The 144,179-nt window shown below is 37.0% G+C and overlaps 2 protein-coding genes and 2 pseudogenes across 3 annotated transcripts; 1 reads left to right on the forward strand and 3 right to left on the reverse strand.

Annotated features, from left to right (window-relative positions):
- The first annotated feature begins 296 nt into the window (after positions 1 to 296).
- ADAD1 (adenosine deaminase domain containing 1) lies at positions 297 to 70,508 on the forward strand. 2 transcript variants are annotated; one of them, XM_063108540.1, is made up of 11 exons: positions 297 to 468; positions 1,191 to 1,379; positions 5,029 to 5,196; positions 14,559 to 14,627; positions 18,183 to 18,308; positions 22,158 to 22,281; positions 23,984 to 24,154; positions 25,301 to 25,527; positions 55,385 to 55,622; positions 65,187 to 65,316; positions 70,395 to 70,508. In XM_063108540.1, exons 1-11 carry the CDS (start codon positions 297 to 299, stop codon positions 70,506 to 70,508), a joined length of 1,728 nt encoding a protein of 575 aa, XP_062964610.1. The 2 variants fall into 2 exon arrangements, with proteins under 2 accessions (XP_062964610.1, XP_062964611.1); XM_063108541.1 differs by having other exon boundaries at positions 24,017 to 24,154.
- Positions 6,517 to 7,015, reverse strand: LOC134386336 (DNA-directed RNA polymerase II subunit RPB4-like; annotated as a pseudogene).
- A 30,181-nt stretch (positions 70,509 to 100,689) lies between the features above and the next one.
- On the reverse strand, positions 100,690 to 105,957 carry IL2 (interleukin 2). Its single transcript, XM_063108763.1, has 4 exons — positions 105,811 to 105,957; positions 105,661 to 105,720; positions 103,141 to 103,287; positions 100,690 to 100,797 (listed from the first exon to the last, which is right to left on the reverse strand). The coding sequence occupies exons 1-4, from the start codon at positions 105,955 to 105,957 to the stop codon at positions 100,690 to 100,692; spliced, it is 462 nt and encodes a 153-aa protein (XP_062964833.1).
- A 17,960-nt stretch (positions 105,958 to 123,917) lies between these two features.
- Positions 123,918 to 124,132, reverse strand: LOC134386642 (U2 spliceosomal RNA; annotated as a pseudogene).
- Between the last annotated feature and the right edge of the window lie 20,047 nt (positions 124,133 to 144,179).

Here is a 144,179-nt window from a genome sequence, read left to right on the forward strand (position 1 = left end):
TCCCGATCTGGCTAGTCTCCCCTGAACCCCGAGTAGATTTACGGACCGCTGTCATGTCTTTCCTCCGTTGTAGCAGAGCTTAGGGGAGGGAGTCGAGAGAAGAGTTCCGTGCCTTTTAAAATTATAACGCAGACATGAGATGACTTAAAGAGGGATTTGGCTCTAGTCAAGTGAATGTGTGTGTAAAAGCCATTTGTGGAAATACGGTGGTTTGGGGTTTTTAATAGTATTCTTAGTATACTTCGTATTTTGATTTTTGTTTTCCTCGAATTTTATCATGGTTGGTAGGTAAGAAAATGTCTGGCAGGAGTGATTGGTTTCAGAGTTCCCGGGTCCCTAGTTTTGCTCAAATGGTGAAAAAGAACTTGCCAGTTCAACCATCAGCCCAGACGGTAACTACACCCACAAGATATTCCTCGGAAAGTCATAGTCTGTCGAGTATGGCATCCAAGGTTACGCAAGTGACGGGTATGACTTCTTTTTCATTTGTAATAATGCCTCAGTTCTTTAAGATTCTGGGATGGCCAGTACTGTTGAGGATTAAATGTTTTCTGGATACGTACATGCATTTACCATGGCCGTGCCCCACCTGGAGCTGCGATCTGACTCCCAACATTTTAGGAGGCCTGAGGAACTCCTTCCCTGTGCTGTTCACTTAACTATTCGTTACCATCTTGACTGTTCAACCACTTCAAATGTCTTGCCTTTTTGAGGTGAAGCTTCAGGGAAGAGACTGGATTTATACTGGTTTGTATCCCACATATGACTTAGCATAGAGTTAAGTGTAAAGCAGGGTGATACATACTTTAAAATTTGATTGAATTCAGTGTGAAAGCCAGTATAATATAGTTGATGGGAGCCAGAAACTACGTTCTAGTTACGGATCTGTGCCTTTTTTCTTTCTAGGCCTTAGTGACATCATCCGTAAAAATGGCTTAGAGAGCCTCTGATGACCTTGACATCACTAAAATTCCAAGATTTTTTGATATTACTTAATAATGATATAATGATATCACTTCTTTGCAATATAGCCTTAGTATTACACAATAACAGGTTGTGCTTGTAACCCAGGTCAAAATTGTTCATATATGAGTAAGTGTATCTGGGACAATCTTCCATTTTGGGGGAGGATTTAGTGCTTTTGTTTGTTTGTTTTTATCAAATTGACAAGTGTAAACATTTATTTTTAGGTAATTTTCCAGAACCATTGTTTTCCAAAGGTCTTTCACCTATTTCAAATCCCGTTCTTCCTCCAAAAAAAATACCTAAGGAATTTATAATGAAATACAAACGTGGAGAGATAAATCCTGTGTCAGCCTTGCACCAGTTTGCACAAATGCAACGGGTTCAGCTTGACCTTAAGGAGACTGTAATAACAGGCAAGTGCAGAGTTGTGCTTGGTAATTACAGTACTGGAAAATATTTTCCCATTAAAAGCTGAGCATATAAATGGTGCTAAATTTGGTTATTTCACATAATATTAGTGTTAGATAACTAGTATATTTTGACAAATATACTTATGAAATTATGTTCACACTTCTTTAGCCTTTTGAGCCTCTGCTAATCACTTGCATATAAAAAATTTATAATAAGTGAATTGTAACTTTTTTTCTTTGGCTAGCCAAACTGAAATCAGCTTCATGAATGATTTTGGTGGTATAAATACTTCTTGTAGAATAAACATGATTTTGTCAAGATGTTAAATATTTGGACTATGTTTATCTTATGAGAGATCTGATGGTGATGATGCATAAGAAAAATTATGGTCAAATTTGGCTTCTGAAATTCAAGGATTAGATGTGAAAAGAGCAGTTACATGATTGGTACTGTGTCTGCAGATTAGGCTGTCACAGTTTTCGGCATTCTCTCTTAAACGCCCCACCCCACCAGAAGAATCTGTTAACTTTGTTGTGCCTGTGGAAGGCTACAGGAATACAGATCAGAAAGTAGCTTCTGATTTCTTCATGTTATGGTCGGTGATTAGAATGAACTTTAGGAAAGTGGAGGAACAAGAGAATAACTGCTCTTGAGAGGCATTGACAGATGTATGAGAGTCAGAACACAATCTTAAGAAAGTCTTTATGTATGTTTATATGTACATATGGGTTTGTGTTTATGTTTGCACATGCATATGAATCTTAAATTTTCCTGATACTAATTTTTGCCAGTATGAATCTTAAAGCTAGCATTTTTGCAAAAGAATTTAAAGCTATTGATATTTTAGTAAAGATTGTCACAGTGACATCAGGTTTCAGTCTGGGTTGTTTCAGATGATACCAGTTAACAGGTGACAAAAGTAGGGTCTTAATGTAGAGTGTGATGTCTTCTTAAAATAAAAGGTGGGCTTAATCTTTGTTTAACTACTTAGCTTTTCTCTACTATTCTGAGACTACCCTTGGAAAATATAAGCTGTTGGTCAGTGTAAGGAAAAAAATGGATTGGGGCAGTCTTTACTGCTTTGAACAAAAACTACTGAAAAATATGACCCACTGTTAATGTTCATTTTATGTTCAAAGTCTAGTTGAATAATCTGATTGAGTAGAATCGGTAGTGAGATCAGAGTGTCAGTATTTTTTAGCAAGCTCAACATATGATTCAAATCCATTCTAAAGTTTGAAAACCTGGGTTTTAAACAGGCTGAAGCTTAAATGCTTATTCTGACACAGAAGACTTGTTAACACATTTGATGTGTAATATCGCATACATAAGAATCATGTGGGCCACTTGTTAAATATACAAAATGCTCTCTGGTTTAGTAAACTTGAATTGGACCAAGGTGATCATAAAAGAAGGGACTTGAAAAACAGATTTTGGATGGGGGGTGGAGGAGCAGTTTACCCAGATGTAGTCAGGAATTGCTCGTAAAACTTTGATGTATATCTTTAAAAAAGAGTTAATGTAATGTGATTGTGAATATGTGAGGAAATAAGATAGTGAGATTTATGTGCAGTGACATAGTACCTAGCCATCCATAACCAAAGAGTGAAGACTTAGATTCCTAAAGTCCAAATACCAGTGAGTAAAACTTGAAACAAAAATCTTTTACCTTTAAATGGAGATGATTCCATTTCCTTTTTCTTCAGGTAAGTATGAAAGCTGAGTAAAACTAATTGTGTGGAAATAATAATTTTAGGAATTTTGTATGTTTGGACATTCAGTTTAATTCTGTAGGATATCATTTTTTATTGTTATTTATGTTTTGGTTTTCCTTGTGACTTTATCCCCCACCCTCCACCTGCCCTAAGCTATAATGAGTTGAGTTGCTTACCATATGCCCTCGTGGGTACACAGGGTTTCTTTAAAGAGATCTTTTATATTCTGGAGTTTATAAGAATAATAGGGCAAGCCAAGGGTGGGAGAAATTCAACTTTGTATTAAAGTTTTTAAGAAAAGAGATGTTAACATAAGTCTCCATTATTTTACTTCTCATTGGTTGTTTGATAGATATTTGAGTGCTTACCATTGCCAGACATTGTACTAGACAGTGAGTGTCACCCCATGTATGATCTGTACTCTAAAGCTGGCCCTACTACTCATACTGAATCTGGAGCCAGCCTAGCTACTTAAATCCTCAGAACTAGTTCAGGGGCCCATCCACCTTCAGTTTTAACCACTTAGCCATACAAAAAGACTTATAGAGTTGGTATTTCTTTTTTTTGTTTATTATTTTTTTACATTCTGTGAAGATGTAGAGCAGTTGGGGGGGGAGGGGAAAAGAGAAGGGGGAAGGAAATAGAATGGGAGAAGGAGGAGGGGTGGAGTTGAGGTCTGTAGCACCCTCCTCATTCCTGCAGGGGAGACCAGGGGGCTTCCTGTGGTGGCTGGGTGATCATAGCTGGGCTGGTTGCAGGTGTCAGGGGGCATGGCTGAGGCCCCCCCAGTCCTCCCCCATCCCTGGCTTGGTAGCCCAGGGGATTTCCGGTCCTTCTAGGTTTTATAGGTGTTTTTCGGTGATGTGAGACCTTTACTAGTTAATATCAAGCTTTATCTCTGGTCTGTGGGTATTTTGTTTTTTCTTCCAGTTCTGTGTTGGATTATTTGCTATTCCTACCACTTAAACTCTGCACTGGAACTAATTTGTTGTCCTCTGCTTCTAAAATGAGGGAGCTTCTTATGGGGACCAGCACTTGAGCTCTGTGGTTGAGCTAAATTGTTGCTTTGCTGCTGATTCCCTGGGGAACATTTTTTGTGCAGCTCAGGTTTTACTGGTTGACTTTATAGGTACTTCTGGCTCTCATGAGATCTGGTACACCTGGGTTATGTAGAAACTCTGGTCTAGGCCTGAATCTTTTCATCAAACTGCCCCCTATAGTTCTATATTCCTACCTGTCTCCACTGAGTAGTCCTGCACAGATTGGAGGGAAGATCAGCTGTCCTTTCTATGCCCCAGTGTTCCCCCAGTGGGCCGGTCTTCCCCACCACCTGCATTCCAAATGCTTCCCATGGGGCAGGTTGTGCTGCGGTCCCTTGCAATGACTCACCAGCCTCAGAATGGCTCCTTTTTTTCAGTTGTAATGTCATTCCTATGTGTGTTCACCGGAACCCTATTAGTGGTCTTGCTGGCCTGGGGGCCACCAAGGGCCTCTTCTCCCCTGCTGCCTCCAAGCAACGTCATCCGAAGGGCACAGCTGTGGCTTTTTGCCAGTTCCTGCTCCATATGCTCAGCACCTCCAGCCTTGAAGCAGCTGGGACTTGAAACGGTTGGAGAGAAGTGGTTCTTTCTTTCTCTCAACGTGGCTTCTCCCACCTTCATGCACTCTGTAGGTCTCTCCTCCTCTTCCCCTGAGCTCTAGTGGCCCCAGCTTGGCTGTCCTTGCTTTTTAATAGTTGTAAATTGGTTGATCTGTGGGAGAGAGTGACACTGGTGACCGTCTATTCCGCCATCTTGACTGGAAGCCCTAGAGGTGGTATTTCTAGGGTAAAGAGTTTTCTAGAATTTTTGTCCTGGGATATTTTCCTGTATACTGACACTGTTTGTAATAATATACTGTGAATTATTGTACAATTTATTCTGAGTTCTTTTTCAAGGTAATGTTATGGGACCGTATTTTGCTTTTTGTGCTGTGGTGGATGGTATTCAATATAAGACTGGATTGGGACAAAATAAAAAGGAGTCTAGATCCAATGCAGCAAAATTAGCTCTTGATGAGCTTCTACAGATGGATGAGCCTGAACCAAGAATTTCAGAAGCATCAGGTAAGTACTCTTGAGTATAAAGTATTTGTAAAATATTTCATTCCCTAGAAGGAATCACCTGAAAGATTTAAGTTAGTAGTTACTTGGCAACTAAAAGAAGTTGCAGGATTTGAATAATTTCCTTCACTTGCTTTCTTCTGATGTATTTAGTAGTAATTAAAATGCTCTTGCATATTTCAGCACCAGAAAATATAATCCTGTTGCTAAACTGTCTAACTTGTTAGATTGTTAATGACTTCAAGTCCTGAAATGTAGTTTCCTCTGTAACTTATTAGATTCTTCTTGTGCATTTAATACTTAGATGTTTTTAATGCAATTTTTGTGAAGTTTGGCCTGTGTAAAATTAAGTAAATGGAAGAGTTACTTGAGAGAATAATGTCCTAAAGGAAGCATAGCAAGTATAGCTTGAGTGTAAACTCTAGAGTTAGATTGCTCAGGTTGGAATATTGACCCTGTGCAAACAGGTTATTTGCCCTTTCAACCTAAGTTTCATTTGAAAATTGGGGACAATGATAATATCTACCTCCTATGGCTGTCATTAGGATTAAATAAATAATGCATGCAAAGCCCTTATCCAGTGTCTGCTGAATAATATACAATCAAATGATAGTAGTTTTTATTAATAAGTATTAATCAGTTTGAAGAATATGTTAGTTTTTGCCAGTATTCATTTCATGTTAGATTGCATTTTAGTTTACCTGTAAATGAGGCAACTTCTAAAAAGAAAAACACTTTGATTTAAGCAGTCACTGTAAATTCATTTTTCTAAAATACAAATTATCACTTTATTCTACTGCTGGGTTTCTTTTGTTTGTTTTAGTCTATTAATTTCAGTTTTTCTTTCATTTCTTAATACTTTCCTTAAGGTCTTTATGTTTTTTTCTTTAAGTTGAGTTCTTTTTTATTTTTATTTTTTTATTTTAAGAATTTCAAACAGTGATACTAGTCTGGTTTAATTCTTCCTTTTGCATCTAGGTAAGACTGTTTTTTCCTTATATAAGTTTTCCATGTTCTAGTCTAGTTTCAAAAACCGTAAACACATTGCAACTAAGACACAAAATATTAAGAATGAAAAATAATATGGGGGCCGAAAACCACAATATGAGGTAGTCAACAACATGGCTTACACATCACCCCACCTCGCCCTTCCCAGAAGCATGTTCAGTAAACCACAGGCAGCCACTACAATGCCGTTCCAAGACTACATGGTCATTATGGTCTAACACTCATATTTGAAACAGCATCCTAAACCAACACCAAGCTGGGGTGTTCTCTCCAAAGGAAGATCAACTGTTTTCTGCAATAGAACGTTTGTGCAAGTCAGCCCCAGACCCTAGGAGGGTGGTGCTGTGCTGGGGATGTGGTTCCCCTAAGCAGCGTGATGTTTGGAGATGAATATTGAAAACTGCACTTTGTCTGGATATCGTCAAGAATCTGCTGCAACTCCTTGTCTTCAAACCTCCCCTCCAGGCTTGGGATCAGAGCCTTGGACTCCTCAGCAGTCTCTAGACAAATGTTGGCCAAATAGGCCAACTCAAACGTATGAAGCTTTTTCCGGAGCAGCAAGCTACGGACAATGGCAGTGGTTTCTCTGTTTTTGAAATGACTGAAATGGGCTCTGTAGTTTAAAGTTTTCATGAAGAATTCAGAGTCCCTGTTCACCCTCTGCATTCTTGTTCTGTTACTTTTGATACTCCAGAAGCATATGATCTTCTGAATTTAGAAATGTCTCAGTTGTTTCAAACTCTTTGGAAAAGATGAGCTGTGAGGTGGCCTCCTCTATATCGCCGACCTGGGGATTACTGTTACCTGCTGCCATCACTGTGCCAATTGCTGCCACAAACCATGAATTCTTATTTCATATATTTTTGTTTTCTTGCTGTTTAATTAAAACCATTACTTAATAATTAAAAATGATTTATTTGGCCATATCTGATAAGTTTTGATGTTTAATCTTATTATTTTTCAAATAGTTTATCATACTTTGAATTTAATAGGTATTTAGAGTATTTTATTAACTTTCATACAATTGCTCACTATTATTTTTTCAGATTTATTGATATTTTAGGGCCAGGTATGATTCTAATAAATATCTTCTAAGTTTTGGCACTGTGTATTAGTCCATTTCTGTTGCTTATAACACAATACCTGGAACTCGGTGATTTGTAAGAAAATTTATTGCTTACAGTGTTGGAGGCTGGGAAGTCTAAAGTCCAGGGAACACATCTGGTGAGAATCTTCTTTGGTGGTGGCTTTACAGCAATGCAGGAGTCTCACATGGCAGAAAATGGCAGAGCAGAGAGAGAGATAGCTCCTCATGTGCTCTGCTTTTAAAGTCCTCAGAACGATGCCCACAACCATTAAACCATCAATTTAATCACTTCTTTAAGACCCCACTTTTTTTTTTTTTGGGTCCCTTCCCAATCCCCTCTCTCAACATCTGTTTCTTTTTATGCTATTTGGATTTAATTCATTCTTCCAGGCCCAATTCATATTCCTTCTCATCTCTGAAACTTCCCCTATCAACCTCTCCCTCATTTGCATTTTTTAAAATGTTTTTGTTTTATTTTTTTAATTAATTTTAATATCAATTGATAAGAAACAAATTTAACACAAAAATTAACATCTTAATGAAAAAAGAACTCTTAAAAATGAATTAGAAAAATCCAAGCAGAAACTTGGTGAAAGACATGAGCAGATAAGTTATACACCCCATAGAAACACTCATGTCTAATAAGTACAGTTTAAGATGTTGTTGGGTGCAGGGAGGTGGGTGGTAGAGATCGGCTAAAGCCCTCAGTCCCCCATCTCAGGGACCCCAATGTGAATGGCTCTGACTCCTCCATGGTCGCTGGGCCTGGTTGCATGAGCTCCTGCCATTGTCTTCAGGGCCCCAAAGGCCCCACCTTTCAATAAGCATAATAGAATTTCCCACCTTCAATAGTTACAGTGGGGATTAGCTTATAATATATGGACCTTGGGGGACACAATTCAGTCAATCCACAGCACACTGTAAATGTCATTTTACACTTTTTGATTTGTTACAAAGTAATGATGCAGAGATTTCACTTTCTTCAATGTAAAGTCATTCCATTTGCCCTATTTTATATATACGTGTATGTGACAAGTATGGGTATACATGTACATATATAGATCCTGAAATCTTAATTTTTTTGTAATACTGATGGTGCTTTTAGTTACTTTTTGCATTTATCTAATGTCTATCCTTTTTTGATTTTTTAAATGTATTTTCTATTAGGCATAAAATTAGTTTTTTTGACATAAAGAATATTTTAATAGAAAAGTTTAATATTTTCATTTATTATAATAATTGGTAAATGTCATATTACATAGTTTTTATGTTTCCCTTTTCCTTTTTATGTGTCATGGATAACAATTTTTTTTTACTTTTTTTCTTTTAAATATTTGGAAGGTCATGACTTTAACCTAGAAACCTATCTTTCTAATATGAAGTCAATTTTGACACTTTTGACTTCCTGATTTTATTATTTAATAATTTTGCCATTTTTACCAACTCTCATGTTTGTCCATCATTCATTTATTCAGTATTGCACATTATATTATGCTCTGGATGAACAGGTACTGCCCAGCTGGAACTTAGTTACTAGTGATTTATTCAGATTTTTTAGTAGATATATCTTTGCTTTCCCAGAGTTTTTAACAAGTTAACGTGAAATGCAGAACCTGTGATGAATAATATCCTTAAGATTTTCCTTCAGTTTGTTAATAGAAATTTTTTGTTTGATTATTTTATCAGCTGTCAACTCACCCATGTATACTATGTCCCCAGTGACATTTTTCCAGTTTCCTTCCAACCATAACATGCAGTAGAATCAATAAATCTGTGTTTTGAGGTATGCTATGTTCCAGGGACTGTGGTAGGTACTGGCAATATAGAATTAAATACAACCCGTCCTCTGCCCTTTAGGAACTAAAATACTTCATTGAAATCAAGTTAAAACATATCCACAGAAAATCTAAATTTCTTGAGCATTTATTTTATTTACTTTTATTTTTCTGGGGATGGGGGTGTGTGGCTGGCCTGAACAGGGATCCAAGCCCTTGACCTTGGTGTTGTAACACCACACTCTAATCAGCTGAGCTAACCAGCCAGCGCAGCATTTAATTAAATTATCAGAAAAGGGTATTTGTAATTGGCTTCTCATTATAAATACTTTTTCCCTAAAGGTTTTCAAAATGTTTATCCAGGGCTAACAAATGTGTTTTGCCTGAGTCTATAATCTTTAGTTTCTAAACATTGGTCATTTCCATCCTCTGGGAAAAATTAAGGTAGTATGTACTGATCTCTAGTGCTCCTACTTTTGTATTCATTATTGTTTTCTCAAAAAGTGCTGATAGTGTTTTAATTACAATTAAAAATTCTTCAATAATATACAGTATTTTCTCTTGGTCCAGAGCCTAGAAAAAATATGTTATCTTTTCCCTTATAGTGAGCTACAGTTTCTTTATTTCTTCTAGACCTCCAAGTTTAAAGATTTATTTTTCTTGTGAAGAGATATAGAAAATAAGAGTTATTTGTATTTCCTCGTTGCTATCTGTTACCTTACATTACTTTCTCTAGTTTTCTCCTCCTTATTCTTGTTTACAACATAAGACTTCAAAAACTAGTCTTTAGTTTTTTTCAAAATTCTAAACTCATCACTGTTTTAAAATTATTTTTCATGAAATGTGGTACATATACACAATGGTATACTGTTCAGCCATAAAAAAGAATGAAATTCTGCCATTCACAGCAACATGGATGAGCTTGGAGAAAATTATGTTAAGTGAAGTAAGCCAGGCACAGAAAGAGAAATACTGCATGTTCTCACTCATATGTAGGGACTAAAAAAGAGAACAAAACAAAACTATAATAAGTTGATTGTTAAAAGGAGAGAGAACTGTGGTTACTAGAGGTGGTAAAGAGGAGGGGGGAGGTGGGATAGATAGAGGCTGGTTAATGGACACAAAATACAGCTAGATAAGAAAAATAAATGTTGTTGTACAGTGGACCCAGGAATCCATAAATATTTACTGCATATTACCAGATGACTAGAAGAGAGGAGATCAGATGTACACTTCACAAAGAAATGATTAAGTTTTGCAAAGATGAATATGCTGATTACCCTGAATAGATCATCACACATTGCATATACATGTATTGAAATATAACTCTGTACCCCATAAATATGTATAATCATGTTTCAGTAAAACGTTTTTTTAAAAAATAAAATTATTTTTCATGTTCATCTTTCATGTTTTGTACATGGTGTTTTTTTAAGTATAGTTCTATTTGCTTTATTAACTGTATAAAAACTTTTTTCCAAGGGCAGTGTGGTTAATGATATTATGTTAAGTCTGAGAATCTTTAACACGTTTGACACAATTATGAAACAATCTGGTTTTTAAGTTTATTTGAATACCTCTTTTTTAAATCATTTAAAAATTTTTTATTGTGGTAAAATACATATAAAATTTACCATCTGAACAATTTTAAGTGTACAGTTCAGTAGTGTTAAGTACATTCACTTTCTTGTGCAACCAATATCCAGAACTCTTTTCACCTTGCAAAACTGAAATTCTGTACCCATTAAATAACCCTATTCTCCTCTCACCTAAGTTTGTGGTAATCACCATTCTACTTTCAGTCTCTATAAATTATATCTCATGTATAGTAATGTCCTCAAGGTTTATCCATGTTGTAGCATGTGTCAGAATTTCCTTCCTTTTAATGGCTGAATAATATTTCATTGTATGTATATTCTACATTTTGTTCATTCTTCTGTCGATGGATACTTGGGGTGCTTCCATGCTTTGGCTGTTGTGAGTAATGCTGCTATAAACATAGGTGTACAAATATGTCTTTGACACCTTGCTTTCAATTCTGTGAGTTACATACCCAGAAGTGGAATTGCTGGATCATGTGGTAGATTTTTAATTTTTTGAGGAACCACCATACTGTTTTCCATGATGACCGCACTATTTTACATTCCCACCCACTGTGCACAAGAGTCTCAATTTCTCCACATTTTTGCCAACACTATTTTGATTTTTTTTAATAGTAGTCATCCTGATGGATGTGCGGTATCTCATTGTGGTTTTGATTTACGTTTCTCTAATGATTAGTGATGTTGAGCATTTTTTCATGTGTTTATTGGCCATTTGTGTATCTTGTTTAGAGAAATGTCTATTCAAGTCCTTTACTCATTTTTCAGTTGGGTTGTTTTTTGTATCTAGCATTAGGTAAAGATCCAACTTTATTCTTTTGCGTGTGGATGTTCAGTTTTCCCAGCATTATTTGTTGAAAAGATTGCCCTTTCCCTATTGATAGGTCTTGGTACCTTTGTCAAGAATCATTTGACTATATGCAAAACTTTCTTTCTGGACTTTCTATTCTATTCCATTCGTCTATATGTCTGTCTTTATGCCACTACTACACTGTTTCGATTACTGTAGCCTTGAAGTCAGTTTTGGAATCAGGGAGTGTGAGTCATCAAACTTTGTTCTTCTTTTTCAAGATTATTTTGTCCATTTGTACATGGTGTTTTAAAATGCAGACCATCTTGTACAATCTTGCTTGCTTTGTTTATTGAAATTATTTGTGCTTAATAAACGATTTAATATCTTTAGTTCTTATTCCACGTGAACCATACTCCCTTAAGTAAATGGAAACAAATCCTTCTTTCTCTGGGTTTTTGACATTCTGTTTATCTAAAGTCCAGGGTGTATATATTGAACTATAGTTAACATTTCCCTTACAGTATAAGCCATAATGTGACACCGTTACTCTTTCCTTGCTCATTTCTATATATTCAACAAGTTTCCCATCTTACTCAAAATTAAGTCCAGAGTACTATTTCTATTTGCTTTCTTTGTCTTTATAAGTTATTTTTAAGAAAGACTGACTAATTTAGTTGGGACTACTTCAGCTTTCAGAGCTTCTTCATTTAAGTTTTCCTGAACTTTTCTGCCCTCTGGTTTAATGTCATGTACTTGTCTTGTTTTTCCTGTATTCTCTAACTTTGGGGACCAAATTGGAAAGCACTTACAAAGAATGGGAATTGATAAACTTAAACTTTAAATGTAGCATTTCCCTAGAAAATATCCTGGTAAGATAGCATTAAAAATGATATTTTTCCTCATTAGTTTTTAAAAGAATATTAATTTAAAATGTCTTATACAGTTTTACTACAAATAGAAAATTAAGTATCTAAAATAGGACTTCATGGTTCCGGTCAAGATGGTGGAATAGACAGTCCGCAGCATCACTCTCTCCCACAAATCAACCAATTTACAACTATAAAAATGTAACATCAGCCAAGCTGGGGCCGCTGGAGCTCAGGGGAAGAGGAGAAGAGACCTACGGAGCTCATGAAGGCAGGAAAAGCCTCATGAGAGAAAGAAAAAACTGCTCTGAGTGTTTTGGGCCATGGCTGCTTTAATGCTGGAGCGCATGGAGCAGGAGCCAGCAGAAGCTGCAGCTGTGCCCTTTAGATGGAGTTACTTGGAGGCAGCAGTGGAGAAGAGGACTTTGGTGGCCCCCAAGACAGCAAGATCACTAATAGGGTTCCCGTGGACCCATGCAGGAGCGAGGAGCCAGAACAGCTGAAAAAGGGGAGCCATTCAGAGGCTGGTGAGTCAATACAAGGGAAAGGCGCAGGGCCCACCCCATGGGAAATGTTTGGAGCACAGGTGGGGGGTGAGCCAGGCCCAATGGGAGAACACTGGGACACAGCAAAGATAGCCGATCCACCCCCCAATAAGCATACAACTACTCAGAGGAGACTGGTCAGGAATACAGAATTGCATGGGGTGCAGTTTGATGAAAAAACTCAGGCCCACATTAGAGTTTCTACACAACTCAGGTGCACTGAGTCTCTGGAGAGCTGGAAGAACCTATAAGGCCAACCATTAAACCCTGAGATACACAAAAAGCCTTCCCTAGGGAAACAGCAGCAAAGCAGCAATTTAACTCAACAACACAGCTCAAGTACTGGTTCCTACAGGAAGTTCCCCCGAGTTGGAAGTAAGCAGAGGACAAAAAGCTAGTTCTGGCCCAGGCACACCACTGATGCCTTGTGGCCTGCCAGGGGACATGAGGTATGGAGCCAGGGGCAGGACCCCCACCCACGACCACTCACACTGCCAGTGCCTCAGGACCTGCCTAGGAACCCAAGGCTTGGAGCCAGGGACTGGACCCCCACTCCCACATCCAGGCACACCACCAATGCCTCGGGGCCTGCTCAGAGGCCTGGGGCTAGCAACTGGGGACCAGACCCCCCTCCCACAACCAGGCACACTGCACCAGCATCTTGGGGCCTGCCTGTGGACCTGAGGCATGGAGTAAGGGACCAGACCTCCCTCCCACAACCAGGCACACCGTATCAGTGCCTCAGGGCCCATCTGGGGACCAGAGGTGTGGAGAAGGGGATTGGACCCCACCCACAACCAGGCACACTGTACCAGCGCCTCAAGGCCCACCTGGGGACCCAAGGCATGGAGCTGGAGATTAGACACTCTCCACAACAAGGCACATTGCCAGCACCAAGGAGCATGCCAAAAACATCACCTCCATGTGGTTGGCCCACCACAGCCATCACAATAACTATGGTTGCCGTGAAAGTGGCTAGATGCCACAACTACCATACAGATGATCCACCAGCCACTGGAGTGCATTGACACAAAGTGAGTCACCAGCAGAGATAAAGAAGAGGATGTCTCTCTCCACAAAGCCCATTTCAGAGTGACAAAAGAAGCATCTGCTCTGTGGTAATATTGGGGGACCTGATCACACCTCTAATCACTGGACAGATCATCTAGACAACAAATCAACAGAATAACCATTATTCTTTCAGAAGGAGAGAAGAAATCTAGAGTAATTAGAGGGGGGAAGGGGGAGGGAGAGAGGGAGTGATTGCACAAGGGGCATAAAGAATAATTATGATTTGTAACAATATATATACTGGTAATATTGATTTGATCAACATATCTCAATGTTGAACCCCAAAAATATGTATAATCAATTTTGATTCAATAAAAATTAAAAGTAAAAATAAATAAAATAGGACTTCATTTTAGCCACTAATGTTGCCTTTGTTACAAAGCGTGCTCTGTAGTAGCATAAGGTCAGGAAACCTAGAAATTTGTTTGCATAAATTATTTCAAAATAGGAAAGACATTTACTGAGGCTGAGCTAATGTGTATTTGATGGTCTAGAGTTGGCAGAAATATGCATAAAAAATGATCATTCTTGGAGTACTTTTTTGTAACAGAATAGTAAGGTACTGGCTCTTTGGAACACTGAGGTCTCATCTTACTTTATGTTTTTGTTTTATATACAGGTCCTCCTCCTATCCCTGCCGAACCTGTTGTTTCACCTAAACCAGCTTATGTTTCAAAAGTACATTACGGTAGGAAAGTTCTTTGTGGTGTTCTTTTTTAGAAGAGTAACACAATTAAAAATTATAAAACATTATTAAACTATGCATAGGAATGAAAATATACATTACCATTTTATGATTCAAACCTCCCACACTTGTACAAAGAGGAGAATTTCCTTTTATACTGTGCTAAAAATGATAAGGGAAAGGAAAGATCGAAGAAAGAGTTTTTTCTATATAAGGAGATGGTTCATTAATTTCATACAACTGCTTTTTTGAGAGTTCTTTGCTTTGATGGGCTTGTCATTAATGAAAACTGATGGCTTTCTGGTGCTTGGTGGTCTTTTGGTGCATTCATTTTAAATCAGTCCATTCACTGTCTTTTAATGGCAGTTGTCATTCAAGCTCAGGAAAGCTACAACTTCATTTGAAGTTACTGGTTGTGTGACCTATGACCAGTTACTTTTCTGTGCACCTTAATTTCCTCATCTGTAAAATGGCCATTACAGTAATTACCTCATGGGATTATTGTTAAGATTAAATTAATTCATACATGTAAAATACTTAGATCAGTGCCTGGCACACAGTAGATGCTCACTAAATAGTAACTACTACTATTTTATTATAACATTTCACCACATTCAGCATTGTGTGGTAGTTATTATGTACTTTTCCTGTTAGATTATGTATCTCCTAAAAGGCAAGAATTGTTCTTAATTTCTATGTTGACTACGTAGTAGGGACACTTCAGACTTAAAAGTTTAAAGTATTTGTAAAATTAAAATTAAGAAGGAGCCTTTCTTCTTTTTCATTTCTGAGATGAAAGTTAGAATTTGAAAAATTTTATGCCTAGTCTTTTATTGTGTCTCTAAGAGAAAATGGCCTTGTACATTAGTGTGCATGAAGTAAAAGGACCAGACTAAGGGAAAATAGGAACATTTAAAAGACAAAATCCACCAATAGTTAAATATAGTTACCTGACCTAACAGTTGTAAGAATTGATGAACAGAAGGGCCATTAGTAATCACTTTTCTGGTAGTGATCTCTTAATATGGAAAGAGGCTCTTGTCTTTCCTTTCAACCTCTCTGGACATTTTTAATGAATAATGGGATAAAATCCCAGTTAAAGTATGGGCAAATAGCATAGATTGCTCTTTTCCTGGGAAAACAGATAATAAACTATGAGGAAGAAAGAATATGTAGTTTAAAAAACTACAAGAGTAAAGTCAGGTTTGGTAGGCTCAGGTCAGGAGTCAAGTGTCAGTCAGAAAAGAGAGAACCAAACAACATCCTTTGAATTTATGGGTAAAAACAGGACTTGGATATTATAACTTTCAAAGAAAAAAGATTAGAGACCCACAAAAATCTTCTGAACACCTCCTGATGAGCCAGTTATAGAGGTAGTCACTATTTCACAGCCTGTCTACTTTGCTATATGTTTCAAACTGGATCATATCTTTGTTATAAATAGTGATATTTTGGCTCTGAAGATAGGTTCAGATTACTCATGATACTAAGTATCACTTGATATTAGCAAGTTGAAATCAAAGAAATGGTGTTAATGGCATTATACTTGTCATGTTTTTATCTTATCCTTTATTTCCAATAATTTGTGAAACTTTTATTCCCTCAATAGCCAGCATACATGTATAAGGAGAACAGTATTTTAATTGCTTTTCATTCCTTTACAAACATACTGAGAAGAGATACATTTAGTAATTTAGAAATACATTTAGTAAATACAAGATTTGATTACATTCACAGCATTTATTTTTTCTGTCAGTACTGAATTAGGATTCAGATGTATGTCAGTATATTGTTGATTCCTAAATGTTCTTTTTGATATTTTTAACGCGCAACAAAACGTTTTACTTGTGACACACATAGTGCTGGTTGTGTCAGTACTAATTACAGTGTACTTTTCTATTTTATATATTAATACAAAATAATTGCTATTTAGAACATAATTAAATAAATTCATTCTGTGGAGCCATTAAAAAGAATGAAATAGCACTGATGTCTGCCTTTGATGTACAAGACCATATAAATGCAGAAAGTGGGGTTAACCATGCCCCTGTTTTTATTTTTTAAAGTGATGTATGTTTATATTTATAGATTTCCTCAAAATAGCTATATGAAACTGGTAATAGTGGTTGCATCCAAATGTATACCTTGTTATAGTAAAAAAAAAAAAAAAAAAAAGCTTAAAAAAATCATTAAATGAAACTGCTTCATCTGTATCATGAATTTTTGGTGATAAACAGACCCAGTATTCATTCTTTCTCTCAGAGTTTCATTTTGTGATTAACTTTTGGCTGTTCTCCCACTCTTTTTGGTAATATGAATGTACCTGTTTTTGCTAAGAAGAGAGTATTAATATTAACAAAGAAAAATACAAGCTTAACTAATATTAGCAAGAACATGTAAGTGGGGTAACTGAAATGAGTCATGTACAGTTACAGAATGTTAGCTGAGACTGCTGATGCTGTACTTTTAGCATTTGTGTGCCTTTTAGAATGTAGTGATTATCAAACAGGTAAAAAGAATTATCTGTAAAAATCATATTCAGGTATGCATTTGATATATATGCAATGCATGAGAACAAAATTGTTTCATTTTTTTCTCTGAAAAAATATATATACATATGTGTGTGTGTGTGTATTTTTTGGTGACTGGACAGTAAGGGGTTCTAAACTCTTGACCGTGGTGTTATAGCACCGTGCTCTATCCAACTGAGCCTAACTGGCCAGCCCTACTCAAAATATTAAAGGGACTGTGAATCACTTGATAACTGCTGAGAACCACCACAAAATATCACAAACCAAAATATCAGTTTGGTTTGCAGTCAAACTTTCAGGAACACTGTATTAAAGTGATTCTGCAACCTCTTATTCTCTAGAGCAGTGATTCTTCACTAGGGATACACAATCATATATACAAAGCAACAGATTGCCAGGGTCCTACCCCAGAATCTCAAGCTCTGTTATGTTTTTTTTAAAAAATCCATGATTAACTTTTGATGTATATTCTTGAACCAATCCTAGTTACGGTAAGCCTAGTTACTTAGAACTATCTTAATCTTCTTTCAAGTTTGAGACTTTTTAGTGGGAACATAGAACTATATCAAAAGTCTAATGCTTAGTATTTGCAGTGGTTCTCAGTGGGGCAAATAGTAAGGGAGTATATTTTAAATGCTGTAATGATTGGGGAGGACTGCTGGCATTCTTTGAGATGTTGGTTATATTGCAATATGTGGGACAGTTCCATACAACAAAGAATTGTGTTGTGTCCCATATGACTTTTGAATATCTTGTCAGACTAAATTCTACAAATATAAATCAATAGTCCTCTAGTATGAAATATCACAAATCTTTTCATAAGAAGACACCTAAAAAGCTCAATAACTTGTGTTCTTTTAGAATCAAATACTTTAAAATCTCAATACAACATAAATTATAAATTTGCTTACATATGTCTATAAATGATTAACTAATTTGATTGTAAGGTTGTAGTAAGAATAATACATTTCTAGGAGAAAACACAATGTTCTTCAAATTCATATTGCTGTTGATTGGTTTTTTCTAGAAGGGAGATATATTCAGTATGCAAAGATTTCACAAATTGTTAAAGAAACATTTAATCAACTGATTTGTAATCAATCACAGTATCTGAAATGTATCAGTTCATTGGCTGCTTTTATAATTGAAAGAGGTAAGTCCCATAATTTGGGATGTGTTAGTTTGTAGAAAAACTGTTATCTTAATGATCTGAACTGTACTATAGTAATATTTTAGTTAACTATTTTTGCACTGCTGACAATGGTGTTGCATTAATTTGAAGTGGCCTTTTCTAGTGGGTTTGGGTCATTAAACACAAAGGTTCTCAAAGGTAATGATAAAGTATACTTCAGGAACAAGTAGAGAACTGCAGAATGGTAAAAAAGGCCTTAACCTTAACCCTTAATTTTAAATCTTCACCCATCTGGAACTACTACCGTCTCTAAATCTGATCCTCATTATAACAGACATTGAGAAAAGGACTACAAAAATTTCCATCTTTTCTTCATTTTCAAGTAAAAAAAGATTAAAATGTGGGAAATCATGTTCTTGTGGATATTATAATGTTGCAATTTAGTCTATATTTTAAAATTTTCTTTACCCTTTGATGTTCTGGGTTGATAATTAAAACTGTGTTTTATACTCATCTTCTAATTAGATATTACAGATGATATAAAAACAATTTGAGGTTTGGTTCTTGTTCTTAAGGAGTTTTAGGTGGGAAGAGAAGGCATATATATTGAAAGTCTAAGATGATACAAATTAAAAATTGTTTTCTGTAATGCAAAAATGTGTGAGACTTCATAGATAGGAGAAAAATGATAGGGTTAACATCTTTTGGAACAGGCAAGACTTAAGCTGAAACTTTAAAGGTTGATAAGGTTTAGATAAATAGAAGAAAGGAAGACATTTGTAGAGAGATAAAGGCATGAGAGAAGAAAGCTGCAGAGGGAAAACTGTTTATAGGATGAGGAGATAAATTTATTGCTAGTGCAGAATAGTATATGTAGAGAAGAAATACAAAATATAAAGTGATAAGGTGGTGCCAGCTTATGGAGTGGTCTGAAAGATAGTCAAGTTAGATTTAATAAGATCTATGATAAGCTGTGGTTATGAACAAAGATTTTGAACAAAGGTAAACAATGTGCTGTAATTATTGGGAGCATTAGCATCAGACTGAGCTCTGCTTCTTAAATTACTTTGTGCAAGCAGCTCTATGCTCCAATTTTCTTCTCATTTCTTAAAAATAGAGATAATAGAAATAATAACTCCCACCTCATAGGGTTGTTAGGATTATATATAATAATTATAAGGTATTTAGCACAGTAACCAGCATTTAGTAAAAACTTAATAAATTGTATTTGTGATGATTAAGATAAATTAACGTTTAATGAGTAACCAACAAATAATTTTTTAAAAAGATTACACGGTTGAGCCTGAAATAAGGAGCTACAACTTTAAGTGGCTGTGATGGAGTACCTACACTAGAGCTAAGGTGGACATGAACAGGAAGAGAAAATACATGATAAAAAAAATTGATGTGATAAGATGAAGGTGACAATAAATGGTAGATGAAGTGAGATGAATAAAAAATAATAGTACCATATCAGGTTTACATGGAAGAGTAATGTTTCCATATATACAAGGAATCTGGAAGCTGGTGTGAAGCTGGGTGGAAAAGAGCATGGGTGAGAATAATAAATGTGGTTTAAGAAAATATGAAATATGAATGAGGGATGGGAAAGCCTGAGTGAAATCAAATGAGCATCCCTAGAGTAACTCGCACAATCAGTACATATTTAAAATATATTCTTAGAAACTTTGCCTCATCATTTTTAACTGGGTCTGTAAGAAGCTGTCAATTTCAAGTGTCCTTCTCTCCCCTGCCACTAAATCTATATGTGAGTACTCAAAAAGTTCGTGGAAAAATAGATTTAAAAGGTAATACAAATCTTTCCGTGAACTTTTTGAAGTACCCTTGTAACTTTCCTGTATCCATCTTCTTTACTTGACAGTAGAGTAAGGATTTCTCCTCTTACAGGCTAATTCTTTTATTTAAGTTCTGATTTCATTCCCTCTCACATCTTGATGAATTTCTTCTTTTGGTTACTCCTCTTTTTCCTGCATTATCTAACTCAAGTATCTCCCTGAGGCATTGCAGGTTGAGTTCAGAGCTGAGAAAAGAAGCTGAGTTTTTGGCTACACTATTGCCCTTTATAACTCAGAGCTTATATCACCATTCCAAAACTTACACTGATACTGTATAATTCCATTTAACGGGAGGTTTATAAACCTGGTTATTGAGTCAAATTCAGCATTCACAGGGTAACATCCCTATCCTAGGAATGCAGGTGGAATCTGTGCTCAGGTGTCTCTGAACCCATATCCTTGCCAAAACTTATGTTTTGACTTTTTGTTAATAGCCATTCTAACAGGTGCGAGGGTATCTTGTTGTGATTTTGATCTGATCCGCATTTTTCTGATGACTAGTGATATTGAGCACCTTTTTATATACCTGTTTGTCTGTCTTCCTTGGAAAAATGTTTATTCAGGTCCTTTGCCCATTTTTTAATCAAATTATTTGTTTTTCTATTGTAGAGGTGTAGGAGTTACTTATACATCTTGAATATTAAGCTCTTTTAAGATATATCATTTGCAAATATTTTCTTCCACTCATCGGTTGCCTTTTCATTTTGTTGATTGTTTACTTTTCTGTGCAGAAAGGAGTGATTTTAAAATGTAACCCAAGATGGTTTTTGCTCCCTTACCTTTAGTAGCTTCCCCATAGCTATTGGGTAAAATCCACAAACTCTTTAGCATGGTATATAATGCCTCTTTCTCTAACCTTATGCCACTCCCTTTACTACCCTACTTACTGGAACAGCAACACTGGTCTTCACTCTTTGCCCTGGGTGGTGTGCACATGATGTTTCTTTTGACTGAAATACCCTTTTCCTAACTTTTCGTACTGCTTGTTCCTCATGCTGAAGCTTAAATTTCAGCTTAGTAGGGAGGGATTCTGTAACTAGTCTACATGAGGTAACTTTTCCTCTCATTATTTTTCACATCAGCCCCATATTTGTTTCCTTGAAAGTACTTACCACAATTTGGGGTTCATTTAGTCTTTTTTCTGTCTCTTCTATTAGAAGCTCTCCTGCAAGGGCATGTCTTGCTCAACATTTTATTCCTAGCATCTACATTATTGCCTGGTATGTGATAGGACCTCAGCAATTTTTTTGAATTAGTTAAAGTCTTTTAGGTAGTTGCAGGTGTGAAACTGAACTTTTTTTGAAAGAATAAGAGTAGAGATTTTCTAAAATCATTAACACAGAAGTAAAAAATAGAATAAGGAAGATATTCAGAGGGGAATATTTATAGGGAATAAAAGCAGTGAGCTAGTTACTAGGCTATGTAAAGGCCTCATAGTTAGAATGTGAGAGGAAGAAAAGATTGCCGATTTGAATTGCATATTTTCAGAGCACAGAGTTTCAGGGAAAGTTCAGATAGTGCACAGCAAAATGTGAATGGAACAGAGCTGCTGGGAAAAGCATAAAGTTCTTGTTTCTTCAAAAATTCAGTTTCAATAGTTAGAGAAGGAAACTAAAGTTTGGTTTATAAAGAGTTTGAGTTAAGAAAAAATGAGAGGCATTATATTTAGACAGTTTAAGACAGTGGAATGGCAAATGAAGTCTCTTAGAAGGTCAGATAATTCTAGATGTAGACGAAACAGATGCATATTTGAAAGCCATGGATATTTGGTGATTCTGTTGATTGTGGTAAAATGTAGATAAAGTATCATACTATAAAACATCTGCCCTTTTAGTTGAGATTCTACTTTTTAAATTTTGTTTCTTAGAAGACTCATATTTGAAACTGTGGAATTATTTTTACATCTTTTTGGTCAATATATTTTACAAATTAAAAAAGATGAGATAGTGTTGGGGTTGAACATAGCGAAGAGGGAAGTTAAAATAGTCTGCTACTGTTTACTTTTTCCTTTCAGCTGGACAACACGAAGTGGTAGCTGTAGGCACAGGTGAATACAATTACAGCCAGTGCATTAAGCCAAATGGAAGAGTGTTGCATGACACTCATGCTGTTGTTACAGCAAGAAGATCTCTCCTTAGGTAAGGTAATAGATATATCACAATGCCATCAGATCTTAATGCTCTCAGCCCAAAGTAACCACATATAAATACCTTTATTTGCAAATGGAAATTATTGATCATTGAACCAAGGAGGTAACAGTCTCTTACTTATCTAAGTCATCTGAATATTTTATTGTCACCTTTGGAAACCTTATCATAGTAACTGCAATGTCTATCTAGTCTATCAAATTTAGTTGTTTCCATTAAGACCTTGTGAACTCAGTTTTAAGAGTCCTACAATATTTTTAAAGATAAAAATTCCATTTTTTTTCCTGACTAAAGTTATTGGAATGTATAGCTTTAGATCTTCACGAAGCAGACTTGGTCTTATTTCACACCTGAATCAGCCATATTTATCCAAGGGCAGCACCAGAAACCAACAGGTCTTCATGAAGTCCATGCGAAGTTTATCGTGGAGCAGTGTAGATAAGGCAGATCTCAAAGAGAAAGAGGAAAAGGGACTGAGGTGAACCTGCCTGATTTCTTTTTCCAAACTCATCATGGGTTATTATGCTCCTTATAAGAGTAGCAAATTGCAGGTAGAGCAAGGCCAGGAATGTTACTCTTTGGAAGTCCCTTCATATGAAAACGTGAGAAGTGGGAATGAGCATTACCTTTGGTTTACTCATTGGAGAACACATTAGAGCTTTTGGTTCTCTAAGCCATTGAGCTTTTTATCACATTTTTTATTATGGAAATTTTCAAACACATGCAAGTGAGAATAGGACAATACATTTCTTCATCCAACTTAACAGTTACCAGCATTCTACTGTTCTTGTTTAATTTGTGTATTCACACTTTTTTTTTGTTGGTGTTTTCTTTGCTGGAGTATTTTAAAACAAATTTAGAAAAATTTTACCTGAAGAATGTAAGTCAGTACCTTTAAAAATAAGGAAAGAATCCTATAATCTTAAAAGTTATTGGAGTAGTTCATGAGGATAGTGCAACTTGCTGTCCTCCCATCCCCGTTGGTGCTTATGAAACTATTTGGCCCCTTTAAAGCTATCTCTTTTATGTTTCTTTCTTTCCACACTTGGCATTGTTATATTGGTGCTTAATTTTTTTTATTACATTTTCCTGATGGTGGGACCAAATAGAGTACATCTTAAAATCATGTTCTTTTAAGTAAACAAAATAGTATTTGTCCCTGATTTGATTAGTTGTAGTCTTTTAGGCAATCTGCTTTCTTAATACAATTTATGGCATTCATTGTATTGTTCCTGTGCTTTTGTGGTTTTCTTTAAAACCACTAAGGGGCAGGAACCACAGTTTTTGTTGTTGTTGGGGTTTGTTTGTTTGTATAGGAAAGGGGAAATAGAAGTAAGGCAAAAAGTCTGCTGTTCACCTGAGAGCCTGGGAGCAGAACTGTCTGAGGAAGAAGGGAGGAATCAGTGGAGAAAAAGGTCTTTTGCAGGATATGATATTTGAAGGCTCAAATGTGAAATTGAAGGGGAGTCGTAGTCAAGGAATAGTGTTTTAAGGCAGGTTACAGGGCAGACTGGGCTGCAGTTGAGGACTTCTTGAGGGGCTTAATTTTTCATTAAGGCTAAGATTATTTTAGGAGTTCTTATATCAAAACTTGACATATAGGAACATTGCTCATGACACATGGATATGATACTCGTTAAGATACATCTTTTATAAATGTTACTATTTGACAAAGTTATAACATTTATTTTAGGTACTTTTATAGACAACTTCTACTCTTCTATAGCAAAAATCCTGCTGTGATGGAAAAATCAATATTTTGTACAGAACCAGCTTCTAATTTACTCACTCTGAAGCAGAATATCAACATTTACCTCTTTATGAATCAATTGCCTAAGGGATCAGCCCAGATTAAGTCACAGTTGTAAGTATTATGCAAGTTGTTTTTAAAAGCAAGTAGATGGCCATGCTACATATTCTGAATCCCTATAGCAAATAGAACAAGTAAATTCATGTCTACTCATATTCTGTCTCCAGCCTTGAGTTGTTAACTTGTGGCCTGCAGGAGGTCACAAATCCTTTCCCCCTCCCCTCAACCTGGTCTGTTATTACTGCTTCTTAAAAATTCCATGTCCTTCACCATTTTCTTTTCTATGCTGTTGAGAATCTTCTACTCCTTTCTACTTTTAAGACTTCACAAACTTTAGGAAAGTACAGATTTATACACTATTCACATATAAATACTGGAGTTAAGAAAAACTTAACTCCAATATATGGCCAAAACTTTGTTGCTTTGATGAATGGATAGCATCAGGTAGCATAAAATTTAAACAGTTCTGATAAGCACAAAGAAGAAGGTAAAATTTACCTCAAGTCTGACCATCTAGACATAACCATGAGTAATTTTTTGATAAAAATCCTTCTAATAACACCTTTGAAAGTAAGGGCAGCGTTCCATAGAGAGAAACATCAAGAAAAATAATTTTAGATTTTATTGTTTTAACATATTTCATGGGAGATGAATCTTGAATAAAAATTGTCAGTTTGGGGCCGATCCCTTGGCACACTCGGGAGAGTGCGATGCTGGGAGCGCAGCAGCACTCCCGCCGCGGGTTCGGATCCTATATAGGGATGACCGGTGCGCTCACTGGCTGAGCGCGGTGCAGCCGGTCACAAAAAAGACAAAAAAAAAAAAAAAAAAATTGTCAGTTTTGTTTTTCATTCCCTCATTTTGTAGTTTTTAAAAATTTTTCTACAGAGAAAGGAAATAACTCACAAACTATGATAGTGGCAAAAATTAGTTTTTCATTTGATTTTAAGGAACATAAAGAATGATGATAATATGAAGAGTACATGCTGGAAGCTATAAATATGGTTCATTTCTGTTTTGTATGAATCTTATGGAGTAAAGTCACTCCATTTCTATGTTTTTGTGTTTGCATCTGCATCTGCTACTGGAATTAAATGTATACTGGGAAATTAAACATGTGAGAACAATTCTTAGGTACGTGTAGATTTTACTTTGTCAACTTTGTGTTTTAAAAGAAGAAACTTATTTTTCTTTCTCTAGACGTCTTAATCCACGTTCTATATCTGCATTTGAAGCCAATGAAGAACTGAGTCTCCATGTGGCTGTTGAAGGCAAAATTTATCTGACGGTTTACTGTCCTGCAGATGTTAACAGAGTAAGCAGTATGTCCTCAAGTGACAAATTGACAAGATGGGAAGTGCTTGGTGTACAGGGAGCATTGCTCAGTCACTTTATACAGCCAGTTTATATCAACAGTATACTTGTTGGTGAGTGTGATTTCAGTACCTCCTGTCCTCTTTCATGTAGTAAATTCTCCGTATTTTACTTACCAGTATAAAATCAGCTTTTGTATACAAGAAATGTTAAGTTCAAAACACATTCACTGTTTTGTTGAGCTGTTTGTTTCATGGTAACTGGTAACACACTTATGATATGACTTTTGACATCCTATCAGAGGGCCAAGAATAAATATTTTAAATTAGCTGATTAGCTATATTTTGTCTTGATCTTATACTTTTGTTTGCCCATTATTTAATCCCCTCCCCCCTTCTTTTGGGAGAAGAACTTCCTTGAACTTCCCAAATCTAAAAGTTTGTGTTTACTCCTCCCTGAAATAAGAAAAATGTTAAATTCCCGTTTTGGCTTGTGCTTTTATATACATTTGGTTATGATATAGAATCTTTTTATTGGTCAGATGAATATGAAGTAACTAGAACACAAAATAAGTAATGTAAATTAGTAATTCTTTCTTTAATGAGAGATATTTTAGAATGCTGGATTTATATTTGAATGGCTTTCCAGACATTATGTCATTGACAAACAATTTGAGGGCTCATTTCTGTAATTTTCCCAAGGCTTTGATGTTTCAAAGCTTTAGTTATCCTGGTCAGTTACTGCCATCACTTGGTTCTTTAATTATTGATAAATTTTGGAAATGAATGAATTTGCAAGCTTTAGATCTCCACATGGGTAATATTTTTGTTTTAGGTGGTGCTATTTCTGGATTTTTCTTGTTTTTGTTATGTTTTATATATTTTATACCTATTTCTTTAGGAATTTCTCTTACAGGTGGTATTTTCTCACTTCCATAAGCATACAAGGTATTGTAAAAAGAGAAATGGTTAATATTTATTTTTCTAATATTAAGGTTTTTTTATTTGTATAGGAAATACATTACTAAATTTACATTTCAGAAGATTCAGATGTGTATTCAGTGAAAAGTCTCGCTCCCATTCTACTGCCTTGTGCAGCCATTTTACCTCTGTGGAAGCATACATTGTTAGTTTTTTCTTTCCAAAAATGGTTAGGTTATGCTTATTAGAAGTAAGTGTATACATTCTTTTTTTGTTTTTCTTTTTTGTATTTTATACCAATAGGAACATACAATTCATACTTTTCTGCATCTTGCTTTTTTCGTTAAACTGTGTATTTTGGAAAATTTGCCATATGAGTACATAAAGAATTTCCTCATTATTGCTCATGGCTGTGTGGTGTTTCTTTATTTAATTAGTTTTAGGTTGATGGAATTTTAAATTATTTCTAATCTTTTACAGCTACCAAATGCCACAGTGAATGACCCTTTTACATTTGTTATTTACACATGTAAAAGTATATCTATAAGATGAATTCCTAGAAGTAGAATTTCAGGTCAAATATGTGCCTTTGTAGTCTTAAAAAATAAAGATAACCAAGTTACCTTCAGTTCAACATTCCCACTAGCAATATATGAAAGTGCTTATTTACTCACACCCTCAAAAATCATTATTTCTCTCTTTTTTCCAAATACAAGTTCTTGTATATGAGGAACCACTGTTTGATGCAATTTCTTAAATTTACTTTGGTTACTAAGGTTCTTTACCATGTTTTCTTTTAGTCTATTCAGGTACTCTATCAAACACTTCAGTCTTTTCTGAATCTTCTTTAGGAAAGGCTTTTTTTTTTCTTGGTAAATGTGAAGTATCTGAGATACGTGTATGCTTCCTCTACAATCACAGCTTTGGGAAATAAGGCTTTCTTTGACTTTTGTGAAAAAGGACATTTTAAAATTTGCATAATGTAACTTCATACTAAATTTAGTTTCTTAAAAAGATGGACATACATTCCTTTAAATACTTAGTTAGGGGTTTGGGACAAGGACTTAAAACTTAGATCCCATCATTTTTGAGTGTCATCTTGCACCTAGCATTGCTAATGGGGAACACCATGTAGCAATAAAGACAATATATTACTTTGGAAAATTGCTTCCGTTCTTTTTTGGCATCTTTGTGGTACACATCTGAAACTAATTAATTATTTAAAGCATCTGTACACTAAAAGAGTGTGATTTAGATAGCTAAAAGAATCCTGAATTAATTGAATTTTATTAGTCATCGCATACAATTTCTTACTTAATATACAGATATTTTTGTACCATATGGGATAGAGAATCTTCTGAGCCTAGATTAAAAACATCCAGTAGTGTGGAGTATATGATTTCAAGACAATATACTCCATTAATTGAACAGTTCCAATACTTTAAAAAATACTTCCTCATATAAAATTGAAATTTGCTTCCCTTTAATTTTTTTTTTTTTTTGGCACCTGCCCAGCAGGGAATCTGACCCTTTGACCTTGGCGTTACAGCACTGTGCTCTAACCAACTGAGCTAACCAGCCAGCCTGCTTCCCTATAATTCTATATAAACTGGCAATACACATTAAATCTACTTCTTTTTTTTAAATTGAAACATATTAATCATACATATCTGTGGGGTACAGAGTTATATTATGTGTTATACATGTATGCAATGTGTGATGATCAAATCAGGGTAATTAGCATAGTCATCATTGCAGAACTTAATCATTACTTTGTGATGAGGACATTTGATCTCTCTCCTAGCCATTGATAACATGCAGTAAATTATTGTTAATTATAAATGCCTAGGTCAACTACACCAATAGAACTTATTTTTCTTACTAGCTTTTTTCTGTCCATTAACCAGCCTCTCACTATTCCCATTCCCCTTCACTACCTTTAGTAACCATGGTTCTGTTCTCTCCTGAAAGCTCAACTTACTATTATTGTTTGTGTTTTGTTTATTCATTCATTTATTTACTTATTTATTTTAGTTCACACTTACGAGTAAGAACATGTAGTATTTCTCTTTTCTCTGTCTCATTTAACATAAGCTCATCCATGCTGCTGCGAATGGCAGAATTTCATTCTTTTTTATGGCTCAGTAGTATTCCATTGTGTATATATACCACATTTTCCTTATCCAATCATCCGTTGATGGACATTTAGGTTGGTTCCATATCTTGACTATTTTTAATAGAGCTGCAGTAAACATGGGAGTGCAGGAATCCCTTCGACATGATGATTTATTTCCATTCCTTTGGTAGCAATTCCCAGTAGTGGAATTGCTGGATCGTATGGCAGTTCCATCTGTAGTTGTTTGAGAAACCTCCATACTGTTTTCCATAATAGCTGTACTAGTTTACAATCCCACCCCTTTATAAGGATTTCCCTTTCTTGGCATCTTTGCCAGCATTTGTTATTTTCTTTCTTTTTCATAGTAGCCAGTCTAACTGGGGTGAGATAATATTTCAGTGTGGTTTTGATTTGTATTTCTCTGATTAGTGATGCTGAGCATTTTTTCATGTACCTGTTGGTTATTCATATGTCTTTAGAGAAATGTCTATTTTACCCCTTTGCCCATTTTTTAATTGTTTTTTTTTTTTTTTTTTTTTTTAATATTGAGCTGTTGCAGTTTCTTGTATATTCTGGATATTAATCCCTTGTTGGATGCATGGATTGCAAATATTTTCTCTCATTCTTCAGGTTTTTTGTTGATTGTATGCTTTGATATACAGAAGGTTTTAGTTAAATAAAACCCCATTTCTTTTTTCTTTTGTTGCCTGTGCTTTTGAGGTCTTATTCATAAAGGCTTTGCTCAGTTGTCATGGATTAATTTCAGAGTTCTTCGTTCTCTTCCATTGGTCCATATGTCTGTTTTTATGCTGTAACCATGTTTTTATTACTATAGCTTTGTAGTATATTTTGAAGTCAGATCATATAATGCCTCCAGCTGTCAGGCCTTAAAAACTAACACCACCTTAAGTGACATTACAAGCAGCACCATTATGGGCCCACAAGGGCATATTAACGTGGCAGCCTAAGACGGCGCCAGGAGGAAGTAGGGTGGGAGTGTCTGCAGGAACCTTGGCTTAGCCCTTATTGGCCAAATATGTACTTCAGCGCTCGTGAACACTGCGTGATTGCAATAGCTAGGCATTGAGACAGGATGCATGCTCTCATAACCTTTAAGCTGATTGGAGGATGTAAAAAACCTCCCTTCCCCATTTGCCTTTAAAAGCAAGTGCTTGTGTGATAATAAACGGAACTGCTCGACAGAACCCCTGCCGCATCTGAGTGTCCTTTAACGGGCTGGTTGGGGCCAGCGGCTATGCTCACCTCTCTTCACGGCTCTCTTCACCCATCTCCTCTCAATGGGGACCGGAGGGAAAGAGGAATCCGGGCAATTCGCTCACCCACCAAGGGAAAGACTGATAACAAGGCATTTTTTCTAGAGCTGTTCGGATCGGCCAGTGGTGGACCCAATATCCAGCTTTATTCTTTTTGCTCAGAATTGCTTCAGCTATTTGGAGTCTTTTGTGGTTCCATATGAATGTAAGGATTGTTTTTTCTATTTCTGTGAAGAATGTTGTTGGTATTTTGATGAGGCATTGAATCTGTAGATTGCTTTGAGTAGCATGGCATTTTCACATTAATTCTTCCAAGTCATGAACATGGAATGTCTCCATTTTTCTGTGTCCTCTTTAATTTCTTTCATCCATGTTTTGTAGTTTTCCTTGTGGAGATCTTTCACCACCTTGGTTAAATTTATTCCTAGATTTTTGGGGGGTTTTTTGGTAGCTTGATTTCTTTTTCTGCTAGTTTGTTGTTGGTGTATAGAAACACTGCTGATTTTTGTATATTGATTTTGTATCCTACAACTTTACTGAATTCATTTATCAGTTCTAAGAATTTTTTGGTGGAGTCTTTAGGTTTTTCTATATACAAGATCATGCCATCTGCAAGCAGGGACAGTTTGACTTTGTCTTTTCCAATTTGGATGCCCTTTATTTCTTTCTCTTGCCTAATTGCTGTGGCTTGAACTTCCAGTACTATGTTAGATAGGAATGGTAAGAGTGGGCATCTTTGTCATGTTCCTGTTCTTAGAGGAAAAGCTCTCAAGTTTTCCCCATTCGGGATGATGTTAGCTATGGGTTTGCCAGATGTGGCTTTTGTTTTGATGAGAACTTTCCTTCTATACCTAAATTGTTGAGAGTCTTTAGCATAGGGGATGTCGAATTTTGTCAAATGCTTTTTCTGCATCTATTGAGATGATCATGTGGTTTTTGTCCTATTTTTTGTTGATGTGGCATATCACATATATTGATTAGCTGATGTTGAACTATCCTTGTGTCCCTGGGATGAATCCCACTTCATCATTGTGTGTAATCTTTTTGATGTGCTGTTGAATTCTGTTTGCTGCTATTTTGCTGAGAATTTTTGCATCTATGTTCATAAAGGATATTGGCCTGAAGTTTTCTTGTTTTATTGTGTTCTTGTCTGATTTTGGTATCAGGGAGATACTGGCCTTATAGAATTAGTTTGGAAGAATGGATTCTGCTTTGATTTTTTGGAATAGTTTAAAAAGAATTGGTGTTAATTCTTCTTTAAAAGTTTGGTAGAATTAAGCAGTGAATCCATAGGGTCCCGGGGTTTACTTTGTTGGGAGGCTGTTGATTACTGATTCAATCTCATTGCTTGTTATTGGTCTGTTCATGTTTTCTGTTTCTTCTTGGTTCAGTCTTGGTAGATGGTATGTATACAGAAATTTATCCATTTCCTCTATATTTTCCTATTTGTTGGTGTATTGTTGTTCATAACATTCTCAAATGACTTTGTATTTCTGTGGTATCAGTTGTAATGTCTCCTTTTTCATTTCTGATTTGTGTTCTTTAGGTCTTCTCTCTTTTCTTAGTCTAGCTAATGGTTTGTCAAGTTTGTTTGTGTTCTCAAAAAACCAACCTTTTGGTTCATCAGTCTTTTGTATCTTTTTTTTTTTTTTTTTTTTTGGTTTCTATTTCATATAGTTCTACTCTAATCTTTATTTATTTATTTTTCATCTACTAATTTTGGGGTTGGATTGTTCTTGTTTTTCTAGTTTTTTGAGGTATAGTGTTAGGTTATTTATTTGAAGGCTTTCTATTTTTTTGATGTAAGCAGTTATTGCAAGAAACTTAGTCTTCTTAGTGATGATTTTGCAGTGTCTTATAGGTTTTGATATGATGTGCTTTTATTTTCATTTGTTTCAGGAAATTCTGTGATTTTCTGCATAGTTTCTTCTTTGACCCATTGGTCATTCAGGAGCATGTTAATTTCTATGGCATTTTATAGTTTCCAAAGTTTCACTTATTATTGATTTCTAGTTTTTACTCTGCTGTGATCTGGAAAGATAATTGATATGATTTTTTCTTTTAAATGTTTTGAGACTTGGCCTATGGCCTAACATGTAGTCTATCCTGTATAATGTTCCATGTGCTGATAAGAAGAATGTATATTCTGTTGTTGTTGGATGGATTGTTGTGTAAATGTGTGTCAAGTCCAATTCGTCTACAGTGTATTTTAAATCCTGTGTTTCTCTGCTGATTTTTTGTCTAGATGATCTGTTCAGTGCTGAGAGTGGGGTGGCAAAATCCGAATTATTACTGTATTAGGGTCTGTCTCTCCCTTTAGATGCAATAATATCTGCTTTATATATCTGGGTGCTCCACTGTTGGGTGCATATATATTTATGATTGTTATATCCTCTTGCTGAACTAGTCCCTTTATCATTATATAATGACCTTCATTCTCTCTTTTTATAGTTTTTGGTTTAAAGTCTATTTTATCCAATATAAATATCAATACTCCTGCTCTTTTTCTTGGCATATCTTTTTCCATCACTTCACTATTTGTCAGTGTGTATCTTTACAGGTGAAGTAAGTTTCTTGTAGGCAGAATATAGTTGGGTCTAGTGTTTTAATCCATTTAGCCAGTCTATATCTTTTAGATGAGGAATTCATTCCATTTACATTCAGGATTGCTGTTGAATGATATTTCCTTACTCCTGTCATTTTATTCATTTTTTTATGCTTGTTTTATATATTTTTTATTCCTTTCTTTCCCTTTTATTGTTTGTCTTTGCTGTTGGGTTTTTGTAGTGATAAGATATGGTTTTTCTCTTTTCTCTTTCCTGTTTGAGTATCTGTTCTACTAGTGGGTTTTATTCTTTCTTGTGTATTCATGATGTTGATTGTCATCCTGTGGATTCCAAATGTAGGATTCCCTTGAGGATTTCTTATAAGGGCTGATCTTGTGGTGGTGAGTTCCTGCAGTTTTTGTTTGTCTGGAAAAGACACAATTTCTTCTTCATTTCTCAAGGATAGCTCTGCAACATGTAGTAGTATTCTTGGCTGACAGACTTTATCTTTTGGTACTTTGAGTATCTCATCCTGTTCTTTCCTGGCCCATAGAGTTATGCTGAAAAATCTGCTGTTAGTTTAATAGGGATTCCCTTATAAGCGGCTTGACACTTCACTCTGGCTATTTTTAGAGTTCTCTCCTTGTCTTTGACTTTTGACAACTTAACTAAAGTGTGTCTAAGAGAGGAACATTTTTGGCTTAATCTGTTTGGGGATCCTTGAGCCTGTTGGATCTAGATGTCCATACCTCTCTTAATACTTGGGAATTTTTCAGCTATTATTTCAATAAATAGATTTTCAGTGGCTTTTCCTTTCTTCTCCCGTTTCAGATCACCCATAATTCAGTTATTGGTATGCTTAAGGTTGTCCCATAGATTTTGTAGGCTTTCTTCATTTTTAAAAATCTTTTCTATATTTTTCTTGTTCACCTGGGTTATTTCAAAAAACCTGTCTTTAAGTTAATCTAGTCTTTCTTCTGCTTGCTGTAGCCTGTTGCATAAGCTCTTAGTTGTATGCTTTATTTAGTTTAATGAATTCTTCATTTCCAAGAGTTCTGCTTGGGTCTTTCATTTTCTTCTTTTTTTTAAAATTATTTTTTAAAAATCTTTTATTTTATTTTATTTTTTTTAACTTTTATTTTGTCGATATTCATTGTGGTTGATTGTTGTTGCCCATCACCAAAAACTCCCTCCCTCTTCCCTCTCCTCCCTCCCACCCAACAATGTCCTTTCTGTTTGCTTGTCGTATCAACTTCAAGTAATTGTGGTTGTTATATCTTCTCCCCCCCCATTTTTTTTTGTTTGTTTGTGTGTGTGTGTGTGTGTGTGTGTGTGTGTGTGAATTATATATTAATTTTTAGCTCCCTCCAATAAGTGAGAACATGTGGTATTTCTCTTTATGTGCCTGACTCGTTTCACTTAATATAATTCTCTCAAGGTCCATCCATGTTGTTGCAAATGGCAGTATTTCATTCATTTTTATAGCTGAGTAGTATTCCATTGTGTAGATGTACCACATTTTCTGTATCCACTCATCCGATGATGGACATTTGGGCTGGTTCCAACTCTTGGCTATTGTAAAGAGTGCTACAATGAACATTGGGGAACAGGTATACTACATTTGACTTGATGATTTCCATTCCTCTGGGTATATTCCCAGCAGTGGGATAGCTGGGTCATATGGCAGATCTATCTGCAATTGTTTGAGGACCCTCCACACCATTTCCCATAGAGGCTGCACCATTTTGCAGTCCCACCAACAATGTATGAGAGTTCCTTTTTCTCTGCAACCTCGCCAGCATTTATCATTCAGAGTCTTTTGGATTTTAGCAATCCTAACTGGGGTTAGATGGTATCCCAGTGTGGGTTTGATTTGCATTTCTCGGATTCTGAGTGATGTTGAGCATTTTTTCATATGTCTGTTGGCCATTTGTATATCTTCCTTAGAGAAATGCCTACTTAGCTCTTTTTCCTATTTTTTAATTGGGTTGGTTGTTTTTTTCTTGTAAAGTTGTTTGAGTTCCTTATATATTCTGGATATTAATCCTTTGTCAGATGTATATTTTGCAAATACTTTCTCCCACTCTGTTGGTTGTCTTTTAACTCTGTTAATTGTTTCTTTTGCTGTGCAGAAGCTTTTTAGTTTGATATAATCCCATTTGTTTATTTTTCCTTTGGTTGCCCGTGCTTTTGGGGTCGTATTCATGAAGTCTGTGTAAAGTCCTATTTCCTGAAGTTTTTCTCCTATGTTTTCTTTAAGAAGTTTTATTGTTTCAGGGTGTATATTTAAATCCTTAACCCATTTTGAGTTGATTTTAGTATATGGTGAGAGGTATGGGTCTAGTTTCATTCTCCTGCATATGGATATCCAGTTTTCCCAGCACCATTTGCTGAAGAGGCAGTCCCATCCCCAGTGAATAGGCTTGGTGCCTTTGTCAAAGATCAGATGGCAGTAAGTATGCGTGTTGAAATCTGGATTCTCTATTCTATTCGATTGATCAGTGTGTCCGTTTTTATGCCAGTACCATACTCTTTTGGTTATTATAGCTTTGTAGTATAGCTTAAAGTTGGGTAGTGTTATGCCTCCCGCTTTATTTTTTTGCTGAGCATTGCTTTGGCTATTCGTGGTCTTTTATTGTTCCATATAAATGTCTGGATAGTTCTTTCCATTTCTGAGAAAAATGTCATTGGAATTTTGATGGGGATTGCATTGAATTTGTATATCACTTTGGGTAGTATGGACATTTTCACTATGTTGATTCTTCCAATCCAAGAGCATGGGATATCTTTCCATCTTCTTGTATCCTCTCTAATTTCTCTCAGCAGTGGTTTGTAGTTCTCATTTTAAAGATTTTTCACCTCCTTGGTTAACTCAATTCTTAAGTATTTTATTTTTTTGGTGGCTATTGTAAATGGGCAGGCTTTCTTGATTTCTCCTTCTGCATGTTCACTATTGGAGAAAAGAAATGCTACTGATTTTTGTGTGTTGATTTTGTATCCTGCTACTGTGCTGAAATCATTTATCAATTCCAAGAGTTTTTTTGTAGAGGTTTTAGGCTGTTCGATATATAGGATCATGTCATCTGCAAACAGGGACAGTTTGAATCCATCTTTTCCAATCTGGATGCCCTTTATTGCCTTCTCTTCTCTGATTGCTCTGGCTAGTACTTCCAACACTATGTTGAATAGGAGTGGTGAGAGTGGGCATCCTTGTCTAGTGCCTGTTCTTAAAGGAAAATCTTTCAGCTTTTCCCCATTCAGGATGATATTGGCAGTGGGTTTGTCATATATGGCTTTAATTATGTTGAGATACTTTCCCTCTATAGCTAACTTATAGAGGATCTTTGTCATGAATGAGTGCTGAACTTTATCAAATGCTTTTTCAGCATCTATAGAGATGATCATATGGTCCTTGTGTTTGACTTTATTAATATAGTTTATCACATTTATTGATTTGCGTATCTTGAACCAACCTTGCATCATGGGATGAATCCCACTTGATCGTGGTGAATAATTTTACGCATGTGTTGCTGTATTCTGTTTGCTAGTATTTTAGTGAGTTTTCTTTTTGGTTATATCTTTACCTGGTTTTGGTATCAGGATGATGTTTGCTTCATAGAATGAGTTTGGGAGATTTGCGTCCGTTTCAATCTTTTGGAATAGTTTGTAAAGAATCGGTGTCAATTCCTCTTTGAATGTTTGGTAAAATTCTGCTGTGAATCCATCTGGTCCTGGGCTTTTCTTTGTTGGGAGCCTTCTGATAACAGCTTCAATCTCCTTTATTGTTATTGGTCTGTTCAAATTTTCTACGTCTTCACGGTTCAGTTTTGGGAGCTTGTGTGTGTCCAGAAATTTATCCATTTCCTCCAGATTTTCAAATTTGTTGGCGTATAGTTGTTTATAGTAGTCTCGAATGATTCCTTGTATTTCAGATGAATCAGTTGTAATATCGCCTTTTTCATTTCTAATTTTTGTTATTTGAGTCTTCTCTCTTCTTTTTTTTGTTAGCCATGCTAATGGTTTGTCAATTTTATTTATCTTTTCAAAAAACCAACTTTTTGATTCATTGATCTTTGTATTGTTTTTTTGGTTTCAATTTCATTCAGTTCTGCTCTGATCTTAATGATTTCTTTCCGTCTGCTAACTTTAGGTTTGGATTGTTCTTGTTTTGTTAGTTCTTTAAGGTGAAGTGTTAGGTTGTTCACTTGCCATCTTTCCATTCTTCTGAGGTGAGCATTTAATGCAATAAATTCCCCCTGTAGTACTACTTTTGCAGTATCCCACAGGTTTTGGTATGATGTGTCATTGTTTTCATTAGTTTCAATAAATATTTTGATTTTCTGCTTGATTTCTTCTTGGACCATATGTCATTAAGTAGAATGCTGTTTAATTTCTATGTGTTTGTATAGTTTCCAGAGTTTCGTTTGGTATTAATTTCTAATTTTAATCCATTCTGGTCTGAGAAAATACATGGGATAATTCCAATTTTTTTAAATTTATTGAGACTTGACTTGTGACCTAATATGTGATCTATCCTGCAGAATGATCCATGTGCTGATGAGAAGAATGAATATTCTGAGGTTGTTGGATGGAATGTTCTGTAGATATCTGCCAATTCCAATTGGTCTAGAGTCTTGTTTAGATCTTGTGTTTCTCTACTGATTCTTTGCCTAGATGATCTGTCTAATATTGACAGTGGGGTGTTCAGGTCCCCTGCTATTATGGTATTAGTGTCTCTTTCCTTCTTTAGGTCTAATACAGTTTGTTTTATAAATCTGGCTGCTCCAACATTGGGTGCGTACATATTTATGATTGTTATGTCTTCTTGATGGATCAGTCCTTTTATCATTACGTAGTGTCCCTCATTGTCTCTTTTTATGTTTTTTAGTTTAAAGTCTATTTTGTCAGATATAAGAATAGCTACTCCAGCTCGTTTTTCTTTTCTGTTTGCATGGTAAATCTTTTTCCATCCTTTCACTCTTAGTCTGTGTGAGTCTTTATACGTGAAGTGGTCTCTTGAAGGCAGCATATAGTTGGGTCCTCCTTTTTGATCCAGTCAGCCAGACGGTGTGTTTTTTTTTTTTTTTTTTTAAATTTTATTTTGTCGATATACATTGTAGCTGATTATTGCTCCCCATCACCAAAACCTCCCTCCCTTCTCCCTCCCCCCCCCAACAATGTCCTTTCTGTTTGCTTGTTGTATCAACTTAAAATAATTGTGGTTGTTATATCTTCTTCCCCCCCCCCCCGGTTTGTGTGTGTGTGTGTGTGTGTGTGTGTATGTGTGTGTGTGAATTTATATATTAATTTTTAGCTCCCTCCAATAAGTGAGAACATGTGGCATTTCTCTTTCTGTGCCTGACTTGTTTCACTTAATATAATTCTCTCAAGGTCCATCCATGTTGTTGCAAATGGCAGTATTTCATTCGTTTTTATAGCTGAGTAGTATTCCATCGTGTAGATGTATCACATTTTCCGTATGCACTCATCTGATGATGGGCATTTGGGCTGGTTCCAACTCTTGGCTATTGTAAAGAGTGCTGCGATGAACATTGGGGAACAGGTATACCTTCGACTTGATGATTTCCATTCCTCTGGGTATATTCCCAACAGTGGGATGGCTGGGTCGTATGGTAGATCTATTTGCAATTCTTTAAGGAACCTCCATACCATTTTCCATAGAGGCTGCACCATTTTGCAGTCCCACCAACAATGTATGAGAGTTCCTTTTTCTCCGCAGCCTCGCCAGCATTTATCGTTCAGAGTCTTTTGGATTTTAGCCATCCTAACTGGGGTTAGATGGTATCTCAGTGTGGTTTTGATTTGCATTTCCCGGATGCTCAGTGATGTTGAGCATTTTTTCATATGTCTGTTGGCCATTTGGATATCTTCCTTAGAGAAATGCCTACTTAGCTCTTTTGCCCATTTTTTAATTGGGTTGCTTGTTTTCTTCTTGTAAAGTTGTTTGAGTTCCTTATATATTCTGGATATTAATCCTTTGTCAGATGTATATTTTGCAAATATTTTCTCCCACTCTGTTGGTTGTCTTTTAACTCTTTTAATTGTTTCTTTTGCGGTGCAGAAGCTTTTTAGTTTGATATAATCCCATTTGTTTATTTTTCCTTTGGTTGCCCGTGCTTTTGGGGTCGTATTCATGAAGTCTGTGCCCAGTCCTATTTCCTGAAGTGTTTCTCCTATGTTTTCTTTAAGAAGTCTTATTGTCTCAGGGTGTATATTTAAATCCTTAATCCATTTTGAGTTGATTTTAGTATACGGTGAGAGGTATGGATCTAGTTTCATTCTCCTGCATATCGATATCCAGTTATCCCAGCACCACTTGCTGAAGAGGCAGTCCCTTCCCCAGTGAATAGGCTTGGTGCCTTTGTCAAAGATCAGATGGCAGTAAGTCTGTGGGTTGATTTCTGGATTCTCTTTTCTATTCCATTGGTCAGTGTGTCTGTTTTTATGCCAGTACCATACTGTTTTGGTTATTATAGCTTTGTAGTATAGCTTAAAGTCAGGTAGTGTTATGCCTCCAGCTTTATTTTTTTTGCTGAGCATTGCTTTGGCTATTCGTGGTCTTTTATTGTTCCATATAAATGACTGGATAGTTTTTTCCATTTCTGAGAAAAATGTCTTTGGAATTTTGATGGGGATTGCATTGAATTTGTATATCACTTTGGGTAGTATGGACATTTTCACTATGTTGATTCTTCCAATCCAAGAGCATGGAATATCGTTCCATCTTCTTTTATCCTCTCTAATTTCTCTCAGCAGTGGTTTGTAGTTCTCATTTTAAAGATTTTTCACCTCCTTGGTTAACTCAATTCCTAGGTATTTTATTTTTTTGGTGGCTATTGTAAATGGGCAGGCTTTCTTGATTACTCCTTCTGCATGTTCACTATTGGAGAAAAGAAATGCTACTGATTTTTGTGTGTTGATTTTGTATCCTGCTACTGTGCTGAAATCATTTATCAATTCCAAGAGTTTTTTTGTAGAGGTTTTAGGCTGTTCGATATATAGGATCATGTCATCTGCAAACAGGGACAGTTTGAATCCATCTTTTCCAATCTGGATGCCCTTTATTTCCTTCTCTTCTCTGATTGCTCTGGCTAGTACTTCCAACACTATGTTGAATAGGAGTGGTGAGAGTGGGCATCCTTGTCTAGTGCCTGTTCGTAAAGGAAAAGCTTTCAGCTTTTCCCCATTCAGGATGATATTGGCAGTGGGTTTGTCATATATGGCTTTAATTATGTTGAGATACTTTCCCTCTATACCTAACTTATAGAGGGTCTTTGTCATGAATGAGTGCTGAACTTTATCAAATGCTTTTTCAGCATCTATAGAGATGATCATATGGTCCTTGTGTTTGAGTTTATTAATATGGTGTATCACATTTATTGATTTGCGTATGTTGAACCAACCTTGCATCCCTGGGATGAATCCCACTTGATCGTGATGAATAATTTTTCGTATGTGTTGCTGTATTCTGTTTGCTAGTATTTTAGTGAGGATTTTTGCATCTATATTCATCAAGGATATTGGCCTGTAGTTTTGTTTTTTGGTTATATCTTTACCTGGTTTTGGTATCAGGATGATGTTTGCTTCATAGAATGAGTTTGGGAGATTTGCGTCCGTTTCAATCTTTTGGAATAGTTTGTAAAGAATCGGTGTCAATTCCTCTTTGAATGTTTGGTAAAATTCTGCTGTGAATCCATCTGGTCCTGGGCTTTTCTTTGTTGGGAGCCTTCTGATAACAGCTTCAATCTCCTTTATTGTTATTGGTCTGTTCAAATTTTCTACGTCTTCATGGTTCAGTTTTGGGAGCTTGTGTGTGTCCAGAAATTTATCCATTTCCTCCAGATTTTCAAATTTGTTGGCGTATAGTTGTTTATAGTAGTCTCGAATGATTCCTTGTATTTCAGATGAATCAGTTGTAATATCGCCTTTTTCATTTCTAATTTTTGTTATTTGAGTCTTCTCTCTTCTTTTTTTTGTTAGCCATGCTAATGGTTTGTCAATTTTATTTATCTTTTCAAAAAACCAACTTTTTGATTCGTTGATCTTTTGAATTGCTTTTTGGTTTTCAATTTCATTCAGTTCTGCTCTGATCTTAATGATTTCTTTCCGTCTGCTAAATTTGGGATTGGATTGTTCTTGTTTTTCTAGTTCTTTAAGGTGAAGTGTTAGGTTGTTCACTTGCCATCTTTCCATTCTTCTAAAGTGAGCATTTAATGCAATAAAATTTCCCCTCAATACTGCTTTTGCAGTATCCCACAGGTTTTGGTATGATGTATCATTGTTTTCATTAGTTTCCATAAACTTTTTGATTTCCTGCTTGATTTCTTCTTGGACCCATATGTCATTAAGTAGAATGCTGTTTAATTTCCATGTGTTTGTATAGTTTCCAGAGTTTTGTTTGTTATTAATTTCTAGTTTTAATCCATTGTGGTCTGAGAGGATACATGGGATAATTCCAATTTTTTTGAATTTATTGAGACTTGATTTGTGACCTAATATGTGATCTATCCTGGAGGATGATCCGTGTGCTGATGAGAAGAATGAATATTCTGAGGTTGTTGGTTGGAATGTTCTGTAGATATCTGCCAATTCCAATTGTTCTAGCGTCTTGTTTAGATCTTGTGTTTCTCTACTGATTCTTTGCCTAGATGATCTGTCTAATATTGACAGTGGAGTGTTCAGGTCCCCTGCTATTATGGTAGTAGTGTCTATTTCCTTCTTTAGGTCTAATAGAGTTTGTTTTATAAATCTGGCTGCTCCAACATTGGGTGCATACATATTTATGATTGTTATGTCTTCTTGATGGATCAGTCCTTTTATCATTAAGTAGTGTCCCTCATTGTCTCTTTTTATGGTTTTTAGTTTAAAGTCTATTTTGTCAGATATAAGAATAGCCACTCCAGCTCGTTTTTCTTTTCTGTTTGCATGGTAAATCTTTTTCCATCCTTTCACTCTTAGTCTGTGTGAATCTTTATGGGTGAGGTGGGTCTCTTGTAGGCAGCATATAGTTGGGTCCTGCTTTTTGATCCCGTCAGCCAGTCTGTGTCTTTTAATTGGGGAATTTAAGCCTTTAACATTAAGAGTTGTTATTGAAAGGTGTTGATTTATTCCTAGCATTTTATTGGTTGTTTGGTTGTCTTAGGTGTCTTTTGTTCCTTGCTTTCTGATTTACTGTTTGGTTTCTTTGTTTGTTGGTTCCTTAGGTTGTAGATAGTGTTTTTGTTAGCTTGTTTTCTCTTCATGAATGCCATTTTTATTGTACTAGCGGGTTTAGATTTTTCTTAGGTTTTTTTATGGCAGTGGTAGTTATTTTTCAGGAACCAAACCCAGTACTCCCTTGAGGATTCCTTGTAAGGGTGGTCTTGTGGTAGTGAACTCCCGCAGTTTTTGTTTGTCTGAGAAATATACTATTTGCCCATCATTTCGGAAGGATAGCCTTGCAGGGTAGAGTATTCTTGGCTGGCACTCTTTGTCTTTTAGTATTTTGAAAATATCATCCCATTCCTTTCTAGCTTTTAGGGTTTGTGATGAAAAGTCTGATGTTAACCTGATTGGGGCTCCCTTATAGGTGATTTGACGCTTCTCTCTTGCAGCTTTTAAGATTCTCTCTTTGTCTCTGAGTTTTGCCAATTTGACTATGACATGTCTTGGAGAAGGCCTTTTTGGGTTGAATACGTTTGGAGATCGTTGAGCTTCCTGGATCTGAAGATCTGTGATTTTTCCTATACCTGCGAAGTTTTCTGCCACTATTTTGTTGAATATGTTTTCAATGGAATCTCCATTTTCCTCCCCTTCTGGAATACCCATGACTCGGATATTTGAGCGCTTGAGGTTGTCTCATATCTCTCTCAGATTTTCTTCCATGTCCTTGATTCTTTTTTCTTTCTTTTTGTCTGCTTGTGTTATTTCAAACAGCCCATCTTCAAGTTCAGAGGTTCTCTCTTCAACTTCGACAAGCCTGCTGGTTAAACTCTCCGTTGTGTTTTTTATTTCGCTGAATAACTTCTTCAGTTCAGCAAGTTCTGCTACATTTTTTTTCAGGACATTGATTTCCTTGTATATTTCCTCTTTCAGATCCTGTATACTTTTCCTCATTTCATCATGATGTCTATCTGAGTTTTCTTGTATCTCATTCAGTTTCCTTAGAATTATCACTCGAAATTCCTTGTCAGTTATTTCAAGGGCTTCTTGTTCTATAGGATCTAGAGTTTGAGATTTATTAACTTTTGGTGGTGTACTTTCTTGATTTTTTGTATTTCTGGTGTTTTTTTTTTGGTGTTTAATCATTGTGGCAGGGGGTTTTACAGTCCACCGGTTTGAGACTAATGACTAACTAGGATGTTGCTGTGGTTGCCAATTTGGTATGGCTCCCGCCGTGACTGCTCAGTTGGCCTCTAGTGTCTTGTGTGTGTGGTTGCCTCGGGTCTTCGGCTTCTCCGGGGATCCACCTTTCTGGTCAGCTTGTACTCTGCTGGGCTGGTGGATCACGTACCACAGGGTGTGTGATCTCTGTTGAGCTTTCACTTTCTGTACAGGACTTCTCCCCGTTCCGTGTGCTCTGGCCCAGGCTGTTAGATCGTGCAGTGGCGACCCCACCGGGTGTGTGGTTTCTGTCGAGTCTCCGCCTCCCTGGCCGCACGTCTCCCCCCTCTGTGCACACTGTGCTGGGCTGGGGTGTGTCTTCTGCACCCCTCGTCTATCAGCTGGGCCTTCAAGACCCTGCTCAGCACCGCCTCGCCCAGGAAGTCTACCAGGTTTCTGCTAGGCACAGACGACCGGTCTCTCTGGGTGCCTTTGTAGCACTGTGTCGATCTTTCTCGGGTCTTGTTCACCTTTGTATCCCCCCGGTATAAACCGAGTCTAGTGCCCGCCTGCAGCCTGCTCTCCGGCAGGTTCAAGCGGACCTGGGAACTCTCCTACCACACTATTCCCAACCAGAAATTCGTTAGGCTTTTTTCCAAACTGGTGGTCGCAGAGATGGTATCTGCATCCCAGTAACAGGAAGTTTACCGGGGCCGGAGTCCAGGGTGTGGTGGAGTGACAGTCGGCCCGCCCATACTTCCTAGCCCTCCCAACACTGGTCGGGACGCCCCACACCCCCAGCCCCGCCAGAGAACCGCGGAGGGAGTGGGAGAGGAGGCGGGCCCGCAGGGTCTGGAAAGCCCCGCGCCAGGCCAAGCAAATGGGCTCAGTGATGGCCGAGCAGGGCGGAGCTGCCCGCACCTGGGAAAATGGAGGCAGCACCGGGGCAGTGAGTGGCCTGGTGGTGCAGGCGGGAGCCGCGTGGGCATCCACCCCCCGAACAGAGCTGTGCCAGGGATCACTCACAGTGCTGTGCCAGGTCGGGCGCTCGCTCTGTCTCTGGTTTGTTGCCTTCCGTGTTCTCGGCGCTGCCGCCTCGGGCTGTTCAGTCGCGGCGCCGCTCGGGCGCTCCCAGGAATCTTCTTTAATGCCGGCCTGAAACCTCGAATCCTGAATAGGGCAGCTGGCCGCCTTCAGTGCGGCCCCAGCCTCCGGGATCCTGGCTGCATCCACAGCAGCCCTGGCGCCGTGTTCCCTGTATCAAGACTCGCTTTTGCAGCTAAGAATCAGTTCTTTTCCTGCTCCACACTTCAAAGCTGTTGCCTGTAAATGAGGCAGCCTCTCCTGCCGGGGGCAAAGTGGCGTTGAGCCCCCACGACCGGCCAGCAGCAGCAGTCCTCCCTTAAGAGATGGCCAGAGGAAGGTCCACAAGTTTCCCGGCTGCCTCAGTCTGTGTCTTTTGATTGGGGAATTTAAGCCTTTTACATTAAGAGTTGTTATTGAAAGGTGTTGATTTATTCCTAGCATTTTATTGGTTGTTTGGGTGTGTTTGGTGTCTTTTGTTCCTTGCTTTCTGATTTACTGTTTGGTTTCTGTGTTTGTTGCTTCCTTAGGTTGTAGATAGCGTTTTTGTTTGTTTGTTTTCTCTTCATTAATGCCATTTTTATTATACTAGTGGGTTTTGATTTTTCTTGGGTTTTTATGGCAGTGGTAGTTATTTTTCAGGAACCAAACCCAGTACTCCCTCGAGGATTTCTTGTAAGGGTGTTCGTGTGGTAGTGAACTCCCGCGGTTTTTGTTTGTCTAAGAAATATACTATTTGCCCTTTATTTCGGAAGGGTAGCCTTGCAGGGTAGTGTATTCTTGTTTGGCAATCTTTGTCTTTTAGTATTTTGAAAATATTATCCCATTCCTTTCAGCTTTTAGGGTTTGTGATGAAAAGTCTGATGTTAGCCTGATTGGGGCTCCCTTATAGGTGATTTGATGCTTCTCTCTTGCAGCTTTTAAGATTCTCTCTTTGTCTCTGAGTTTTGTCAATTTTACTATAACATGTCTTGGAGAGGGCCTTTTTGGGTTGAATACGTTTGGAGATAATTGAGCTACCTGGATCTGAAGATCTGTGATTTTTCCTATACCTGCGAAGTTTTCTGCCACTATTTTGTTGAATGTGTTTTCAATGCAATCTCTGTTAAGCTCCCCTTCTGGGATACCCATGACTTGGATATTTGAGCGCTTAAGGTTGTCTGATATCTCTCTCAGATTTTCTTCAATGTCTTTGATTTTTTTTCCTTTTTTTTTTTTTTTTTTTTTGGTCTGCTTGTGTTATTTCAAACAGCCCATCTTCAAGTTCAGAGGTTCTCTCTTCAACTTCGACAAGCCTGCTGGTTAAACTCTCCATTGTGTTTTTTATTTCGCTGAATAACTTCTTCAGTTCAGCAAGTTCTGCTACATTTTCTTTCAGGACATTGATTTCCTTGTACATTTCCTCTTTCAGGTCCTGTATTCTTTTTCTCATTTCATCATGATGTCTAGCTGAGTTTTCTTGTATCTCATTCAGTTTCCTTAGAATTATCACTCGAAATTCCTTGTCAGTCATTTCAAGGGCTTCTTGTTCTATAGGATCTAGAGTTTGAGATTTATTAATGTTTGGTGGTGTACTTTCTTGTATTTTTGTATTTCTGGTATCTTTTTTTTTATGTTTATTCATTGTGGCAGGGGATTTCACAGTCCACCAGTTTGAGACTTTTGACTAGCTAAGATGTTGCTGTGGTTGCCAATTTGGTATGGCTACCTCCGTGACTGCTCAGTTGACCTCTAGTGCCTTGTGTGTGTGGTTCCCTCGGGTCTTGGGCCTCTCCCGAGAGCCAGCTCTCTGGTCAGCTTGGACTCTGCTGGGCTGCTGGATCACAGGGCGGTACCACAGGGTGTGTGGTCTCTGCTGAGCTTCCACTTCCCATGCAGGACTTCTCCCTGTTCTGTGCGCTCTTGCCCCGGGTATTGGATCACGCAGTGGCGACCCCACAGGGTGTGTGGTCTCTGTCCAGTCTCCACCTCCCTAGCCAGATGTCTCCCTGCTCTGTGCGCACTGGGCTGGGCTGGGACGTGTCTTCTGCAGCCCTCATCTATGAGCTGGGCCTTCAAGACCCTGCTTGGCACCACCTCACCCAGGAAGTCTACCAGGTTTCTGCTAGGCACAGACGACCAGTCGCTCTGGGTACCTTTGTAGCACTGTGTAGATTTTTCTTGCGACTTATCACCTTCCTCCTGGTATCGCGGTTATTTGTGTACTTGTCTTATCTCCCACACCACAGCGTGAGCTCCTCAGAGGAGGAGCCTGCAGCACACAGTTCACCTTTGAATCCCCCCGGCGTGGACCGAATCCAGTGCCCGCCCGCAGTCAGCTCTCCAGCAGGTTCAAGCAAACTTGGGAACTCTCCAACCACACTATTCCTAACCAGAAATCGGTTAGGCGTTTTTCCGAACTGGTGGCCACAGAGATGGTATCTGCCTCCCAGTAACAGGAAGTTTACCGGGGGCCGGAGCCCAGGGTGTGGTGGAGTGACAGTCGGCCCAGCGCAGCCCAGTTTTTTATAACTCTCTCTTTCCCAATTGTGATCACCACCCCTGATGTAAAATATTGAAGTTGAAGTCCTTACAAAGAAATGTCTTCGACAAAGTTGTAGATTGATTCTGTTAATATTCCTTTTAATTTAATTCTCTAATCATTCTATCCATCAAGTAATACCTGTGGACTTTTTAAACTTACACAGGAATACCAACAGATTGTTTTATAGTCATAGTCCTTTATTTAGGTATTTCTATCCATATCATTACCTGCCGTGAGAACTTTGTGAAGGCCCCTCCTCCAGGAACAGGAAGCAGAGTACAACAGCTGTAGCACTGAAGCTCAATCGTATCCAGATTAGAATCTTTCCTTCAAAATCACACACATGCCACAGCTCTGTTGATGACCATCAGTCACAGACCACACTTGATCATCACACATTATAAACATGGATTCAAATCCGGCGGTGGCCCGGCCGAAACCAAGCCGAGGTGGGGGTTGGCAAGGACAGCGTGTGTCACAGGCCCATGCAGGGCAGTGCTTGGGTCTTTCTTACCATCTCTTTCTCTTTGTTGAATCCCTCCTTCAGGTCCTGGATTCTTTTTTTTTCATTCATTGTTTTTTTAATCTGAGTTTTCTTACATCTCACTGAGTTTCCTTATGATTATTGTTTGCAATTCCTTTTCAGGCATTTCATAGATTTCCTTTTCTTTGGGGTCTCCTACTAGAGAATTATTGTATTCCTTTCAAAGTGTCTCCCCCCCACCCTTCATATTTCTTGTATCCCTATATGGATGTCTGGGTATCTGGTGGAACAGTTACTTCTTCTGATACTCTGGAGTAGCTTTAGAGGGGAGAGACTCCCTCCTATAGATGTGCTCTATAGTGACATACATATATATTTGTATATATAGTTGGGTAGGGAGATTTAGGTTTGGTTCTGGGTAGATGCAGTAATGCAGTCTCTGTGATTACTTCAACTATATTCAATGTTGCAATTGTCTGTGAGTGCCTATTGGCTTAGGTGCTGGAGTGCTCAGGAGTTCCTTGTTGAAATGAGTGACAGTGGAATGTGTTGTTGAGGTTGGGGTGAGGTCTCAAGCTCTTGGGATAAACATGGGGCTACCCTGCCAATCCTTGGCTGAAGTTAGTGAACCTGGGCAAGGTCACTGGTGCCCTGGTCAGGATCCCATGTCCTTTATATATGCACTGGCGGGGGGGGGGATCTCTGCACCTTCTCAGCTTAAATGGGTGACCCTGAGTGGGATTTCTAGGGGGTCAAAATTATGTCTTTTGACTTCTGAGTGAGGCAGTGAGGTACTAAGCAGCTCCTCTGGTAGAATGGGGCTTTGTTCTGGGCCTAAATGAAGCAGTAGGGGTGCTCTGCAGCTGAAGTGGGTGACACTGAACAAGATTGCTGAGGCTGTGGATGGGGCCCTGTGCCTTCACAAGAGATGCTGGGGTGCTCTGTAGTTTCACCATTGCAGTGGCCCACTCTGTGTGTATTCTCTGGGTTTGGGGTTATGCCTGTGCACTCTCAAGAGGGACACTGGGTGGCTCTTTTGTAGCACCATTGTCTGAGTTTGCCACTCTAGGCAAGGTGTTAGCAGTTTGGGCTGGGACCCTTCACCCCAAAGAGGAATGCTGGTTTACTCTCTAGCTACTCTGCTAGAGTGGATAATTATGGGTAAGGTCTCTGGGATCATGGGTAGGACCCTATACCCCCAAGAAAGATTGTGAGTCTTTCTACAACTCCTCAGCCAGAGTAAGCAACTCTGAGTAAGGTTTCTGTAGTTGTGGGCAGGACCTTCCACTCACAAGAGAGGTGCTAGTGTTCTCTTCAGCTGCTCAGCTGACATGGGCCACTCTGTGCAAGGCTCCTGTGGTCAAGGGCAGGCTTCTGTGACTCCAGTAAAGTACTGGGTCACTCTGAGGTTCCTCAGCTTTTGTGAGCTCTCCCACATGAGATCACTAGGGCTGTGGGCAGGACGGAGCTCCCCAGAGAGATGCTGTGTCCAGAAGCCCTGGGAAGGCTCACTGGTGATGCAAGCAAGATTCTGTGACCCTGAGAGAAGTGTGTGGGCCTCCATAAGCTTCCTGCTGGGATGCACAGATCTTTACTGGTCCACTGGCAATTCAGTGCAGCTGTGGGAGTTGCAAGGGTGCTTAACCAAGAAGTGCAGGGCCACAGGAGTGCAGAAGGCTCCAAGTTGGCTTTCTGGCTCTGGAAAGTACATGATCAACCCTCTCTGTCACGAAGGTGGCCCCTTGCTGCACTGGATTCTCTGTTCCCAGGGTGCCAAATGCCACGTGGAGACAATAACAGCATGATGATGGTGCCTCTGGGCTGTGGAAACCCTCGGACTCTTGCACACCAGAGCAAAGTGTACTCAGGTGTTGGTTCTGACCCCCAGTTTGCAACCAGTTGAGCAGCTTGGGACCAGGGGTTTAGGAGTGGCTCAATGTGAACTACCTCACTGAATCATTGCAGTTGTGTGGGCTCCTAGCAACATGCCAAACCAGGTATGCGTCTCGCAAGGGCAGCACAACTCCCCTGTGGGTTGTACCACACGGCTGTGGTTCCATGCTCCCTCACCTTCCTCCTGTAGGCAGAAATTCCTCCTGGGTCCTTACCATTCCCATTTGGGGAATGGGATCAAAGAGGCCAGGAATTTTCTTCCATTCTCTATATGGCTATCCTGAGTTTCTCTGCTCACCAATGTCTCTGCTACTTGTTTGATGTGTTTCAGCTCTCTCCTTTAGTTATTTTTGTCCAAGTGTACTTATGTATTCCTTGTTTTTTCTGCTTTTGCAAGAGAGACAAGCAGTGGATCTTTCTTAAATCAGTTCTTTGATAATAATGACCTTGTACCTTTTTTTCTTAAGTCATAAGAATTTTTGTAATTCTTCCTTTTGATTCTTTGAAACCTATTAATTTAATAGATAATTTATTAATGGGAAGAGTACTGTATCTTAAAACTTTGTTTTACTTTTCAGAAATCTTGCAGAAACAAATATTATCCTGTGGATGTTCTACAGATGTTTATTTTGTCATTTTTTGGTGGTAGTCTTTTTCTTTTTCTTTTCAAATTTAAAACATGGGAGATAGGCTTGTATTAAAAGGGAGTTTACTATTATTTGAATGGAAAATTATCCAATGTAATCTGCTGAAAAATCACATTGCTTGGATATTGAGAAAAACAGCTGGATTTACATTCTTTTTCAAGTTTTTTAGATTATGTTTTGCAAGTTTGGTAGCTCCTATCATCAGTCTAAATACTTAAAGAACAGTTCTCCAGAGATATTTTTATCAAGTGGTCCTGTTCATATATTGATTTGAATTGTAGAATTACAGTATAGAGAATATCAAATGCTGATTCTTTCCTAGTAAGGAAATCCATTTAAAACATACTTCATGGACTTTTAAGAAGCAATTGAGAATCTCTCCCTCCCCTACTTAGAAAAACTGTCAAACTCTACTTGGATTTCACTTTCCTGAGCCATGATTCAAAAGTAGCCCCATACAGAAAGCCAGGATGTTCATGTGACCCGCCTCTCTTACAGACTTAGAGTGACATCACTAAGGTAGTGGAGTAGATAATCCCCAACATTACCCCTTCCCCACAAGAAATGAATTAACAACAATTAAAGAACAAAATTTCTATACTGAAATCACTAGAACTTGGGGGAAGAGAAGGAGAGACCCACTAAGCCTGCAAAGATGTGGAATGCCATGTCAGGTGAGAGGAAGAATCACTTCAATCAGTCCCAGCTGCTCCTCAAATCTAGCATGGCATAACAGACAGAGAAGTTCCCAGGAGTCTGTAAAATCAGTGCAGTGCTATTTACAAGAAGCTACTTGGAACTTGCAAGTGTGCAAGAGTTATCCTGTGCCCACTTAGGTGGGAGGGGCCACAACCAGCAGGAGGAAAGAACCAGTTAAGAGGGTTCCATCCTCCCTGCCCCGCAGCCTGCACAGCACTGTTAGCAGAGTAGGCCACTGGACCTGCTGTCTCTGAAGTGACAGGAGAGAATTGCAGGTGGGTGTTCAATTTGACCAGTTGTCTGTGAGTCTTTGTGGAAGACACACCCAAGGCCCACTGCATGAGAAATATTTGGAGTGCTGGGGGCACTGGAGTGCCAGGAGTGCATTGACACATAATATTGGCAGGTAATCTCTGTCTCAGTCAGTATAGACATCACACATTGGAGATTCGCCAGTACCACAGCTCTAGTAGACACAACTGGTGGGTAAGGTTCAATCCTGGACTGGATTTTACTCACTGGCAGAGATTTTCTTATGGAGTCTTGTAACCCAAGGTAACTAAAAGGACAGTGATTAAATTCTGGTTTGTGTGGTAAGTCTTTTCCAGAGTGAAAAAATGGCAAAGCAGTGCTTTGTTCAAGTACAGTGTTCAAATTCCAGTTCCTGCAATAATTCTTCCCATGCCCATGTGTGAACATTAGAAAAGCAAGTTAGTTTTAGTGCAGTGTTTAAGTGGTGGTGGTTGCTATTAATCCTCCACAAAATGGGAAATACTGCAGACCAGAGATAAAGTTCTGGTATTGAACAGTAAAAGTCTAACACTACCAAAGAACATTGCAAATTTGGAAGAGGTGGCCATATTCTAGAATGCACAAGCATCAACCTTAGACATAAAGATCAAGATAGAACAGAGAAATATGACATACAAAAAAAAAAAAAAAAAACCCGAAAGAGCACCAGACTGGGCCCAGAAGAAAGGCAGATTCATGAAATCGGAAATGGAAAAGGAGATGTTACAGAAATACAAAGGATTGTAAGAGACTACTACAAGCAACTGTATGTGAACAAACTGGAAAACCTAGAAGAAATGGGTAAATTCCTAGACACATACAACTTAATGAGGTGGAATCACAAAGAACTAGAAAACCTAAACAGACCAATAACAAGTAATGATATTGAAGCAGTAATAAAAATCTCCCAACAAAGAAAACCCCAGAGCAAGATGGCTTTACCATCGAATTCTATGACATTTAAAGAAGACCTAGTACCAATTCTTCTCAAACTCTCCCAAAAAATTGAAGAGGAGGAAATACTTCCAAAGTCATTCTGCAAGGCCAACATTAACCCTATACCCAAACTGGAAAAAGATACAACAGAAAAAGAAAACTATGACCAATATCTCTAATGAGCTTAGATGCAGAGATCTTCAACATAGTACTAGAAAACAGAATCCAACAGCACCTTAAAAAGATCTTTCACCATGATATAGTGGGATTCATTGCAGGGATGCAAGAATAGTTCAACATGTGCAAATCAATACGTATGATACATCACACCAACAGAATGAAAGAAAAAAACCATATGATTATCTCAGTAGATACAGAAGAAGCATTTGGTAAAATCCAACATTGCTTCATGATTAAAAACTCCCAGTAAACTAGGTATAAAGGAATGTACCTCAACATAATAAAGGACATATAGGACAAAGCCACAGCTAGTATACTGAATGGACAAAAATTGGAGGCTTTTCCTCTAAGGTCTGGAATGAGACAAGGATTCCCACTTTCCCCACTCTTATTCAACATAGTACTGGAATTTGTAGCTACTGCAGTAAGACAGGAGCAAGTAATAAAAGGCATCTAAATTGAAAAGGAGGAAGTCAAACTATCCCTATTTCTAGGTGCCCTGATCTTAGAAAACCCTGCAGACTCCAACAAGAAATTACTAGAACTAGTACATGAATTCAATATAATGTCAGGATACAAAATCAATAGGCTTTCTACAGGCCAATAACAAAATAGGTGAGGAACAAATCAAGCAAGTAATCCCACTTGCAATAGCTACCAAAAAATGAAGTACCTAGGAGTAAATTTAATCAAGGAGGTGAAAGACCTCTACAATGAAAACTCTAAAACATTGGTGAAAAAAATTGAAGGGCACACAAATACATTGAAAGATCCCATGTTCTTGGGGTGGAAGAGTTAACATCATCAAAATGTCCATATTACCCAAAGCAGTCTACACAGTCAACACAATCCCTATCAAAATACCCATGACATTCTTCACAGAAATAGAAAAACAATCTTAAAATTTGTATGGAACCACAAAAGACCCCATATGACTAAAGCAATCTTGAACAAAAGAAACAAAGTTGGAGGCATCATACTTCCTGACTTCAAAACATAGTATAAAGCTACAGTAACCAAAACAGCATGCTACTGGTATAAAAATAGACAAATAGACAAATGGAACAGAATAGAGAGCCCAGAAACAAGCCTATGCACTTGCAGCCATCTGATTTTAGACAACAGTGCCAAGAATATACAGTGGGAGAAAGGACAGCCTCTTCAATAAATGGACCTGGAAAAACTTGATATCCACATGCAGAAGATTGAAACTAGATGCCATCTCTCACCAAAAATACACAAAATCAACTCAAAAAGGATTAAAGACCTGAATTTAACACCTGAAACTATCAAACTGCTAGGTGGAAACATAGGGAAAACATTACACCAAATGGGAGTGAGCAGCACTTTTTTGAACCAAACTACTACAGCACAGTCAACTAAAGCAAAAACAGACAAAAAGTACTACATCAAACTAAAAAGCTTCTGCACAGCAAGGCACACTATCAACAAGATGAATAGGAAACCTACAGATTGGAAGAAAATGTTTGCAAACTACACATCAGACAATGGGCCAATATCAGATATATAAGGAACTCAAAGAATTCAACAGCCGAAAAACAAATAACCTAATTAAAAATGGGCAAAGGACCTGAATAAATATTTCTTAAAAGAAGACATATAAATGGCCAACAAGCACATGAAAAAATCCTCAACATCACTACTTATCATGTGTATGCAAATTAAAAGCTCAAGGAGATATCATCTCAACCCTGTTAGCATGGCTGTATCAACAATACAGAAAATAACAAATGCTGGCTTGGATGTGTACATTGTTATTGTGAATGTAAATTGGTACAGCCATTGTGTAAAATAGCATGGAGGATCTTCAGAGAACTAAAAATTGATCTACCTTAACAGCCCAACTATTTCACTATTAGATATATATACCCAAAGGAAGTGAAATCATAACAAAAAGACACCTGTACTTCCATGTTCATCCCAGAGCTATTCACGGTAACAGAGATGAATCGACCTAAATGCCCATCAACAGGTGAATGGGTAAGACAACTGTCATATGTATACACAATGGAATGATATTCAGTTATAAAAAGAAATGATATCCTATCATTTTTAGCACTATGGATGGAACTGGAAACTGTCAGGTTAAGTGAAATATGCCCTGTACAGAAAAATACCTCATGATCATACTCATATGTGGGATGTTAAAAAACAACAATAACAACAAAAGTGTTTCTCATCAAAGTCAAGAGTAGAGTAATTGTTACCAGAGGCCAAGAGGAGAGGTTGATGGGGTTTAGGAGAAGGGGTGAGTTAGTGGGAACAAAACTATGCCATCTACCCTATGTGAATCATTGTGCGGTATATATACGTTCATGGAAATAACGCACAGTACCCCACAATTACATATAAGTAAATGTTAAAATAGTTTTTATAAGAAGCAATTGATAACCTTGGAGATTTTGTTGTTCAATTCTTTTTCTGCCAGATCAGTAGTATGAGATTTAGAATGTTAATAAAATACTTGTCCAAAGTCATTCAGTTTGCTTATTGAAAGAGCTTCCACTCAAATCCAGTTTTCATAAGTTCTCATGCTGCTGCTTATGGTAGCTCTTTTCTGTATGAAGTGCTGTCTCCTATAGTTTTTGATTAGATTTAACTTTGACTTTAATATTTGAGTTTCATGTTATTTCAGATTATTTTAAATTAATAAAATCAAAAGTTTTCAATTATATGATATGTTTAGAGATATATTTTTTCAGGAATAAGAGTTAGCCTCAAGATGGAATCATAGTTTAGATTTAGTAAATCATAATAGCATACCTATATAAAGGAAAAAAGTTAAATTTCCAATAACATATTAATAGATTTTTTTTCTATTACTTTAACTTTTATACTTTCCATTAAAATATCTAGGTGAAACAATCTGATGTTTAAGGAATCTTATGAGGGGTTTGCCTTGCAGTTTGTTTGTTTGTTTGTTTGTTTTCCCCAAATGTGTCTTACGTTTTTAAGGCACAGCCAGTGTCATTATCCCCTTGCAGTATGTAAAAAATACATTTTCTTTTGAATCCATGTCTTATGTTCATTATAGATACAATAACTATGCTTCAGACCTTATTTTTCCCCAAATTCTTTTCTGTGCTCATGTATATCTGTAATTTGACTAGTCTTCATTTGTCAATACCTGTTGATTTGAAACACTTAAAGGAAGGCTTAGAGAAAGAATGTCAAAAGCAATTTATGTCCTTTTTAGATTTTTATAGTGCCCAGATATTCATAATGAGTGTAAGTCCTAGTAACCGTCTCAACAATTCCAATGATGTGGGGAAAAAACTTTATTTGTAAAATATGTCCAGTGATATACAAAGATTCTTTTGTTTTGAAAGCCTCTGAATTTCAAAGAAAGAAAGAGATCTGCTTTAGAATCATTAGTTTTTTAAATAGGAATGGCTGCTTCTTAACTTCTATTTTAAGTTTGATGTAGCTCACTATTTTATATTAGTAACATTGCGTCTTTTTGAGATCTCTTCAATTATTGTAATTAAGAATTAAAAGCTTTTGGTATTAGTCATAATTTTATCCAGAAATGGTCATTTTTAAATTTGTGTTATGAAAGAACCAGGTGTTGGAACAGTTCTAATTTGTGTCCCTTAGATGTGGGAAAATAACTCATTTTCACCAACTGTTTCTCAACTAGATTTATCTGCTACACTATATGCTGATATCATGCTATAATTAGAGTCAATCAAGACAGAATGAATCAACTCTCTGTGGCAGAACCCTATAAAAATATCAATTTCTTTCTGGGTCAGCTCTGGCTCTTTGTTTTTATTCATTAGAGCAACTTCATTATTTTCTGTGTAAGAGTATTTTAAGTGGAAATTCTGTCATTACCTTGTCCTGCTTGTGGTAAAGAATATAAAAATAACTGGTAAGAGAGTACAAAGAGAAGTTTGAAAGATAAGGATAGGGAAATGAGCTTTAGACTATTTCCAATTATGTATTTATTTTTATTCTTTTGGGGGGTTTTTTGGTATAAACTTTTCTTTTGATTTTGAACTTGAATATGTGTTTTGTTTTTGCTTTCTAGGTGATGGGAATTGCAGTGATACTAGAGGCTTAGAAATTGCTATAAAGCATCGTGTTGATGATGCACTCACTTCAAAGCTTCCAATGTTTTACTTGGTCAACAGACCCCATATTAGTTTAGTACCCTCTGCATATCCTCTTCAAACAAACTTGGAATATAAATTCCTGAGTCTGAATTGGGCGCAGGGGGATATTTCTTTGGAGATTGTGGATGGTCTAAGTGGGAAGATCACTGAAAGGTTAGAATTACTAATTTCTTTAAAAATTATATATTACTTAAGCAAAAAGACGTTTTTATTGAACTTTTTATTTTTTTGGTACTAGTCTTTGAATTCTGAATGACAATAATAATTGTTATCATTAATTGAATTGTAACTATGTTGCAGGCATTGCAGTAATGAAAAAAAATTTTTTTTATGATGAAAAGACAGGCCTAGAGAAATTATGTAGCTTACTGAAGTGGTTGAGCTGGCATTCAAACCCAAGGAACCTGGCTCTAGAAACTTTGTTTCTCCAAGTGTCATTTGATGACCATTAGCATTAGAATCATATAATTTGTTTGTTTTAATAATTCACTTTCTTCTACTGAATCTGAATTTATGGATTTGGGCTCAGGTTTTTTTTAAATTTTTTTAATATGGTCTCAGAAATATTACTTATGCATACTTAAGTGTGAGAGTACCATGTTATACTGCCTCCTTAAAATGACCCTGTAGGTTGGGTGGTATTGTTTTTCTTTTACAGATAAAGAAAATGAGATTCAACCTAGGTTAAATGTCTTGCCTAAGGTCACCCAAGTAGTAAGTGACACAATTAGAATTCTTATCTGGGCATTTTATTTCCAAAGCCCTTGTTCTTAACCATAATACTTTATGCCTTCTAGTCATTTCTTTATAATATCCCTACCATTCATTATCAAATAAAACTAAAACTTTTCTTTTAAAATGAATATCCATTAATACTGAGGCAATGGATAATGTTAAAAATTTAAATGCTTTAAACTGCTTTCTTTTAAAGGACAGATTTAAACGAAGGGCACATACAAATGTTTCTTGCTATGAACTCAGCAAAGCATAACAGTGATTATTTCAGCTAGAATGAATTAATACTGTTTGTGCTTTTGATAAGATAAATATGTTTTACTGTTAATGTGTTCAACTATATGTATATACAAAGAAAACAGGTCTTCCATAAAAGACATTAAAAAACTGTTAGCTGAAAACATGAAATAATGGCATAAGAAAGATGAAATTAATAAATGTAAAATAAGCTTAACTTACATATTGTTGCCAAACACTTGCCAAGTGATTATAAACAAAAAGAAAGCAGAAGATGTAATTTAAATATTAGACAAGGTGTAATTCAGCCCCAAAAGCATTACGATATGACAAAGAAGGATACTTTAGCAATATATATTATATATCTCTGTTGCTTTGTGTTGCTTTGCCCCCCACGGATTTGTCACCCCACTTCCCCTGGGGGACGGAGACACAAAGGATTATTCAAAGCCCATCTCTTCTGAGCAGTGAGAAGTCCTGAAGTGGTTAACTTCCCTGGGACCCTCCAGCGAGGGGCAACCCTTCCTCGGGAAATTAACACCGAATTGGGGTTCTCTTCCTGCGTGTATTTTCCAGACCAAGAAGTTACAGGAAGAGAACATAGGTGGGGTTATAGTTTAACAATATAGGCTGGTAACTTTCAGTGAAACAAGCGAGATGACATTCCAGTAGACAATTAAGTGATCTTACACCAATTTCTCAGTATCTTTACATAATAATCAGTAACTAGTCTGTCTTTGAGCCAGCAACCTGCTGTGCCACAATTCTTATCTTGCAACAAAGACTCACTAGCCTGGGGAAGATTTCCTCTCCTTGCAAGGTCAATATTTGAAACTGCAAGGCTTTGGAAAACCAGGCCCTGTGAAGTATATATGCTCTATAGTATATTCTACATCTCCCCCGTTTTATTTATTTAAAAGAAAAAGCAAAAGCTATCAGGTTGGCACAGTTAAGACAAAAGCATTTAAAGCAAAGTTGGTATCATTTAGCAAGGCAAGTCTTTTTAATTTAATTCAGGTGAGGACTGATGATATCCTCACTCACCGCAGCTGCAAAGGCATCAATCCAGGTGCTGTGAATTGGGTGTAATTACCAATTGTTGAAACTACAGAAAGGGATTCTGCTCCATATAATAGTTGATTCTGAGTTCAGAGAGTTTGTAATTATTAGTTCACCTGTCCAGGACATTACTGCTTTCAAAGCATCTAGTCTTTTGTAAAAATTTTTTTTGTCTTTTTCGTGACCGGTACTCAGCCAGTGAGCACACCGGCCATTCCTATATAGGATCCGAACCTACGGCGGGAGTGTCGCTGCGCTCCCAGCGCCGCACTCTCCCGGGTGCACCACGGGGTCGGCCCACTTTTGTAAAATTTTTGATTAATTACAAGTCTTTTGTTTAAGAACAGGTTGTCTCATCCAAGTAACAAACACCCTTTTTAAGGCCAGGAAAATTTAGAGAACTGCTTTTGCAGAGAAGATGTCATTTGCCCCTTTATGATCAAGGCATTCTTCATAAAAGCATTGATGATCAATATCTTGATTGAAAAGGTTTTACTTTTCTTTGCATAAATCTCTCAGGGTTGGGAAGGCTCTTTCCCAGGTAGTGATAGAAAGAATCATCTCAGCTCACATTCTGTGATCTTTCCCACGTTGCTGGGAATGCTGTTTCCCAAGTTGTGTTTTGTCCCACATGGGGGGCGGGGCGGAGATGAACAGCAGAATGAAGCAGCAGTGAGGCCAAATTTAGGCAACATAAAAGAGAGGTCAGAACTTAGAAATGAGACATGCTATCTTTTATCCAAAGTTTTAAATTATATCCTGTTATAAAGAGAGAGAGTTCATTTTCATTGAACTTATAAAAATAGCCACATTGCCATAATTATCATAAGGATACTTAAAGTTATTAAATTTGGGGGGGAGATCAAATAGGGAGAAAACAAATACTTTTACTTCTGTTTTAAATAACATTTTACCAAACTGTTGTTAGTTATAGATAGCTGAAGAGAGAGGGAGAGTTTTCTTACATTTGGAAAAACATTAAAACCAGCAGTGTTTTAAAATAAGGAAATTGTAAAAACCCATAATTCTTTTTAATTAGTTTACCAATTAACTTTTGTTGTTTGACCTTTGTGAACAATTTCACAAACCCATCAGTTTCTTCATTAGAATTTTGGAACTTCAGTTTAAAGCTATGAACTCAAAGTTTGTCAGAAACTGTACCTACCAGAGTTCTTCATGAAATATTTGAAGACATAACACTTTAAAATTATAATTAAACCAGGATTATGACCAGTAGCATTTATATCAAGACACAGATATTTAAGTACCTTACAAGATTTTGGAACACATATCCATAACACCTTCAGTACTGACAATGCTTTCTTTCCCATATAGTCTAATTTATTAAATAAACCAATTAGTTCTGATACATCTTTTATATATCCTTTGAGAAACTTCAAGGCCCTTGGAATTCCTCAAAGTTATTTTAAACTTTCAGAATTTCGTGTTGCAAAGCTTTGTTAAATATCAAAAGGCTTAAAACATTTAGTTGAATAAAATCACAAATTACTACAAAAAATAAAACCAAAGTGACAAAGGGTTTTAAAGGCAGAGAGCACAAGAACTTATCATGATAAAACACGAAGTAACCTCCCTAGGCCAGTTAACTAAAAGACAAAGAAAACCTTTTACAATTTTTTAATAATAGCAGTTAAGTTTTTTTTTTTTTTTTTTTAGAAAATCTGGTTCTTCATCGCAGGACAGCAAATTCTAACCCTGTATTAGAATACTTTTGACAAGAATTTTTAGAAAAACTCACACATAATTTGTTTTTAAATACAGTTAATTTTTTTACTGTAAAACCCTCTTAACAAACTTAGCTACATAAACCATTATCAAGACTTACTTAGACATTCTGTTTTTGTCCTATACTTCCTACCTTTTAAATAGCCAGTCATTTTACTCTAGAACAAAAATACACTGTACCAGATGGTTTCTCACATAAAAATTATTTTTCCTTTTCTCTAGCCCCTCCAACCATAACCATATCCCCACATCCATAGCCTTCTTTAAATCACCTCCTTTTTACATACTTGTTTCTTTTTTATCAATCTTGAATTGGCCTAATTTGTCTAAAAATTATATATAAAAAGGGGTTTTTTTGTATTTAGTTTTTTTTGGTTTTGGCGGGGTTTACAACTTAAAAGCCTCTAGCAAAGACAAATGTAGTCTTGTTTGATTAGTAAACCCAGGCAACAATGTGTATTGATAAGAACATTTTTATACATTCAGGTTAGTAAATAGGCATCCATTTATCAGAGCAAATTATACAAAGCCCAGTTTGAGTTATAGCTATATTTACCAAATACATATTTTATGGTTTTCCAGCCAAAAACATGGTGTATTAGATCTATACCCTTATCAGTTAATGTTAACTAGGACCTATGCAATATTTGGCATAGGTTTCTTTTCACTAGCCATTTTAGGTCCCAGGTTTCCACGTGGCATTTAGAGCCAAGTGGAATCCAGAGAAGCAGAGGGCAGTACTCACTATCTATGTCTAAAAGACATTGTTTCTCCCAGCATGGCTAGGAGGCAGAGCTGAGATAACAAGGAGACATACAGACCTAGAGACAAATTTAGGTAAAAGGTTTGAATCAAATTTTTAAAATATATTTATCAAAACTTTAGAAGATTTAAGTCACGTGAACTTGAAAAGTATACTTATTTAATGAGCACGTATTAATTATAAGCCAATTTGGTACCTTGCACATAAAACAGTTACACAAACAGACGTGAACATATGGACATAACATACATCTTACACACGCATATATGCAGACATAAACAACAAGACCAAAAAAAGATCTTATAGGTTTTGTTCAAGATGTAATAAAAAGCTCACTAGTAAAAAGGACAGTCAGGTTTAGATTGTGTTATTTCCAAAAGACTTATTGGTGAGCTCACCTTGCCTTAAAGAAAGCAAGATAACAAATTTACATTGTAAAGCAAAGTATGCAAACCTTTTCAAGAAGATGCAGAGAAGATTTTCTTCCCTTAAGAAGATAGCATAGAATTCTACCATAGAATTTTGTGAAGAAATACATAGATGAGACTAGAAGAGAATTTAGAAGTCTATTTAAAGTAACCAAATGGATGCCAGAAAATTTGAGCCCATCTAGTTAAACAGGTAGATTTTAGGTTCGTTATCGTTTCTCAAATGGGTTACTGGGCTCAGGAGCTGAGCCACCTCTCAGAGATGAAACCATTTGACTCTTGAGGTTTTTAGGAGAAGAGCAGTAGACCCCGAAGGGGTCTGGTTGGCCCCATGGCTGCTTTTCTTCATAAAACTCCAGAGTCTTCAGAGAAAAAGAGTAGCACATGCAGTTAAGAAAAGAACCACTGCTTTTAAGAGAGAAGTGTGGTGCAAATAAAAAAGAAAAGCATGCTCAAACAATACCAACACTGTAACGAAATATTAACTTCCTTTACTTTAGATTATCCAATTTAAAGTTTTCTCAATCACTGGCAAAGATTAAGTTTTATCCTTTTTAGGTGACAGAAACATGTCTTAGTTTTTGTTAAGGTCTTGGATAGGTCTCAGAGCGACTTGACTTAGATTCCTAGTTGTTAGGTGGGAAACCTTAATGAGACTCATTGCATAATTAACCAGTGACCAATTTGTTCCCAAATTTTTATGTTAAGGCTCCCTTCCTTGAGGTATCAAGGACATGGTTGTTTAATATCCACTAACAGTTTAACAAGCTGCCATTCAGTTACTTACAGCCTGCTGCTTTAAGGAGACATTGGAGTTGTAATGTATGTTCAGTCTCCCCTTTCATTAATGAATTGTCCATATTTTAAAAGTAAAGAAAACAAAAAAATATCTCCGGGGTTGAAAAGACCTAACTTTGACCTGCCGCAAGCGTGTAATCGCTAATCGAAAGACACCTGTGGTTCCCTTACCGGGATGTGTCTCCCTTATTAGGGACTCCCTTGCCGGCATGAATCGGATGTCCTATTCCTCTCCAATGCTTGGCAGGTAGTCTCCGATCTGTGGAGAACGTCCTCACACGGGGCACCATTTTGTTGCCTTGTGTTGCTTCACTCCCCACGGATTTGTCACCCCACTTCCCCTGGGTGACGGAGACACAAAGGATTACTCAAAGCCCATCTCTTCTGAGCAGTGAGAAGTCCCCCTGGGGCCCTCCAGCGAGGGGCAACCCTTCCTCTGGAAATTAACACCGAATTGGGGTTCTCTTCCTGCGTGTATTTTCCAGACCAGGAAGTTACAGGAAGAGAACATAGGTGGGGTTATAGTTTAACAATATAGGCTGGTAACTTTCAGTGAAACAAGCGAGATGACATTCCAGTAGACAAGTGATCTTACACCAATTTCTCAGTATCTTTACATAATAATCAGTAACTAGTCTGTCTTTGAGTCAGCAACCTGCTCTGCCACAATTCTTATCTTGCAACAAAGACTCACTAGCCTGGGGAAGATTTCATCTCCTTGCAAAGTTGTCAATATTTGAAACTGCAAGGCTTTGGAAAACCAGGCCCTGTGAAGTACATATGCTTTATAGTATATTCCACATATCTCTGATGAGATTTATTTATAATTCACAGGAAAGACAGAACAGTTACAAATATTTGTGCAGCAAGTAACATTGTATCAACATTCATAAAGAAGAAATTACAGAAGATGAGGAAAAATAGAAACTACTAGTAGAGAGAATAATTCACTTCTTTTAGTTCACAGTAGATCTAGTGGACAAAACAGTAAGCAAGAATACAGCTATTTTAAATAACAATAAGGTAGATTTGATTAATGTATTTAAAACTCTGCACCATAAAAATGTATACCTGCTTTTCAGGAACCTACAGAATGTTGACAAAAAATCAACCATATGTTAGGCCACAAAGAAAATCTCTAATTTCAAAAAGTAAAAACAATACAGACAATACTCTGATTATGATGAGATAAAACTATAAATAACAAAATCAGAATACTAGAAGCTGCTTTCACTGGGAAAAAAGTTCTTTGACTCCTGGCTGAAGGGGGAAATAGAAACTGAAATTGCATAATAATGAGAAAACAGTAATATTAAAAGCATTACATATCAGAACTTGTAGTATATATAGTTAAACAAAACTTAATGGAAAAGTCATAGACTTAAATGCTATATCAATGAATAATGGAAATAAATTAAGCAGAATGAAGGAATAAATATACTAGAAATGTAAAGGAAAGGGCTTAGAAACAGAAAAAGGCAAAATTAATTATAAAAAGCTGACTGATTTCATATAAAATAATAAACGACAAGGGAATAATAACTCAGAAACAGAAAATTAAGCAAATCATAAGAGGCTACTTTGTACAAACATGCAAATATATTTTAAAACCTGAATGCAGGGCTGACCAGTTCATTCAGTTGGTTAGAACAGAGTGTTATAACACCAAGGTAAAGGGTTCCAATCTCTGTACTGGCCAGGTGCCATAAAAAAATAGCCTGAATGAAATGGATAAATTTCAAGGATAAATTTCTAAATTTGGTACAGAAGAGAAAAATCTAAACATTATTCTTATGAGAAAGTTATCAACAAGGTGCCATAACTTTTCCTCAAAGAAAGCACCATTCTGAGGTATTTCAGAGGAATTTTATAAGCCTTTAAGTAGTAGATATTTCCAGTGCTATCTGAAAAGATGGAAACCATTCAAATACTTTTCGTGAAGCAAGTATATCATTGATACTTAAACCTGGTAAAAGATTGCTGCGTGCCCCCCCACCCCGCCCACGACACACACAATAGTTATCCAGTAGTTATCCAAACTCATATCCAAGAAAAATTGCTAAATGAAATAGTAAGAAGCAGAATCTAGCAGCACATTAAAATAACAGTATATTTTAAACAGCAATACCAATTGGCATTTTTTTCTAGGAATGTAAGGATAATAACATAATAGAAATAATACCGGATTAGAAACTGTTATTAATATAATTTGTCCTATTAATTGATCTAGGGGAAAATACCATATGTTTATGTCTATAAATTTTAGGAAGGTATATAATGCAGCTCTACAACTATTTTAAATAAAGATATTTAATAAAGGAATATTTAGACAGTTTTGTTATAGAATAAAATAATTTTTATTAGTCCAAAAATATTATCATGATTGATGATGAAGTGTCAGAGGGATTCCCACTAACATTCAGAACAAGACATGATTGATTACTGTTATTGCTGTTTAACATTTTACTGGAGGCATTAATACATTTGGACAGGAGAATGAAATGAGAGATATAAAATACTGGAAAGGAGGAGGTAAAACTACCACTCTTCGAAGATGACATTATTTATACTTGAAACGCCCAAGAAAAATAATCAGAAAAACTACCACAACAAAAGTTTCATGGTAGAAAATTAATATATAGAGATCAATAGATTTCACACAAATGAGCGTATGTTACTTGATGCCATGTATAAACTACCTCAAAACTTAGTGGCTTAAAACAACCACCATTTATAGACCGTCCCCTTCTTACAATGGTTTGACTTTGATATTTTCAACTTACTATGGGTTTATTGGGACATAACCCCATCTTAAGTCAAGCATCTGTATTATTACTACTTGCAAGTTCTTGGGTCAGCTGAACAGTTCTGGATTTGGTTGAGCCTTTCCCATGCTTCTGGGGTCAGCTGTGGATCAGCTAAAGGTCAGTTTGGCTGATCTTAGAGGAACAACAGAGCTCTGGCTCATGTATTCTTACCCTTTTGTAGGTTTGTCTCAGCAGGCTCACATGGCAGATGCAGGGGTCCCCAGAGAATAAGAACACAAAGCCTCTTGAGGACTGGACTCAGAACTGGCACACTCTCTCTTCTATTTGTGAAAACAAATCACAAGGCTAGCACAAATTCAAGGAAAGGGAAAATCAGCCATGCCTATTGATGAGAGGAACTGAAATGTCACATTGTAAAGAGCATGGAGAGTAGGAGAAATGAAGGATTTCGGCAATTTTTGTAATCTATCACAAGAACAACTATTGAGAAAATATAATGAAGGGGAAGTTACAATAGCAAAAAAATTCATAATACAAGGACTCATTCTTCTTAAAAATGCAGACAATTATACATCTTCATGCACATACACACACATATATGAGTATATATGGAGGTTTGTGAAGTGAGTTTTTATGTTACTTTTTTATTGAGTTAAAATTTACATGCAGGGAAATTCACTGTACAGTTTCATGAGTTTTGACATGCATGTACCTGTGTAACCATCACCCCAGTCAAAATGCAGCATGTTTTCACCATTCCAGAAAGTATATCCATTCTCTCTTCCTGTAATCCCTGGTAGAATTAGTGTTTTAATTTGTATCACTATAGATTAATTTTCCTTCAAACAATAGAAATGTTCCAAATACCAATCTTCTGCATTAATTTTTGATGTGATGCTATAATAACTTAAACTTTAAGAAATAAGCTTAAGAAAGTAACTAAATATACAGTGAAGGTCAAGAGTTTAGATCTCTGTACTGGCCAGCTGCCAAAAAAAAAAAAAAACCAAAAAGAAAAAGAAAGTAATTAAATATACAAGATACTTTTTATGCATAAAAATTTACTATATACACTATAAATGGGATCAATAAATATTTGTAGATTTTGTGTTGATTTGAATCCCTACAGTTGCCAGCATAAATCATTGAATAATAAGTGAATGTTTCATCCTTTCTACTTTAGTTCCCCATTTAAAAGTGGTGTGTCAATGGCAAGTCGGCTTTGTAAGGCTGCAATGTTAAGTCGATTTAACCTGCTTGCCAAAGAAGCTAAAAAAGGTTTACTTCAAGCTGATACATATCATGCAGCTAAGGTAAGTCCTTAAAGGAATGAAGCTGATCGTAGAAATAAAATTTAAGACAATAATGTAGTTTTATGATGACTGTACGTAGCAAAAATTTGTTGAATAGTTCCTGAGTATAAGATATTGTCATGTAATGGTAAAATTAATTTTTAAATGAATGTATCAGAAACTGATACATTATGGAGTAAACGCTCTGAAGAGATAAAGAGGAAAAAAAATAATAAATAAATAAAAGAAATTGGGTATGAAAATAATTGTGGCCACTCAAAATAGCTACTTCAGTATGGTATATACTTACTTTGACAGGATTGCTCAAAAGCTGCTATGTCACACCCAGGGAAACAGAATGGTAATAAAATTTCTTCTATATATGACATTAATTGTGCTAACTATAGAATGTTAAGTATTACCACATAAATTAATTTTCCTATCTTAAAGATGCGAAAAAGCTTTAATTTCAGCATCTGGTTTGGACCTGATTTAGGAGGTGATATAGATAGCCTTTTTCTCTCTTTAAAAATATTTGTTTTTTCATACAAGCACAAAGTACGTTTATGTAGAAAATTTGGAAAATTTTTAAAAATACAGAAGAAAAATATTACTTGTATTCCCACCTACTATTCAGAGATAATATTCTTAATCTTTTAATGTAAGCATGTTATTTCAGTTTCTTCTCATGTATGTATATATTTGTTTGTGTGTGCATGTATTTTAAAATTTTAAGAACATACTGGATATGTTGTTTAATCTACTTTTTTCATTCAGTATAATGTGACATAAACACGCTTCTGTGTTACCATTAAATATTAAATATAAATTGTCTTTAATAAGCTTAATTTTAATTATGATACAGTATTATATGGAAGCCTCTTAATTTAACTAGCACCTTAATGTTCAAACCGTATAATTCCAATGGATGTGTGTGTACAATACATTCTTTTTTTATTGCTCACATATTTTTAAGTATAAAACCTTATCTAGACAATTTCTGGTTTTGGTGGCATAAAGATTGCAAATCTTCTCTATAAAAACAAGTATAAAACTGGACAAAATTGTCAAAAACAGCCTTTCAGAACTCTGGAAATTGACAAAAGACAGAAAAACACTGAAAAGTATATTCTGGAAAAATTACTAGAACTTTGAGTAAGAATAACAGGTGTTTATTTGTGGCCTCCTTGACAGGGCTGTGTGCATTCTCTCTCCTTCCTTTTCGCTAGTTTGAATGGCAAGAACTGTTGTTTTACCAGAGTGAGGCTGCCATCAAAAGCTACAACTTTCTTGCTAGAGGGAGTGGATTTCATTTGAGGCAAGGGTGAAAATGTGTGGTTTTGTCAGCTTAAAGTGCCAAACTTGGTAGGAACTGAATGGGAAATCTGGTAATGGGATCTCTAGTAGAGATCCAACTTTGCAGTCCTGGTTGGAGGCAAGTGGTTGACCATGCAGCAATTTAACAGGGAGATTTTGGAAATGAGAGAGCCATGAAAGGGCTGAGATAAATTCTCCATGTTTGTCTGGCTGACTGAAAAACTACACTCTTGCAGGAGAGACCCATGAGAGCCCAGTGAACAGTAACAACCAAGGGATACTTGAGAACTGACTGCAACTTTAAATACACTCTTCCATGCACAAATTGATCAGAAGAAGGTGGAAGTTTATAGGTTTAATGTTTTTGAGCACAACCTCTGCTGAAATGACTTACTTATTATTAAGCTATTCAGTTACAGGGTAACAACTAGGAAGCCAGGCTAAAGCAAAAAATTAAAATAAAAAAACTAGGCAAAGACAACAGTAGCTGCAAACCATGGTGAAGACATGTCACAATTTAAGCAAGCTAATGTAAAAAAATAAAACCTTAGAAAAATAAAACAGAATCCAGAATTGTGACAGTATATCATCTACAAAATCAAAGTTTCAACCAAAAACAGTGAAATATGAAAAAACCAGGAAAGTAATGACAATCAATCAGTAGAAACATTCTGAGTGGGTACAAATGTTGAATATAACAAAGACTTCAAAGCATCTCTTATACATATGTTCAAAGTATTAAAGGAAAATATAATGTTTCAGTAAGTATGCAATCTCAGTAAACAAATAGAAACTTAAAAAAAGAACCAAATGGATATTCTAGGGTTCTAATAGTATATAATAACTGAAAATGAAAAATTCTCTAGATGGGCTTAACATACATTTGAGATGGTGGAAGAATCAGTGAACTTGTAGGCTGATAGAAATTATTCCATCAAAGAACAGAATGAAAATAGATTGAATAAAAATGAACAGAACCTCAGAGATTTATTAGAATTCTCAAGAAATAAAAACTACAAACCAGTATATCTCATGAATGTAAGTATAAAAATCCTTAGTAATAAAACAAATTCAGCAACTTACAAAAAGGATTATGTTTCATGACCAAGGAGGTTTATACTAGGAATGCAGGGTTGATTTGACATCAGAAGATTATTTGATATAATACACTATGTGAATAAATTCAAGTTCAGTACCCACATAATTATCTCAAAAGATGTACAAAATGCATTTGACAAAGTCCAACACTCATTCGCAGTAAGAACAGTGAAGAAATGAGGAATAGAAGTGAACTTCATAAAAGGCATCAATGAAGAAGCTACTGTTGACATTATACTTAATGGAGAGAGTGAATATACCCTTCCACACACAAGATTGGGGAAGAAGGCAAGAATGTCTGCTGTCACCTCTTGTATTCAATGTTATTTTGTAGGTCCTAGCCACTGCAGCAAATCAAGAAAAAGAGGTAAAAAGTAATCATACTGGAAAGGAAGAAGGAAAAAAAAATTATCCTAAATAATCTTGTAGGCAAATATCCTTTGGAATTCACCAAAAACAAACAATTAGGTCTAATGTGAATTTAGCAAGGCCATACAGTATAAGAACAATATAGACATATAAATTGTATATCTATATATTAGGAATGGACACTTCAGAAATAAAACTGAGAAAACAGTTTCATCCACAATAGCACCAAATTTGTAAACATATGCACACACACACACTTACGAATAAATTTAACAAAAGAAGCACAAGACCTGTACATTGGAAATGATGAAACATTGCTGGGAGATTTGAAGAAGACCAGAGTAAATGGAGAGATGTACTGTGTTCATGGATTGGAAAACAGTGTTGTTAGTATGTCATTTTTTTCTGAATTAATCTGTAGCTTCAATGCAAAATAAAAATCCCAGCAGGCTTTTGTGTAGAAATTGACAAGCTGACTGTAAAATTGATGTGGAAATCCAAAGGACATAGACGAGCCAAAACAATTTTGAAAAGACAGTTGGAAAACTTACCCTACCTAGTTTCAAAACTTACTATAGAGCTGCAGTAATTAAGGCAATGTATTGTTATAAGGGTAGACATACAGAACAATGGAACAGAAACAAACCTGTACATGTATGGTCAATTTATTTTGTACAAGCATGTCAAACTAATACAGTAGAAGAAACAATAGCCTTCAGAAATGGTGCTAAAATGGTGGGATATCTGTGGGGGTAAAAAAGAAAATTAACTTAGATCCTTATGCCAGTCATACATAAAGACTAATTCAAAATGAATCTTAGATCTAACTGTGGAAGTGCTAAAACTATAAAAATTCCAAGTGAAATATGAGAAAATATTTACATTCTTAGGGAAAGATTTTTTTTAGATATGACACCAAAAACGTAATTCATAAAAGAAAAGAAATCATTTGACTTCGAAATTTAAAACTTACTTTTCAAAAGTAATTATTAAGAAAATAAAAATACAAGCCACAGACTGGGAGAAAATACTTATAAATCATACTTCTGACAAAGGACCTGGATCCAGAATATGTAAAGAACACTTACAACTCAATAATAGGACAAACAACCCAATTTTTTTAAGTGGCAAAGAATATATACAAGTGACTAATAAACACATAAAAGATGCTCAACCTCACTAGTCATTAGGGAGATGAAAAATCAAATCATGAGATACTTCTGCTCACCCACTGAAATCCAAAAGATTGACCATACCAGATGATGTTGAGGATGTGGAGAAACTGGAATTCTCACATATTTCTTACAGAAATGTAAAATAGTATGACCACTTTGGAAAACAGTTTGACATTTTCTTATGAAGGTACATTTAGCATGTACGTTTATCATGTGATCCAGCAATTCCACTGGGTATCTATCCGGGAGAAACAAAAACTTATGTTCACACAAAGACTCATATATGAATGTTTATAGCAGCATTATGCATAATAGCCAAAAATTGGAAACAATTTAAATGTTCATCAGCTGGTGAATGCATAAACAAAATGTGATATATTCATACAATGGAATATTAAGCAGCAATAAAAAGGAACAAACTGGTGACACATGAAACAACTTGAATGAATCAGAAAACATCATGCTTACTGAAAGAAGCCTGACACAACAGAATACATGTTGTGTTAAATAATTTATATGAAGTTTCTAGAAAAAGCAATACTCTAGAAACAGAAAGTAAATTTGTGGTTGCCTTGGGGAAGGCCAAGCACAGGAATACAGATTGACTGCACATGGGCACAGTGGAACTTTGGATTTGTTTTACAGCTGAACTGTGATGGATTTGTTTTACAACTGGACTGTGGTGATATTTGCACACTTAAAATTTATTTAAAAACATCAAACTGTACGCTTACAATGGGTGAATTTTACTGTTTGTAAATTATACCTTAATAAAACTGGCCTTTTAAAAGTTAATCTATATGTTCATCTATAAAAAATGAAAATACACCAAAATATGAATGGTAGTTATCTATAGTTTTGGGATTACAGGTACTTTTTATTTTCTCCTCTATATTTTCCAAATTTTTATAGTAAGTATGATTACTCTTTTAATTAAAAGTGTTGAAGAAGAAAAATTGCCTTCTAGAAGTGTTGGGAAGAAAAGATTAGCTTAAAAAATATGTAGAAAAAATAGGAATTCAAAAAGATTTTTATTAATTTTTTAAAATGTCAAGCTAAAGAAACAATATTAGGGTTACTTACTTTTCATAGATCAAGTTCTGCCTATTTTCTGTAATTCAGTTTTTTTTTCCTCTCTAGCGTATGTCTGCCTCCTATCAAGAAGCTAAATCTTTGTTGAAATCCTACTTACAGCAACATGGGTATGGTTCCTGGATTGTGAAATCTCCCTGTATAGAGGAATTTAGTGTGTGAAACAGGCAATACATTGTCATATTAAAAATCGTTTTTGCTGTATTTTGACTAGTGAAAATGTTTCTAAAATATTGGTGGTTTTCAACTTTTAAAATCAGTCTTGTAACAGCAATGTCCAGAGATTGCTGAAAATTTGTAAATGTTCATGTCAATTTATATTCAAACATAAAGGGTTTTTTTAGAGACATAAAACAATTACCCTTCTTATAGTTTAAAAGAGAATTCATTTTCTTTTAAGGTTTTGCATTAAAGCTCTCTATACAACTTCAATATTTGACATTGTGTCTGGGTATCTCAATTTTTTTTAAATTAAAATTTGGAATTCAATAATAAAAATAATTTTTATTCATTTGCTGATTAATTCAACAGACATTGGAGCCCTAATATTTGCTAGTCATCATGCTAAGTGATAGTAAGAAAAAAGAAAAAAAAACAGTAACTAAAACATTTCTCATGTCAAAGGAATTCATGAGTTCAAACTGCACGTACAAATACAGAAAAATGTTAACCATATGAGGGAATAGTGTGAAAAATTATTCATTCTTATCAATAGAATAATACTGTTAATACTTCCCCATTTTCAAGTATCCTGTAAGATCTACCTATACCAAATGTGATTTCATTCTTTATAATTTAGATTAGTAGGGGTTTCTAATTTATAGGTCCATAAAAGACTTTTTAGATTTATGTCTATATTTGTTTATATAGTGATTATATGAAATGGGAAAGTTTAGTTACTCTTGAGTTAGGATACATATCTTTAGTGAAGTTGTGAGTTTGTTCCGTACTTTAGCTTCTTCACCCTATTGCTTGGTTTTCAATCACAGATAAACATTGGTTCTCAGAGTTTGTCTCTCTTACCTTGGATCGTTATTAAATTTATAAGTCTCACACCCACTCCATATGAATTATTATAATCTTGAATGAGATTGATGTAGGTTGTTTTGTTTGTTCTAAAAGTATGGTATAGTTTAGTTGTTGAACAGGGAAGTCATTCTGGAAAGACGTACTTAAATGTCTTTCAGTAGTCTAGATCTGTACTTATTAATAGTAGGTTGAACCGTGAAGTGGCTAGTTTTTTGTAGGTTAAAAAGGGTCAAATATGGGCAGTTTCAGATGAATCAACATAAATATAATAAGAAATTCCGTTTCAATCAATTAAATGACATTTATTGCTTATTTCTTCATCTGATATTTCCTTGTTAAATATTTTTTAAGCTTTTTACTGGGCTGTTTTGTTTCCCAACAAATTTCCAGTCTTTATTTTTGTTATTTTACTTCTCCTTGTTAGTAAATTTATCTTTGGAAAGTACAACATCATTCACGTTCTCTTGGCTCTTCACATTCATGGGTATTTTGCATTTAGCTGATACTTATAAAACATGAGAAAGCACCAAGTGGTTAATATTTGTCTCTGAAAATTCTGCCTAATTAGTAAAAGGCCATGAGAATCAGTAAAAGATAATTTCTTTCCTCAAGAAATTTATGGTTTTAAGAGGAAGAAAAAACAAATATACCCAACTGTTTTTCAGACAGAATCTAGTAAGCACCACTTATTTATTCAGCATGTAGTCACTGAGTGTCTTTATGTACTATGTACACTAATTATATGTGGTGTTTGGGCTTAGAGAAAGGAAAAGATTATTTCTAGATAGGGGTATCAAGAGAGATTTGATAAAGGAGATGGCATTTAGTAGAAGGCAGTCATGTAGAAGGGTCAGGAAATGGGTGTGAAGCCCAATACTGGGCTCTATGACCAAAATTATTTAATCTCTCTTAGCTTTTTATCTTTGCAAGGATGAAATTGATACTAACATTTTTCATTCTTTATTCAGGAATGGAGGCTTGATGGGAAGGGCTCAGGCTGCCCTTCATCAAAAGCAGCCGTACTTTTTCTCTCTAATTGATTATGTATTGAGGTTCTACAAGGGAGTTTGCTTGAAGGATGACAAACTTCTAAATTCATACTTCTAAACTTCCACTTCTAAAATTATTCAAAAACCCCTAAACTAGTTGGATCTAAGTTTAAGCCCTCTTTTACCTCTAAGCTTCTGTTATCTGTGGTAAGCATTGAAGGATGGGTAAAAATTGGTAGGCTGAAATGGAAGAGGGAATACATTCCAGTTGGAATAATAAAGCAAAGATTAGAGAGGAAAAGTTATAGTATGTGAGGCTGGATTGACTGTATAATACTGGATAGAAAAATTGAGAGTTAAGTCTAGCAGATTTTCTCTATTTGATAGGCAGAAGGGGAGTCATTGAAGGATTTTATGTAGGGAAGTGACATACATTAAAATACAATTCTGTAACATTTTCTTTATTGTTTTGGAAATGTTTAGCATACCAAAAAAAAAGAATAGTAAATGAATCCTTATGTACCAGTCACCCAGTTTCAACAGCTGTTAAAACACAAGTAATTGTATTTTATGCATAATTCTCCAATCTGGATTATGTTAGAGCAAATATCAGACATGTTATTTCATCTGAAAATAGTTTGATATATGTATCTGTAAAAGGTAAGGACTCTTTAATACTCACACACGTATAACAATAATCCAGTTAGCACACCTTAAAAATTAGTAGTAATTGTTATCTCATAAATGTTATAAAGATTGTTGGAATCAGGATAAAAATTACATCCATGTACTGGAATTTGTTTTTTTGTCTAATATGTATAAATCTATAGATTTCCTCAACTGAGTCCATTGTAGAGTTTCCCACAGTCTTGATTCTGCTGCTTAGATCTCCATGATGTCATTTAATAGGTTCTTCTGTTCACTGTATTTCCTGAAACCAGTAGTTAAATCTAGAGGCTTTCAAAGTTAGGTTCAGTTTTTTAGCTAGAGTACAAGCATACATGGGCAGTATTATGTACTTTCATCAAAAGACACAGTGCCTGGATTTTATTTATTTTTGTGATGTTAGCAGTCATTGATGATCTTTGCCTACATCCATTATTTCATTAGAGGTTGCAGGTGATACTCAAATTCTCTCAGCTGGAATGATTTTAATAAAGAAACATTGCCTCATAAAGTATTTGATTACCTGGGGATACTGTTGGTGCAGAAAAGTAATTACAGTAATTTGGTTCCCTGTCATCCTTCAAGTTGGCCAATGAATTCTTGGAATTAAACAAATATGTTTAAATATAAACATGTATTTTAACTCATTACAATTAGTATTCATATTGATGCTCAATTGTTCTCTCTTTGGTCAGTAGGAGCCTTTTGTAAACATCCTTCAGTATTTTTCTCATAATTAATATTTCTGCTGCTATTTTAAGTAATAGCATTTTGTATATTTCATTTTCTATTTATTTGTTGCTGATATATAGAAATATTATTTATTTTTTTAACATTGGCCTTATAGCCAGTGAAATAAATTCTACTAGTTTGTCGGTAGAACCTTTTAGATTTTCTTCATACACAGTCATATCATATGTGAATAATGACAGGCTTATTTCTTCTGTCCCAATATTTATCTTCCAATTTCTTTTTCTTGTTTTTTTGTGCTTACTGTGACTTCCTAGTACAATATGTATAGAAGTAGTAAGCTGTGCCCTTGCCTTATGTGGAAACCTTGTCATGTTGATGCCTACATCTTTTGAATATGATTCAAATAGTCTTAAATACCTTCTTTTCTTTCTGTTAGGACAGAATGTTTCTGCCTTATTTTGTGCATTTGTTGCTTCAGACTTGGAATTGGCCATTTCTCTAAAGAACCCATGTTCCTTTTAATGAAAAATGGTGTTTAGAAGCCACTATTTGGATGCTAAGGGTCCATTGATACTGGGTTTGTCACTTTTTCCTAAGGTTTTTCTTTTCAGAGAACAGAGCTTGGAAATATGCATGTTTATTTAAGATAAATTAATATATTTTGTTTATATTGATGCTTTCATTTTAGATTCAGGTCCACAGGGTTTTAGTTAACTTCTTCAATGTTACATATTTATCTCCTTTCTCTCACACCAAAATCCTGCTTTCTGTTGATATGAACTTAATTTCTTATTTACTTTTTTCCACAGCACACCACAAGAATCTCAGAATAATAATACCATGAGTATCATCAATAATATGATTACTGAGAAAACACTTAAAGTTGTTTTTGTCTTTAGAATATATCCTACCAGATATGTACAAATTAATATGTTTTAAAGTAACTTAAAGTGACTTCTTTCTGTGTAGTTATGTCTCCAAGTCAAGACACAGTTCAAATTGTTTCTTTAATTTGGCATTTGTTATTTAAAAATTGAAGTTTTAAAATTATTATATAAAAATATAACATCTGTAATACATGGTATATGCAGAGAAGTCTAGTTTCTGTCTATTCTTTTCATCCTGAGAATTGTGTGTACATACTTGTTCTCTCTACATATATGTGTGTACACATGTACATAGATGTATATAAAATTGTTTTTTTATTTATCCTGCCATTACTTTTAATATAAGTTGTGAAGAAAACAGAGTAGTTTGGTCAGGCCCCCTCACCTCGGTCCAGTTGGGTGTGGTACAGTACATCCTTTGTAAACAAGTAGTGTGGGAGTAGAGTTAGTGGGCATGCATACCCGTGTATCTTTTTGGCTTGTTTCTATTTTTTTGTGTGCTCTTCAGTATGTGAGGCAGTAGCTCTGAACTGCTGGTTGCAAAGCTCATGTCTAAAAATAAAGCCTATTATTTCTTCACCCCCCGCTCCAAGGACCTTTTCCTATTACCTAGCTCATAGACTTGTGTGTGAAGGGTTTGTGGCCCAGTCTGGACAATGGGCTTGGGGGGTCTGTGAGCTCCAGCCCTAGCCCAACAATTGGCATAGCCTGGCAGGATTAGGGGAGCCAAAAGCCCTTGGGAGAAGGAGGAAATGTGGCTACTCATGCATATGTTGTGCTCTTGGCCACTTTCCTGTTGACTGGGATCTGGTTGCTGCTCACTGTACTGCAAGGCAGCATAACCCAGGCACTACAGAGGAGAACCCCTTGGGAGGGGAGGAAATGTGGCTATCCTTGAGCATATGGTGTCTGGTGACCACTTTTCTGCTGACTGGAGCCTGGCTACTGCTCACTACACTGCAAACTGATCAAGATTTGAAGCAGAAAGCAGAGTTGTTGGAAGCGCAAATAATTGTCCTGGAGGATGACTTGTAGTGACTGGCCACTCCTGCCTCTCACACCAGGGAAGACAACAAACCCAGTGGTGAGTTGGGGGAGACCGTGTGTCTCCAGGCATGACCTGTTGTGCATCAGAGAGTGAAATGCGAGCAGCCTGGGGGACCAGGAAAACAACCGGTCGGCAATCCACAGGCGACCCAATTCACTACCTATGTCCCGTATACCCAGGTTGAATTAGTTGACTTGGGGAGACAGTTCTAGCAGAAACAGGGGAGCCCCTTGCTGCTTGGCTGTTGTAGTTATGGGACCTAGGGGTAGATAGTGTGATATGCTCTGGTGAGGAGATGGAAAAATTGGCCTCCATCACCATGCACCCATCCCTGAGGCAGTGGCTACAGAATAGCCATAGATGTGCACAAGGGACAGGTGCACATGTGCTCCTTAATGGAATGGGTGAATGAAGCTGCCCGAACCGCATGGGCGAATACTGGAGAACTGCCCAAGATTGTGAGTTAGGACAAATAATTAGGGAGCTGGGGATGCCACAGTCCATGTTTAATGTGAACACTCATCGCCCGGCTGATCAAAGTTTTACAGGCAGCATGAGAAACATAGTGCTGCAAAAAGCCCTTCAACATCCTTTGGATCACTGATGGCCATACTGGCCCCATACATTGGTTCATGTGAAGTAACAACCATGATAGCCGGCCTGAGTGAGGTAGAGGATAGGATACAAGCAAAAGGGGTCCAAAAGGTGGCTAAGACCAAAGCTCCAAGAAATGCTCAGGATTTTATCCCAAAGAGATCAAGAGAGACTAGCCATAAGCAGATGTGGCTTGACTTGATAGCAAGAAAATTGACTGGCAGCCAAATGTGGTCCTGTTTGCCTTGTGGCAGCAATTGTGCCCTGAACAGCGTTTCACTAAACGTCCGGAAACAGCAAGGTACGCTCAGTGGATTTAAAGGATTTTTTGATTGCTGCCAAGGAGGCAGATCAGCTGTTGCATTTTGATTAGGGAGCAGGCCAAGGTACTCTCGTCTTTTGGGGGCAGGCAAGGACCGGAGGCCTCATGTTGAATTGGCAGTACATTGGTTGAGGACAAATGTACAGTGCATTTTGGCATTGGTGGATACAGGCACAAAATGCAGCCTGATATATGGCAATCCAGATAAGTTTCCAGGGGCCACAGTTCATATAGATGGCTATGGAGGACATACTACAGAGGTCAAAGCTGTGTCATTGCTACTGGGCACAGGACAATTACCCCTTCATGTATATACTGTATATACATCCCCAGTAGCTGAATACATCTTAGGTATGGATGTACTTTATGGTTTGCACCTGCAAACAACAGTTGGAGAGTTTGGGCTGAGAATACAGACAGTAAAGCCTGTGTTACGGGGATATGTTAAACATGACCCACAGGTGTTACACAAGCCAAGACATGTAGTTAATGTAAAGCAGTATTGTCTACCAGGAGGACATGCAGAGATAGGTGCCACTATACTGGAGTTAGAGAAAGGTGGCATTATTCATCCAGCTCATAGCCCATTTAATGCTCTGGTACAGCCAGTGAAAAAGCCTGATGGTGCCTGGAGAATGACTGTAGACTATTGAGAACTAAACAAAGTAGTGCCTCCTTTGCATGCAGTTGTGCCTTCAGTTTGCAACTTGATGGATCAGCTGAAGACTCAGCTGGGAACTTATCACTCTGTACTGGACCTTGTAAGTGCTTTTTCTCTATTCCAATGTCAGCTGATAGCCAGGATCAGTTTGCCTTCACCTGGGAAGGGAGGCAGTGGACCTTTCAAGTATTGTCCCAAGGTTATCTGCGTAGCCCAACCATCTGTCATAGTTTAGTGTATGGAGACCAACCAAGTGGACTAGGCCCAGCACAGTTACAGTGTTTCACTACATTGATGATGTGTTACTAACCTCTGATTCTCTTGCAGATTTAACCCAGGCAGCTCCAACACTGCTATGTCATTTGGAACAATGTGGGTGGGCCATGAACACATTCAAAGTGTAATGACCTGGGCTGTCAGTCAAATTCCTGGGAGTGGTCTGGTCGGGTAAGATGAGAGTCATCCCAGAAGCTATTATAGACAAGATACAGGCATACCCTCGACCTACAACTGTAGTGCAGCTACAGACATATTTGGTACTTCTGGGGTATTGGAAAGCTTTTGCACGCCATATGGCCCAAATGGCATGCCCACTGTATGCATTAACAAAGAAAGGAGCCCTCTGGGATTGGACTGAGGAAGTAGAACAGGCTTACTGAGCTACAAAAAGGGCCATACAGCAAGTACGGGCTTTACAAGTGGCTGATCCCACTAAACCTTTTGAATTAGTTGTACATATAACCCAAGAAGGGTTAGGATGGGGTTTGTGGCAGAGACAAGACCAACTCTAAACACCTGTAGGATTCTGGTCTCAGCCCTGGAAGGACACTGAAGTGCATTATTCCTTAATAGAAAAAGTTAGTGGCCGTGTATTCTGCCTTGATAGCCACTGAAGCTATCACAGGAACTGCCAAAGTCCTAGTAAGGATGACATACTCCATACTAGGTTGCCTTCTCATGTGGGCAACCAATCCTAAACCGGGCATAGCTCAGACTCCCACTCTAGGTGGGGAGCATATATAGAACAAAGAAGTACTGTGTCAAGAAGTCCTCTGTCCAAAGATTTGCAAACTGTGCTAGGCCCAGTAGAGATTATGGAGGAAACTTTGGTACCACCCTTACCCATGGAGGTGGAGGCTACACCTTTCCATGAGGGACGGACCTATCACAGAGCAAGCTTGATATGCAGATGGCTCTAGCATGGGACCCTCAGTATCATGGACAGCTGTTGCTATCCAAACCTTAACAGATACCATGTGGTATGAAAACGGCATAGGGCAAAGCAGTCAATGGGCTGAATTGAGAGCAGTATGGATGGTGATAAAAAACGAGCTTGGGCCATTAACCATCTGTACTGACAGGTGGGCTGTGTACAAAGGTTTAACCCTTTTGATCTCTACTTAGAAATGTCAATGGTGGATGGTAGGCCACCGACCCCTGTGGGGACAAACCATGTGGCAAGAGTTATGGGAATTAGGACATGAGAAAATAGTTAACTCTTTTCCATGTCACAGGACACTTCCCCTTAGCCAGTACAGGAAATGATGAAGCCGATGCCTTGGCTAAGGTAAATGGGTGGAGAGATCCCCAGCTACTGATGTAGCCCAGTGGTTACATCAGTGAATGCAGCATGCTGGCAGCAAAACCATGTGGATGGCGGCTCAAAGATGGGCCTTGTCTATAAAATGGGAAGATGTAGCAAATGCCTGTCGTGCTTGTCCAGTATGTGCTCGAGAGAGTCTAAACCCCTGGTGGGTGCCCCATACAGATGGGCAAATAACTCAAGGAAGGGTGCCCTTGACTCAATGGCAAATAGACTTTGTCAGACCACTGCCAAGGTCAGAATTTCAGATACATCTTCACTGCTGTTGCTATGGCCACTGGTCTTCTGTTTGTATGGCCTTGTAAGGCCCCAGACCAGGTGAATACTGTGAAGGCATTGAATAGCTTTATGGCCATGTATGGTCAGCCTGTAGTCATAGAGAGTGATAATGGAACCCACTTTATTGGACATGGGATTCAGAGGTGGGCCTCCCAGTTGTCTATTCAGTGGAAGTTACATGTGCCATATCATCCCTAGGCAGCAGGAATGATTGAACAGTGCAATGGTCTTTTTAAAAAGGGACTTAGGCTATCTGCCCAACCCCCATCCCTGAAGGGGTGGACATGGCGGTTATGGCTGATAGGATTCTAAATGAGAGATCCCACAAGGGCGGGCCCTCTCCAGTTGAAACTCTGTTGCATAGGGCTGCAGCACCTATACAACTGCAAATCACTACTAAAGATAAGCTTTTGAAGCCAGGATATGGCAAGAATGGAAATATTTTCCTACCAGCCCCAACCTGTTTGCAACAGGGACAGACAGTACAATGGGAATGGCCTTGGAAAATAGAAGGCCCCCAAATATGCTGGGTAGGTCTAATAGGGCCTTGGGGGAAAGGATTAGAGGAAGGCTTGCAAGTTTCACCTTGGGTGACAAGTACCTGGCCTCCTGGAGTAAAGATAACATGGCCTGGAACAGATAAATGCTCTATTCCAAAGGGCACATTTGTATTATCATTATGGCCGATTACAAGTTCCCCTACACTGTTACATATAGAACCTACAGATCCAACAGTGTTAGTGGATAATGTATGGTATCATAAACCAGGTAAGATACCTATTCCTGCTACCATCCTTTCTCAGGATGGCAAACTGGCATGTATCTTACCAGGGTGGTGAGAACTCCCCCTATTGGTGCCAATTCTGTCTTTTCACCCATAGTGTTCTGCCTGCAGGCACCACACCAGAGTCACATGATCAATGTGTCAGCCTACTGAATATGCATTGAACTTCCCATCAGTATGACTACAGGATTCCCATGGAAAATCACACCAATGGTGATTACTAACTGGACATGTGCAGCAAATAGTTCAAAGGACAGAACTACAGGACAAGCCTTAAGGCATATTGAACAGACAATAGGTTGTATGAATGTAAGGGTCATTTACCCTCGCTAAGGTAACATCACAGAAGATTCTGAATGCACGGATTATATGGTGAGGGACCCTGAAGGGGTGGATTGTGAGGAAAAGAGAGTAGTTTAGTCAGGCCCCCTTGCTTTGGGTTTGTTTGGGTGTGGTGCAGCACATCCTTTGTGAACAAGTTGTGTGGGAGGAGAGTTAGTGGGCATGTATGCCTGTGTATCTTTTTGGCTTGTTGCTATTTTTTGTATGCTCTTCGATGTGTGTGGCAGCAGCTCTGAACTGCTGGCTGACAGAGCTCACGTCTAAAAATAAAGCCTATTATTTCTTTACCCCCGGCTCCAAGGACCTTTTCCTGTTACCTAGCTCATAGACCTGCATGTGAAGGGTTTGTGGCCCATTCTGGACAACAGGCTTGGGGGGTCTGTGAGCTCCAGCCCTAGCCCGACAAAAGTACATATACATGTACACACACACACACAACATACATGTGGATGGACATTTGGGTTTTCCATTTTTTGCTGTCCTAGCAGTGCCTTTTCAAGGTTGATTGGAGAAGAGATTAGAAACTCAGGAGGCTATAATAATAGCCTGAATAAGAGGTAATGATGACCCAACCCAGGGTTGTGAGTGATTGTAATGGAGAAGATCAATTCCAACAATGGTGGGAAGATAGAACCTGAAAATAGATAAAATATTTGAGACAAAGGAGATAGATAAATCAAAGATGATTTCCATGACTTTGAGCTAGGTGACTAGAAGGTACTATTAGTACAAGTAGGAAAGTCAAGAATGGAATTTGATTTGGCATATATTTTTAAGGTGGTTATAAGATTGTCAATGGGAGATATTTAGCAATCGGAAATAAAGTAGTAGTGACCTTGAGAAAGTTTTGGAGTACAAATAAAAGTTGGCAATCATTTGCAAAGAGATAATTATTCAAGTTGTGAGAAAAGATGTTTGCCTTTATTCAAGGAGTATAAAAAAGAAGAGCATTACAACTAGAGTCTCAAGGAACACTTATAGTTTGGACTTAGAAAAATAAGAGGAAATATGCATTTATTTGACAGGTGGGTGGAGATTGAGGATAGCAGAAAGAGAAATTTCAATAAGAATAAAATAAGCATTCTCTAGCACTGCAGAGGGGCAAGGAGAATGAGGACTACAAAGATGTCATTGGGTTGGCAAACAAGAGTCCACCAGTGACTTTAAAGCAATTTCCAAACCTGGTTGCTCAGGAGAGACACCATATCAAAATACTCTGAGCAGATCTTGGAAAAGGCCCCAAATCTGCATTTTAACAAGTTATTACAGATGATTTGATGCAGGTGGTACTTTGGCCACACTTTGAAAAACACCACCCCACCGAATAATAAAAAGTTGGTGGAGGCAGAATTGAGACTGGCCACAGTTAAAGAGTGAATGGGAGATGAAGATTTGAAGGTAATGACTGCATTCTTATTCTTTCTAGCAGGTTGGTGAGGAGAAAAGTATAGTTGTGGTTAGGATTTTTGTTTGTTTGTTTGTTTGTTTGTTTGTTTGTTTGTTTGTTTGTTTATAAGATTGGGGAGATTTCATGAGTAGGTGTAAATTTATAATGGAGCCACAAGATATGACCTATTTTGGGACATAGTGGATGGATGTTAACCAGATCAGAGAATTGACCCAGCTGTAATTGGTTCATCTTTGGTTAGGGAATCTAGGGTGATGTGAATGCATTAATGAAATGACTGAAGCCAAAATGGGGGAATAAACTAAGAGTAAAGAGAAGAATTGAGTGGAGGTAAAGCACTTTCAGCGAGTAAGGGACAGATTGTATTCAGGCTCTTTTCAAAGTTTGAGTTCTTACAGATTTAACCCTGCCCATATTTTGTCATGTTCCCCTCCTCCTCATCTCCAGTCTAATTCAGTTATTAGCAAAAATAATACATGAGTGATAGCTTATGAATGTAAATGATAGTGTTTAGTCCCTTCCGCCTTTGAGAGGTCTGTGTGAGGCCAGGGACAGCTGAAGGCCTAGACAGTCAACTCTGGCCTGAGGCAGCCTATTATTTACCCCAGTGTGAAATAATGCCTTTTTTTTTTTTTTTTAATCTATGCCATGGCATGAAAAAACATTAGAAAGTACTGCTCTAAACTTTTTAATAAAAAATGTGGTGGAATTGATCATGTATTAAGGTGTAGTGCCTATAGGGGGTAGAACAGTTCTGTCTATTATAGAAACTTAGAATTTTTTAATTAGGAGGTATTTTTAGATAGATACATATATTTCATTTTGTACATGAGATGAAGTGACATGACTGAGGATTATTTTTTAAAGAAGCTTTAGATGAGACTTGTGAAAAATAATGAGCATAATATGTGCATGAAATATGTAGAAATACTTTGAAATATTGATGGGGACTAGATGTAAACACTGTCAAACTTCATAACATTAGTTAATGAAGGAACACTATGACTTTCAAATGCAAGTTTATTTTCTTTGAGAAGGAGCTGAAATTGATGGTCCCTAGATAAAGATAATTGCTTTTTGATGTGAGAAAGGAAAAAGAATATTGTTAAGTAAACAGGAAGCATGCTAATTTCCTCTTCAGAAACCTTTTGATCCTGATACCATCCTATAAATTAAGTTACAACTTAAAATACAACTTCTGTAAGAATATTTGGTTTTATTTAGCTTAATAGTTTTAATAATACCAAAGGAGCATCCTGACTACCAAAATGTTATTTCTTCCTGGAAATACCATTCATTTTTTCTACTGTTAAAACTTTTGCTGAGCCTGAGTTGTCTTTCACTGTGGTATTTTTAAGTCTAGGTAATTTTCTGTTTTCATAGAAACTGTAGTTTTTATTTGTTATCTGATGATAGAGCTAAAAGTTTAAAACTGCTTAAAACTTTAAAACGAATAATTTCCTGAGTTATAGTTTTAATTTTTCTACATGTATTAACATATCATGCTTGAATTTTAGAGTCTTGCTTTACACGTTGACTATAATATAGAGGAAATTCACTATTGTAGAAACATTCTAGTATATTACTTTTCTGGACAGAAAACTTTATAAAATTTTAAACTATGTCTTTGGACACGTTTTCAAAATTTAATGCTTCGTAAGTTTTTCTATGAACTTTTTGAATTGTTTTATTAGTAGAAAAATATTTTGAAGTAAAGTTTGATATTACTTTCAAACAAACTTTGAGTATCTTAGCTCTCAGGCTGTCGAAGTTTATTATAATTTGAGAACTGAAAAATAAGACGGTGGCATCTGCAGTGTTCTTCTGCACCATAGTAAATTCCATGATTTTGTTCTTTGGAGCCCACCACAATCAGTCTCCCAACTTATTTACTGCTTCCTGCTTTTCTAATACTCTGTTCTTTAGCTAACTTGGATAATTCTGTTTCATTAATATATCATGTCTTTCCTGCTGCACTGTCTTTGCTTATGCTTTTTCCTCACGTTGGCAAGACTGAATATCTCTAGTCTATCTTTTTCTATCCAGATTCTTCCCTTTCTAGAGACAGCTCAAATATAACTTTACTATGAAGTTGTATCTGAAACCACATAGTCTTAAATGTCTCTCCATTCGGAACTCTCATGTATCACTCTTACCATATTTATTTTTACATATCTTACCACTGTTAGTAAATTGTGAATTTATTCATTATATCTTTATTGCCTCCTAGGAAATGACTTTTTCTATAATAATTAGTTAATAAATACTTACTTATTGAAAACTTTATTTTTTCTTCCCCCCAAGACTGAAAATACACCTATCCTTCAAGTCTAGAAACATCTCTAAATTTACTATTACAGAAAGGCAGAGCATTTCTGGGTTCTTCAGATATATGTTGTTATAAATGAATTGTCTTCTTTGCTAAAATTTTAATGACTACACCTCCTGTGCACTGACTAAGCTGACTGTGCACTTACAAACATGACTTGTATTTTTCAAAGCCAAAAACTTCCTGGAGCATTAGGAAGATATATGACACAAAGTTTGTGTTCTTTTTTTTAGTAAAAGAATTATTTTTTTCTCAGAATTTTGTAAAAACTTCTTATTTTGAAATAATTATAGGCTCATAAGAAGTTTCAAAAATAGTACAAAGAGGTTCTATGTACTCATCACCTATCCTGCTTCAATAACACAGTTACATAATTATATTACGTTACCAAAACCAGAAAATTGACATAGGTACATTACAATTAACTAGACCACAGGCCTTATTCAGATTTCATCAGTTTATGCATTTACTCCTTTTTTATGTGTATAATTTTATGAAATATTTTCCTATGTACAGATTTGTATAACTACCATCATAAAGTCAAAATTATTTCATCACAAAGGAACACCTCCCTCATGCTACTTCTTTATAGTCAAACCCTCTCCCCTAACCTATTGGTCTGTTCTTTCAATGTGTAATTTTGGAATTTTGTGAATATTATGCAAATGGAATCAGATAGTATAAGCTTTGGAAAGTGGCTTTTTTCATTCAGCATAATAATCTTGAGATCTATTCAAGTTGTTTTGTATGTATCAAACTATTGCATGTATCAATAGTTTGTTCTTTTTTATTGTTGAGTAGCTTCTGTTTCGTACCACAGTTTGTTTATTCCTTCACTCGTTTTAAGGATATTTGGGTTGTTTCCAATTTTGGTTGTTATAAACAAAACTGTAATGAACATTCATACAGTTTTTAACCGAGGTAACACATAACATAAAATTTACTATTTTAACCATTTTTAGGTGTATAGTTCTGTAGTATTAAGTACGTTCACAATGTTGTGCGACCACCACCATTGTTCTTTTTCAGAAATTTTTCAGCATCCAGAACAGAGAATCTGTACCCATGAAACCATCACTCCTCATTCTCTCCTTCCCCAGTCCCGTGGTTAGCTGTGACTTATTTTCTGCCTCTGTGAATTTGCTATTCTATTTAACTCATAAAAGTGGACTCATACAATATTTGTTCTTTAGTGTATGCCTTATTTCGCTTAGTATAATGTTTTCAAGCTTCATACTGTAAAATGTGTCAGAATTTCCTTCCTCTTTTAAGGCTGAACAAGATTCCATTGTATGAATATACCATTTTTTTCTTGTTGTTTATCAGTTCATCTATTGATGGACATTTGGGACGTTTCTACCTTTTGCTATTGTGAATTATGCTGCCATGAAAATGAGTGTACAGGTGTCTGTTTGAGTCCCCACTTTCAATTCTGTTAGGAATATACCTAGAAGTAGAATCACTGGATCATATGGTTTAACTTTAAAAAATCTTTTTTTTATTAAAACATATTTATTGTACATATTTATGAGCTACAGAGTTATATTTCAGTACATGTACACAATGTGGTGAGCAAATCAGGGTAATTAGTGTATTCATCATTGCAAAACATAATCATTTTTTTGTGATGTGAACATTTGATCTTTCTTCTAGTTGTTTGATAACATGCAGTAAATTATCATTAATTATAGATGCCTGACTACACTGTGTACCAATAGAACTTATTTTTCCTATCTAGCTGTAATATTGTGTTCACTAACTAGCCCTTTACTACCCCTCCTTTTTGAGGAACTGAAAAACTGTTTTCCACAATGGCTACATTTTTCACTCACATGCAATGCACAAGGATTCTGATTTTCCACATCCTCATGAACACTAATTTTCCATTTTTTTTACATAGTGCTCAAAACTTTTTTAAAATTTAATATGGCTATCCAGTTGACCTGGCAGCATTTATTGAAAAGATCATCCCTTCTCTGCTGATTTAGAGTTGCACATCTGATATAATCTTCAAAAAGTTCATGGAAGGATTCATATTTTAATTCCATTTTTTCACAAAATTTCTGAAGTACCCTTTTATATGCAGGTCTTTTTCTTTTCCACTGCTCTGTCCTTGTGTCAATACCATGTTGTCTTAATTACCATGTAGCTTTAAAATTAGTCTTGGCACTTGGTAATATGAGCCCTCCAGCTTTGTTTTACTTCAAGAATGTCTTGGATATTTTGGAGTTTTTGTATTTCCTGTCCTCCACACACCCATATAAAATCTACTGATATTTTTAATGGGGTTACACTAACTTTATAGGTCAGTTTAGAGAAAATTAACATCTTAAGAATATTGAGTCATATAATTCAGGAGCATAGTATACCCTTTACTTATCTAGGTCTTGATTTCTCTCACTAATGTTTTGTAGTTAAAATGCAGAGTCATGTATTTCATTTCATTTATTCACAGTTATTTGATGTTTTGGGATGTTATTGTACATGGTATTATTTTTCTTTTTTTTAAATTGTAATACATTTGATTGTACACATCTGTGGGGTACAGAGTTGAATATTATTACCTATGTGCAATATATGATGCTCAAATTGGGATAATTATTATATTCAACATTATAACAATATAATTGTTTTTTTGTGGCCCTTTCCCAATTTCTCCTGTACCCATTCTCCCCCTTGCCCTTTCCCACTTCTTGTAACTACAGATCTGTTCTCTCCTTTTGAAAATTCAATGTATTGTTGTGATTGTTGTATCTTTCTTTTATTTATTTATTTATTTGTTTATTTTTTAGCTCCCATATATGAATAAGCATATGCAGAATTTCTCTTACTGTCCTTGGCTTATTTGGCTTAACATGATTTTCTCTAAGTTCATCCATGTTGCTGCAAATGGCAGTATTTCATTCTTTTTTATGGCAAAGTAGTATTCCATTGTGTATATATACCACATTTTCCTTATCCAGTTGTCCGTTGATGGACATTTTAGGTTGGTTCCAACTCTTGGCTATTAGAAATAGAGCTGTGATAAACATGGGTGTGCAGGTATCGCTACAATATGATAATTTCCATTCCTTTGGATATATACCCAGCTGTGGGATTGCTGGGTCATATGGTAGTTCTGTCTGTAGTTGTTCAAGGAACCTCTACACTGTTCTCCATAAAGGATGCACTAATTTACAGTACCACCAACAGTGTAGGTGGGTTCCCCTTTCTCCATATCCTTGCCAGCATGTGTTATTCTCTTTTTGATAATAGCCAATCTAACTGGGGTGAAATGATATCTCAGTGTGGTTTTGATTTGCATTTCCTGGGTGCTGAGTAATGTTGAGCATTTTTTCATGTGTCTGTTGGTCATTGTATATCTTCCTTTATTATAAATGCCTACTCAGCTCCTTTGCCTATTTTTCATTTGGGTTACTTGTTTTCTTACTATTAGATGTTTCAATTTCTTGTATATTCTGGATATTAATCCTTTGTCAGGTGCATAGTTTGCAAATATTTTCTCCCACTCCGTAGGTTGTCTTTTCGCTCTGTTGTTTCTTTTGCTGTGCAGAAGCTTTTTAGTTTAGTATAATCCCATTTGTTTATTTTTCTTTTTGTTGCCTGTGCTTTTGGGTTCATGTTCAGAAAGTCTTTGCCCAGTCCTCCTTCCTGAAGTGTTTCCCCTATGTTTCCTTTTAGGAGTTTTATAGTTTCAGGATGTATTTAATTCTTTAATCCATTTTGAGTTGATTTTGGTATATGGCAAGAGGTATGAGTCTAGTCTCATTCTTCTACATATGCATGTCCAATTTTCCCAGCACCATTTATTGAAGAGTCAGACTTTTCCCCAATGTATGTTCTTGGTGCCTATGTTGAAAATAAGTTGGCTCTAAGTTTTGGGGTTGATTTCTAGGTTCTCTATACTTTTCTTTGGTCCATGTGTCTTTTTATGTGTTTTTATGCCATACCATGCTGTTTTGGTTGCTGTAGCTTTGTAGTGTAATTTGAAGTCAAGAAGTATTATGTCTCTGGCTTTATTTATTTATTTTGGTCAGGATTGCTTTGGCTATTCAAGGTCTTTTTTTGTTCTGTACAAATGTTAGGATTGTTTTTTCTATTTCTGTGAAGAACATCATTGGTATTTTGATGGGGATTGCATGGAATCTGTAGATGGCTTTGGGTAGTATGGACATTTTCACAGTATTAATTCTTCCAATCCAAGAACATGAAAAGTCTTTCCATCTTTCTGTGTCCTCTTTAATTTCCTTCATCAGTGATTTGTACTTTTTGTTGTAGAGATCTTTCACCTCCTTGGTTAAATTTATTCCTAGGTATTTTATTTTGTGTGTGTGACTTATTAATGGGCTAACCTTCTTGATTTCTTTTATTTGCTAGTTCACTGCTGGAGTATAAAAATGTTACTAATTTTTCCATGTTGATTTTTGTATCCTGCAAATTTACTGAAATCATTTACCAACTCTAGGAGTCTTTTTGTAGAATCTTTAGGCTTTTCTGTGTATTCATGTCATCTGCAGACAGAGACAATTTGATTTCATCTTTTCCAACCTGGATGCCCTTTATTTCTGTCTCTTGCCTGATTGCTTTGGCTAGTACTTCCAGTACTGTGTTAAATAGTAGTAGTAAGAGTGGACATCTTTGTCTTGCTCTTGTTCTTAAGGGAAAAGCTGAAAGCATCTCGAGGATGATATTGGCAGTGGGTTTGTCACGTATGGCTTTTATTCAGTTGAGCTACTTCCCCTCTATACTTACCGAGAATCTATCATGAAGGGTTGTTGAATTTGGTCAAATGGTTTTGTGTGTCTATTGAGATAATCATATGGTTTTTGCTCTAGATTTTGTTGATGTGGTGTATCACATCTATTGATTTGCATATGTTGAACCATCCTTGACTCCCTGGGATGAATCCCACTTGATCAGGTGTATAAGTTCTTTGATGTATTGCTGTATTCTATTTGCCAATATTTTACTGAGGATTTTTGTGTCTTTGTTCATCAAAGATATTGGCCTATAGTTTTCTTTTTTTGTTGTATGTTTGTCTGGTTTTGGTATCAGGGTGATGCTGGCCTCATGGAATGAATTTGGGAGATTGGCGTCTGGTTCAATTTTTTGGGATAGTTTGAAGAGAATTGGTATTAATTCCTCTTTAAATTTTGGTAGAATTCAGCAGTAAAGCCGTCCAGTCCTGGGCTTTGTTGGGAGACTGCTGATTACTGTTTCAATCTCACTGCTTCTTATGGGTGTCTGTTCTGGTTTTCTATTTCTTCTTGGTTCAGTCTTGATAGTTTGTATGTGTCCAGAAATTTATCCATTTCCTCCAGGTTTTCAAATCTGTTGGCACATAGTTTTTTATAATAGTCTGTAATGATTCTTTGTATTTCTGTGTTATCAGTTGTAATGTCTCCATTTTCATTTCTAATATTTGTTATTTGGGTCTTCTCTCTTCTTTCTTCAGTTAGCCTAGCTAATGATGTTTGTCCATTATGTTTATTTTCTCAAAACACAAACTTTTTGTTTCATTGATCTTATCATTTTTTGGGTTTCTATTTTGTTTAGTTCTGCTCTGATCCTAATTATTTCTTCCCATCTACTAATTTTGGAATTGGATTATTTTTGTTTTTCTAGTTCTTTATGGTGTTGCATTAGGTTGTTCATTTGAAATCTTTCTGTTCTTTTGATGTAAGGATTTAATGTGATAAATTTCCCTCTTAGTACTGCTTTTACAGCATCCCAGAGGTGTTGGTATGATGTGTCTTTATTTTTATTAGTTTCACCAAATATTTTTATTTCCTGTTTAGTTTTTTCTTGGGCCCATATGTCATTCAGGAGCATGTTTAATTTCCATGTGTTTGTATAGTGTCCAGAGTTTTGCCTGTTACTGATTTCTAGTTTTGATCTGTTGTGATCTGAAAAAATACAATGAATAATTTCAATTTTTTGAATTTGTTGAGACTTGATTTGTGACCTAACATGGGATCTGTCCTGGAGTATCTTCCATGTGCTGATGAGAAGAATTCTTATCAACTATTCTCAGCAGCTATTCTGAGGCTGTTGGATGAAATGTTCTATAGATATCAGCCAAGTCCAATTAGTCTAAAGTGTGGTTTAAATCCTGTGTTTCTCTGTTGATTTATTGCCTAGATGATATGTCCAGTGTCGAGAGAGAGGTGTTCAGGTCCACAACTTTTACCATATTGGGGTCTATCTCTTTCTTTAGGTCTAAAAGTGTTTGCTTTATATATCTGGATGCTCCAATGTTGGGTGCATGTATATTTGATTGTTATGTCTTCTTGCTGAATAGATCCCTTTATCATTATTAGTGGCTTTCTTGGTCTCTTTATGGTTTTTGGTTTCAAGTCTGTTTTATCTGGTATAAGAATAGCTAGTCTTGCTCATTTTTTGTTTCTGTTTGCATGGTATATGTTTTTCCATCCTTTCACTCTTAGTCTATGTGTATCTTTACAGGTGAGGTGAGCCTCTTGAAGGCAGCATATTGTTCGGTCCATCTTTTTAATCTACTCAGTCAATCTGTGTATTTTGAGTGGGAATTTAATCCTTTTACATTAAGAGTTATTATTGAAAGGTATTGATTTACTCCTGGCATTTTATTGATTTTTGTTTGGATGTCTTAAGTATCATTTGTTCCTTTCTTTCTGATTTACTGTTTGTCTTCTGTGTTTGTTGGTTTCTTGGGAAGTTAAATAAACTTTTTTTCTCTTTGTTGTTTGCATTTTTATTTTACTGGTGGGATTTGTTCTTTTTTCAGTATTCATGGTAGTGATGGTTGTTTTTCAGGTACCAGACCCAGTATTTCCTTGAGAATTTCTTGTAAGGCTGCTTGTGTGGTAGTGAACTTCTGCAGTTTTTGTTTGTCTGAGAAATAGACTACTTATCCTTTGTTTCAGAAGGATAACCTTGCTGAGTAAAGTATTCTTGGTTGGCAATTTTTGTCTTTTAGTATTTTGAATGTATCATCCCATTCTTTTCTGGCTTTTAGGGTTTCCAGTGAAAAGTCTGATGTTAGTCTGATTGGGGCTCCCTAATGGGTGACTTGACACTTCTCTCTTGCAGCTTTTAAGATTCTCTCTTTGTCTTTGAGTTTTGCCAATTTGACTATAATGTGTCTTGGAGAAGACCTTTTTGTATTGAATATGTTTGGGGATCTTTGAGCCTCCTGAATCTGAAGATCTGTGTCCTTCCCTGTACCTGGCAAGTTTTCTACTATTATGTTTTCAATGCCATTTCCTTTTTCCTCCCCTTCTGGAATACCCATGATTTGGATATTTGAGCACTTAAGGTTGTCTGTTATCTCTCTCAGATTTTCTTCAATTTTTTAAATTCTTTTTTCTTTTCTTTTTTTTTTTTCTTTTTGTCTGCCTGTGTTATTTCAAACAGACCATCTTTAAGGTCAGAAATTCTTCTGCTTGTTCTAGCCTGCTGGTTAAACTCTCTGTTGTGTTTTTATTTCATTGAATGAATCCTTCAGCTCCACAAGCTCTGCTGCAGTCTTTTTCAGGGCACTGATTTCTTTGTACATTCAGTCATTCATTCATTCATTTTATTGAATCAAAATTGATTATACATATTTTGGGGGTTCAACATTGAGATATGTTGATCAAATCAATATTACTAGCATATATATTGTTACAAATCGTAACTATCATTTATGCCCCTTGTCCAATACCTCCCCATCCCCCTTTCCCTCCACCTGGCCCCTCTAAGCACCCTAGATTTCTCCTCACTCTCTGAAAGAATAATAGTAACTCTGTTCATTTGCTGCCCAAAAGATCTGTCCAAATGCTGAGAAGTGTGATCGGGTCCCCCAATACTATCATAGAGCAGATGCCTCTTCCTTCACTCTGAAATGGGCTCTGAAGAGAGACATCCTCCTCCTTTCTTTATCTCTGCTGGTGACTCGCCTTGTGTTAAGGCACTCCAGTGGCTGGCAGATGATCTGCATGGTTGTTGTGGTGTCTAGCCGCCTTCACAGCAGCCATGGTTATCATGATGTCTTTCGTGGGCCATCCACATGGAGAAGATGTTTTTGGCATGCATTGGCGCTGGCGGTGTGCCTGGTTGTGGAGACTGTCCGATCCCCAGCTCCATACCCCAGGTCCCCAAGTGGGTCCTGAGGTGCTGGCACGGTGTGCCTGGTTGTGGGAGGGGGATCCAATCCCCTTCTCCATGCCCGGGTTCCTGGGCAGGCCCTGAGGCACTGGCGTGGTGAGCCTGGTTGTGGGAGGGCAGTCTGGTCCATTTCTCCATGACCCAGGTCCCCAGGTGGGCCCCAAGGTGCTGGTGCAATGAGCCTGGTTGTGGGAGGCAGATCCAGTCCCCTTCATGTCCCAGGTCCCCAGGCAGGCCCCGAAGCACTGGCATGGGGTGCCTGGTTATGGGAGGGGAGTATGGTCCCATTCTCTGTGCCCCAGGTCCCTGAGTGGTCCCCAAGGCATTGGTGGTGTGCCTGGATGTGGGAGTGGGGTCCAGTCCCCAGCTCCAATCCTTGGGTTTCTGGGTGGGGCCCCAAGGTGCTGGCAGCATGAGTGGTTGTGGATGGGAGTCCTGCCCCTGGCCTCATGCCTCATGTCCCCTGGTGGACCCCAAGGCATTGGTGGTGTGCCTGGGCTGGAACTAATTCTTTGTCTTTGCTTACTTCTAACATGGGGGAACTTCCTGTGGGAACCAGTACTTGAACTGTGTGGTTGACCTCAATTGCTACTTTGCTTCTCTTTCCCTAGGGAAGACTTTTTGTGCAGCTCAGGGTTTAATGGTTGACCTTATAGGTACTTCGGCTGTGATACTCAATGCACCTGGGTTGTGTAGAAACTCTGATCTGGGCCCAAGTTTTTTCATTAAACTGCACCCTGTGCAATTCTGCATTCCTGACCAGTCTCCTCTGAGTGGTCCTGCACTGATTGGGAGGCGGATCAGCTGTCCTTGCTGTGTCCCAGTGTTCTCCTGCTGGGCCTCAGCCACTGCCCATGCTCCAAACACTTCCCATGGGACAGGCCCTGCACCGGTCCCCTGCATTGACTCATCGGCCTCTGAATGGCTCCCCTTTTTCAGCTGCTCCGACTCCTCACTCCTGCATGGGTCCACAGGAACCCTATTAGTGGTCTTGCTGTCTTGAGGACCACCAAAGTCCTTTTCTCCCCTTCAGCCTCCAAGTAACTCCATCTAAAAGGCACAGCTGTGGCTTCTGCTGGCCCCTGCTCCATGAGCTCCAGCATTAAAGCAGCCACTGGCCAAAATGCTGAGAGCAGTTTTTTCTTTCCCTCATTGTGGTTTTTTTCTGCCTTCATGAGTTCCATAGGTCTCTCCTCCTCTTCCCCTGAGCTCCAGCAGCCCCAGCTTGGCTGGTGTTACATTTTTATCATTGTAAATTCGTTGATTTGTAGGAGAGAATGATGCTGGGGACTGCCTATTCTGCCATCCTGACCAGAACTCTGTACATTTCTCCTTTCAGGTCCTGTATACTTTTTCTCATTTCATTGTGTTGTCTAACTGAGTTTTCTTCTATCTCCTTTAGTTTCCTTAGAATTGTTGCTCAAAATTCCTTATCAGTCATTTCAAGGATTTCCTGTTCTATAGGATCTAGAACTTGAGAGTTTTTATTTTCCTTTGGTGGTGTCATACTTTCTTGGTTTTTCATATTTCTGGTATCTCTTCTTTGGTGTTTAGTCATTGTGGCTGAGGGTTTCACGGTCCACTCATTCTACCCTGATGTCTGGCCTGGATCCCACAGGGACTACTAATTCAGTGCAGCTGCCTTGGGGTCTGTGAGCCTGACAGCTCTTGGGCCTCTCTGTGGGGTGGGGACTGGCCTGGGCTAAGGGTCCCATGGTGCGGTGGCTGCCAGTATATCAGTTATTTTAATGTTTTTATCTTATAACTACATCTGAATCCTCTGTGAAGATGTTTATTGTTTTTTTCCTCCTAACTTCTTGTGTGTGTGTGTGTGTGTGTGTGTGTGTGTGTGTGTGTGTGTGTGTGTGTGTGTGTGTGTGTGTGTGTGTGTGTGTGAGCATGCCTCATAAGTTTTTAACTGATGCCACATGTAGATGATATATTGTAGAGGTTCTGAATGATGTTATCTTTATGTAAAGTAGGCTAAGTTTACTTCAGGAGACAAGTAGAATCTAGCAGATTTCTTTGATCCTGTTGATCCTTGGTTTTAGGCTTTGTTAGTACTAGAATATTTCAGATTTGTTCTTTTTCCAAGGTTTGTTCACCTAGAGGATTGGCCCTCCTTTTTTCTCGTCTTAAATCCTGACATGCTTACTAGACCTTTCCCCATGTCAGAGCTTCAACTCCAACATGTGTTTCCACAGCACTACACAGATTGTTTGCCCCCTATCTGCTGCTGTTTTATGCCATTTCTTTTAGTGGTAGGGAGGTGTCTTGTCTCCTGCATATGTAGTTTTCTCCTGTATGGGGTTTTGCCTCTCAGATTTTATCCAGTTTAACCACCTTGGACTCCTGCCTTTATTTCCTCATAGGACCTCTACTTTATGCTTGGGTTCCATTTCCTTGTGCCATAATTTGGAAAATTCCCTCAGGGAAAGCCAGGATTTCTGTTTTGCACATTCCTTCTCTTCAGGATTGAAACCTACAAGATCTGCCTGCATTGATTGCTATCCTCACAGGGGAGAACTGCTACCACACTTAGGCCTGAAGGGAGGAATAGAGGAATTAGTTACTAGAACCTTGAAGGATAGAGTCATAAAGGGCCACTTTGAGATGTCACCTTTGGTCAAGTAATACTGCCATACTGATGTGATCTTGCATCCAACTCTTACCAGGGATCCCCTTTGGACAAATTCAGCTAGAAACCGGAAGGGAAGAAAACACGTTAATGTATTCTACATAGTTCAGCTTAGCAGGGTAAAGATCAGGGTGGGGAAGATGTAGAGTTATTCTAGAGGGGGAAAAAGTGAAAATATGTGGCACATTTCACCCTTTTATTTCTCAGCATGTGCTCTCTCTCCCCTTTGGGAGAAAAGTTTATGTCCCTAGCAAAGGAAACACATGAAATACCATCCATTATAGTATCATTGTGGGGTAATGTCAATTTAGCAATACTTTTTCTGAAATCTAAAATGTTATGCTCACCAGTGTTCTTCACATAAAAAAAGTAAGACTATGTGAAGTCCAATTTGACATAGTCAGGGACAAAAAGGGATTAAAACAAGTAAATGAAACTGATTTGAGTCTCTGCCTCAATAGGTAGTAATGAAAGTTAGTAATTATAGCTGTCTTCTTCCACTACCCTTTGCATGTTCCTTTTCACCCTCTGCCATTATTTTGGATGAGTAGAATTATTTACCTGGTGATGTACTCCAGATCTCAATTCTGTGGAATCTGAGTCTTTGATGTTCTTGAATTTGGGGGATTGCTACGGTTTTCCATTGACCGATACTATTGGGGAGAGAGAACTAAAAGATGCCCCACCAAATTTCCTGGGTTCTGAATATAGTGCTACTTATTATTTAGTATTTTGCCCCTATTCTGTAGCTGGAACTCAATTTACTCATTTTCATCAAAATCAGTCACCCTTGTCACCACATTGGTTCTTTTTGTGCTTGTTGATTTAGCTGCATAATGAGCCCCCAAATGGCCAAAAGGTAGTCTCTACTTCCATTTCATCATTTTTCTGGTAGAAGTCAAGTTTCCTGGTAGAAGCATGCCTCACTGAGGACTATGACCATAAAACTGACAAACCTAAGGTTTCATAGATGTGAAGTTAAAAAAAAAAATCTTCAAGTGAGGTATTCAGTATGATAATGAAAGAGGCTTCTTTTACTCCTACTTCTTCTGCACTCTGGATGTGGGGGAGACTGTACTGCATATTGACTGCTGGTTTAGCACAAATAGTGCATCCTGTAGGACTGCACTCATCCTCACAATATTGTTTCCAAGCTGGTGTCATAACTAAACCTTCAGCAGCCATTCTGTTTTGTCGAACTAGCTGTTTCTGAACGCTTGCACACATAGTGAGATCCATGGGCGTGATCCCACTGCCAACTTCTTTTGCCATAAAATATTCAAGGGTACTTCAGAAAATTCATGGAAAGATTCAAATTATCTTTTAATTCTGTTTTTCCACGAACTTTTTGAAATACCCTCCTATTCTTTTTTTGGAAGCAATGTTGTGATGGATAAGGCATTCCGTAAATCTACTAATAGTGATGCTGCAGAGCACTTCAGACAGAGAAAGAAAATCTGTATCTAGAATACAGGCCTGTCCTTGTGAGAAGAAAACACCATTCACCATCAGGTATCCACCTGTTTCCTCTGGGGAATGGTGCCATAATGAAAGCTCAGCATTGGCTTATGGTTTGGGGTGATTGGACACTCAAAAGTGGCAGTAGCCAGATCAGCATTTGTCCATGAAAGAGCATGTTGTTGCCCTCAGACATAGTCTTCATCTTGCTGCTGTGCCCACTTTGTGGGACTATGGAATAAGCACTAGAATGGCCAGGAATGAGGCTGACTGGTATTCACAGGAACAGACTTTTTTTTTTATTTTAACATATATTTACACGTTTGTGGGGTACACTATGTTGTTTCAATACATGCATATACTGTGCAATGATTCACTTAGAGTAGATAACATTTTTGTACCCATTAATCTACCACTTCTTTCCCCACATTCCCCTCCCATCCAGGTGTCTCGTGACCATTAAGGAACAGACATCTTATCTGAATAATGAGAACATTCTTTACAGTGGGACATTAATATCTTGACATTCTCTGCCCATTCAAAGAGGACTATTCACATACCTCTTCCCCAGACCTCTTTGTCACCAATTTTCCAATAGTTTTTTTCAAATCCCTTATCAGCTGATAAACTCATTTGTCAGTTCCCATATTATATCTCTAGCCACTTCTCCTTCAGCATGAAATGGACAACCAATTGCACAACTTTTAATAGGATTACAGTTCTGGTATCATCCATTCTGATGGGTACCAGCATCTTGTGTAAATCCACTTGTAAACCAGGCTCTTGCTTATTTGTCCTCTTTTAACTTGTAACAGGGAGCTCCCCAAAGAAGTTGGCTGAGGGAGAGGGGTTAACCTAAGTATCATGAGCGTCTAAGCCACCTGCTGATGCAGTTTACTTACAACTCCTGGGACCTTTTCAGTCTACCTCATTTTCATTTTATGACACCGTGCTGCTCTGATCACCCAAATTTATGCTCCAGTGCAACAGTTAATAACTAATTCATGATAAGTACTTCAGCTTGTGTAATCATTTGGTGGCCTGTAGTCAGGCATTTATCTCTACCAGGATTCTGTCACAAGCCAAGAGCTGCTTTTAAATGGAGAATTGTCTGCAGAGTAGGGTATGGCCTTTTCTAAAAACCGTAGGACCACGTGGTAATTATCGTAGAGGGACTTTCTAGAGACTTTTGCATCATCTCTATCACAAACACGTTGAGTACCACTGGCTGTGATGGATAAAGTCCAAGTGACTGAGGAATTTGTACATTTGTAACCCAGTTCTCCCAACTTCGGGGCTCACTGAAAACTGACAGGCTATGGGTTCCCCCAAAAATGAGTCAGAGTACCATACTTCCAAATTCCAGAAAGCCACCAAATTTGTACTTCTTTAAAGGAATCTTCTAACGTGTGTGAAACTAGTGGACCCCTAAAAACTTTATTTTTGTAATATACCTCTGAACTTGTGTAGGATTTAGCTCCCTCCTTCTAGCCCACATCTGTCTTACTCAGGCACTTCTTCTATTTGTTATTTCTGCTTACCAAATTTAATTAGGGTAACATCATCAATATAATGGACCAGCATGATATTCTATGAAATATTAAGATCAAGTACTTTCCAGACTATTCATAACAGAACAGTAGAATTGATATATTCATGGGGCAAGACAGTTAAGGTATTCTCTTGCCCGTGTCATGTAAATGTAAATGACAATAGCTAGAGACTGTCAGTCACCTATGCTCCCTGTGGCATGTTCTCTTGAAGGGAAACCTGAACAGTGCACATCCTTGGCCTCTACAAAGATGTACCACAGGAGAATCTGCAACTCCTTTGAACCATCTTGAGATGGAGTCAGGTTAAAGATCCGTCTCTCACTTGATCTCCATAAACCCCTGTCTGACTGGTGGCTCACAGTAGAGTTTTGGAATTTTAGGATCAGTTCATAGCCATTTTCTAATAACTCCTCTGAATAGCTGGATATTTCCCATTCCTCAGTGCATGGTCTCCCTGATAAATATCCCTTCCAAAAAGGCTTGGGGAAAATTTTACAGTATACATCTGTGGCCATATTATGGGGTCTTTCCTTAAAGGGATCTAGTGTCCTCCTCCTAAAGCAGGGGTGCTTCAGGGTCTATGAATTGACTCAAGTCTGGGAACTTGTAACAGTCCATGAATACCAACGGGGCATTCATTTCTGCCCAGCAGAATAAGAATCTTCTAATTTGGGGGGATTTTGCAATCAGCCATCGTTACAGATCTCTTTGGGTCTAAACACTTTGATTAGCATTCTGCCCTGTGGTTTATTGTAGTGATTGTTTCCACCTTGTCTTTGAGGATTAAGTGTTGCCACCTGGCCTTTATCATTCCAGGATTCTATTATTCCCAGTGAGATCAGGGAAATCAGTTTTATTACAGTACCATCTACTCTCATTTCTGACCTAATGAAGAAAGCCGCCACAGAATTCTGGTGAATGCCAGCATCCCCTTTACTAATACATATATTAATATTTTCCCAGATGGTATCCATTCCAACATTTCCATATTCCTGGTCCTTTGGCCTTTTTCTCTACAAGGAAGCTCTGGCATTTCAGCATCATGCAAAGACGCCATTGTGGAGTCCAGGCTTTATTCGACCAACTATTAATGCCATTGGCAAGTTCTCAATAAATTCTGAATCCCAACTGGTTGTACCCACCTCAATTAAATCAGCCCAATTATGACTTATTTTTCACCTTAGTCTAAACACTGCACCAGCAATGTTGAGATCTTAACTCCCATTTCAGCCCTGGAGGCAACGAAAGATGGTAGGAGTGAGTTCTGAGGAAAACTGCCTTCATTTGTGAGACATTTGAAAGTTTTTAAGCAGAGGGGTGGTTTTTCCTTATAATGGATACTGTTGAATAAAAGGGGTTGCCTCTGTCAACACGAGGCAGATGTTCAAAGTTCTCAGCCTCCTCTGTGTCTGGCAAAATATCAGCATCCCACATCTCAGGGTCCTAAGCCTTCCCTATTGTATCAGTTTGTTTTCTGTCACTGAAAACAGAATACTTGAAAGTGGGTAATGTATAAAGAAAAGAGGCTTGTTTCTTACAGTTTGGGAGACCAGATGTCCACATTCCAGGGGGGTGCATCTGGTGAGGGCCGTCTTCTTGGTGGGGACTCTACTGAGTTCCATGAGAGCTCAAGGTATCACATAATGAGAATTGGGTGAGAGTGCTTGCTAACGTGCTCAATTGCTCTCCTTATAAAATGCCAGTCCGCACCCATGATAACCCATTAATACATTAACCCATTGCTCCATGAATGGATTAATCCATTCATAAGAGCATAGTCCTCACAATCCAATCACCTCTTAAAGGTTCAGCCTTTCAACACAGCCACATTGGGATCCAAGCTCCCGCATGAGCTTTAAAGGGGACAAACATTCAGACCATAGCACCTATCCTTAACATAAGAGACTTGGAAGGCTTAATCTTTTAATTCGCACTACATCTTTGCAGACCTTACATCAGATCTCAGCTTACTCCGCTGCCATATCTGCCCTGTGACTACAAGCGATGAGGGACTCCTTCAAAACTGCCAAGGAGGTACTCTGGTTGCCCATCCCATGTATGTTTTTAATTGTACATTCATAACTTTTATTTTTTTCCCTTTGCTCTCTATCTAGGACCATCAAAAGAATCTAGGTGTGATAATCAAAATTTTTACAATTATTGTTGCTATAGCTATTTAATGTCACAGCCATTTGATCTCACGGCACGTTGCTCTCCATCTGCATTTCATCCCATTTTACCATTGATTTTAAGCTGAGTAACCAGGATGCTACTACATCCCACAGATTTCTCATGTCCGGTTATCTACTGTGTTCCCTAAATATATGAACAACATAGTCCACGATGTTAGAGAATGGAAAGAGGCATACCAATTCTATGAAGAGTTCAAGAATGCTTGCGTTTGGCATTTGTTCAAATTTAAAGAGAAGGAAGATATTATAACATGATAAGGAGGTTTTCTCAGACCAGAAGTTAGTATCTGATCAGCTCTTAAAAGGAGACAGCAAGGATTTTGAGAAACCCATGTCTCTATTGTACATACTTTTCCAGTGACTTTTCTAAGTATATTAGCCATCTTAGAGTTCACATGAGTAATTCAGAAATATTTTAGTGCTTACTTTGTGCTGTTTCCAAAATAACAAATATCTGGGCTTGTTTATATTCATCAACTTTATTAAATAATTTTATTGACTAATCTACATAGACATCATATTTAACAATTCAACATAATAAATACTTTGGGATAAATAATTTAAGTAAAACCATTTTAGAGCCCCTAGGGCTTACAAAAAGAATCTTAAAAGATCCATATTTATAATCTGAAGACTAAGAATAATAGTTACAAAAGGTAGCAAACCATACATCAAAAAATAAATATAAATTTTAAATAAATAAATAGCCTGATATGGTTTAAGTGGGAGGCACTTCATTGATCAAGTCAATGTGGAGATGATGCTTTGACAAAAGGTAATCCATCTGCTCAGAAATTCTACAATGGTTGCTGTATCATCATCGTATTCACATATGCATGTTTCAGATCCCTATAAAAGAAAATTTTAATTTTTTTAGTTCGGAGTAGTTTACCTTATATATAATTATCCTCATTTGAAGTCTTATAGACTTAAGGCCTTTATATATACGTACTTATTAAACATACTAATCATTCATATTCTCTTGAAGTGATCAAAATGATATGCCAAAATTATATATTTTGTTATGATACCAAGTGATAGAAACATACAAGGTGAGATTTTCCTCATTTTTAAATTTTCCTGTCAATGAACACAACATATTTTTTCCTGATTTGGACACAAATAAACACTTAAATAAAAATAGTACTAGACAAATATTCTGTTGCTGTTTGACTTCTTTTTCTCTGGGTATTTATGTACCTATATAGGTTAAATGTATGGAGTGGTATGCATATTATACATTCTTTTCTAAACATTGATTAAGAGTCTCCAATTATTCTACTTAAGTGAATCTCATATTTTTCCCAAAGCAGGATAGAACAAGCCCAGAGTAAGTTAGGACAGGCTTCTGTTTGGGTGAAATTTATGTGAAGAACATTTTCATAAATATTTATACCCACCTCCCACTCCACCCCAGTACCAATACAGGTGAGTTTCCCAACTTTTAAAAGAAATTTTGTTCTGTGGACTGACTTTTTGGAAATTTACCTCCTCCACTGGAAGGAGCTATATTAATTCTGCCTCTAGCTGACAAGCTAAGAAGGAAATATTTTGATATAAGGTGAGATATAAGGGAGGGATTTTTCAGATTTAAAGGAATTCCTACTCTGGGAAAACAAATGAGATACTTTTAGTATTCCCTTTAAATAAATTGTTGAAGTATTCTATACCTTTTTACACAAAATTTAATCTTGGGCTTTAAATTTTAAAAAGTATCTGGCTTTTGAAACAGTTTCCTGGTTTTCACATAATTTTATCTTAAATTTGTCTCAAGAGCTTAGAGTGAGTTTTCTGATGTTGGTCAATGATTTTAGAGCAAACCTTTTGACATAGATGAGGAACTGAGTTTATCAATGTCTAGATGACCTTTATCCCAATATATATTTTTTAGAAAATTAAACAGAAACAGTCCACTAATAAAGTGACCCTTATTTGGAAACAACTAGAGTTACATACTTTTAGAAACTTGGTTCCACTACTGTAATTAAAATTATGCTGCTTATTTAGTATACCTATTAACTCGTGAATTTTGTACTTTGGCAAATGGAATGAGAAGAGAGAGCTGTGAATCTCTTTCACATCACCTAAGTCTCTTGTATATTTCATGCTGCCTGTGCATTTAAAAATACTAAGGCCTTGAAAGTGGGCATTACCTCTAAATAATGAGCTAATTATCTAGTCCACTGGCCTTTTTAATGGCTGCAGTTTTTTGACACAAATCTTTTATGGTTAGTCCTTCCACCAAATGATAAGGAAACACCATTTGAAAAGCCTTTCAGGTAATCAGTATTGGCTAGTCCAGTAAATGATCTGAAGGAATTGAAAAATACTGTCTGTCACTTAATAAAAGGGATGCATTTGTTCGAACATCATAGAGTCTGCTTACACAAACCTAGATGGTACAGCCTACTTCATACCTAGGCTGTATGCTACAAACCTAATACAGCATATTACTGTACTGAATACTTTGGCAGTTGTAACACGATGGTATCTGTGTATCTAAATATATCTAAACACAGAAAAGGAACAGTTAAAATACAGTATAAAAGACAAAAAATGTTACACTTGTATAGGGCATTTACCATGAAAGGAGCTTGTAGGACGGGTCTTGGTGAGTCAGTGAGTGAGTGGTGAGTGGTGAGTGAATATGAAGGCCTAGGATATTACTGTACACTATTGTAGACTTTATAAACACTATATACTTAGGCTGCACTAAGTTTATAAAATAATAAAGTAACTGTGCTATGACATTAAGATAGCTATATCATCACTAGGCAATAGGAATTTTTCAGCTTCATTATAATATTATGGACCATTGTCATATATATGGTCCATTGTTGACCAATATGTTGTTATGTGGTGCCTAACTATGTAATGAAATCTGTTTCTGTGAAATTCAATTCTGTGTCTCTCCCACTCCTACTTTTGTGTTAATGTGAGAGGTGATAGAGTGTGGGAGTGGTGGGGGCTTGTTCCTGAGGTACATGGAAACCCTCTGTCTTATACTTCTCAGCTCCACAATGTGTTATCGAACATTAAAAATGCTTCATGTTCACAGTGGACTTAAAGTGTTGTCAAATTAAACGCACGAGTACTTCACAAATACCAAAAAATGTTATACCACTTTAAAATGTGTACTTTTCCCCTTCCATTTACTTTATTTCTAAGAGAACAAATAAAGTAATGCTTTACCTTTAGTTCCAGAACTGTTACATTGATATTGCTGATTAATTCCCTGGTATCTCTCAAGTGAAAGTTTTTGCTTTGAGCTAAATTTAGCACTTCCTCCAGAGGTTTGAGTTCTTCTTCTAGACACTGAAGATGTTTCAATTCTGTGGCCTAGAATAATAATAAAAATAATTACCAGCATAGTTTACTGTAAATTAAAAGTCAAAATCAGTAATTAATCCCCAGTTTATTTAATGAGTGGCAGTATATTGTTTTTACCATTTTCCCCGTTCTCTATGTTGCTGTAAAGATGGACCGATATAGATTACACTATAAAACTGGAAAAACTAGGGCTCAAGTACTAGCATTATCTGTTAAGACTATCATTATCCGTTAGTTGGCAACTAATATTAGTCATTAGTTTCAGCTTAATTTGGCTTTGCAGAAAGTCGACATTTCTGCTTCCTAAAGCAAAGCACAGATGTAGACTGACTACTTTTGCAGTCTGCATAGAAATCATTACCAGAGCAGTCAGAATGTGAAAGCGTAGGAATCATTATTCCATGATTCTAATATTTGGTAATCTGAGAGTTGAGAATCACAGAATGTTAAGGGATAGAAGGAGCCCTTGGATGCCATCTATCACAGTCCCAGCATTTTATAGATTTACGTATTTGTAATCATGTAGTAATGACTCTCAATATAGCCTGGAACAAGACATTTAACTGCGTCTTAAATTTCTACTTTTGTGTAATAACTATTTTAAGATGTATTTTCAAAAATTATTTGTCCTAACCAAATAAAAGGTCACAATATTTGAAGGATTTTTGGACAGGACTCCTGAGATGTATAATTTCAAAGTGTTTTCTCCCAAATAAACCCATTTAAGTCTCACAGCTACCTTTTGAGGTAGGCAGTGCAGTATTGTTATTTCCATTTTACAAATAAGGAAACTAAATCTCAGAATTTGTGTCTTCCTCAAGGCCACATGTGTAGGTGGAGCTAGGATTAAATTTCAGTTCTTTTTCATTACGGCATTAACGTAGCATCCTTTCAATTAAATGTTTTTATTAATTTCTAGGATCTTTTGAAAACATGGAATGGTGGTTAATTGAACAAGTGAATGGAGTTTATCATATGACTTTTGGTTCCAAATAGAATTTGAGTTGTCATTTAGAAACTGTTAGATTTCAAAGAATACCACCACCTGCTAAATTATGTACATAATCTCTTATTGTCTTTCTAACAATCTTCGGAGGGAAAGGTAGGACTAGAAAACACATGTGATATGTTCATCTACTGCCATTTCTACTACCACTACTACTAGTTCTACAAGTTCAGGGCTTAAGTTTTTGGCATGAGCAATTTGGAGCTATTTCCTTCAGAAATCAGAGTCTAGTATCCTTATGTTGCTGAAGTTAAGAGTTACATGGCTCTGATTAAACTAGAGGAACATCTGTAAGCTATTTCTTTTTCATCTGTCAAAAGAGTAGTTCGAAGCAGAGTTCCCTTGAATTAATAGAAGTAGATCAACAGGATTACATCTGTGTCCGTTTAAAAACCCTCCCTCCTGCTTTTTTTCTGGGCTTGGAATCACCCTGGGACAAGTTCTTTCTGGTGTAAAAGTTTTGGCCATTCTCTCTTAACTGGCACAGCTACTAGGAAAATTTACACCCCCATTGCAGCTCTAGGAGCTTAGATGATCTATGTTTATCTAACTCTCTAAATCCTAAAGCAACCAAACAAAGCTTTTAATCTTGGAAAATATGTCAAATAGCATCTAGTCCTATTGGTAAAGAGGCATATGAATCCAAAATTTTACCTTATATTTCCTAGTGAGAATTTTGTCTTTACTACTACTAATAGCTAATGCTTATATGGTGTTTGCTATATGCCAGACAGTGCTCCGAGTGCTTTCTAATCACTTATTAATCCTAACAAAACTATTTTAGGTATATGCAATTATTATTCACATAAGTAGATAAGAAACTGAGTCACAAAGAGAGTAGCTAACTCTCTCAAAGTCATAAAAGCTACGACCTTGCAAAGCTGGGATTTCACATCAGGTAATCTGGCCCCAGATTTATGCTGTTAATTACTGTGCTATGCTGCCTCTCAAAGATAGACTCTTAGGAATCTTTCCTAAAACAATAAAGAATTTTTTAAAGTGGGCTTCTCTGAAACCAGTTTTGATACTTTACATGCAAAAGTGATAGAATCAAATATCTCTAGAGTTTTACATTTTTAAATAAAACAGTAAATCAACATAATCTTCTTTTAAAATTGTCCCAGCAATAAAGTGAGAATATTATTCTTGTGTTTTCTTTCTATTCCCTCTCTACCAACACACAAATACCTATAAAAGATATAAGCAAAACCATTTTAACAGAAGCTCCATTATCAAACTTGGGTTTAAAAAAAAAAGAAAAGATATTGAAGGTACTCATTCTTTTCCTTCAGACAAGGTATTAGTGCAATCTGTGCAAATTTTCATATTACTTTGAATTTTATTAAAACAAGCTGAACAAAGAAAATTGTACTTACCTTCTTGGGTGTATAAAATTTAAATGTGAGCATCCTGGAGAGTTTGGGATTCTTGTAATTCTGAGAAAGCATAATACATTGTTATTAAAAAAACTAACTCCAATTAGAAAAATTAAATAATAATTTTAGTAAGGAAGGGAATATACTTACATTAACTCCATTCAAAAGCATCTGTAAATCCAGTAGTAATTGCTCCACTTGTTGCTGTGTTTCCTTTGTAGAGCTTGAAGTAGGTGCACTGTTAGTGACGAGTGCAAGAGTTAGTGCAATGCAAGACAAAAGTTGCATCTTGTACATTGTGGCAGGAATTGAGGTTACTGTCAGTAGTGATTAGAGAATGTGATAGGAAGCTCTTGAACAGGAGAAGCAATTTATACTGTTAATTCTGGAAAAATATTATGGGGGTGTCAAAATGTTTTACATATTACACATATTTTCAAAGACTCTACCTGTGCGGCAAAAAGCATTACCTTTATTTTTCCTCTTCTGATGACTCTCTGGAATTTCTTTAAACCCCCATAAACTGACTGAATGGATGTAGGTGAAATCCCTCTTGGTTACATTAGCCCACACTTAGGTGACAGTTTTAATTCATGCAAGTAACGCCTTCTGTATGAAACAAATTTTCCTCCTTCTTTCCTTAAGGGGGTGGGGATACAAAAGTAACTCATGAAAATTTTCTCTTTGTCATAAAACTATGCTGAACATGTGAGCAGCATGTTGTGGTAAACAAGAGCAAGAGTAAATAGATGAAAAGAATAAATTTTTAGATTTGTTGATTAAACAGGAAGAATATTGGTTTCCTGTTCCAAGATGGTTTTACCTTCTTATCTACACAATGAGCTAATTGCATACAGTATGATATAGATTACTTCTTGCCCAGTCAGCTAGAGAAATATTAAGATTATAAGACCTAAAATGCTTATTGAGCTTGAGGTACTATTTTATGCTGTTTTAATTATAACATGTTTCTGTATCTGTTTAAATCTTTTAATGTCTATTGTACTTTTTTTAGGGGTATGATGTTTAACAATCCTCAGAAAAACATTTGCATCCAAGGATAGTGTTGCTAGTTTCATAACAGAGTTTATACATGTCATATGTAAACTAGTCCAAAACTAGTTTCTAGTTTTTATGTTTTCATCACTTTAATAATAGATTTGGATTTATCCTCTAAAGCATTTGGGACACTATGAGTGTAACAGTGATAGTTATGAAATGATCAGATCAATTTTTTTTTTAGTCAGTAGACTGGGTAGGATGCTTAGGATATGTGATCATTTGTCCTCAGTATAATGCACTAACTGGCTGAATGATGGTACAAGCATATACTTCTAATTTAACCTGGGAAAAATTGAGGAGATCCTTTCTCAAAGAGATTGGTCGTAACACTTCTATTTTACTGCCTATTCATTTCTTGCCTAATCTTTAAATAGATATTTATCTAGCATCTATAGAGCCCTCAGTACATAGAAAGGGAGAAACAAAGAATGTACATGCACACAGTACATTACAACATACCTTACAACATACCTGTGAAGTGATTGTTCCCATTTTGCAGATTAAAAAACTGAGGCTAAGAAAAGTGAAGTAATTTGTTCTATGTCACTCAGCCCTTACGGCCAGTAGAGGCAGAACAAGGATTTGAAAACAGAATGTTCTGACTTCAAAATCCACTGTCTTACTATTTGTATTCTTTCTCAAAGAACCTGATGTATAATAGGGAAGATATAGACAAGTATAATCCTAGGTAAAAGTTAATGGCTGCCTCAGTAGAGGTGTATGTAAAGAATTTTGAAGAAGGAAGGATTATTTTAAACTGGATTTTGACAGTGAGGACAGTGGGTAGGAAAGAAGGATTAAACATACTAAAGAAAACTCAATTGTAATCCCTTACAAAGATCAGTGAAAAATGGATCACTAATACTTACCAATACATTAGGCAATATTCTGAAGAATATAAAACAACTTTATAAAATTTAAAAGTAAGCATTATAGTTTCTCAGGTGGAAAAAAAATGAAGGAATAGCTAGATTAGGGACAAATTTCATAACCTTTTCTTTTTCTTACTAAAAATGCAACATGTCTCTCTGTACCTTTCAAATCTGACCACAACATTAGCATTGTTGTAAGGGGAGGGCTATTTGGTGATCTGTGTGCCAAGTTTATTATACTTATTTTGCTTCTCTGAAGACTTTTAGTGTCTCATCCCAGCATCATCAGCTCAGGCCTTTCCCCTTCCAGAATGGAAGAATCAGGCCCACACATTTTCCTGTGTGGGGGCTTTTCCAATGAGGCCTTTGATGTTCTCACAGTCTTGATATTTATATTTCTCCGGCTATTTCCATTAGAGAATGGGGCAATATATGGCTACATTTCTGGGACCCTGTAGAAAACTGAGTTCCTGGTTCCCTAGTTTATCCCTATTATCGTATAATAGGCACTATTACAGAGTTGGCCTTATAATTTCTTTCTTGAAATGCTAGGGGAGAAAGCTAACGTACGTTGTGGCATACTTTCGCTTTTTAACATGTGTGACACATCAGCTGGCTTTTCTGGCTGTAGTGGTGATAAAGTCAGTAGTAGACTGCTAACTATCACATGTTCCACCCCCTACTTCTCCTTTAGCTGTGCAAAATTTACTATTCAACAAGAAGCTATTTTAGTTGCTTAACATTATTTGTGACTCAGCCTCTTAGACTCAAGAGTAGCCCAAGTCCTTTGAAAAGGGCAGCCCCAGTCCCTGAAGCTGCTTACTGAACAGGATGGTCAGTCTGTTGAACGTATTGTCTTTACATCAAAGCTCATTTTCAAGGACTCTGCCTTTTATTTCACCACTAATTAAGAATGTGATCTTTCTTCTTTCTGACTCTCTTTCACAGTTTTTACAACTTTAATTTGATCTGGAACTTGATGCCTATATTAATGCATCTCTTGTCAGTTTCTCTAAAGGCCAAGTCAGTTTCTCTAAAATTTCAAGATTCCGTTCTCTCCCTTTGAAATTAGGACATATTGTATAATCTCCATACCATCCAGAGAGAATTCAGCTAGTAGCTCTGTGTTTCCAATGAAAATCTGAATCTCCTCAGCGTTCAGTTGGTGCCCAGTCTTTGCCTTTATCTGATCTACGGTCCTCCGTAATGTGGTACTATGTCTATAAATCTGTCCGTGATCACAGATATTTGTCTCTGTCGTGTATGCTCTTCTATGTGGTAAATTGTGTGTGTGTGTGTGTGTGTGTGTGTGTGTGTGTGTGTGTGTGTGTGTGTGTGTGTTAAATTTTAATGGCATTCATAACCTTTTAGAAAGGAAAAATAATTTCCTTGGTAATTTTAATTTTACAAAGTGTTTTCAAATTCATTATCTCATTGAATCACGTTTACTGATAAGAAATTTAAAGTCTACAGAGGTTAAGTGACTTGCTCAAGATCACATTCTTAGTTAGTGGTGAAGTTAGAACAAAAATTCAAGCCTTTCTGACCTCTCATACTCTCATTTATTTGCAGTGTAAAATAATGATGCCAAATTCTAGGCCCATTAGGCTATATAGAGTAGGCTGAATTAGGTTATGCTTACTACTCTATCTCACTATTGATGAGAGTTGATGAGTTGGGCAAGACATCATGCACCTTCTCCTAAATACCTTGTTTAGGATTTCTAAGAACTTGGAGCTGCTGAGTTGCAACAGTACCTTCAAAATCTGGGGTTTGCTTATGTTTTTGAATGACTTTCTGAGGTCTTTTAAAAGTACTAGAGCACATTTCTTCCATACCTAAAGTAAGGAAATGATTGTATCCACTTTGGATTTAAATTTAAGCTGCTTTGTGCTTTTCAGAGTGCAGTGTTCTAAGGCTGACATGGAACTATCCCAGGCAACTGTCTGCACTGGAAGCCAAGAAACAACTCACTACTTCAATGTGATAAAAATGGGAATATCATGAAAACCTCTGAAAATTCACTTTTTGTGTAAATGTGAGACCCCCTATGCCAAGTCACAAAGCAATTACTAGCGGTGGAATATGATAATCTTCTGACAGGGTGAGATGATAGCTCATTGTAGTTTTAATTTGCATTTTCCTGATGAGTCGTGATGTTAAGCATTTTTCATGTGCTTGTTGGCCATTTGCATGTCTTCTTTTAAGAAATATTTATTCAGGTCCTTTGCCCATTTTTTAATTAGGTTATTTGTTTTTCTGCTGTTGAATTCTTTGAGTTCCTTATATAACTGATGTTGGCCCATTGTCTGATGTGTAGTTTGCAAACATTTTCTTCCAATCTGTAGGTTTCCTCTTCATTTTGTTGATAGTGTGCCTTGCTGTGCAGAAGCTTTTTAGTTTGATGTAGTACTTTTTGTCTGTTTTTGCTTTAGTTGACTGTGCTGTAGTTTGGTTCAAAAAAGTGCTGCTCACTCCCATTTGGTGTAGTGTTTTCCCTATGTTTCCACCTAGCAGTTTGATAGTTTCAGGTGTTAAATTCAGGTCTTTAATCCTTTTTGAGTTGATTTTGTGTATTTTTGGTGAGAGATGGCATCTAGTTTCAATCTTCTGCATGTGGATATCAAGTTTTTCCAGGTCCATTTATTGAAGAGGCTGTCCTTTCTCCCACTGTATATTCTTGGCACTGTTGTCTAAAATCAGATGGCTGCAAGTGCATAGGCTTGTTTCTGGGCTCTCTATTCTGTTCCATTTGTCTATTTGTCTATTTTTATACCAGTAGCATGCTGTTTTGGTTACTGTAGCTTTATACTATGTTTTGAAGTCAGGAAGTATGATGCCTCCAACTTTGTTTCTTTTGTTCAAGATTGCTTTAGTCATATGGGGTCTTTTGTGGTTCCATACAAATTTTAAGATTGTTTTTCTATTTCTGTGAAGAATGTCATGGGTATTTTGATAGGGATTGTGTTGACTGTGTAGACTGCTTTGGGTAATATGGACATTTTGATGATGTTAACTCTTCCACCCCAAGAACATGGGATCTTTCAATGTATTTGTGTGCCCTTCAATTTTTTTCACCAATGTTTTAGAGTTTTCATTGTAGAGGTCTTTCACCTCCTTGATTAAATTTACTCCTAGGTACTTCATTTTTTGGTAGCTATTGCAAGTGGGATTACTTGCTTGATTTGTTCCTCACCTATTTTGTTATTGGCCTGTAGAAAGCCTATTGATTTTGTATCCTGACATTATATTGAATTCATGTACTAGTTCTAGTAATTTCTTGTTGGAGTCTGCAGGGTTTTCTAAGATCAGGGCACCTAGAAATAGGGATAGTTTGACTTCCTCCTTTTCAATTTAGATGCCTTTTATTACTTGCTCCTGTCTTACTGCAGTAGCTACAAATTCCAGTACTATGTTGAATAAGAGTGGGGAAAGTGGGAATCCTTGTCTCATTCCAGACCTTAGAGGAAAAGCCTCCAATTTTTGTCCATTCAGTATACTAGCTGTGGCTTTGTCCTATATGTCCTTTATTATGTTGAGGTACATTCCTTTATACCTAGTTTACTGGGAGTTTTTAATCATGAAGCAATGTTGGATTTTACCAAATGCTTCTTCTGTATCTACTGAGATAATCATATGGTTTTTTTCTTTCATTCTGTTGGTGTGATGTATCATACGTATTGATTTGCACATGTTGAACTATTCTTGCATCCCTGCAATGAATCCCACTATATCATGGTGAAAGATCTTTTTAAGGTGCTGTTGGATTCTGTTTTCTAGTACTATGTTGAAGATCTCTGCATCTAAGCTCATTAGAGATATTGGTCATAGTGTTCTTTTTCTGTTGTATCTTTTTCCAGTTTGGGTATAGGGTTAATGTTGGCCTTGCAGAATGACTTTGGAAGTATTTCCTCCTCTTCAATTTTTTGGGAGAGTTTGAGAAGAATTGGTACTAGGTCTTCTTTAAATGTCATAGAATTTGATGGTAAAGCCATCTTGCTCTGGGGTTTTCTTTGTTGGGAGATTTTTATTACTGCTTCAATATCATTACTTGTTATTGGTCTGTTTAGGTTTTCTAGTTCTTCATGATTCAACCTTAGTTGTATGTGTCTAGGAATTTACCCATTTCTTCTAGGTTTTCCAGTTTGTTTGCATACAGTTGTTCATAGTAGTCTCTTATGATCCTTTGTATTTCTGTAATGTCTCCTTTTTCATTTCCGATTTTACTTGAGTGTTCTCTCTTTTTTCTTTGTTATTCTAGCTAAATGTTTATTGATTTTGTTTATCTTTTCAAAGAACCAACTCTTTGTTTCATAGATCTTTTGTATTATATTTCTAACCTCTAATTCATTTATTCCTGCTCTGATCTTTGTTATTTCTCTTCAACTTATTTTGAGTTTGTTTGTCCTTGTTTTTCCAGTTCCTTGAAGTATAATGTTAGGTTGTTTATTTGAAGTCTTTCTTCTTTTTTGATACAAGCATTTATTGTTCTAAACTTCCCTCTTAGAACTTCTCTTGCTGTATCCCATAAGTTCTAGTATATTGGTTTTCATTCACAATTGTCACCAAGAATTTCTTAATTTCCTTTATGATTTCTTCCTTGACCCATTTATTGTTTAGGAGCATGTTGTTTAATTTCCATGTATTTTTACCTTTTCAAGTGTCTTTTTTACTGTTAATTTCTAATTTTATTCCATTGTGGTTGGACAAGGCAGTTGATATGATTTTGATTTTTTAAAATCTGTTGAGGTTTGTTTAGTGAGCTACATATGGTCTATTCTGGGGAATGTTCAATGTGCTGCTGAGAAGAATGTGTATTCTGCAGCTGTTGAATGAAATAGTCTATATATGTTTGTTAGATTCAATCAACCTAACAAGTAGAGATTAATTCTGATGATTCCTGGTTAATTTTCTATCTGGATGCTCTGTCCTTTGTTGAATGTGAGATGTTAAAGTCCCCAACTATTATTGTGTTGAAGTATATTTCTCCTGTTAGGTCTGCATTACATAATTGGGTGCTCTGTAGTTTGGTGTGTATATATTTAGAATTGATATATTCTCTTATTAAATTGATCCCTGAATGATTATATAATGACCTTCATTATCCTTTTTTATTTTCCTTAGCTTGAAGTCTATTTTATCTGATATAAGTATAGCTACTCCTGCTCTCTTTTGGTTTCCATTTGCATGACATATCTTTTTCTATCTCTTCACTTTCCATCTCCTCACAATGTGTGAGAGACACCTATTTGTAAATTGATTACTCGAGTTACATGGACTGAAGTTTGTGTTTTCAATTACACACAAGAATGATAGCTGCAGAGAGAAATCTCATTTATTACTTTCCCATTTCTGTAGAATAGTCTGTTTCCAAGTTTAAATGCTGTCTTCATTTTGTCAATATAGAAGCAAAATAACCTTTTATCCTGCACTTTTATCCTTGAATGTGTGCCATCATTTCAGTATTTTAGCAAGAAAATTACTGTACATGACTTCAAATATCCATCCCCTAACCATTCCACTGGATTTTAGTGTCACTTGGCCATATAAATTGGGTTTAAAATTTCTATCCAAGTCATAAATAAGTCAGTAACTAGAAACAGATTGGGTAAAATATAACATTTATTAAATTAAGTAGAAAATGGTTAATCTCCCACTGTTCCAAAATTTATTTTACTATTTAATCCAAATTATCCAAGCTGGTATTTTTTTCTATTTCTCCAGATAGATAACAGGAGGGTTTGTGGGAGGGGTGGCATTGGTATTAGTGAACTTGGGAGTAAACCCAATTTCCCTTAGTCAAGTGTTCCTCCTCAGAGAGATTCACTTTCTGAGAAAAAGTATTTGTCCCATTTTAAGCCAGTATGAGATCTAATGAGAGGGGGAAAAGTAAAATCACAAACCCATGGCACACTAGAGATCTTCAGATACTCCATGAAGGAACAGTTATAGAAATAGCCATTATCTTTTAATTCTGTCTGTAATATGTATGTGACTCAAAAATCTTCCATTATTAGACATATGGTTTCATGTGCAAATGCTTTCTTAAATTGAGAAAATTATTTTACATTTTATAGTAGACCACATTAAAGAAATAGTTCACATATCTGAACCTAATATCTAAGAATACAAATGCTTTCAGGCATTACTAACTTATAAAGCTGATGAAAGATGATATTGCAGAGGTAAGGCTGAAGGGTAGCAGAATGTGCCATCCCAGAATATGCCACTTTGACACATTGATTATTTTGAGCTGAAGACGACTAAGAAGCAGCATGTAAAACAAAAGCTCTCCGCCCTCCCCCTACTTGCCTAAAAGCAGGACAATAATTTTTTTTTTTTTTTTTCCGTGACCGGCACTCAGCCAGTGAGTGCACTGGCCATTCCTATATAGGATCCGAACCCGCGGCGGGAGCGTCGCTGCACTCCCAGCGCTGCACTCTCCCGAGTGCGCTACAGGCTCGGCCCAGGACAATAATTTTTAAGGTGACCCCCCCTTACTCTTTACCAGGAAGGACAGAAGTTTTTCACTAGAGACAATTCTAGGCACATCAATCCAGAGAGGCACCAGAGGGATCTACATAATAAATCTTGCAGAAATAACCCTTAGCTTTCATTAGTTCCTACATATATTTACCTTCCCACAATTTGCTGCCCCTAGAAGCTCAAAGTCCTTTTTCTTCATCTTGTCACTTTTCTACAAATTTATTGTTCTTTTGTTAAAGTGCTGTATAAACTTACTTTTTACCACCCTTTTTAGTTACTTATCATTGAGTGCTCCTATGTATACGTGCAATGCATATGTTAATAAATTTGTTTTTCTCTTGTTAATCTGTCTTTTTTCAGTCTAATTTGTAGGCCCCAGCCAGTGAAGATAAGATGGGTAGAGGAAAAGTTGCTTTTTCCTCCCCTACAAGAGGAATTTTGGTGGCCAACATATCATTTAGAATGCTTGTGACTATGAGTAAGAGAATCCAACATGGTTAAAACAGTAATGAAATCTATTATCTCCTATAGTAGGAAGTCCAGAGATTCCAGGAAGCCCAGACACCAGAGATGGTGGGTCTCAGGGCTGGTTATTCATCAGCTCAATGATATCCTTCCATCTTTCCACTCTGTTGCCTACAAAATTATCTTCATGCTAAGATATAACCTGGGCAATATGCCCAGGGCAATATGTAAGGCAATATGTTTCCTTGCTCATGTCTGCTGGCAGAGCTAGAGGAGAGGCTTTCTTATTTTTTGGCAATACTTCTTTCTAAAATACTTAGTAGACTTTTAGGCTACTTGATTCTAGCCAATTTCTTAGACTAATAGCCATAGTTAGGGATATTGCCTAGGAAAATCTTTGAGTTTGTGTCCTAGCAAACAGGCTTCTCTTTTCTAAACAATTTAAACAGTTTAAAGACCTCAGCCTCGAAGCATTTTGAAGCAATAGTCTTGGAAGGGAGGCCCCACCTATAATGTACTTCTCGTAGAATTCTGTACAGACTGGATCTTTTTATCATAGAGGAGAATGATTAATAAGAGGTGTTGGGAAGACACAGGGTTATCAGATTCAACTAAAGTTGAAGTATTATCTTCTGTCCAGTCTCCCACCTCTCTAGTTTATTGTTTTTGTTTTTATTTTTTAACCTGTAAGGCTCAAAGTAATTGGACTCTCTAACAAAGTAGGATTATAGGCCATAAACAGAAAGGGTCTCTCAGAAAAGAGCTATCTTTTCTTCCTTCTCTGCTATCAGATGAACCACCCTTAGTCCCAGCTTCCCTCTTTCTTATAGGGACTTACTAGGGCAGCAAGAAGCAACTGACCCATCTCAACATTCCAATTTTTTTCTATCATTTCTCTGAATATTACAGGTTTACTAGGCATATATGTCTGTCTGCCAGGGGTACAACAGTTTTACCGCTTCCCAATAAAGATTTTAGAACCTCTCAACCAGGAATAGTAGCAGTATGTCCATTGCCATTGGCCTCACCTTCTCCACCAACAAATTTCACATCACATTTTAGTTGTGAGACTTGTGGCACATCAGTTTCAGGTACCAAATTCTGTGTTAGATAGGATAACTCCCAGAAAAGTAACAAAAATGCAGCTTCCAATTGGCCTGAAAACCAAAAGACATTATCTGATATAATAGGAAATCTAAAAGTAGGGTAGGCTCCAGAGTTAATTGATTCAGCAGCTTGGTGATGTCATCAAGGACCCATGTTCTCTGCTGCCGGCAGAGTTGACTTCATCCTAAGGCTGGCTACTCTCACGGTCATAGGATGGCTGCCAGCAGCAACTAAAGTACCGTAGTCCCTCCTTATCTTAGGGGGATGTGTTCTAAAACTCCCAGTGAGACCCCCATACCTGAAAGTATGAATAGCACCGAAGTCTATATATAGTATGTTTTTTGATCTGATAACTGAGACAGATCCTAAAGTTACTAATGAGTGGGTGTCCTATTTACTGTGAATACACTGGATAAAGGGATGGTTCACATCCAGAAATGGGATGGAGTAGAATGGCATATCATGATACTCAGTGCTCAATTTAAAACTTATAAATTGCTTATTTCTGGAAATTTTCATTTAATATTTTCAGACCAAGTTTTATCACAGGTAACTGAAACCACAGAAAGTGAAACTGCAGATAAGCAGGGACTAGTGTAATGTGCTTCTTTCTTTTATAACAGTCAGGAGAGTAAAATTAGCTTGTTTTCCCAGAAACCTGTCAATCCTTGACCCAAATTGGGTTAGGTCTGTTCATTTCCCAAGTAACCAGTTCCAAGGGGGAATGGAATCAGTGTTGGAGCATTAGCTTCAGTATCTTCTATAGTCATGCCTTTGCCAGTGTACATTCATATGCAAATGTAGGTCTTTACTATCTTCCTCATACCTCTTCCCTCTGTACTAGCCAGGTTTCTCTCTGTGCTCTTCTACACCTAAGATCTTACAGTGAAGATACTATTGCTTGCATGAGTGGATGTTGGTAGAAAATTAGTCTGACAAAGACATGCATTTGTCATTTCACTTTTGGTTTAAGTCATTGTCAACAACCAACACTTTAATAATTTCATAAAGCTAGCTGGACTCCCTGTATCACTTAGGAAAGGTTTACTATTGACAGTGTTAAATGGACAAGTTTAAATTTTAGATGAGTTTATTTATTTGAGCAAAGAAGAACAAAACAAGACAGCAAAGTAAAGCAAAACAAAAAGAAGCAAATAAACAATTCACAAATTGGGCTGCCTTCTGAACTAGAGCAGGTTTAGGGAACTTCAACCAATAACATGATCTGACAGCATTTATAGGAAACAGAAATGCAGTGTAGAGACAATTTAATTGGTTACAGTTTAATTGATTAATTAGTTACAGAGCCTCCTGCAATTAACTAAAGCTCAGCTACTATAGTTAAACACTATACTAGTTTGGTCTGTTAGGCTTAGTGCAGAAGCCTAGTCCAAATCAATGGCCTCCCACAAATTTTATTTAATAGTTATCTCCCTTTGTACGCACTGTCACCTACATCACAGGTGTGACCAAAACTTAGGGCATCAGCACTACTTTCATTCACCTTTATCCTGAATTACTAGTCTTAGATGTCATTCATGGATTATTGTATCCTTATGATCACTTATTTCTTTAAATTCTTATCATTTCAGCTGGAGATCATTTAGTGTTCAGCAGATGGCTGCACATAGATATTTAAGCCCTTTTAAGAAAATACAGCTTACCAGGGAGACTAGTAGTATAACTATTAGGAGGATAATAGCAAGAATTTGGAGTATGCCCCTTAGCCAGGGTCCTCATGAGCCAAACAGCCTATTCTGTTAGATTTTTTGTAACTGAGTCTCTACGATATCCAACGTATATATCTGTGTGCAGCAAAAGTATTACACTGCACAGACTTCTCTCTGTTCGGTTAGTAAGTAATATAGGCCCTCATAATCAGAATATAAATGTTAAAGACAAAGTAGGCTATGTAGGAACCAATTTATGAAAGCTTGGACTCTTGGTAAAAGGAAGTTACTGAAATGTTTTAAGCAGGGAAATAATTTCTTCTAATTCAAGTGTAAAGTATAGGTATAAAGGGAGCAGAACTAGCAGCACATTAACTAGTTAGGAAGCTATCAAAATAGCCGTACAAGAGATAGTGATGGAAGTGGTAGTAGAAATGGAGAAGGCACAGATTTGAGGAATATTTGGAAGATAAACTGGCAAGACTTGATAAAAGAATTGATATCGAGAGTGACTGTCAGGAATAAGTTCAAGATGATTTCCAGATTTCTAGCATGAGCAATCAATGACAGTGGTGTCCCTTTAACTGAAATTTAAGAGGACAGCCTTGTAACACCAAGGTCAAGAGTTTGGATCCCATACTGACCAGTGACACACACACAAAAAGAACATAGGACAAAAGACAACAGGTTAGGGCAGGGGAGGGTACTGATTTCAGTTTTGGACATTTTGAGTTTCAAATACCCCAAGTACACACATTTGGATATATGCATTTAAGATCAAGTGTCATTTGTTCAAAGGAAGCTTCTCTTTTTTTCCAAATTTATTGAGGTATAATTAACAAATAAAAATTGTATTTATTTATGGTGTAAATGTGGTATTTTGGTATATGTACACACTGTGAAATGATTACCACAATCAAGATAATTAGCATATTTGTCAGAGAAAGGTTCTCTGACCAGTTACAGAGTACAGGTCCTCATCCCATAGCAACCTATACTCTTCTGTTGTGCTAATTACAATTCAAAGTAAGTAACCAGTTGTGTGATTAACTGCTTAATGTAATCTTCAAGAAGGCAGGTGCTGTTTCCCTTGCCTAGTGCCTCCACACTAGGCACTCAGTATTGTTATCCCACACCTTACATATGTATAGAACAGAAGTTCTTAGGAAATAAAGTACCTTGTGAAAGATCACATGATAAGTGAGTGAGGGGTTGCTAGATTAAGCAAATAAAAATACAGCATGCCCAGTTAAAAAGGAATGTCAGTTGGGCCAAGCCCGTGGCGCACTCGGGAGAGTGCAGCGCTGGGAGAGCGGCGACACTCACGCCGCGGGTTCGGATCCTATATAGGAATGGCCGGTGCAGTCACTGGCTGAGTGCCGATCACGAAAAAAGACAAAAAAAAAAAAAAAAAAAGGAATGTCAGTTAAATACCAAATACTTCTTTAGTATAAGTATGTACCAAATATTGCCTGGCATATGCTTATACAGCCCTAAATGAGTGATATTTGATTCAGAACTATGTGAGGGAAAAAAAATACAAAATGAGGTTTAAAAAATAATTTAAAAAAAAAAAAAGAACTATGTGACCCCAAAGTGCAACTCTTTCTACTTTACCACTGAGAGGGAATACTACTGTGTCCTGAAAGTCTTTTGGGGGATGATGCCAGCCCTAATCCTCTTCCCCATAAATAAAACGTTTTGTTTTATTTTGTTTTATGTTATTTCATTTTTAAATTCTTGCTTTGATGAAGAATAAATCAATTTATCCTGACTTATAAGCAAATATTTCCAAAGGTTGATATTTCCACATGATAGAAAACTTTGAGTTGGAGAGCATCTGTTAGAATCTTGAGCCAGCAACTGACAGATTTCAAAAGTTTTGTTAGAATTTTTCTAGGATGCCTACTTCCAAATATAAAGGCAAACTAAAACTGCTCAGACTTTTCTCCAGTATCAGACATAGGAAAATGAATTAAAGGACTCTCTCGGTGTAGAAATGATCTTCACCCACTTCATACCACTCCTGAGTGGTATTTTGAGCCACTCAGGAGCTGTGGTCCCTAATCAGATGACTGTGTACGTCAAAGACAATGTTTTATAGTTTACAAGTTTCCTCACACATGTTCTGAATTGTTCTGGAAACAAGATAACAATGTGGTTCTAGCAATTTTCATGAGCGATCTTTAGGGCTCTCCTCTGTGGTTAATTTGATCTCTGGGGCTGCTGCATTATGGGTAATTTTGAAACACGGGGTTTGCTTATCTGTCTGCCCTAAGTGACAACATTTAGGCACTGGTTCAAGGGGCAATGGCAGGCTTTTCTTGATGGACCTAGAAAGGTGCTCTCTCTCTCACTCTCTCTCTGTATGTGTGGATGTATTTGCATGGAGAGACACAAGTTGTTTACTAGAACATTAATAGTGATTATCTTCTAAATAGTGTGATTTGGGAATAATTTTTACTTTTCCTTTACATCTTTCTATATTTTTTTAAATTTGGGGCATAAGCAGTTTTTACCTTTATAGCAACACAACAACAATAAGGACTATTTTATTTTGGGGAGAAAAACAGTTGAATATATGGGTTGTCTTCACATCTAATACTCTTCCATTTCTTCTTTCTATTCTTCACTTGCAAGAGAAAGATAAAAGAGAAATAAAATTTTAAAAATAGACTCTTCTAAAAGATTACTCAATAAAAAGGCAAAAAGAAGACAAACAGCTCTTTAAAAAGTGAAATATAATACTGGTCAGAATCATTACAAAGAGACAGTAACTCCCTGGTTTGAATTATAATCAGTGAACACATGTAAGCTCAGGATTTGATGTACAGACCTTTCAGAAAAATTTGCAAGCAAATATTCTCAAAGCTGGACATTTCCACGTGGTAGAAAACTTTGAGGCAGAGAACACCTGTTAGAACCTTGAGCCTTGGGCATGAATAACTATTACCATAGACAAGGCAAAGTTGTCATCATCATTTAGTTCCTAATGGTTGATTCTGATTCAACAACATATGCCCGTTTTTTCAAATTGATTTCTCCTCCCTGCACCCCCAAGCAGCTGCTATCATTTGTAAAGATTTCTGTCAAATTGTTTTTGAAACATTTTTATTTATAGTAAACAAATGAAATGCAGAAGACCTGGTGGGGTTTCAGGGAACAAACATTCAAGCTTCAAATATATTTTAGGCTTCGAGTCCCCAGCCCAGACGGGAATACTTTAGTAAAGTCACAGTAACAGTCACAAAACAGTATGTCTTTGGCTGTGCTCCTACATACTTTGCAAAAATTCCACCCAGCTAATTCTGACAGGCCAGATGAGAGGTCACTTGTGTTTTTGCTAACTCACTCTCTGCTCCCACTTAGCACTTTCCATTTTGTTGTCTTTTCTGGCTCACTGTGGTGATGTACTAGAGCTGCCAATATTGTCAAGGCCCTGTTGCTTCTGCCAGAGTATCTGATGTCAGACAAAACTCTCCTCTCCTGCTTTTCCTCTGGAAAGCACTGCCTTGGGCTTCTTAAGGTCTACAAGGGTTAGTGAAACAGCTCTTTTAGTTTTTACTCACATTTTATTGTGGCCCCTTCTTCCTTGGGCTCAGGAATTAAGTTCATGGGGTTGAACTGAAAGACAATCTGAGTGGCAAACACCTTGGCCTTCTCCCTCCCTTGACCTTCTTTCCTCCCCAACCACCACCTTCATTCTTTGTTCTTGAACCAAACTTGAGAATGTGGAGTCTTGTGTATGTTTGGATGAGTTTTTCTTTTCCTAGGAGACTCTTCTGTCCTTTAAAAAATAAGCCCATTTTGGGCTACCCTGCTGGCCTTATAGACATTCTCAGACATGCCTGAATTCCAAGATGAATGTGGCATAAGGCACCAAACTCACTCTGCTTTCCATAAATTTATATTTAGGGTTCTAGGTATTACAAAGTGCTTAATGGGATAGAAGTGTAAGAACTTCAGGCAAAACACGAAGTGGCCAGCACTTCCCTCATGTAGGTGGGCACAGCAGATCATCTTATTCAAAACAATCATTTGAACAAATCCCAACTTCTATGCAAACAAAAGTAATGGACACCCATTGCCCTAGCAGAAGGATGAAAAAAATATGGCCTGACCATGAGACCTCTCCCAACAACCCTTGATGTGCATAGCTGGTTGCTGGAGAAGCGGTAGATAAGTTTGCATAGATTCCAAGCAACCATTCGGGAGAAAAGATTCTTAAAAGTTGCATGTCATTAGAACTTTCCTGATGGTTTGAGATGATTCTGATTGAGACTTTCCAGCAGTTTGAAAAGATAACAGGGACCATAGGGATGAGGAGCCTGGTCTGATGGGTTCATGGGGCAAGGAGGAGATCTGTACCATGTGTCTGAGGCTGGGATGACTTCTCAGTGAGTCCCTCTGGCCTAATGCTCAGCCTTTGAAATGATTGTGAATGAGTGAATTGGCCGGCTCTCTAATTGTCTTAGTCCATTTTGTGCTGCTATAACAGAATACCTGAGACTGGGGAGTTTATAAAGAACAGAAATTTATTTTTTCACAGTACTGGAGGCTGAGAGTCCGAGATCAAGTCACCAGCAAGTATCCAATAAAGGCCCAGTCTCTGCTTCCAAGTTGTTGCCTTGAATACTGCATCCTCCACAGAAGAACACCATGTCCTCACATGGCAGAAAGTAGAAGGGCAAAAAGAAAAGAACTCCCTCCCTCCATCAGTCCCTGTTATAAAGACATTATTAATCCATTCATGAGAGTAGATCCTTTATGATGTAAATACCTCTCAAAAGGCCCCACCTCCCAAAAGGCCTTACTTCCCAACACTATTGCATTGAGGATTACGTTTCCAACACATGAATTTGGGGGAACTCCTTAAAGCCCTATGGCAGGGCCTGTGAGGGACCCATGACAACAATAAAAGTAAGAGTCTCTGCTACCTGGTTCTTGGAATCAAGACTCATTTTTTTGAACTAATAGGCACCTGGCTTTCTTGGCAATTCACGTGGGATAACAGTTGGGGAAGTGGGAGAGGAAAAGATTGAGTTATGAACTAGCTGATAACTTGCACATGAGGCTAAAACAATTAACTGCTAAAATTAGAACATTATGACTGCTTTTATGCCTGCAAACTGATAAAGCCAGTCATACGGATTATACAAGCAGACAGAAAGGGCTCACTTTTTGTTAGTTTTAAGACAGATTTTGTTAGTTTTAAGTTAGTTTTTGTTAATCCACTGTAATTTAGGGCTCAAATGAGGTTGGAGATTCATACCTTTAACTTTAATTACTAAAATATTACACAATTCTGGGTTTTAGAAATAGGAATTAATATGGTTGTTTTGCCCCACCCTACCTCTTTAATACGGTAGAACCATCCACTCAGGTCTTTGGAATTAACCCAGTATCTGGTGTCACTCAGTGGTTCTGCCCTGTGATTCCTGGTCTTTGATCTGAGTCCATCTTCAGAACTCAGCCCTCCCTGTTTTCCTGGTCCTCCTGGACTGACCGTCTGTTCTGGGCTAGATTTTTGAGCCACACGGAGATACTCTTTTTCCAGCCAGGCCTTTCATAAATGCCCACCTTTCTCTTGCCTTCAGCTCCCGTTCCCTGAGCATCTTCTTTATTAGTAGAGGGGGATCAGCCAGAGCACTGGGAATAAGAGGCCAAAGAGTTCACTCCCGCATCATCTATCTCTGTGCCTTGGACTAGTCTTTTTGAGCTGTTTCAAACTCTGTTTCTTCACCTGTGAAATGTGGAGATTGAACTATATGGTCCCACCATGCGTTATGAATTAAGAAACAACTATTGTTTTTGGTGTGGTAGTATTTGAAATAATTTTGATATGCACATACCAAAAAAAAGTTTCCTTCAAGTCAAATGTGGATTTTTGCCCTGGAACATTCATAGTACAGAGCTCAGTCTTTGACAGGACCATGATGAAACGGAGTTTTCCTTCTTTTTTTTTTTTTTTTTTTTTTTTATGTAGTAACATTTTCTTTTCCACTAACCAAAAAATAACATGAAAATTGGCTTCCCATTTTGTTTGGATGTTTAATAAACTCTTAACGTGCTCCTGAAAGTGCTATGTGAACAGCGTCCTTATACTCTCCTAATACGGAGTTTTCAGAAACTTAAACCGTTGGGGAAAAAATTGAAATCTTTATCAAGTTACACAGCATTGTATCAAACATTGGTATGTCTTTTTCTTTCCTAAAAGGGAAAGATGAAGATGGATTAGAAAGTTGATATAATGGAAAAACATACTAAAATCCTGGCATTAACTTACGTTAAAAGACTGGAGTTTTTATTTGCATCAGCTTGATAATATGAGCAAAAGCAATGAAAAAATTTGCCCAAGACTTGGTCTTCCCACCTTTATTCAAATTACCTTCTTTATTACTTTCCATATCTTAACAAGGGAAAAACTGAAAGTAAAGGGAGGTGTGTGCATCAGTGACTGCAGTCATACCTTCCATCACCGAAAATGAAAATGAGCAAGCAATTTGTTTTTCCACATTTAGAAATTATATATATATATTTTATATATATATAACTCAATTTTTAATAGCATTAAGATTGAAAACAATCAACAAAGGCAAGGAAATCCACTGTGAAGGAAATAAAATTCCTTCTTAAATCAGAAACCTAAGAAAACAGTCTAATGATTTCATATCAGGAATCCCCTGCCCATACTCAAAAGTAATTGTTTTCCCTGTAACTGATTGTTTTAGGCAAAGAATTGCCTCGTACACACAATCATAAAGAGATTTTTTACTACACTTGATCTTAGCCAAAAGGCCGAGAAGCGATAATAAAGAGATTTTTAAAATTAAATTCTTAAGAACCTTGTTAAATTGGGGCTGTTGGTATCTTTCTTAGCAGCTCTTTTGACAAGAATTATCAAACTTCAAAAACTTTCTAAGATTTCAAACCTGAAAAGATTTTTTTTTTGTTAGTCAGTAAAAACAAGTCTACTTTTTATCTTTAGTGAAATCACCATGAGTAAACTGAAAGGAAGATGGGGTTGGGGTTTATGCAAACATGGTTTCTTCCTTTCTACCCCTCTGCCCTGCCCTGCCTGCAGAGAAATTTACCATTGCATTTCTGTATTCCATTCCTCCATTCCCAGGGCACTGCTAATTCAGTCCTGGGCACTTCTAACGTTTCATTATATGAAGTCTTAGATTGAATGAACATGGTCAAGTTTTCTTAGGGTCAACCTATAAAAACAGAGTCTGCAAACTAAAATATAACAGTACTCACAAGTCATTCAAACTGACATGAGCAGAAATCATTTGGAGCTATGTGGTCATAACTGTCAAGGAATACATAATTAGGGACCCATTTACATTTACATTTAAAACTAAACTCAGTAAGATGTACAATGAATAGCACAGGCACAGTCCTGACCCTAAGAGTCACAGTTGATAACAATAGTGATGAAATAGCAGGTACTTACCATGTGCCAAGCATTTATATTCTCAATTAATCCCTATAGCCACCCTAATAATTAGATATTATTATGACCAATTTACAGAATAAGAAACTGAGGTTAAGAAAATTTGAGCAATTATTTGTCCAAGGAGACCAAGTGAAGATTGAGTCCGTAGGACTGGAGACATCCTCTTGCCCAACTGTCTGCTTGATTTTAATAATAAGTGCATGGAGTCCTTAGATGGAAGAGGAAATGGAGAAAATAATAGAGTATGTTCTCCAGATGGCCCAGGATATTTGTCTCCTAGAATAACTCCTTAGAGAGAGAGGAGGAGAAGCAGAAACTAAAGGAACCATAAAATATCTATATAGTTGGGTTGTTTATTTTGAAGAGACAGAAATATATCCCAGTTAAAAATGTTAAAAATTCAATACAGAAATGTGCAAAATAATTTCACCAGAGAAGATTGCCGTTGATGGTATATATATATATATACACACACACATATATATTTCTAGATTTTTGCCACATATAAATATATAATCATTTTTAAATGATATTATAATATACACACCTACATTTCATCTAATAATATGCTATATACTTTTTTCCATATCTATACCTCATTTTTCCGTGACTTTTTAGTATTTCATTGTATGTCTATGTCATAATTTATTTAATATTTCTATTTATTTGAACATTTAAATTTAAGTTTTTCATTATTGCAAATATTCTATGATAAATATTTTTATGCACACATCTTGGCAATGTGTTTAAAATAAATCCCTGAAAGTGGAATCATCAGGTCAAAGGAAAGGCATATTTAAAATTATAATGGCTACTGTCAAATCCCCTCCAAAAAGGTTGTACCATTTTATATTTGTTTTTGGTGGCTGAGCCAGTACTGGGATCCAAACGCTTAACCTTAGTGTTATCAGCACCATGCTCTAAGCAGGTGCACTAACTGGCCAGCCCCACTGTTTTATATTTTCACCATCATGTAAGAAAGTGCCTATTCCCCCACATCTTTGCCAATATGAAGGATGAAAATTGTATCTTGTTTTGATTTGAATTTCTTTCATTGTGAGTTAAAACATCTTTTTATATGTTTATTTGGCACTTATGTTTTTTGTCTATAAATTCTTAATTCTGTCTTCTATTGGGAATTTAATAATTTTCTTACTGATTTTGATGAGTTTATTTTATATTAGAAATAGTTTAGCATTTGTCTACTATTCATATTGCAAATTTTTTTTTCCTATTTTGTATTTTAGTTTCTTCCCCCTCCTCTTCCTGCTTCTTCTTCTCTTTCTCTCTTTTGCTATACAAATGTTTTTAATTTTTCTGTAAAAAAAACTTGTGGCTTTTGTACTTCATATATTAGAAAGGCATTTCACAATCCCATGAGTATGAAAATATCAATTCATGCTTTCTTCTAGCACTTTAATGACTTTTTTCACATTCAAATATTTGGTCTAACTTGAATTCATTCAAAAGAACCTAGAAATCCAGGTTTTCGTGTGAAATCACCTGTTTCGAATGTCTGCTTTTTATTTTTATTTATTTATTTTTTTGACCGGTAAAGGGATCACAACCCTCGGCACGGTGTGGTCTGCACCACGCTCAGCCAGTGAGCGCACCGGTCATCCCTATATAGGATCCGAACCCGTGGCCTCAGCGCTACCAGCGCTGCACTCTCCCGAGTGAGCCACAGGGCCGGCCCAAATGTCTGCTTTTTAAATACATGTATTTTTAAAGTAAGAGTGAAGTAAAATAAACTTGATGGAAAGATGTAGCCATAAGCTGCCAGTTTGTGACTTCTATCTATAAAGGTACCAAATAAGAAATCAACCAAGATCAGACTGTTTCTGTTATATCACTGATGAATAAAAGGAGTACATATAGTGTATAAGTAAATGCAGGGAAAACTGTACAACTACCTGCTTGAAGGTAATTTAAGCTGTATATCCTGGGGAAAATTACTTAACTTCTCTCTCATTTTCCTCATCTGCAAAATGGAGATAATAATAGGTTTGAGGGAACATTAATTGCGTTTTGGCTTTGTATAGGGTCTGGCACATGGATTGAGTCATTAAATGAAAGTTATTTTGAGGAGTTTTAGGGAATTACAAATGTGACCTCTACCACTACTACAGCCTTCTACATGGCATATTGTAAGTTTCTTTCAGAAAGAACTGATCCAAGTGGAGATTCCATTCAAGTCAAGTAGTATTTAGGGGTTCCCAATTTGTGTGTAATTTATTGATAGACTCTGTAGGAGATATGGAAAAAGCAATAAACATAGTCTTTGCTCTCCAGGAAGTCTCCAATTTGGTTTAAATAATTAAATTATAATTCAAAAAACAAAAGAAAACACAAATAAGGATGCTATAATTAAGTACCAAATTGATATAGATAAGATGTGTTTTAGCTCAAGAAGATAAAGTTGTAAGGGGGATGGAATTAAAGGCCCTGAAGGATGGATAAGATTTGTTTGTGCCAAGAAACAGGCATTCCAGGTTTGAGAAACAGCATGAACAAAGACATAGATATGGGATTACACTGCAGATGGTGGAGAGAATAAGAGAGGGGTGTGAATGGGACTGTGAGGCTGGTACAGAGAGGGAAGGGCATTGCCAGGGCAGAATTGTGGGAAGTATGCTGGGGCAGACACATTGAATTCAATAAATAGAGAGGGTTACAGTTGTGGGCTATTTTGGAGGGAGAGGCACAAGAGTCTATAACAGTGCAAAATTTGGTAACAAGGGCTGATCAGTAACTGGAAATTATTAGCATTCACATGGGAGTTGAAGTTGTGACTATAGATGAGAATTTAAAATTAATAATACGTAGTGTTTATTGTCAATAACATTAGCGATAAAATGTCATTAACATAAGACATGGTTTCAAGAGCTTTTTATTTTATCATTTAAGCTTATTGTATCACTTAAGCATTACAACTGTAATAAGTTAGTTGCTATTATTATTCTAATTTTATAATGAAAACAATTGAGATATGGAGAGGTTAAGAGACTTGCTCAAGAAGAGAGAGATGTCCTCGTAACACTACAGGGGCTGCCACTTTGGGATCTTCTTTAGGTTAGAAGAAAAGCCACTTTTATGAAATCAATTCAGTGGCCACATTTCAAGGGATAGACACCAAGCCTTCATCCTCTTTTGAATGTACCTTAGGACACAGGTCAACAGGCAAGATGAGGATGGGGTATGGTGTCTTCACTCTCACCATGTAATATGTCCAACAATCTTTCAAAAGAGTAGAAATAGATGAAACAACAAAGCTCACAGAGAAGAGAAAGTCTATTCAGGTGAAAAAATGTTCATTTTGACTCACTGATTTTCTCTGCTTATTGAGTCATGATTGCTTAATGCTGCCAGGTGCTTCAATAATTCCCTCCTTCCTTTTTTGACTGTTAGGTACTTTCTCTCACTTTTCCTTTTCAGTCTTGGGGATTTTTTTAGGTTTTAATTTGCTACTAAACAGCAGGGAGGGAGAGAATTATTGATTTTTATAACTATTTAACATTTAGGTAAACCAAATCACATAATAATCAAGAATCTTATCCAGGACAGCAAAGTTAATCTGTGTTAGCAATAGGACTAAAGTGTCTTAACATTCTTCTTCAGATCTTTATTATCCAAGCATCAACTTCTAGGGTATTGTGCTACTTTCCTTCCTGAGAATTGATAGATTTGGCTTGCATTTCTCAAATCCCTAAAAGTAAATCAAGTCATTCTCTTGATAGTCCTAGGCCAGTTAAATGTATCAGGTAAGAAGTGGAGAAGATAATTTGTCCTGATAGGAAGTTTACCTCATCAAAAGTCAATTATGGGAAGGTTCTTTCATATGATGAATGGGAATCTGTTTTCCTGGAATACCAGTTCACAAATTTAGTGCTGTCTTCAGTGCCATCACCTAGGGCCAAATGAAATCTAGTTTAAATGCTAAACTAATTTAATGTAAACCCAGAAAGAATCTTGGATCCACTGTCCTAAATCAAGGAACAGCAGAACATAGCTTCAGTGATTGTTTTGGATTATCCTTCTTTTCATTCATGTTTTTAGAACAGACAATGCCAGATGTTCCAAACGTGGAATATGAATGGCCACTTCCTACCAATACAGAAACTCTACTGCATACTGATTTCCATGTGTTCCAAAGACCTGCATTGCATGCTTGCTAATCACTCTTTGATAGTAAAGAAATAGTTTGAAATCTGGTTGTTGTCAACAAGAAGACTTTGAGAAGACACTCAAGACTGGGTTGACTTTGAGAAAACACCCAAGACTGGGTTAGTGATATAGGAAACTAAAGCATGCCTAAATATCATTTGAGACATGATCCCTGGGCTAAAATATTAAAGCGCTCAGATTAATCAACAGATATTTGCAGTGGTAATATTCCAGTGATAATACTGTATTCGGTTACAAAGGGACTGTGGCCATCTCAAGTGTATTCAGAAGAAGACAACCAAGATGGGGAAGGGTCTCAAAACCATGGAGTTTCCATGAAGATGCACAGAGGAGAAACAAGATGAGGGATAGAATTGTGGAAAAATGAAATGAGATGAACATCAAAGTGCTGTTATATGGAAGAGATTTAAATATTTATTCTGAATTGTTCCAGAAGGAGAACTAAGATCAGAAAAACATATTTCAGATCATCATAAAGAACTTTCATAGTTGTCCAAAAATAAAATAAGCCTCCTTGTGAGGAACTAAGCTTTTTGGCATGACAAATGTTGAGACAAGGCCAGTAACATCTTCAAAAATATTAGCATGAGGGCCGACCCCATGGCTCACTCAGGAGAGTGTGGCACTGGGAGTGCTGAGGCCACGGGTTCAGATCCTATATAGGGATGGCCGGTGCACTCACTGGCTGAGCACTGTGCGGGCGACACCAAGTCGAGGGTTATGATCCCCTTACCAGTCACACACACACAAAAAAATATATTAGCATGAAGAATCTTACACATAGGAACTTACACATCATAAGTGCTCAATTCATGTTTGGTAAGTAAATGAGTGTATTACTATACAAGGTTAGACCAAGTGACCACAGAAGTCTAGAAGAATGCTGATACTCTTTGATTTGTCTAGTATCTACCGAACACCATGTGGGAGATACAGAGGGAAAACAATCTTGTTCTTCACTTTTTAAACGTGGCTTAAAAGATAAAGGAAATACTTGAAACAGTGAGAAATTATAACAAATTGTTTTAACAGAGGGTTTTAGAGAAGGTTAAAAAAAAAACCCTGAACTTTTCTCAAAGGAGAAGTTGTATGAGTTGGTCTTCAAAACATTAAGAAAAACAGAATAAAGAAGATGTGGCATTTTAGAGAATTAGTACAAAGTTTTGGAGATAAAATTAAGTATGGCATGAAGACAGTGAGCAGACAAGCTGATTTAAGTGGTATGTTGCTTCTGGGGCAGGAAGAAGTGAGGCAGTGGGCACAGACAAGCTAGATGGGGAGTTTGAGAGTGATGCAGGGGATTCATGGAAGTTTTGTAGATTATTAAGCAAAGGAGGGGCATGATTAGAATGTATATGAGAAACATTCACCTACCAGATGCACACCAGGCAAAAATAGAGCTGTGCTTCTCAAATGGGTGTACATGCCCCTCACACTCACATACCAAAATGTTTACAGAGCATGCATTTTACTTGAAGATTTTGGGTAAAAGGAAATTTAGCTTGTAAGTAATTGAAGACATTATTTTACATCAAACAAATATGATAGAACCTAAGACTTCCAAGAAACGACATTCGTGTGCAAAATGGCCATAGGCTATGCTCCAGAGGCCAGCTAGCATTCTTGGGCTGTCTGTGGCTGGTGGTTCACAAATAGCAAAGTGTGAAAAGCTTATGAGAAAAGGCTAAAGAGCAAAATAAGTGTCCCATTAATAAACACTGAGAGTGTGCTGTGCTAGGCATTGTGCTAGGTGCTGAGGGGAGAGATATGAAGACAGGGCTGCCTTGGAGACACTATTCATCTGCTGGGGAGATATGTACATAAAACAATATATTTTGGAAACAATTAAAAACCATTTATGTACAGAGTGAGGACCTGGGTAAATTAGAGGAAACAACTAGAGAATATGGTGGCAAATTGAATGCTAAAGGAGATGAAACAAAGGCTAGACAAGGATTTCTGTCCTGGGAGGCCTAAAGAATGAAGCTGCTGCTAACAAAAAAGATAGATATGGGATTAGGTGCCCAGAGTAGTGGCTGTTACTAAACAACTTCTGCACAACTGAGAATTCATGCTAGGGAAGAAAACAAGCATATGAAAAAGACAAACACCCACTTAGAGAACTTGTTGTTCACACCCACACTGTCTGACCTCACTATGAAGCTCTCTGAAGCTCTTATATACACCTACCTGAGTATATAAGATCATTCCCATCAATGGTTCTAAGACCTAACTTCTGATATTTTCCAATTTTTAATTTACCCTGCCTATTGATAATAAAACCAGTTGAAAACTCCAGAATAACATTTTCAATTTAAAAAACACAGAATCCCACAGCTCTTGATAAAAATTAGAATAAAGATCTAACTTGTAGAAATGAAATATACCTTGCTGAGGATGGTATTTGAACTATACACCAGGTTTTGTAAAGAAAATAAAATTGTAGCAAATTCAAAATACATAGTTTCTAACTTTCTTATAAAACAGTAGAACAGTGGTTTTTATTCATAGTATTGATTGAATTGAATTGAATACTAGTGGCACACTGGTAAATAAAGTCATTAGTTATTAGTAATAGTTTTCAAATTACAGTAAAAAATAATTAGCTACTGCTACGAGCTAACATTTATTGAATGTTTAATACATGCTAGGCACTGTTCTATCTCAGTGATTCCCATAGGAAGTACAAGAAATGAATTAATTATCACAAAACTAAATTTGGTGGATACCATTATTATCCATGTTTTATGAATAAGAAGAATGAAGCAGAAGAGGTGAAGATATTTGTCCAAATGTTGATCTCATCCAGAAACACCCTCACAGACACACCCAGAATAATGTTTGACCAAATGTCTGGGCAACCCATGGCGCAGTCAAATTGACACATAAAATTAACCACCACAGCCATCTTGTTACTATCATAAATATTTTCTATAATGTTTGTAGAAAAGATTTAATTCAGATTCTCATCATTTCTTACCTAAATTAATGGAATAGACTTGCAACTAATCTCATGATCTCCAACTTCTGTTTTCTTGCATTCATCTCAACTCCCACCAAAATTACATTACTTTTCAATAGCACAGATCAATAGTGTTTTCCACCCTCACTCTTTATCCTGAACACTTTAGCAATCTCCAGTGGTTCTCCTAGGCTGCTTGAGTCAGTCTAATCTCAGTAGCATGGCCATAAGGAAGTCTTATTATTATTTTCCACTCCACTTCTCCTCATGGGAATGCCTACTTATCCTTCTGATGACAAGCCAGTACAACACAACGTAATAACTATTAGTTTGAACCATATGAAACTGCCATTTTTGAAAGTAAAAAAAAAAAAAAAATGGTAAATTGGTGGAATATGATTCAGTTTAACCAAATAATATAAAAGAAATATACTTGAAACTTCTCAAGAGCAGAGCCCTTACCTTTTTCATCTGTGTTTGCCCAGTGGCTAGCATGACTTTTGACACATCACAGGCCCTAAGGAAATGTTTAGTTAATCGTTTATGTATTAAATAATACTCAAGAAATGAAAGTTTTAGAATGTATGAATTTTAAATATCTTAGATTTTGCTGTGACTTTATACACATGACTTTATCTTTCTTTTTTTAGAATTATTTTCAAATATTCAAGTTAAAAAGGCAATTATGCTTAGAGTTAAGAAGCATTTCTAGTTTATCTAGACATTTAAAAATGTTCTTAATCCAGATGGAGGGGGAAAAAAGACAATAAATTTAACTCAAGCTAAGTTTTACTCGAAATAATCACATGAAAAGTAGTTCATTGCTTGTGGCCAAAACCTCCCTTTTGAAAATTAGCACTTGGAGGTTGCCGGGATTTTTGGATGACTCTTTTTCTGGCTTCGAAAATGCTAAAAATATAACCTATTGAACTTGTGAGTAAAGTGAACCACTGTGATCAGATAGAGTCTATTCAATCCATGAAGACACTGGAAACATTTTTGAATTTGACAAGAAATAGAAAGCTTTGCAGTAGAGGATATCTCTCTGGACTGATTATAATCTACTTACAAAATCGAAGGGCCAGTAGGGACTTTGGGAGATCAGTTTATCTATTCTTTGTCCTCCCGTAGTACAATGATTCAACAGATAAGAATCTATCTTATTTTAAAGAGGTCTGTAAAACAGTGGAAATTTTAAATCATAAACTCTCTTTTAGACATAAATAAATTGTCTATCTCCCACAGTACTATAGTTGTCAGTACTATAATTAATCTAACACACGAAGAAGTGAAAATCAGAACCATCTTAAAGATTTGTGTATGTGCATAACTACTCTTAATTCCCTCTGCCACTGTTTTGGGATGAATTGAGGATACCACAGTGCTTCTTGAGTAGAACTTGGTACACTTCCATCATATAGAGTATGATGGCTTATCTGAGGGTCTCTCATGAACAGTTTCTCAACAGAGTATCTATTGGCATTTTGAATGAGATGATTCTTCATTGTACAGTATCCCTGGCCCCAGCCAACTAAATGCTAGCAGTGTCCCCCCAGTTATTATGACAACCAAAAATGTGCCATCACCCATCTCCAAATACTCTTAGGCAGTGGTATTAGTCTAGCTTGAGAATCACTGCATGAGCCTATGAACTTGGTATAAGCTGCCAATACTATATGTAGGCATGAATTCATTTATTTACACATACCAATATTTAAAGTATAAACAGTGTCTTTAATCTAGAGTACAAATAAGGTCACAACTTTTAATTTTCTTTCAGAGATTTACTCAGTCTAACCAGGGTCGGTTCAGCCCACTGGGTTTCTGTTGAAGCATAATATGATTCAGTATGAAGGATGACACTGCCCACTGTTTAGAGATGCTCATACTGTTCCAGGGCCAGCCCTCTGAGACTGCCTGTGATTCATTAACTTCCTTTACCAGATAAGACTCTACCCATTTTTAAAGAGACAACCTCTGGGAGAAAGAAAAGAAGGCAAGTGACTCAATCTGATCTCCTTATCAATTGGAGCTCTGAGTAAATGGACTTATGATGTTTATTAGCAGGAAGAGATCTCACCTGTTGAATACCTTTCAGAGTGTCCTTGGTTTAGGATAATTTATAGTAAACTTAGGACATATGGATGTATGGGGCCTGTCTCCCTGGAGAATGTCATTCTTTGAGGTAAAAAAAAGGAGATAATTTATTATGTAAATGCTCCTCCTGCTGTATGAGAGAAACCCTTTAAATCTCACTTGGAGATCTCATTTATTATTCTGGGCTAGAGAGTGAATGTCTAACATGGAAAGATAGGACCTAGGAGCCACCCTCAATGTCTCAGATCCCAGTTCGCTTCTCTTTGAGTCTCTTGATGGCCTGTATCTTTGAAATTATTCAAAAAGCTTGATATTGGGTAAGTACTCAGATTTAGGTGAGTTCGATTTGACCAACTGATTCTTTCTGTTAGCTCATTCTCAAAGTCCTCTTCTGTCCCTGGTTTAAGGGCCCAAAGACACTATGGCACTAGTTACAAGGCTATGCTCACATCAGCTCTCACCCGTGACCATCCTGTGAATCTTTCCTTGAGCCCAGATCACCATCCTAGACATTGCCTTTCTTGGAATAATTCCATTTCAAATGCTTTATTTCCTTTCCCTGTCCCATGGTCTAGATTATGTCCTAAAGGCTCTCAGCTCTTTCAAAACTTGATCCACTACCAAAAAAATTTGAGAGTAGCCTGGATTTATTATTATTTTTTAATAATAATAGCTACAGTGGAGTCCTGCAAAGATGTTTCAGTGAGTGAAATACATTAAAATTTACTTAAGATCATCATTGGGTTATAAGAAAGTGCCATATTTGGCAATAATCTCATTTTAAAATGAAATAAATTGAGTATATTTTAAATATATTATAGATAAGTTAGCTTCCTTTAAAGCCCGAAAAGCAAAATTATAATAAATTCTGATTTGATATGAATAAAATATTGAAAATGTAAACAAACAAACAATCTATGTACTGTACTGTTCAGTGACAGGGATCTTAGAGAATGACAGCGCTGATGGAGTAAATCATCATCATCATAAAAAATAATAATGCCTTATTGTTTTCTAATTCATAATAACTGGTACCCATTAGCCCTATGGTTGAGAGGCAATATAGCATAGTGAGTGACAGCAGAGGCTTTAGAGCCAGTCTCCTTGAGTTCAAATCCCAGCCTGGCCACTTGCTAGCCAAGATACTGTTGTAGAGATTAAATATCTTATTTGTAAAACGTTTTGTACAGTGCCTGTCCATTGTGGAACCTTCACAAATACTGTAGTTCCTATTAATAGTACTAGTACTCAGCATAAGCATTCAACACATGTTTCCAGACAGAGTGAATAAGGAATGTCTCTGTTTGTGAAGCGATGAGCATGACTCCACAGGGAGGCCCTAATTTCTTACACTGTTCATACAGAAGCTGGATGCTCACAAATCAAGAATGTTAAAGTAGCTTTTCCCCCATATGAAAGGAGAGAGAATTGTATAAGTGGATCATAGACTGAGCTAATCCTCTGAATCATCTAGGGAACCTTCTGAAAGTATCTGGAGCTCAGAGTCAGACCTAGAAAATCAGCATCTCTGGGGGTGGGGAGGAGAGAGAAGGAAACTTGTATTCAAAAAAAAACAACCAAAACCAAACTTGGCGATTCCCATGATAAGTCAGTAATATGACCTCTCTATTCCCTTCAAGATTTAGATTCTGCGATTCTGATCACACCTTCTAAGTGAGTCAGAGCCCAAAATTATCATGCAAAATGAGGTAATTTTTGGTGAACAAAGCAGACTAGATTTAACATTGTGGATACGTTCTGTGCCATAAAAAACCCTGACAAAAAAAATATATCCAGGGAATATCCAAACAAGCCACAGTCAAGGGAGTGAAGGAAAAGTAAGCTGAAGGTAATGACAGAGAGAAGCCTCATTTTACCTCGCAACTGAACAGCCGCAGTCTTGAGGCTGAATCAATAAAGAAAAAGAATAAGCCCTCAGGGGACTGGAGAGATATTTTATATAGAATTATAGGGCATGATTGCTGTCTGTGGCCAATACGGTGAAAGGAAATGATGCTAAGTCAGAGTTCACAAACATAGTTGCTTCAATCAAAGAAAGAAATCTCATGCCAATTTTGCAATGTGTTACAGACTGATTCAGCAGATCGTGGCCCCCAAGATAGGTCACTCTTCTCTGGAATAAAAGCAAACTTCTATATTTCCAGTACCAGATCTGTCTTCCAGAAAGAATCTAGCATGGCTGTCAGATTCCAGAATGCAGATAAATTCTCAGTAAAGTCTCCTTGCTCTAGGAAAGAAGCAACGAGAGGGTTGCCTTTCATTCCTGAATTGCTCCAGACAGAATTAAGTCATGGGCAATTGATGATGCAACCCCTCAGAAATATTTGCCTACTGCGCTATATACATGAAGTCATCTCCTTTGCTTCTGGGGTGCTGGTCACACTGTGTACTAACCTTGGGAATAAACAGGTACCCTAAAGACTTCAGGTCTCAGCAAAACAGTGGAACCATACCATGCTTCCAACTGGGTATGTTAGTTTTTAAAATTTTCCCATTGATTTACACAATCCTAGGTTCCCAGTAACAGGGGTGTTAGCATACTTTGGAGAGAGCAAATACCCCTATAAGGCTATCTCCAGGACCCTGATCAGAAAAAGCCAAGCAGTCATAAGTTGGGAGAAGTCTGATTCTAACTCTCTACCACATACCCTCTCATAGCTAGAAAACCATGTCCTTTCACTTACTAATCCACATCATGATGACCCTTATCTGGTGATAAAGTTAAGGTCACAGGCTAATGTTGACTTCTCTACGGGAAAAAGTTCTCAAGAGCTCTACAACCTGTCCTGTTTTTAACTCTCTGAAATATGCTAACCTATTCACCCCTTTTGTAGATGACACAGAAAAGGAAATGATCAGGTTTTATAACTATTTATAACTTTCTGATTCATTCCTGGCTGCAGAGATCTGTAGGTGTTTACTACAGCTTAGCAACTTTCTTTCATAAAGAAATGCCCAGTAAACCTCTTATTGGACCACAGCCAGGTACAAACGGTCTCATAGCTCTGTTTTGCATCAGTGCCTTTGATTGCCTTGAAAGAAGGTGAGGACCAAGTGAAGAGAAATTCCTCCCCGGGAGCTAACCACTATTAAAAAGGATTCTTGGGCTTGCCAGTTATCTCAGTTGGTTAGAACATAGCCTTATAATACCAGGGTCATGGGTTTGGATCCCCATACTGGCCAGCTGCCAAAAAAAAAAAAAAAAGAGGTGAAAAAATACGGAAAAAGGATTCTTGGATTCTTGATTGTTAATGGATATTTTTTAGTTACAACTTCTAGATTCAGGGCTGTATTAAAAAAAGTCCACTTAATGGAAGAGTTTAAGTCTAGTTGTAGAGTGATTTGGGGGGAAATAAGCAAATGCTTGAATCAGCACTTCTAGTAGTATTTCCTCTGTATAATGAAATTAAGATAGGTTGTCCTATAGGCTTCTCTACTTTCTCTTTCTTTTTCACACTTACACTGCACTCCCTTATTTCACTGCATTTCCCTTATCTGCTCCCTACCCCATTCCCTCTTTCTTTTTTCCCTTATTCTTTAAGAACTTCTCAGATGTGGTGCAGATAGGGGTGTTAGAAAAAACATCCTCATCTAACTTAAAAAGCCAGATGGGGAACAACTGGATAAAGTCAGGGATTTCTGTTTGTTTTGTAAACTTAGAATTTCTCAACATGTTAGGAGATCATAGCTATAGAAACCTAGTTACATCAGCTGCACTGCTCAGTTGTCCTAACAACCTCTTTGTCTTCCAAAGTCTGCTTTTAGTTTGAAACCAGTTTGGGGAAGGGCTTGGGGGCCAGCTGCCATTAACTTGTGGCGCCATTAATCAGATCCAGATAGGAAGCCTCGCAGGTAAAGAGCTGGGTGGGCAGGAGAGTCCCCAAGGTGGTGTGCCATGAGCTGGTGAAAACCCAATCTCTTTCAAACAAATAGAAGAAGAATTAGTTGGAAACAATCTATTAGATTTCCCTAGGATACATGAGGATTTCAGTGAAGGCTGAGTTTCAACTGTTGGCAGATCATACAGAATTCTTCATTTCAAAACTGGGGTTCTAAGATGGCTTCTATCAGACACAATTTACTGAATGAGGGGCAAATTAGTGTCTTTCGATGTCTGAATTATAATAGGACATTTGACTGATCAACCCAGGTCTTGGGCAGTGCTAGGTAATACCCTCTCCTTTGATCTTACTCTTCCCCGCCCCCAACAGTAGTTTTTGCATCCACTGAAAAGCAGGTGAATTTAGGGGAGAGGAGGGACGAGTTTTCTGGGATCTCGGCCACAGCAGGAAAAAGAAATTAAGGTAAACGGAATGATGATATAGTACATGGCCAGCCCCTTGTACTGGGTTTGAGCCTAGATAATGAAGTGGAGATGGTACTTGTTCTCTGCCACCCTCTGGGCAGAGGAAGAGGAGAAAGGGGTTAAAGGTACTGGGGTTTTTTTGATAGACTGAGTGACAAAGTGTGTACCAAGTTATAGCGAAGTCTGTTCCCCTCATGAAACTTTGTATGACTGTGGTACCCTAAGAATTGTCAGTGTTAGGAACACAGAGAAACACCTTTGGCATAGACCTTGAAGTTCTAATGAGAGGCTACAGTGATGTTCCTTGCAGTGGCCCTTTGGACTGCCGACACTGTGGGAAAGCGTGGCAGATCCAAGCTACAGACACATGTGAACTATACTCTTTGCAGTGAAACTCACAATTACCTGTGGGATGTTTTCGGGGGAGTTAAAATCCTGCAATCAAGAATGGGGACATAGTAAGTAATTTGGAAATTTCTTTCTTTTTTTTTTTTTTTAAAAGATGACCGGTAAGGGGATCTTAACCCTTGACTTGGTGTTGTGAGCACCACGCTCAGCCAGTGAGCGAACCGGCCATCCGTATATGGGATCCGAACCCGGGGCCTTGGTGTTCTCAGCACCACACTCTCCCGAGTGAGCCACGGGCCGGCCCGTAATTTGGAAATTTCTGATGAAGCCTGATACACGCATGTTAGGAAATGCCCTCTACACATGTGGGTATGTGTACAGTTGTGTGTGTGTGTTTGTGTGTTGAGGGCAGTCAAGATTTAATATCTAGTATAATTACACACAGTGGGGGACATATTTATTTTATATCAGATTTTCTTCTTGGTCTTCCCTTTCCTATATCATTTTTTAAAAACTTTCCTTGATCTTTGGTGATTAAGAATTGATGGATTTGGATCTTCGTACTGGCCAGCCACCAAAAACAAAACAAAACAAAAAACAAAACAAGAATTGACAGAGACTGGGTCTAATTATGACATTGTATATTGTAGAGAATATTCTTCACTAAAATTCACTTTAGCAAAAACTTTCTAGCCCCAGAGATATTTCTATATTTTTTCCCCCTCTAAAGCTTATAATTAATGGACTCTTTTGTTTTGCTTTAGATAGTTTACTCTTTTTTTTAAATCTGGTGAAATAGAAGCATGGATTATAGGACATTTAAAATTACAGAGATTCTAAAAAAGGAAAAATATCACAAATCATATACTACAATAGGCCCCTTTTGGAAAGTACAACCAGTACCTGCAGCATCAGGCAAATGGAGTTCAAGTTCACTCATAGTTGAGGACCAAAATTGCCCCTCAGATTATTAATGGCAGGAACAGGATTGACGGAGGTATCTAGCCTGCTTCTAGCTACATTTTAATAGTGTCCCTCTGGAGACAGTGTCTTTGCTTTTATTATCTAGGCCTAGGAGAACACCCACCCTTGGGGATTTCAGACCACATAATAGGGAAACTATTGGAGAACTATTGTGGGTACACTAGGGTCCTGCTGTGATTTCGGGCTGCACACCAGGCTGCTCTTTTAAGTATATATTCTGGAACCCCTAACTGTCTATTTATGCCCCTATTTCCCATGGGGCATAGACTGTTGCAATTTTAGAGACTGAAGATATAGGTCAAAGGAATTAATTTCTAATTGTGAAGTTTCCAGTATCACTAAATAAGTTACAGAAACATCAGCAGAAGGACTATGGAATTATATTACACTGAGAAAGTAACTATTTGAGAGAGTGTCCTGCATATTGAGTCCAGGACAGTCTTCGGGTATTCTAAATCCTTCAGTTCACTGAAGAAAGTTCAGTGCACTCCCATGGATTTTATTTCAAAGGCCAGGAATAATCCCAATAATTACTTAACTGTAGTTAAAATATTCATTCATTCGTTTAATATACATTCATTGAGTACATACTGTAGTAAAGTTCAACATTAGACTTTGGGAAAAATACAAAGAGCTTAAATTTTATTTTCTGGTCTTAAGGAGTCTTCACTCTAATAAAAGATATAAGACATATGCACTTTAATGTAGGTAAAAGTAATGTCACTAGAAATGTTCTTTTTTTTTAAGGACTTGAAGACACTAGAACATATTGATCGAAGATAAAATATCAGTGCAGAGGGAATGATTAAAGAGTCAAGAAAACAAGAATCTTTTTGAGAAAATAATGTTCCTGATGTGAATGTGATGGGATCAACTTTGCAGAGGGGTTAAGAGAGAAACATAAAAGAAGGAGGAGTTTGGGTGTTGAAATACCGAGAAAACGTAAGTTGAAAAGAAGAAAGTATAAGAGGTTTATATTGAGTGACCTTGGTCCGCATTAAATTGAATAAGAAACTATTTATTGAGAGTGAATATGCAGCAGTGATTTAGTGGCTTGACAGAGAAAGGGTTTAGAATAAATGTCCTGAGACCTGTAATGGGGCATCCATTAAAGAGAGATCAGTGTCAAGTAGCAGTGAGGGCCCAGATGGGGTTATGTTACATGGCTTTGTGGTGAATTCAGTCCAGGTTTGTGCCTTTATTCTATGGTTGAAAGCAAGCACAGAAAGAATCGATGGCAGAATGCAACTGCATGGGGTTTGGCAAAGAAGACACAGGTGAAGGAGAGAGGGCCAGGAGCAGATACCTCTCCCTAATCCATTGATATAATTTCTGCCTAGTGATCTCCTCCATGTTTACCCTGCTGGTGAATCCCTTGAAATCTAAACTTCATCAGTGGGAGATGGGGTAGATGAGTGTGATGGCAGGGCTCCAAGGGCAGAATACTAATAAGGTAGTGGGTGACCCTGGATATAGCTAGGCTTCCTACAGGTGTAATTCATAGAAATAAAAATACTTACATCTTTTCCCATTTAGATTTTTTAAAATGTGAATAAGAATGCAAAGCAAAAATATACATCTATACATCATATTGTTAAAAATTCAGAAAATACAATTAAATAAATAAAAACACTTAGAAGCAATTAGGCACTTTACAGATTCTTAGCTGTCAACAATCTACTTATTCTTACTCTGTTTTCCTTGGGTTTGTGTAGATTTCTTTTTTTTCTCTTCACCTTGAATCTTTGTACTTGAAATTGAAAACCCTTTCAGAATAGAAAAACTTATACCAAAAGTCACTAAATCTTTGGCCTTTATTTTACTTTTTAAACTTTAATTTCCCTGAAATGGGGATTTTTTTTCTTTTTGATTGGCTCTTTTTTGTATTCTGAAAAGAGGAAGAAACCATTTTTCTCTATTGCTACTTCTGAAAGAGAACAGGTTAAGTCACTAAGCAAAACCCTGTCTTCTCTCTTGTCAAGATTTTCTAGATACTTTTTTTCTTCTTGGAAAGGACACACCTGTGTCCCTGTCCCCCAGTCAACATCCTTTAATGGTTATCTCCTTTAGGACAGCTGAATCTTGACATCACTAGATGAATTCTAATATAGAATTTGGTTGTAAAGTCAGACCTATCAGAACATGACTTTTAACATGAGAATTTACCACATTTTTATGGCAGAGATTAAATCCCAGATAGATTTGTCCTGATGGCCGAATCATTTCCGCAGTCTTGGCAGCCTTGGGTCACTGGGGAATCAAAGGCTCTGGGGCCACCAAGGACATAACCTTTGTGCTCTCGGTCCTTAGCTACTTCTGGCTAATTTAACAATGTGTCTTCTCATTGCTCAGGCTCTACTTTAATCGTTCTGCCATACCAGGCCTTGATGTGAGAACTCTGTTACGTGGTCACTGCTACAATTGATCATGTGGGTGACATTTAAAGAAAAAGAGGCTCTTTGAAAAAAGCTCATTTAAAATAGTCAATAAAAGTCATCACAAGTGAAACAATGACTTTTTCCTGGGGTTTTTCTCACTCTGTTAACCTACACTGGGTTCCAGGCTCATGAGATGTCCTAGCTCTGTACATAGCACATTTGCTTGTCTTCCCAGTGCCACCTTTGGAGTGAAAACTGAGTGAGGCACTGAGACTTCAGTTCTGCAAAGTGAAATCAATTTTGGAAGAGGGAGGCAAAGAAGAAATCTGTGCCCCTACTCTTTGTTCTTATCTTTTGGTCTCAGGGTAGAAATCACCTCAATGGGGGATTCCCTCCTGGGTAGATGGGATTGATATTGTGGTAGAGGCTCCTCCAGAAAGTATGACTTTCTCCAGGGCCTTGACCTGAAGTTGGGAGAAGGAGGAGGGGCACTAAAGGAATAGAGTTGGGTTTCAGGTCAGCTTCAGGGTAGGAAAGGTATAAAATAGCATTGGAAGAGCCTGCAGTGTTTCTAGAACAGTGTCTCAATTTGTCTGCTTTTTAGAATCAAACTAGGAGCTTTTAAAAAAAATGCAAATGGCTGGGGCCATCCCAGACTAATTGATTTAGCATCTCTTAGAGTGGAGTCTGAGCACTGGTACTAGTAATTTTTTAAAAGCTCTTTTGGGTATTTCTAATGAATAGGCACAGCTGATAGTCACTGATCTAGAGCTTGTTTTTTTCCAATTGCTTCCTCTTATCTTTGAGGCCTTCAGTTTATTGACCCATCTCTCCCAAGACACCTCAGAGGAAGTGGACATTAATCGTTATTTGGGATGTAGGCACTAGTGCTGCAGATGCTCTTGTGACTATTTCCTTCTGTTTTATTGTAAGCATCAGTCCATCAACTATTGAAGCGTCCTTTGATTAATTGCTCAGTTTTCACAAAATAGTACATTGTTTTTTTAGAGGCAGGATGTGTCGTGGTTAAGGGCACAGGCCCTGAAGTCAGCCTGCCTGTTTTCAATTCGAATTACACCATTTACTAGCTTTGTGATTTTGCATAAATTACTTAATCTCTCAGTGCTTAAGTAACTATAGGATTGGGTAATAATAGTACTGTCCTTTAGTGTGTGTATGTATGCGTATTAAAGAGTTATTTTATCTAAGGTGCTTAGAAAAGTGCCTAACATAGTGATTATTCAATAAATGTTAGCTGTGATTTTCTTTCTAATTATTGATCACTTTCCTACCAAGTCTCATTGATTAGAAGCAAGAGTCCACATTTAATAACTATTTTATCTTACTCATGGAAGCACTACAACTGAAACAACTTTCTGGCTTACATCTGCTAAGAAGCTCAATTTTTTTCTCAATTATGCACAGCAAACCATATATCTTAAGCTCATCCATTTTTACAACTTAAATCCAAACATATACAATGTGGTTTTAATTTCCTAGGATGATTTTTAAGGCAATCGAAATAAAGCAAGATAACTTGGCTTAAGAAAGTGGCCAGGCTGATGTGACTCAGTATGGATCAGCAAGGGAAGTGAAATGCCAAGAATTATGGATTGCATTGCATTCCCCTCCACCCCCACCAAAAAGAAAAAGATATGTTGAAGTCCTAACCCCCAGCACTTTGGAATGTGACCTTATTTGGAAATAGGGTTATTGCAAATGTAACTAGTTAAGATGAGATCATACTGGGGTAGGGTGGGCCCCTAATCCAATATGGCTGGTGTCCTTAAAAGGAGACCACCATATGAAGACAGAAACACACAGGAAATACATCATGTGATGGTGAAGGCAGAGATTGGAATTACACAGCTGCAAGCCAAGAAACACCAAAGATTTACAGCAAACTACCAAAAGCTAGGAAGAGGCAAGGAAGGATTTCCCTACAGGTTTGAGAGTGAGCATGGCCCTGCCAACACCTTAATTTGGGATTTCTAGCCTCCAGAAATGTGAAATAATAAGTTTCTGTTGTTTTAAGCCACCCAGATTGTAGTGCTTTGTTACAGAAGCCCTAGGAAACTAATACACCAAGGAAGGCAGAGATGAATCAGGTGATA

This window comes from Cynocephalus volans, chromosome 9, assembly GCF_027409185.1.
Source record: "Cynocephalus volans isolate mCynVol1 chromosome 9, mCynVol1.pri, whole genome shotgun sequence".
Taxonomy (NCBI): domain Eukaryota; kingdom Metazoa; phylum Chordata; class Mammalia; order Dermoptera; family Cynocephalidae; genus Cynocephalus; species Cynocephalus volans.

Coding starts and splice junctions, on each gene's coding strand:
- IL2 (XM_063108763.1), bottom strand. CDS start 105,957: ATGTACAAGATGCAACTTTTGTCTTGCATTGCACTAACTCTTGCACTC. Junction 105,721..105,810: donor TGCTTTTGAATGGAGTTAAT/GTAAGTATATTC, acceptor ATGCTTTCTCAG/AATTACAAGAATCCCAAACT. Junction 103,288..105,660: donor AATTTTATACACCCAAGAAG/GTAAGTACAATT, acceptor TTATTATTCTAG/GCCACAGAATTGAAACATCT.
- ADAD1 (XM_063108540.1), top strand. CDS start 297: ATGTCTGGCAGGAGTGATTGGTTTCAGAGTTCCCGGGTCCCTAGTTTT. Junction 1,380..5,028: donor TAAGGAGACTGTAATAACAG/GCAAGTGCAGAG, acceptor TTCTTTTTCAAG/GTAATGTTATGGGACCGTAT. Junction 65,317..70,394: donor ATACATATCATGCAGCTAAG/GTAAGTCCTTAA, acceptor TTTCCTCTCTAG/CGTATGTCTGCCTCCTATCA.